General features: G+C 40.5%; 3 protein-coding genes across 10 annotated transcripts; 1 reads left to right on the forward strand and 2 right to left on the reverse strand.

Annotated features, from left to right (window-relative positions):
• Positions 1–3,982: 3,982 nt before the first annotated feature.
• On the reverse strand, positions 3,983–11,973 carry ap3m2 (adaptor related protein complex 3 subunit mu 2). Its single transcript, XM_032579194.1, has 9 exons — positions 11,847–11,973; positions 8,670–8,956; positions 8,407–8,578; positions 7,850–7,987; positions 7,683–7,768; positions 7,441–7,574; positions 6,457–6,664; positions 6,134–6,278; positions 3,983–4,893 (listed from the first exon to the last, which is right to left on the reverse strand). Exons 2-9 carry the CDS (start codon positions 8,940–8,942, stop codon positions 4,793–4,795), a joined length of 1,257 nt encoding a protein of 418 aa, XP_032435085.1. The 5' UTR covers positions 8,943–8,956; positions 11,847–11,973; the 3' UTR covers positions 3,983–4,792.
• A 23,604-nt stretch (positions 11,974–35,577) lies between these two features.
• Positions 35,578–97,143, forward strand: nsmfb (NMDA receptor synaptonuclear signaling and neuronal migration factor b). Of its 8 annotated transcripts, none has more exons than XM_032579101.1 (17): positions 35,579–36,011; positions 36,127–36,246; positions 51,720–51,781; positions 54,008–54,778; positions 55,964–56,036; positions 59,326–59,331; positions 62,647–62,715; positions 69,436–69,488; positions 71,667–71,756; positions 80,225–80,352; positions 81,651–81,734; positions 82,555–82,588; positions 82,820–82,890; positions 84,151–84,230; positions 85,055–85,157; positions 91,052–91,127; positions 93,144–97,143. In XM_032579101.1, the coding sequence occupies exons 2-17, from the start codon at positions 36,176–36,178 to the stop codon at positions 93,239–93,241; spliced, it is 1,869 nt and encodes a 622-aa protein (XP_032434992.1). In that variant the 5' UTR covers positions 35,579–36,011; positions 36,127–36,175; the 3' UTR covers positions 93,242–97,143. The 8 variants fall into 8 exon arrangements, with proteins under 8 accessions (XP_032434996.1, XP_032434992.1, XP_032434990.1 ...); XM_032579100.1 differs by having other exon boundaries at positions 35,580–36,011; positions 36,175–36,246; XM_032579099.1 differs by having other exon boundaries at positions 35,579–36,246.
• Positions 72,985–76,168, reverse strand: LOC116730100 (uncharacterized). The gene is made up of 2 exons (XM_032579108.1): positions 75,930–76,168; positions 72,985–75,546 (listed from the first exon to the last, which is right to left on the reverse strand). The coding sequence occupies exon 2, from the start codon at positions 74,891–74,893 to the stop codon at positions 73,925–73,927; it is 969 nt and encodes a 322-aa protein (XP_032434999.1). The 5' UTR covers positions 74,894–75,546; positions 75,930–76,168; the 3' UTR covers positions 72,985–73,924.
• Positions 97,144–109,261: the final 12,118 nt, after the last annotated feature.

Raw genomic sequence — 109,261 nt, forward strand, 5'->3', positions numbered from 1 at the left:
TCATTTTGCTCCCTCACCACTTTTGATATTCACGCTGTGACAACCAGTGATTCAAAGTAGTTACCATTATTCTGACCACGTCAACTAAATGGAATATATTGACTGTAAAAAATATTCAATGTTTTGGATTTGTGGATTTTTCAGTGGAACAAAACTCCAAATTATTCATGGAAAATTAGCCTATGCGTGGATTTTTCACAGAACTTATTAAAATATTCTAGAGCAAATGCAGCTTGGAAAGCTGAAATAGCTAGGTGCTATGCTACTTTGCATGCATAGCAAAGTAGCATATGATTGATATTTGCATAGCAACCAATCCATGAGCGCCATTCGCTTTTCTTGGTGCTGAAGGACGACTGAGGATGTTCTCTTCTGTGTTCACTGTATTAATGTGTATTAAGGTAAATTTGGTGTTTGAACTGTTAAAATAGGCAGTAAAAAGTGTAAATTTATAAGGAGGTCTCAAAGTGTTTGCAGATTTTAGCTGTTTGTGGTCTCTTGACCTTGTGAGTACCAGGTGTTCACTGTAAATGGAAATTTATCTCTGTCATTGTTTAAAAATATTTAACTACAAAGAAAAGTGAACACATGTAATGCTTTAAGTAGCTACACAGCTATAGAACGGGTAGTTCCTGGACAAAAACACATGTAGTAAGCCAGGGAAGAAACAGCATTGTATGGGTATGAAACTAGGGTGCCAATTGACGAAAAGGTAAACAGAGCATTACATGAGGGCATTCTTTATTATGTGCTTGACAACCTGAAGGATGCCCTTCAAAGCTGTACATGAAATAAGAACTTCATGAATGAGAAAGATTTCTCCATATTTGGAAGCCGATTCCAAAAATATTTCTAAATCGACATAGCTATCATAATATTTGTACTACACAGATGAGGGATGTTTCATTGAATACTTTTCTTTTCATAGAAATGAATTCATTGGTTCATCAATCATTACCACAATGTTTGTTTTGCTCATGCATTTCAGAATGCCCAGCCAACATATGTATGCGGGCTCCAAATTATTCTTGCTTCGGTTGGATTGGAACTAAATTGGTCCGGGTTTACACTGACCTTCTTGTGCGGGTTCCACTTTGGTTCATTAAAGAGTCTATGTCTGGTGGGCAGCTTATGCAGGTGTAAGGTAGGAATCAAATTGTGTAGGATATGTTGGAGCCATAGGGATCATATTATTTACCTGTAACTGTGCTCCATTAAGGCTGTTTAGGCAAATAACTTTGGGTCATTATGTAACCCCAAAACAGTCGTAGCCATCATTTACTTTTTGTAAATGTTAGCTGTACCCATATGAATGCGGACTAACCTGAAAATGGGGCACATAGAGGCCGTATTTGTAAATACTGAGTGAGAAGTAAAAACTCAAAATAAAGTAATTTGTGTGAGTGTCAATTTTCAAAGCTAATGCAGCTAACTTAAAATTAAATGACAAATACCGGTGATAAACTCACGTCAACCGTTTTAGCACCAGGACTTAAAAGTTTGAGTGTCGAGATAAAGCCATAAAATTTTACCTGCGTCTTCTTGTCTTATTTCTTCTTCTCCATTAAGGTCGTCGACCACATCTTAAGTTATCTACTATATACAATAACATTAACCTCCCTTGCAACATTGTCATAGAGACTAGTAAAATGAATATTCGACCAATTTTACGCAAAACTGTTATCTGGGTCAACATGTTGCAACTACGCTACCAGATAAACGCTGACTCAACGGGCCGGGGCATTTAACAACAACCAGTAAATCACTGAGCACGTGGTTCTCATCTGCGAGCGCGTGGAAAAGTCAGTAATGAGCTCGCGACGCCACCTCCGTCACGTCAGTAATGAGCTCCCCTCCGCCGCTGTTATGATTACAGTAGGTCCACGTGCTTTCCGACAGAGATCCCTGCAGGGGGTCCAGGGCAACCAGTCCAGATCAAAGCAGTAAGATAAAGACTAACTCCCCGCCCTCAGATTTTACATTAGGATACCGCTTGTTATCTGCGCGCGGACACACAAACCCCAGTCAGAGCTGTGAGTGAGGGCACGCGGCTCATTACTTCAGGTGACAGAAATCGCACTTTCACCGTCAATACACAATGGGATTTACATCAACTCGCGTCACACTGCAGCAAAGGTTCGGTTACTGTATCAAAACGCTGAAGCTTTCGCAATTATAAATCAGACTCCGTTCTTATATGAGGGTTTATATCAATATTATAATAATCTATTCCAAACTACTTACAAATGTTAATTGGTGCCATTCATGCTAACATGACAAATAAATAAAAATGTACATTTAAAATACAATTACCAAACTTACCTCAAAATATTTATATATTCCTCCTCAAGTTAAGAGTTTCAGGAATGCCTTTTCCTAATGAATAGTTGCTTTCTTAAACTAACAACAAACAAACAAACAAAAAAACCTTACTCACGATGGGGGTAAAAACAAGAAGGATAAAGTTCCACCCTATATGACATAACTCTGCCTTTAGGCTCCTGACTGGTCGATGTTGTGGTCAAGAGAGTGAGAGCAAAAGCAGGATCTTTTGGAAGGGGTTAAAGTCTCGAGGAAATTATGGAGTGGAGTCCAGCAGGAGCAAATTGGGGGAGGGCTGACGTCACAGGACGAGCTGATCGGGGTCCGAACGGCTCCATGAGAAACAGGAGGTGGTGAAGTCACCAGCGGATGATCTAAAATAGATTTTCAAGAGTTCTTGATGACAAAGTGAGCTGCGGTTTTCTCAGGGGGGGAAATGACGGGGTATGAACCAAGTGAACTGTGATGTCATGAGTGGGTTTCAAACCAGATGTCGTTGCACCGTGACGAGACGAATGTGGATCTTTTAGATCTGACGCCTCAGCAGACGTGTAATGACTGGCTGTGGTCAGGGGAGGGGGTGTAAGGGTTTAGATAGCGCAGCTTCTGAGTCAGCAAGAACTCAGGTTCGACAATGGGTGGGTGTACATCTAAAGACTGTTGTCACTGCCAACTAATTATACTTTAGATGGTGTTATACAGATGTGGACAAATCAGTTCAATTCATACTTTTCTGTTTTGATTTGATTGGAATTTCTAGGGACGTCTACTTAAAGGGGCCGTATTATGTGTTTTCCAGACACACAGTGTCATTTCATAGAAATGATCAGCTAATAAATATCAAATATGGTTTAAAAAAATAATAATTTAACGGCTTGAAAATCGGGCCTCTGTCCCTTTAAGAAGCTCCTGCTCTTTCTGAGACTCTGCCTTCAGGAAGTCATCACAGCATGACTCCTCTATTAACCCTTTAACGTTTTTACCAATGTTGCTCTGAGAAGTAGCTCCTATAATGAGCTCACCAAACGCAAAGATCCATCAGATGTTTGCTAATTGCTGCTGGCTAGTCTGAAGGAGCTCGCTATATTATTCAAATGTTTTTTGGGGTGTTTTTTTTATTGCGGAACAATTTAATATTCAGTATTGAATTAGCTCCAACTCCAAATGTCTTTAAATACCAAGTCATTGCTCATCTCTGGAGTATTCCACAGATGGCTATGCCACCTTCAGATGTAATAAAAATGCATCTGAAGGTGACATAGCCTTCAGATGTGGTGTTAGGTGAAGATCTGTGTTGCATGCTCAGATTTATTCTCAAATTTATTTTTGTTTACAAAATACAGACACCTTGTTTTATTTGCTTTATTCTATCAACATATGCTTTTTGGTTGTTGACATTTTATGCGCTGCAGGTCAACGGCTCAGTCCGAGCAATTGTCCACTGCCAACACATGCTCAGTAAGTTCATCACACAGGTTGTGAGATTATATCTCATGTTGAAATACGCAACCTGTTCAGCGTCGTCTTCTTCTATTTGCTAAAACATGTCGCCATAGTTATTATGCTGGTACCAGCCCAGATAGAAGCTCCAGGGAAACTCCTCACTAAGCGATATGATGACATAACTCATAAAACAGAGAGGCAAAAAGATTTGCTAGTGTAATCGTTCAGCTTTAGGACTTTTTATTTCTTTTATTCCACCATCACAACACTCCATTGGAGGCTGTATTTTCAACAGACAAAAAAAAAAAAAGATACTGTAAACACAAAATGCAAACCATCAACATTTCCTTGGAGGTACTCATCGTATTACAGAAACGTATTACTTTTGATCGGTTAGCTACCGATCAGCATGCCAGCACGAAGTAGAGCAGAGCGAGGATGCAGAGGCATGAAACAATCACCTCCCTCCCTATGCAAATATATCTAAAAGCTCAGTTGCTGTGGCAACATTACGAATTGTATCGTAGCAAACACACGTTTTCCTGGCAGTGAGGAAATACGACAATAGGAAAACATTCAGTTCTTGAACGTGTAAATTCTTCAACATTGTGCGGTGAAATAAAACTGAAGGAAACGGTCTGAACTGTGAGATGGAGATTTTCCATGATAAACAATCAAACAGCTTTGGTCGCTCCAGTGTTCAAGACAAGCAAAACAATAAACAAATCTAAAGTTACCAATTGGATAAAAAGAACAAAACAAGGTTCAATAAAACAACAAAAGGGTAAAAAAAATGACATGTAATTAGTTGTGAGGACACTTTGAAGACATGATGACTGAAGGAGTTTTTTTCAAAGCAGCAGTGTGTGGACGGGTTCCCTCGTTACTGCTACAAGGAGCCCCCCTCTCCAATCCCCTGGTTTGAGTGGGTAAACCTCAGCAGGAACCCCAGGAATCCACCGGCTCCCCCTTTCACTACTTCCTCCCCCTCCCTGGACGACCTCCTGGTGGTTTGGACCAGCAGTCTTTATGTTCGCACCTGGAACTTTCCGGCCTTGGTCATGTACTTGATGCCTTTGAAGGGTTTGTACTTCTCCCCGTACATGTCCAGCCGGTTCACCTTCAGCCCTGTGCGGGGACACAAACCGGGTTAAATGCTGGCGGGTTCACACAACTGTACGCTTGTACTTTTGACATCGGAGCGGCTCTGAAAACACTAAGAACAATAAATCATGTGAGCCACATTTGAAATACTTCTAAAGAACTTATCAGATAAATCCCCAGATTAGCATGTTTTAATTAACATTAAAAATGTCCTAAGAAGGTTTAAAATAAATTATTTTACAAAAAAAAAAAAAAGTGTGAAGTTATCTTTTGATCTGAGCACATTTTAACCAGAGGGGGGGAAATAAAATGCAAAGAAGTGACAAAAGATAAACCGCCACTTGATTCGTTGCATAACATATGAAATAACTAGAGACACACCAGTCCAACATTAATATCTGTATGATAATATTGAAAAAAAAACTAGATCAGGTATTGGTGATAATGTATCCAATCCGTAACGGCAGATCTGATCTGTTCAGTCTAATTCTATGCTTTGTGTTTTACATTATATTACATCATATTTAGAATTCCCAATTGGACTTTCTGGACCATTTGAAAGAAGGTTTGTTGCTGTTTATTTGTTACAAGTTTGACCTGGATAGTCAACGTTATTTTTGTCAGTGTTAGTTTATTTATTTTATATTGGTTGGTTTACTCCTAATTGCACTGGCTGAACAAATTAAAGTTGTGTTTCCATGTTTCACCAAGATTGTGAAGGTTGTGGTGTACTCAAGTGTGCTGTTCTGCTGCAGAGTTATTTAGTAAAGTTGAGTCTGTGTTTAAAAAAAGATACTTTTTATTTTAAGTGAATTCAGCACTGTTTTTATGTATCGGATTGGTATAGGCCAATATTAAACCTCAGATATCGATATCGGAAGTCAAAAAAGTGGATCGGTGAATCCCTAAATGCAGGGCCTAAAGAGTAGAGTTGTAGAGTTGAAGGAAATATGAGCTCAAAAATATTAAATTCTAAAAGAAAATAATTTCTAAATTGGTAAGTTTAACTTTGCTGCTGAAAAAATGTACTTTGTTCACATATTTACCAAGGAGGGTGTCATTTGTTACCAATTCTATCAATGCAGTAGGAACATCTGTATTATTGTGTCAAGTGGGCGTATTTAGAACATTTGGCACCCCCTAGTGGACATGGCTTAACATTAGTGAAAGAAATAAAAAAACAAATCAGGCGGTTGTCAGCTGAGAACTGCTTGACTGTGATTGGAGTTGAAGTGTGTGTGTGGGTGTGTGTGTAATTGTGTACCTGAGATAGCCATCTGTTGGATCTTGAACTGGATGTTGATGGTGGGGTTCTCGTCGGGTTTAGAGGCTCCGGCTTGCAGGTTCATGGTGCCTTTAAGACTGGGCAGCTTCTGCGGGTTGATCTTCCCAACATCCCACGTCAACAACTTCCATGGCGAGAAAAACGGGGGCAAAAAATTTTTAAAATGGAAAAGAAAAAAAGAGTGTTGAGCAAATATATTGTAATATACATTTATTTACAATATTCCATCACTATGAAGTGAAAATCCAGAATAACAAAAAAAACAAAAACACAAAACACACACACATTGGGTCTGTCAGTACCTTTGTGACGGGGTCGAAGGTGTACGTTCCTTGGGAGGGGTTGAGGTTGGCGTTGAGGACGCCCCGCGGCAGCTGGCTGCTGACCAGGACCGACTCCACGGCTTTCCCCATGGTCTGCTTGGGGCCCAGGGTCAGGTCAAAGCGGCCCTGGGAGCTGCCCTCCCGAAAGGTGATGTTGTGTTTGACGTAAACGGGGATGGCCACCAGGCTGAGGAGGAAGAGGAAGGACAGGAGATAAACCCACGGAATATCTTTCTGAAGCCAAACAGAGATGAAAACTATTGAGCAAAACCGAAACGTGTCTTATTGGTGTTTGATGACACAGACCAAAATAAAAGTAGAGAATACTTTTTTTTTTTTTTTTTACAAATCAACATCAAAAAAAGTGCTGCATAGACATCTATTTAGACCGCTTTTTTTTTGTGAAACCCCTAAACAGAAGCTGATTAAAAAAAAGTACACACTGTAGGATGAGTGAATGATCCACACTGTTTGGTTTCAGAAAACATTTCTCAGTTTAACTGTATTCACTATGAGCAATCATAAAAAAAACCTTAAAGCCTGCGAAAGATTTCAGATTACGCCCAGTCAAAATCCAAATCTAGATTCAATTAAAAGAAAAATCTAATAAGGAAAAAAAACTGGCAAGAATTGAGAATTGATGTTCAGTTCAAAACAAAAGGGGAAAAAGCTGCTATTACGGTAAAAAAAAGAAGATTTTTTTAAAGTATTGACTAAGGTGGTGCTGGATGAAAATTCATCCACACACCTTTTAGATTTGTCTTGTCAAAAATATTATTAAATATATTATTTACTTTTTCCTTCTGCTTGGTCTGCTTCATAAAATCCTAGTAGAATGCACTGAATTTGTGATTTTAACACAAACAAATGTAAAAAAACCCCAAAAAAACAAAAACAAAAAGAATTCTAGAATTCTAGAATATGCTGTAAAAAAAGAAAAAATATTGCGACTAAACCACGAACTTCTGGGAGCTGACATGGTAGGAGAGCAGCCGGAAGTTTCCGTCGGGCGGGATGAAGGAGAGGATCCGCTCGGCTTCCCAGCGCTTAAACCGAACGCACGGGTGGAAGCTGACGTCGTCCAGCAGCCGGGGATTCTGGGAAAGGACGACGGGAAACGGGAGTCTTTTACTTTCCATTTCCACTAATAGATTTAGTTTATTTATTTATTTTTTTAATTTATTTTTTTAAAGGACTAAACACACCATGAAGGAGAGCGTCAGGTCGGGCATGCCTGTCAGCTTCACGCAGGCATCGATAACTCCCTGGATCTCCGCTGTGATGGTGGAACCTGTCGAAAGACGCATCCTGACTGAACCTTTGTTTTTTTTTTTTTTGTGTGTGTTTTTTTTAAAGCTCTTCGCGGCTTTACCTGACTTATCGATGATGGCGTCGATCTCCTCCACCACATCGAAATAGGCCTCGTTGTTGGTGTACTTGACCCCGGTGCGTCGCCACGGCACCACGGACAGCTGGCCGGTGGGGAGCTGCTCACCGACGTTGGTGCTGCCTGGAAAAACATGAACAAAAACAACGATAATCAAATAATGAAGTAATAGTCAGTTAGTCAGTGGCTGAAAATACATTAAAAGGGAGCTGAGAACCAAAGACAGGCCTTCAGAATTACTCATAAATACAACTTGTAAGCAATACAGGAAAAATGTGGCTTGTTATGTGTGAAGTAATCTAATATGAACTAGAACTTTGTCACTATTAAGGAATTATTGACTTAAAACAAGCTCCTATATGTAGCTGAAAAGTTAGTTGTACATTAATTTGCCTTAATCCAACTGTACAAAGACATTTACACTAGAAAGACGACAAAAATTACTTGGTAAGATTTTGGTGTTTTTATGGTGCAAAACCATGAAACTCTCTCATCCCTTTGTGTATTTTAACTGTAAAATGCGCTAAGACTTTCTGGAGGACCTGTGATGGTGTTGACCATGGTGCGGAGGATGGTGGGAGGCTTAATGAGCTCTTTGAGGATGTTGGACTCTGTTGCCAGGGGGAACCCATTGTCCAGCATCTCCTCCAGCAGCTCGTACACCACCACTACGTTGTCCTTGATGGCCGCCTCGGTGCACACGCCGAAATAATCCTGGAGGCCAGGAGAGAAGCCGGGAGGTGTGAGTCGACATGAAAGAAGTTGACCTAAAGCGGAGAAAAGCGACCTGAGAGCAACCCCTGACCTGGAACGTGTCGACGACTCTGTGCAGGAACTCGATGACGAAGAGCGGCGGCACCTCGCTCTGGATGACGGCCACGAAGTAGATGCGGTGGCGCAGCACGCTGATCAGGTAGTGGTGCGGCGTGGGGATCACCGGCGGGACGTTCTCCGGCTCGGTGGCACGCTCCTGTGCCTCGAAGAAGTAGTCGCAAACGGAGCGGCTCACCACACTCTTCCAGTGCTTCTCCAGGAAGATGTCGCCGGACGCGTTTATCAGGAACAGGCTGTGGATCATCTTGGCTGGAGAGGCTGAGGGAGGAGGGGGAGGAGGAAAAAGGAAGATGGGGGTTGGTTTCGACGATCGCAAAATCGCTCTTTTCGTACGGCGGGGGAAATGAAGTTTGATCAGGACTTCAGAAGGTTTTTAAAACAGCAATGCAAATCAAAACGTCCGTGTTGTGAGTTTCTGGGTTAACGGCATCAAAAAACCAACAAGAATCCAACTAGCATGAGTAAACACTGTGACTTTTTACTGGCTTCCACATGGACTCTTTAAGCCGTTCTGTTGCATTTGAGCGAGAAACGTGTCTGAACAAACGTGGGGCTGGAACGATTAATCAAATTATCGTCATTAATCTAATTATTGTGATTAATCAAATTATCAAAATAATCGTCAACTAATTTAGTAATCGATTAATCGTTAATCGGAGTGTACAAACTCTAAAAATAGTCATTTACTGAAAGAATAACACAATAGAAGTAACTAAGCCAAAGCTGTATATTGACATTTTCGATATAGACAGACTTTGTCTTTCAACTGTACCTTTAAAATGTCCATATTGACCGAAATTTTGTTGCAAGACTCTAATAGTGATAAAATAAAGAAATTATTAATAATAATAATAATAATAATAAAAAAGGGGGACCGGAGGGTGTGCTCTAATTATAGAGGGGTCACACTCTTAAGCCTCCCTGGCAAGGTCTATTCAGGGGTCCTGGAGAGGAGGGTCCATCGGATAGTCGAACCTCGGCTTCAGGAAGAGCAGTGTGGTTTTCGTCCTGGTCGTGGAACACTGGACCAGCTCTACACCCTCAGCAGGGTCCTGGAGGGTGCATGGGAGTTCGCCCAACCAGTCTACATGTGTTTTGTGGACTTGGAGAAGGCGTTCGACCGTGTCCCTTAGGGAGCCCTGTGGGGGGTTCTCCGGGAGTATGGGGTACCGGGCCCTTTGATACGGGCTGTCAGGTCCCTGTATGACTGGTGTCAGAGTCTGGTCCGCATTGCCGGCAGTAAGTGGGGCTCGTTTCCGGTGAGAGTTGGACTCCACCAGGGCTGCCCTTTGTCACAATTCTGATCATTACTTTTATGGATAGAATTTCTAGGTGCAGCCAAGGTGTTGAGGGGATCCGATTTGGTGGCCTTAGGATCTCATCTCTGCTTTTTGCGGACGATGTGGTCCTATTGGCTTCATCAGGTCGTGATCTGCAGCTCTCGCTGGAGCGGTTCGCAGCCGAGTGTGAAGCGGCCGGGATGAGGATCAGTGCCTCCAAATCCGAGGCCATGGTCTTGAGCCGGAAAAGGGTAGAGTGCCTTCTCCGGGTCAGGGGGGTGTCCTGAACCAAGTGGAGGAGTTCAAGTATCTCAGGATCTTGTTCACGAATGGGGGAAGAAGGGAGCGGGAGATCGACAGGCGGATTGGTGCAGCGTCTGCCGTCAAGCGGACGCTGTACCGGTCCGTTGTGGTGGAGAGAGAGCTGAGCCAAAAAGCGAAGCTCTCGATTTACCGGTCGATCTACGTTCCCACCCTCATCTATGGTCATGAGCTTTGGGTCATGACCGAAAGAACGAGATTGCGGATACAAGTGGCCGAAATGGGTTTTCTCCGTAGGGTGGCTGGGCTCTCCCTTAGAGATAGGGTGAGAAGCTCGGTCATCCGGGAGGGACTCAGAGTAGAGCCGCTGCTCCTTCACATCGAGAGGAGTCAGTTGAGGTGGCTCGGGCATCTGGTCAGGATGCCTCCTGGACGCCTCCCTGGTGAGGTGCTCCGGGCACGTCCCACCGGGAGGAGGCCCCGGGAAAGACCCAGGACACGCTGGAGGGACTATGTCTCTCGGCTGGCCTGGGAACGCCTCGGGATTCCCCCGGAAGAGCTGGAAGAAGTGGCCGGGGAGAGGGAAGTCTGGGCCTCCCTTCTGAAGCTGCTACCCCCGCGACCCGACCTCGGATAAGCGGAAGAAGATGGATGGATGGATAATAATAATAATAATAATAATAATAAGTATCCATGTAAATTTTGGGTTTAAGATGCAAACGCTGATTTGTCTGTAAATCTTTTCTACCCAGAACTCCTCAGGTGGCAGGTTTAGCTTCACCTGGTTCAAATTCTGTTTTTAAAAAAAATCATATTAAGCATGTTTTGCTGTCCAGTCATTAATCCCCAAAAAATAATCAACAGATTAACGATCATTATTGTTTTTAGCTGCAGTCTGCAGATTAATCCTTTGCTCTGAACTTTTGATTGAACGATAAGCTTCCTTGTGACGTCACCAGAGCTATTTGTCTTGGGAATTGTTTATCGTTATTTAAAAAGGACTACATAGGAGAAAAGACTAACAATGACAAACAGAGAAACATTTGACATTTTGCATGGTTGAATAATTATAAAGTGAGCCGGATTGATTTAACTGAAAAATCTGGCGTGTGACTTTAAATATTAAAGTAAACAATAAGCGTGCCAGTAATATAGGAATTTCAGTTTCTAAAGTAAAATGAACTTTTCGAAAGAATATAAGAGGAGATCGTTTTTTTAATCGCGAGGAGAAAAGCCCTCCTCTCCTCACATGACACATTTCTGCTGCCTGGGGAATATGACACCGGATTCATTCATTAAACATGCGGCAAAAGCTATCGAGTTCGGGGCGAATATGCGCGAAAGCAGCCAGAATGGCTACAATTCGCATACATTTTCATAAAAGCAATATAGTATGCAGCGAAGAAGGAGCTAGGTGTATCTGTAATGACTAAAAAAATGAAGGCCTCCGTCCGCAAACATCAGGATGCTCTATCCGTCCCTCCTCCTGCTTCAGTCTCATGACACCGGAGAAGCTCCGTCACTCGGGAACCCGCTCAAATAGAGCTTAGAGCTTAGAAAAGACACAAATTATCTGTTGAACCACTCAAAAGCTGGCACTGACTTACCGAAGTGATGTTTTTTCTCCCTCTCGAGTAGCCCTTCGCCTTTTCTGCCACAGAAAGACTAAACAGCCGTCGCTGCTTCCCGTTAGGTGGAGCAATAGATCCTTAAGCCATACAGGATGGAGGTGTTGAGCGAGCCAATCACAGCCAAGCTATGGCGAAAACTCCTGCCTACCTGATGCACTGGTTGGTCAATAACACGGAAGTGACTGATGAGAGATTTGGTATTGATTGGCCCGTGTCGGTAAACATTAGAAAAACTGCCCGCGGATTGGTTTAAGATGTAGCTGGTCTGACATTTTGTTTCCAGTATCAGATTTCATCTTGTGGAGTTTCTTTCCGTTCAAACAAACAGGAGTTGACCTTAAGGAGGCCGTTCAGGATGGCAGAGTAATGGCAGAAGTCTCTGTATCAGAATCGCATGGCCGAATTTTGATGTTGTTTTGGACCATATTTAGAATATTATAATACTTAACAGAAGGGAAAAGAAAGTTATACTCCAACATTAAGTGTGGTTTTTAAATGTACAGTTAAATGATAGCAACATTTGTCTGTCTAAGTCTAAAGCTACATTAAAAAGCTACATATATCAATTTTAAAAAATAAGTTTTTACATATGTGTTGAAACTATATCTGACAGGGTGTTATAAGATAGGCAATTTGTGAATAGCTCCTCTTCCTCCTCCCAGTGCTGAAACAACCAATCAGAGTCTGGAGGTGGATCTTAGCACGATCAAGCAGATCTTGTTGTGAATGCTAAGACTAGTTAGCATGACCAAATATGATGACAGATAAGCACTTTTCCATTACTGATAAGTCATTTCTCTCCATTGGCATATTAAGCAGCTAGTACATGAGGTTCCTTGTGATTGATTGACAGCTCTAAGACCCGCCTCCTGGCTCTAATTGGTTGTTTATGACCAGTGGCTGTGCATTGCTTCAGAGGGCAGCACAGGGAGGAAATCATCTTTTCACACATTATTTGACTCACAACATAACATACTGCATGTATGTTATGCTGCATGCAGTATGTTATACACCCCCCCCCACCCCCTCCCCACACACCCCGCACACACACACGCACACGCACACACACACACACACACACATATATATATATATATATATATATATATATATATATATATATATATATATATATATATATATATATATAAATTACATACTGCAGTTTTAAAATTATTTTTAAATATTAAAGCAACTAATATTTAAAATAGACATCTTGTCAAAAAAAAAATGTTTTTCTCCATAAACCCTGACCTCACAATTAGATTAGTAAATTAAAGAGAAAGGACCACGATTATAATAGAAATCACACATCCCCATTGTTAAAAAACAAACTTCTAAGAAGTCGGATTAAAGTTTCCCTGGAGCCAAGTAGGACAAACAGAAAACGTGGAAGAAGATTGAAAAAAATTTTTATTTTTTTTTTGGCTGATGTGCAAAATGCTACTTGTGGCAGTGAACTGCACACCTTCTTGAACAAACCATCTCTGGGGGGGGCAATGTTGTGGCAGCATCATAATCTGTGAGTGCTTTTCTTCAGCAGATGATTATTCAGATCAAATGTGTCAGAATGGGCCAGTGAAAGTCCAAACTTTATAGTACAGTTCCACCTTTTTTTTAAAAAATTGTACCTAGTCAGAGACTCTGATCTTCACAAGAAGATAATGCTTCTTAAATGCTGACTATTTTTATATCACTCATAGATTTTTAGCTGTTAAAGGCTATAAATCAAACATGAGCAGAAATCTGCCCATGATTGATAACATGCACTCTAGAGGGGACATCTAGTGGCAGTACTTTGCCAAAGCAGCTCAGTTGGTTACTGAGAGATTTGCGAAGCTTTAGAAAGTCCGTTTCGTTTGTGGACTAAAAAAAAAGCTAAACCTGGTCGCCTCAAAGGATTTGGTGGTTTGACAGTGCAGAGTGAAAGTGGACCATAGCAGCTAAAAATGTTGCAACGTTGGTCCCCATTCAAACTGAGTCTTCTGGACTATCAGGAAGAAAAACGGCGAGTGACTGAGGGTCATTGCGCGTAACGGAAACCCTATAAATTCTAGACACTAACAGGTACCATAGAATTGCACAAAAATCCGTGAGGGACGGCGGAGTCCCTGCTCGAAATTCCGTGAAAGAGGTGTAGGGAGCCTTGTGCCAGAAGCCCATTAAAATGCTGTTTACATCGTTTTAAACTGTGATTGTGAGCGTGAGTGGGAATAAAAATAGCAACAGGTATTTTGTTCCATATAACACAGTAGGAGTGTAACAGGGAAACCTTCTATGGATCGACTAAAAACCCACCTGTTTAGGATTGTATTTGAAACGTAATAAATTACAAATTTATTGATGGAACTTGACTTAATGTCGTGTTTTGATTGTTGATTCTATGTTGCATTGTGTTTCTGTGTTTGATATGATGTAAAGCACTTTGAAATGCCTTGCTGCTGAAATGTGCTATACAAATAAAAAATTTGATTGATTGATTGAAAACACTGTAAAACTAAAATTAATTTGTTTGGCCATAATGGCAATTGTTACATTAGGAAGAAAAAGGGGAAGAGCAGAACTGTGAAATACAGTGGTGAGTTTCATCTCATGTTGCTGCTTTCCAAGGGGAAAGAAATATGTTGAGATGACTGAGGCAAGTTGAGTTTTTTAAAGAAGATAGCCCAAAAATAAAGGACAGAATATAAAGCATTGGCTTACTTGGATTTTTAGGCCCAGTCTAAACTCTAAAAGCAATTATTTAAAAGCTTCTGTACAGAGAGGGTGATTGACAGAGCTAAGACCCGCTTCTTCTGAGCTGGATCACAGACAGACGTTCAGACAGTCTGTGCCAGTAATCTGCCAGTGTCTGCTGTACAGTCAGGTAATATTTTAACAAACACGGAAACAAAATACCTTAGTAGTTTTAAAGATGTTTGTAATGATGAATGTTTTGTTCATGGAACCCGTATGATGTTGGGACTCTTGTTTGTGTGAACAACCTGGTTAGCTAACAGCCTGTTGGTGACGGCGAACCCGCATGGGGCCCAACGGCAACAGCAGGTGATAGAAAGTCCTTTATGATGCGCATGAGACGTGACCAAAACAAATAAAGAAGTAAAAGTCTCTCACTGATTTCTTGCTTCACGTCAGTTGGTTTGGTATCATGGCTCTCCTAACAGACACAATATTCTTGATTCGTCTTCAAATAAAGAACTGTTTTTATAGGAAATAAATTGTTGAAACCTGCAGACTTCTAAAGCCCTTCAATAAAGATGGACAAACAAGACGCATGCAGGCAGAGGTGGACAAAAATAATGTACACAAGTAAAAGTACAAAAAGTATATTTTCATCAAGACATGGGAGCTTGTTTTAAGTAAATAATTCCTTGATGCTGATGAAAAAGTACTAATTCTATTGGCAGATAAATTTACTTATAAGACAATTCCCCCATGTTAGAAGTGAAATAATCAGCCAATGGGTCTAATACTTTTTCATTGATATTAAAGAATTATTTACTTAAAACAATCTTTTTTTATATAAGTTTCTCTTAAATCAGTTGTGTCTTAATTTAAGTTGACTAAGGTATTTGTGCTACTCCTCGATTTCACAAAAGAAATGAGAATTTATTTGGTGTGAAAACTGTTTTAAATTGATGCAGCACCCTGTAATCTGATCAGTATTTTGGCTGGTTTCATATCCATATCACTAATGGATATTGTCAAGAAAATCCGAGCTCATCCCACTTCCCCATGCTGGAGATTTTAGTTTAACAGTAATAATAAATAAAGTTATCTTTAAAATGAATCACTCAAGTGACATCTAGGCCCAGCAGTAGACTTAAGTGTCAATAAAATAAATCTGGTTGTGTGTGTGTTGTTTTTGTCTAAAGCAAACTTTGCTTTAATTCTACTTTTTTCTATCTAATCATAAGAAATCATAGTCAGTCAGAAAGAGTCATTAAACAGGAAAAGCAGGTTTCCTGGAAAAAGAGGAAGTTTCCAGCCTGTAGATTTATAAAAATAGCTGAGACTATTCCTTAGTTTAAAACATGAAAGTTTTACAGAATGAAATCTAAACATTATTAGTAATTGGATAAGATTCAAGGTAAAACACTTATATTAATATTGGTTTACTTGTAATCATACTTACACTTACATTTGTGGGAACACTTATAAGAAAAACAAGTAACTGTAAACGTGGGTATCAAATAATTAGAATCATGGATTATTCTTGGTTTCTTTTCAGAAAACATCTGTTATAACTCACATTAGGATTATAATAAGGATAATTAATAAGTTATGGTTATAAAATCATAAATGAATGATAAATCAGAGAAGCTGAAGAAAATAAATGTGATATAAGTTATGGTTATAAAATTATAAATGAATGATAAATCAGAGAAGCTAAAGAAAATAAATGTGATATAAATGTGATTTTGACATTGAACTTGAAATGGTGTAAAAGGTGTAACTGCAATTAAACATCACTGATATGTTGTAGGTAGATAGTAGGTGAAAGGTGAACGGTTAAGGGAAAAAGGGGAACTAACAGGAGAGCAGAGATGATCAACGCCTTATTTAGGTAAAAGGTTGTGCAGGCAATGGACAGGAGGTTGAGCAACTCTGAGACATTAGCACAGACATCAGGACATAATGTCTGAAGGACAGTGATGGATGTGAGGTCATCTGTCTAAGCAGACAGCCAATGAAAAGGCACCAAAAGGGTGGATAAACCCTATATAAGGTGGGTGCAAAAGAGGAACCGTTCGTTGGATCCTCCGGGCAGCTTCGAGCCAAGAGATGGACAAAGAACTCTGCAGCTGAAGAAGAGCCGGGGCCACGGAGCCGAAGACTGTCCTGCCATGAGGACCAACCCGTCAGGCCCACAACTTGTGGCTTCGAATCGCACTTCTCTCATCAGCTGGGTTCAGACCCCAAAGACAAAGATGAAGACAAAGGCAAAGACAAAGAAGAAGAACTGGTGCCTTTTTTCCTGCCAGCACCAAGTCCTGTGTGACCTCACCATCCATGCGGAGAAGAAGCTCATCAGACCTACAGAGATTCCTGCCTTCGCCGATCAACATCTTCCTCCTGCTGCAGCACCTTCGTCATCTTCAACCTACAGAGATTCCTGCCTTCGCCGATCAACTTCTTCCTCCTGCTGCAACATCTTCATCATCATCAAGCCAGGTCTGGGGTTCGAAACGCCAAACTCCGTCCGTCTCTCTCAAAGGTTCCCTTTTTTTTAGTTCTCAGTATCAGCAGTAGGGAAAGATAGACTAGATGATTGATTTTACTTATTTGATTATTTCTGCTACTGAATTAAGCTGTACTGACCCTTGCAAAAATGCCTTTCTAATAAAATATTTAGCATAAAGAAAATCTAAAAGATGTTGTGGACATTCAGTTAATGAGTCACCTTAAAGTTCTTTGATGGTTGTAAAATAGCTGTGATGTTTGATTCTGGAGAGGAAAAAGTGGAAAATGTTTTTAGGTAGCTGGTAGTCCAAATTTAAAACGTCATCCTTGGGACTCGCCCGAGTCACTAAAACCTACCTGGTTCAATAACAAATGCAAGTTGTAAAATAGAGAACGAGCGACCGTTAACAGGTGTGCTCTGTGAAACTAGTTGGCTGTAGGCTGCTCAGTCTGGCTAATTCACAGGGGGAAGAAGGGTGGGACACCTGGATGTTGGCCGTCAGAAACCAGGCGAATCGTTTCTCGAAACCAGCTTAAACAGAGTTTACTTCAGTTCTGGGCAGGGTAAATCCCAGCAGATTTAGGAAACTCAATTAACCCGTTAGAAGGAGAGCTGGTAGCACATCTCCCCTCTCAGAAGAGGAAGTAGAGAGTGAGACAGTAGAGACAGAAGGGGGGGGGGGGGGGGGGGGGGGGGGGTGTTGCGCAACAACAATATGATTTCAAATGTAGCGAAGTAAAATACTTTACTCAGAACACTCAAGTAAAAATAAATGTTTAGGTTTGGTAAACTACCTTAAAAAGTACAGTGCAGACAAATTGTGTTACAGTAAAGTAAGTGAATGTAACCAGTCCACAGTTGACTGTAATTATCCATGGACAGAATTAAAGCTGACACATATGCTGTGTTTAAAAGTTTGACATTTCTCAATAATTTTGTCAAGTGAAACACTGAAATGCATCTGAATAGACAACTTAATGATGTCATATTATAAATCACAGATGTAAGGCTTCAACAAAAGAATAATATTTTATTTTTGCCATGCATTAAGATTTATAAAAATGTATTTAATTGGAACGCTATGAAGCTCATCATCCAAATGTGCCCAAAATTCAGTTCTTTTGAACAACCACCAGGTGGCAGCAGAGGACGCCACATTCGAACACGGTTGCTCAGTGCAGAATGAAGAGCGAGGGCCTGAGGAGGAACGCTTCAGGTGGAGAAGGCTTTGAGCTGCTGGCTGCTTCATTAGCATGTTGTTTGCTTTGTTACCAGAGAGCAGCTTAAAATCATTCACAACCAATTAAAAAAACAAAAAACAAAAAAAAAACAGCGGGGGATTAAATTGTATAATTAATATAAACTGTTCAAATTATTATGAAGGTTCACCTGCATGTAAATTATTGCAGCAGACCATATGACCAGTCAACATGTCCATAAAGTAATTGATGGACCCTGAAATGTTTCCTTTCAAACTGACTCCATCCAGATATAATCCAGTGGCTGCTGGATTTATTGCCCAGTTATGACAGATGGATGAAGCTGAGCAGCGTGAGCTGTTAGGTACCAAGAAAACAACCAGTGGTTTAATCTCACGACAGGAACAGGAAAACACACACTGCACACTCTTAAGCCTGCTTGGTTTTTATAGGAAAAATAAACCACTCTAAAGAAAATAAAACTTTATTTAACTCAAATCCTTAATAAGTTTAATAAAATCTGGAATCTGAAAATTGTGGAGGACACTTCACCTCTCATCTGGAATATTTTAAAATACGTCTAATATTGATCAATTTAAAAACATTTCATGGTTGCCTTGAGTTGGTCTGAAGGAACAGAGAGGAACAGAGAGGCTCATCTCATCCTGTCTTTGTTCATGTTTATATTGAAATGACTTCCTTCTAGACCTCTGCAGGGCTTTACTGTAAGGTTAACATTCTCTTTGAGAAACACGTTGTGATTTCTAGCTGAGAAATAGATCAACTTTACTTCTTTACTAACATGAAGTCATGGCTCCATGCTGCCTCCTGTAATGGTTCCAGACTGGAGGTGGCGGTATTATACTGTTGTGAATATTTTCTTGAGGCCTTTTAGTACCAACTGAGCATTTGTTGCACGCAACCTCTAGCAGGAGGCGACCATCTGATGACTGGTTTATCAGGAAGATAAACCAGTTCAAACTGGTGTCTTGAACATGAAAATAAGTTCATCATTCTCCACAGTCATCAGATCTCCATCAGACAGAACCTTGTGGATTTGTAGCCGACAGTGTTACAGAATGTTGGGCCAAGATCTCAAAGGAACGTCTGATACCTTTTTGAGTCTATGCTTCTAAAATGGCACAGCCTCTCAGTATATAGTGTATGATAAATTTCAGATGTTTGTATAAACTGTAAATAATTTTTGTGGCAATACTTGACATTTTTCAAAACTCCTTTTTACACGGCACAATCAAATAACACTGAAGACTTTAACTCCTCAACTGTCACCCAAAAAAACACCTGCATGCTAGTCAGAGGGTTCATGACTCACTGACTTAAGCAACAAGACTTCAGAACTGTAATGTAGTCTTCATTTGATGTTGTGGCGCATATGCAGTCAAAACTCACACTAATTTTCATACACTCTGTGCCAGCAGCTGTCCAGTAGTTTCACAGGGTCACACACTTGTGAGTACAAGAAAAACACATAAAAGCCAAATAGGTCATGGTTGAGTTATTCTCTCCCCCCACTTGGAGAAATTATTGATTTGCTGTCATGTGTGTATTTGCCCTGTTGTCCTTCAAGCTGCAAATGTCGACTTCTCCTCCTTCCCCGCTCTCCTCCGTTCCTCTCGCTGTTCTGGGGCCTCTGGATCATCCGTTCCTTTTCAAAAACAAAGCAGGTTGCACAGGTAAGTGGGTCAGCGCACAGTTGAAGTTGTGAATCCCTCCGGCTTTGGCACATGCTTGTGTTCCTTACGTGTTGCCACCCTGCCAACTTCTCCCCTAAGACATCAGACATGTGGAGGCAAGGCACGTTTCTCCATAGGAAACTCAATCAGCGTGCCAAACTCTCTGTTCATTTTAAAACACCTTCCTTAGCTGACTTTCCTTTCTCTTGCTTGTTTGCTTTGTTATCTCTGTGGCTGTAGTTTTGTTCTGAACTTCCATCACAAAATGCTTCAGGAGCTGCGTTTCTATTAACCATAGCACTGCGCAAATAAAAATTATGAACATAAATTAGCTTAATGGAAACTCTCTGATTTTGGAAAAAAAAAACTTTTTGCTTTGAGGTGGTTTTTCAGCCGTATCAAAATGTCAAACACACGATCAACAGCCAGATGTTACTACTGGCCAAAACGACAAAGAAGACAACAAGAAGTGAGAGGAGGATGTTTGGGTTCTTTTATTGTTGGACGAATACAGTTAGCTCCACCAAAACTCTTACAACATGGCACAGTTCATAAAAAGTTGTGTCATTCCACATTGTAAAATCACCAACTGTAATTTCCCCAAACCACCACATGTAGCCACTTCCAAGTATAAACAGCTCGTCACTCCGATGCCTGGATAAGATGCCATTATTTTAATGACTTATCGTGTGACCAAACTTACACACATGATTTTAATTTAATTTCTTATTTAATGCAAACACTGAAATAGCAATTTTCTTCTACATAATATAAACAAAGATTTGCCACATTTGCAAGTTTGTGTTTCTCAGAGTTACTGAAGGGTTTTCAAATGCAGATCAGTTAGATGGAGTCTCGTTTTTTTAACATATCTTTGCAAGGGACGACATATGTCACTATGTGTACACTGTAAAAAAAAAAGTAAAATACCAGCAGCTGTGGTTGCCACAATTTTACCGTACTTGTATGGTCAAATTCCTTTTTTTTACAGTGTGCACCTAACACATGTATTAAACTGTATATGGAGAAGTCAGCTAATCAGACTTGCTGTGATTAAAGGGATTAGAGACTGAGTGACTCATTGTAATCTATGTTTAATTCAGACTTCAGACTTTGATTAGGTCCTTACTCTGATGAAGTGTTTGACTCGCTCACCTAGAAAAGCTTCAACCCCAATTACACTAAAGCAATGGTGGCCAAACTTTTTGTCACATGGGCCAAAATCGTCAAGTCAGAATTACTTGCAGGTCAAAACAATATATTTTCTAAATAAACTAATAATAAACAACTAAGCATGCTATAATTTATCTAAACAAATAAACTAGAATGATGTGTGTGTGTGCATCATTTTATATCCAAAAATTAAAAAATGTATTTTACATGTTTGGCAGCAAATTTTTGAATGTTTATGAAAAAAAAAAGAAAAAGAAAGATACTAAAAGAAAAAAAGTTTGAGCTATATGAGCAAAATTTATGTCACTTTTTGGATCATATCTGGTTTAGTTAGCCAAGCTTAATTAATTAATTAATTAATTAATTAATTAATTAATTAGAAGCAGGTTTGGGTGAACCAAAGTCCACTTTAGAGTACATGTTACTATGTAGATGTGCTCCTATTTACTATGAAATTAAAGAGAGTGCAAAAGTCCATCCATCCATCATCCAACACGTTTATCCACAGTGGGGTCGTCTCCACCTGCTTCAAAATGTGCTGGCAGGTCAAGTTTATGTCCTTTTAGAAATATAGTGATGGACAGAACAAAATCAGTCCAGCACTGCAAAAAGTCGCCTTTCAAAAACAAGAGAGAAAAGTACAAAAACAAAAATACTCTAAAATATAAACCTCTTGGTGAGAAAAAATTATCTTGTCAGAAAGAGAACAAGGATAAATCTCCTTAATTTAAGATATTTAATGTGACTTAGATTTCAGTTTTTGCAGTGAGGGGCCACACATGGCCCCTGGGCCACTCTTTGGACACCCCTGCACTAAGATACGGAGTGAAAAGAAAGCTAAAATCATGCTAATAAATGCTCACATCCACATTATAAACCTCTCTGAGTCTCCAGTTATCTGCTGCCACAAAATGGTGAACAGAAACCATTTTTTCTGTTTAAAATAAATTATTCCTTACTACCAGCATCGGAAGCTATAAACTAGAATAATTCTCAGAAAAATAAATATTTGGCTGTTGCTATTGAGGTAATGTGCTGCAGTGTTAGAGGTGGAATAATATGAGTTTTTCTTTCTTTGGAGCAGTTTTCCCTCTGGACAGTACAGATGAGTGTTTATGCTAATTTGGCAGGATTTCCAATTTAATAGCCCAACTCAGCGCCGTGCCTCAGGAACACTTTGGCCAAATGATCAACTGACTGACAGGTGGATCATCAGGGAGGAACCAGTGCAGAGAGCCGGGCTCTGACACGACTCTGTCTGATGATGTTAAAGGAGCAATCAGGTGTGGCGGTCTGCAAACTCTGTCCATCCGTCCTAATTAAATCCTGATGAATTTGACTAAGTCATGTTGTCTTAACGACCCGCACACTGCTTGCCTTACAATCTGCTTGAGTCAACGAATGTTTTTCATGTCTGCAAATCCCTCAGGTGATTTTCTGCAGCTGCAGATGAGAGCGAGCGGAGCGGGAGGAGAGGGGCGCCAAGGTCAGAAACACGCTCAAGGAATCACCCGCGAGACGCACGCAGTTTTCCCCAGCCATACAAAATATTAACACTCAAGACACTGCATTTAAACCACTGCACAGTCTATTCCAAAGCAAACCATGAAGGAAAACGGATTCAATTTGTTTCTGTTTAACAAAACGCGACAGCAAATGAATATTATGCTACCTCGGGAGGCTTCTATTGGGTTCTTAGATTTATTAATGTCAGATACTCGCTAAAAGCTCAACAGTGAATGTTACTAAATCAGTACATTTAAAACAACAAAAAATCTGAGGCAATAAGTTTGCATACTGTGTAGTAAAAAAAGGTGGACAATCCAGCAAAGTGAGGAGTATTTGCATCAATATTAGCTACACGGATCTGAGCGTGTCTATTGGGGCAGAGTGAGGCTCACAGGGTGATATGAAGGTTTTTTTGGGGGCGGGGGGTCTCGGTGTGCGTCAGACATCTAAAAACAGCATCCTGAGCGCCGCTCACACATGCCCTGATTTCACACCACATGGACTCCTGCAGGATTCACAGGAGTTCTTTGAGCTGACGCCCAACAGGCGGCCATGTTCTCAACCTTTCAGAGGACCTGAGCCTCAGAGCTCAGGGTTTGGTGTGTGTTTTGGGAGGTGACTCCTGAGATCATCGGTCATGGCGGCAGTTGAAGGGCTGCTGGACTGTGAAAAGGAAAAATCACAGCAAATTGATTGTGAGGTCTGCTCCGTGCTGTCCAGGTACTGAACCAGCTCCCTCTGAGTCTGAGGCTTGTTGAAGATCAAAGCAGAAACAATTTGTTGGAAAGGTTGAAAATTCATTGTCCTCTAACAACACAGTACATCTTGTAAGGTTGTTTAAATTCTCTGCTTGTGATAAAACAATAGATTACTTCTTCAGAGCTCTCGGATTAACAAAACTCATTTTATCTTATTGCTTTGGATCCAGGGGCCTCAGATGGGCCCCATGCGGAGCTCTCTGTGAGCCTCAACCTGCCTAAAAGGTAGAAAGACCCCTGGGCTGATGTAGCTGTCATTTTACCCATGAGATGATCTCATTTTAATAGGCTGAGTAAGACAATCCAGACTTTGGGGTCAATATTTTGCATATCTGGTATGTAAAATTGAAATGTGTCTCAGTATAGAAACAGTTTTCATCTGTTTTCTGTTGGACAGTTTTTACTCACTGCTGCGGTTGTAACGGACACATCAGACCAAACTGCTGTTTGACAAGAGAAAGAGTAAAAACACACGAAAACCTGCTATATTAAACCAAAATAATCCCAACAGAAAACTTGACCCCAATTTTAAATCCTTCCTTCCGTTATGAAATGTTGGACAAAAGTTTGAACAAATTGATGATTCTTTGAAAACTAGGGTTGTTTTCACTTCCAATACGATACCGATACTGAGGTTTTGAGGACTGACTGATACCAATATTCACACGATGCAATATCAGCACAAGAAAGAAGGAAGGAAAGAAAGAAAGAAAGAAAGAAAGAAAGAAAGAAAGAAAGAAAGAAAGAAAGAAAGAAAGAAAGAAAGAAAAACTTTTTAATACGTTTTTTCTCAAAACTTATTTAGTCAATAGTAATAATGTGTTTAATCCCAAATTTCCAAAATCTGGAAACCCTTCATCTAGATTATTATCAAGGTGAGGAAAAAACGGCTTGTGATCGTTTTTCATATAACACATGTGAACCTCTGTTTTCAGCTGTTTGCAGTGGGAGGATGAACTGTAGCCGTTCTCCCCTGCTGCAGTGTTCTACATTTAGCAGCTAACACAACGGATCTAAAGAGGAGTCAGGTTCTATTATTAAACATGTAGCTGCTCTAGACCTCTATGGATAAATTTGGCATTTAACTGACATGAATAAAGATGCTTTTGGCACCTGTTCAGACTCCTGAAAGGTGCTAAGCAGTATATAGTCTCCAACAGTTCCAGTAAACTGGGCTTGGCAATCTGTCAGACTGAGGCAACACTATCTGCCACCTGGTCTCTGGCCTGTCAGCGTCGTCCCTCTGGGTTTCTTGTCATACTGAGGTGAGGAAGGTAGGCCGGAAAAGGAATGGATGAAGGAACACATGTGTATCACTCTAACAAGTTTTTGGCTGACTGGTCTTGGAAAGTTGTCAAGGCATACATAAATATCTGAGCTGCTTGTCTGCATGAAGCACATTAATGAATAAAGATGAAGTTTAAATGTTGGAATGTTTCCCAGTTCAAAGTGTTCCCAAGCTACAAGTGTTTTATTGGATCACTTTTCATTCCACCCCGCTCTGAACAGGAATTAAAAATATATTTGTTCAGAAAATTAAGCACTCAAAAATCTACTCAGTTATTTTTCTCTTCTGACACAAAATCCGCATGAATCTCTCTTTGATGAGATCAAATATCCTAAAATCAAACATCCAAAAACAACAGTACAAGCAACACTGTATTCCTTGGTCAAAGACCTCACAACACTATTATAATATCTAGTTTAAATTCATTTTAATTATTGGGTGAAGCAGTCTGCAAAATCCACAGTTCACCATGATTCAGGGTTTCTTGCTAATAAGCCGTATTCATGCAGGATGGGCATCATGAACCACATGTAATTAATAAATGACCCTCCAATGTTTGCTTTTCATGTGCCGCATTCGCACAGGATAACCAAAGCCTGAGATTTACAGACATAATCCAGAAACGACATGAGCAGTTTTCACATCAATTCATACAGCTTTACTGTCATACATATAGCTACTGTTAGCGCTAGCTAGCTGTATGACAGAAAGGCTATAAACCACAAAATGATTCCTACTGCACAGTGCATTGCATGATGTAAACAACCATTTGGACCTGACTTTGCTCCTTCTATTCAGCGTTTTCTTTGTGATGCTGCATGTTACAGGTCGATGGGGTTTTGATGGCCCAGAACCCAAAAGGTTCTCAACTCACACTAATGCAGCCTCTATTCTTAGCCAGAAATAAATAAAAATGAGCCAATTTCTGTCCACATCACATAGATGCCTAATCCCACCCACCAGATTCAGTCTCTCCATTTTGTTTCTCTCTACATTACTGGATACAACATGTCAGAATGACACACAACCTTTTATGAACTGTGTGACGCTGTGAGAGCTCTGATGGAGCCCAGGGTGCATTGTTTGGAAAAAAGCAAAAACAAACCATCTTCCTCCTTCTACTTCCTGTTGTCTTCTTTATTGTTTCGGCCAGCTCATTTGACTGTTGTTGCTCATTTGAGTTGCGTGATGTGAAAAAAGTGTTTCTGTTGCAGTTTCATGCAATGCATCTATTTTGATATGGCAGAAAAACCACCTCATCCTACCACAAAACCTCTCTATCGAAACAGGGGAGTTTTTTCTGAAATTGCTGTCTTTCCATTAAGCAAATTAATTTTCATCATTTCAGTTTGTTCATTTCTACGGTTAATGGAAACGCAGCTAGTGAAATATAGAGAAGGATCCACGTGTCCTCTGCTCTCACGTCTTTCCATCTGCACATTGAAAGTGCTTTCATTTTCAGCGTTGTTGTGATTCTGACCTTCCTAAAGGACGTCCTGTGAAATCCCTCCTCCATAAGTCAGTTGCTTGGACATCATGAGCAGCCATTGAAATACAACCGCCCCCACCTCCACCTTCCCTCATCCATCGGGTTGAGCCAACATCCCCAGCCAATAGATTGGGCCTCCCTGACCTGCAGGACGTTCCTGACCACTTTACAGCAGTAGGAAGGGATGGCATTGGAGGACAGGATGATGTAGGAGGAAGGAGGGCAGTGTGTTAGAGAACACATCATAGAGTAATAGACCACAGACGGCCCGTGTAGTCAGGGAAACGGGAGAAGCCTAGTGGCAGCAACCCGTCATCTTCCCCAGCTGCCTGAGGCTCCTGATGTCCCTAAACTCATCCTGTCTTTATTACTCTGTCTGTCTTTTATTGTAACTCTGGATCCAGACCCACATTTTACATTCAAGTGCCGATGGTGGGGGAGTTGCTTTAAACATTTAACTGGCAATGCTTTGAAGTACTCCTTCTGAAACTATTTTCTTTAGTTTAAAACTGCGACATCTTGTTCTTTTTTTTTTTTTTTTTTTTTTTACATATTTTGTTAATTCTGTCACCATGTTGTGACAGCAAAATATGAAACAGACAGTCTGTGAAAAGATGGATCTCTTCCAGCTCCTCCATGTGCTGCTGTTACCATGTGAGGAAATGCACCGCTCCCGACCAAAAACAACCAATCAGAACCCGGAGGAGGGACTTAGCGCTGTCAATCAACTGTCTTAATGTGCTGCTAAATGGTGGAAAAATAACTTACTATCGCAAGAAACGATTTATCAGCCGTCATCAGTGGTCAACAAACATGTTATATGAAAGATACTTACTGTAGCTTTAACAAGTCAATGTAGCTTCTTACATTGAGTTACTTTCTATTTATTTTTAATTCAGCTTCAGTTAAATGCAGTTTAGCGACAACCGCTTGCATTGTGTCGTTGAATTCATAGCAATCCAAGCATCCAAGCATGAATGTGGCGACAGTGGAGAGGAAACAGTTCCCTTTAACAGGAAGAAACCTCCAGCAGAACCAGAACAACTCTCAGTACGAGTGGCCGTCAGCCATGACCGACTTTTCCATCTCAAGGATGTGAGGTGCTGATTCTCATCGCTTCACATTCGGCTGGGTAGCGCTCTAGTAAAAGCCGTGGATCACAATCGGATGAAGCCGATGGAACTACATCACCTGCAAAAAGTAGACACCCAATCCTGAAGCACCCAAACAGACACTTTGGCTCCACCTTGAAATTTTACCCATGAAAGTTTTGAACAGAATTAGAAACACAAGGCGGCTTGGATGGAGTCCAGCTCTCACCTGTTTCTGTGTCATTCTATATACAGTATATATACAGTATATATATATATATATATATATATATATATATATATATATATATATATATATATATATATATATATCCAGAACAATTAATGAACAAGCTGCATTGCATAAATGAACACATTGAAAGAAAGAAATGATCATAACATTAATTTCCAAAAATCTAAGTCAAGCACCTTTAGATGTAAAACTTACTGAAATCACTCCAACTTGGATTAAATGAGTAAAACATAAAAATCTGTTCTTCATGGTTAATTCATGAGGTATCGTTTTGTTGCTGTGGGTTAGATGTGATATTTAGACTAAATTTGCAGTTATTCCCAGGCTGCTGCCTGAGATGTGCCTCCGTCTCTATTTCTCTCTCAGACGAAGGTTTGCCAACAGAAATGGCCAGGCTTGCTATCAGTCAGTACTTACAGTCCCCTGGTTTGTCTCAGGAGATGCAGTCCAGATCATCCTGACCCAAATTCCCTCTTAAGCAACAAAAACACAAGCAATGCAACGTCTCTCTAACGTCGAGTGACCAGACACAGAACTGGACCAGAACTAGGCCCCAGAAGTCACATTGTTCTCCGTTTTTTTAAATATATAATTTTTATTTCTTATTTTTTGGATTCTCAGGCATTAGGACCTGGAGGTGGATGACTTTGACTGGAATGAAGATCCTTGAAACCAAAGGACATAAACCCACTGAAATAAAACTAACTAGGATTCCCTTGGACTGCTACTAAGACATTAATTCAGAACAATTGATGCATTAATCCTATCGTGGAGTAAGATCCGTTCGGTTCGGACCACTGAAAGCATGCATGTGGGGATGTGACAGTCAGGTGAAGTGAATGAGTAACGGCCGGAAGAATAGACAGCCTCTAACAGCGCATGTCCTAGTTTAAGTGCAGCTTGTTTAATAAAAGTTAAGTGCAATAGGAGAAAGACTGAGTGGAGCAGGCAGGACCAGTAAAACGTGCCGCGCCCTCAATTACCAGCTGTGGTCAATTAGCACTGGCGTGCTGCAATCTACTTTAAACGTCGTCCCTCAAAGATTCAAATGGGAAATTCTAACCTTGGCTCCTCCTGCTCTAATGCACTGATAAATCTTCTGGCGCTGTGCCGGGAGTGACTGATATAGGGTTTCAATTTATGCTTTTTGCTGGCGCATCATTGAACTTGTTCCTACATTTCATGTGTTCCTCAGAAGGACTTTGAACAAGCTCTTAAAACTGTCCTGTCCTTGAATTTGTTAGAGCTACATTACACGTTTTGGTTTGTCAACTAATGTCTGCTGAAACGAAATGCATGGCAGTGCTGTGGTGGAGCAGGGGTTAACCCTTCTGATGAGTCCAGAAATAACATCTTTCTGGGCAATAAAGATCATCTTGTGTTATACAAGCAAATGAAGGGCAATAAGTAAAAACATGGCTTTAATGAAACTCAATATTTATCCGTCTGAAATATTATAGACTCTTCAACTATCCATCCATCCTGGCTGAAGGTGTGTGAACTGTTACACCTGGTGGTGACAGCATGATTTTTCAGAAAAATCATGCTGTCATGAAAAGTCATGGCAGCATGAAAAATCATGAGGAGGATATGAATCCTGGAAGAGAATTATCAGCTGTCATGGGTTGCAGGGGTGGGCAACTCCAGGCCTCGAGGGCTGGTCTGCTGCAACTTTTAGATGTGTCTCTACTTCAACACACCTGAGACAAATAATGAGGTCATTAGCAGGACTCTGGAGAACTTGACTGCACTTAGGAGGTGATTCAGCTGTTGGATTCAAGTGTGTTGGATCAGGGAGACATCTAAGAGTTGCAGGACAGCGGCCCTTGAGGACCAGGATTGTCCACCCCTGGGTTAGGGTTATGCAGCAGGACAATCACACAACACACACTAGCATATCCCCCTCTAAATGGCATTTAAAAAATGTCCAGGATTTGAAGTGGCCTAGTCAAAGTCTGGACATTTGTAATCCATGACAGCACACACTCCTTCAAATCCCACATTGATAACATCACCAGGCCTACCTGCAGTTTTTACATTAATGTAGCTGCAACTGTAACTGTATTTTACATCATTTTACATTATTTTACATTAATGTAAAAACTGGTTTCCAGTCATTGAATGATGGACTGCAGCCGCTGGTGACATAATCAGGTATTAGTTTGATTTCTTCATACAGATCCAAGCTTGTCTGTATTGGGTTTTTTTATTTCTTAAAAAAAGGAAATCACATCCTAAAGGTACTTTTAATATTTTCTTAAGCTGTTTTTGTCTGATTTTATAATGGAGTCGTCCCAAAATCTTCCTAATGCTCACTCTGAGCCAAAGTTAATTTAATACAAAAACAATAGATTCAGATTTAATTTAATATTAAATCTGAATCTGAACAATTCAGATTTAAATTGTTCCAAACAATTTAAATCTGATGATTGAACCTCATTGGAACATGTATTGTTTAATGAATTTGTATACATTTAAAACAACCTTTTAAAATGCACAAAACATCAGATCTGGTCATTTGACCCCCTTTCTTTATAAATATTAATTGATATGAATGATTCTATCTTTTGCTTTTCATAAACCTGCCTTATTATCAGTGGGAAAAACAATTCAAGAAATAAAAAAAAAGTTGTGTGATATGAAACCATCCAGGGTGAAAGAAAAATATTGCTATTTTTACAATAAATACCAAAGAGACTCAAGGAAAAAACAAATCCTATTTTTGATGAAAAGCTGAATAAACTTATTTATATTGGTTCGTAATGTCAGTCACAGAGATCTATCCAAGGCCGACTGAGCAGAGCAGACACTAATTACATCGTAACGTCTGCGTCTGTCTGTGTGCACTGAGGCTGAACTGCATGCAGAAGAAATGCAGTTTGATTTTTTCCAGGTTGACATCTAAGAATAATTAACAAAATTGAATTCAGGTGCAGATTTAAGCCATTTTCTGTCTGTTGGCAGCTGTCAGAACCAATCACTTCTTGCACACTCATTTCTTATAATCTGAGTTCTGTTTTTTTTGTTGTTTTTTTTTATGATAAAACAAAACAAGTACAAGATTTAGACATGGATATCAGAATGAAAGGTCAGTTTTATTCCAGTCTCCTGAGAGTGTGTAAAGTGACTTGGTGTGATTTAGTGATGGATCTGCAGCCATGTTCCTGGCTTCGGTTTCCCAGCATCCCTCACATTGCTCCCTCAGCCAAACCATCTGTTAATAAAAACTTATTTAATTTATTTATTTTTTAAAGGAACTTGTGGCTCTAGGGGCCTTTATTTGACAGTGAGTGGACAGGAAAGCAGCTTTTGAGTTAAGGGGAAGACATTCAGCAGAGGTCAACCTGTGACATACATGGGTCATGTGCTTTACCCCGCCATGCCCTAAAACCTTATTTTGTATGGTGTACGGATGTCCTGGTAAGTGTTGAGTGTTAATGGTTGACTCTGAAGTTAAACCCAGTAAATCCACAAAATCTTGCTGTGGAGGGTCCTGATAATGAGACAGACAGAATATTTATTTAATTAATTCAAATTTACAAGATAAAAATGTGGTGAAATACAGAAGGACACTCTTGCTGACTTGGTTTGATGCAAACATGAAATGTGAACAAACAGGAAAATCATGTCTTGGATCAGAGGTTTGCAAACCGTGGCACTGGGGCCGCAAGTGGCTCTTCGAACCTTCCACAATGGCTCTTAACTGTGGCCAAAAAAATGTAAAATAGCCAGAAAATGTTTCAAATGTAGATATACAGTATTAACAAATGCAGGTTTTTGTATTTATTTTTTTTCCTGCATTATTTGCATTGAATTTCCACAAAGAATGACACTAAAAGTATCAATAAAGTGTTTTTAGATTCTTTTTTTTTTTTATCATTTTCCATCCCACATAAAACCTATTCATCCTCTCTTTGCTACATTTTATGATTATCTTTATTTTCAAATCTAAAAATAGACCATAAGATGGTGGTTCTTTAAAAATTACTACATATTTCATACAGTAGATACAAGTTTGTCTTTTTGCAAAAAGTGGTGACATTTGCAGCTCTAAGCAAAACTTTTGTTTGGATGGTTTGGGAGCAAAATGGTTCTTTGAGGGATAAAGCTGTACTGTGGTTTACAATTAGCTTATTTGTCAAAAATTTGACTTTATTTCAGTTTATCATCAGTTCACGAAAATCTGTGAAAGAGTCCAGCCGCAGACTGGTGGCTATGAAAGAGGAAACCATTAAACTGGAAATCATTGTCTTTGTGGGCCAGCAATGGTTTCCGTAAAGAGAAGTGTGCAGGTAGCGGTTCTTCCCGTCCTGCCAGAGGGCCCATCACTGCTGCAGGTTCTCCTGAGGCGTCTCAGTGTCAACTAGTAAATAGAAACTGCTTTGTGCAAACAGTGAAGTTCTTTGTTTTTTAGTTAGCAGGGAAATTTGTCATTTTTAGTGTGAGAGGTTTATTGTTGCCTGTAAGGTCTAGATTATTTGATACGGCAAAAAAAATCTGAACTTCACTGGAGCTTCACCGTGGGAACCTCCAGTGGGCAAAAACGAGAGCGTTGCAAATAAAAGCATCATTTTATTTACTAAGATTGTTTGATTCATCCATATTTGGCTGGACAGCTGGTGACTTTTTATTTCTATGATGATTTCAGAACGCGGTTTAATTAATTTCTCGCTCATATTATAATGGGTTTAAGATCTCAAACAGCAGTTTCACATTTTGCTCTCACACTTTCCATTATGTGAATAATGGATGCTGTATGATCCATAATGGAGCTGGATATGCATGAGGGAAAAACCACTTTGTGATTCATTACCTTCACCCTCTGGTACTCCATAACATCTGCAATTTTCTGTTAGATATTTTCTTACACTGAAAAAAATGAGGACCCCAAACAGTCAGCCACACAGCAGTCTGTGTGTTTCTAACATATTTAGACATAAGTGGGCTTATTTAACAGTTATCAGGCAGGAAAAAGAGAAGGAGGAGGAAGACACGTGACAAAGGAACCGAGGACGCGAGTCCAGCTCAGGTCAGCCGTGTCCAGATCTGCAGCCTCTGTAAGGGGCGTCTACTGCAACCACCACGCCATGCCACACCCCATAGGTATTTTTTTTAAAGGGCAAAAGTGTCAGCAAAGTTTGCCACAAGGTTATGTAATAAATTAAACTATGCTTCTGAAATACTTGTTGCTCCATTGTAATGGATAGGGTTAACTTTTGTTTGTCTGGAAAACAGCAGAAGCTTTAATAGAGAGAAATTACCATCACCTCACATAAAACGTAGTGCAGAAGGTCAGGCAGGTGTGATGCATAAGGCTGTGGTGGATGCATGCATACCCATCTCTATCCAGAACCTTTCCTGTATCTGCTCCAGTGTGATAAGAGTAGTTGGCAGGAATCTATGTTTTTAATGTAACCATCAAATATGTGTTATGTTTGGCATGTAATAGTTGTCTATGAAACTGACAACAAGTTGAACCCAATAATAGTTGGACTTGTTGATTGGCCATCGGTGTCAAACTGTAGCAGTTCCACAGTAATGAGTGTCAGCTTTGTTCTGGTAATTATGCTGCAATAGTAACCTCTCAAGATGAGACAAGACCAGATGCTAAGATCAGAGCTACGATTCCAGTGAAGAGCAGAATGAGTTGCCTGGCATTAGCAGGTAGGATTTTACAAGTTCCTCATGGGTGCACCCTCACAAACTTAGCCTGGGGAAAAAACGCAGCCTCTTGTTCTACGCTTCATCCGGAGGGTCTGGACTCTCAACTATTGGATAATGATTATTTCAAGGAGGCACAGATTGTGTTGATTTTTAACATTTGACTCAATAGCTGACATTTGTCTGTGACGTATGTAATTCCCCAGTTCAACATTATGGAGCTTACCAGAAACTGCCAGCACTGTAAACAACCATCCTCCACTGGGAATGGATGGAGACTCTCTGAATGGCTAACTAATGCTAATGGCTAGCTAATGGTGGCAGTTAATGTCACTTTCACATTTGAAAGTGTGGCCAACACGGCCTGAACGACTTTGTTCACTTCCGCAACTACAATTCTAAAACAGTGCGAGAAAATCAACATCATCGTTCACAACTTCTCCTTCTGTTTGCTGATTGGCCCGGTTGAAATTCTACCGGGCCAAAAGGAATCCAAGTGAAAAGGAGAAATCTCAGACTGTCTGTGAATTTAAAATGAGCCTAACAGTGCAGGAAGGCAATGGCCAGGCTACCACAAACTCAACTCTGCTGCTCAACTCATTCACCTTCTTCAGACCAATGGGAAAAATAAATAAGCAAAAAATTTTTTTGCAAAGAAACATTATCACAACAAACACAAACTTCTATACATTTTAATGATAAGTATATGTACATCATTCTGCTGACCTGCAGGTGGGCAGGTAGACATAATGACTGTGAGTGGAACCAGCTGTTTTCAGCTGAGATCTCCGTTCCTTCACATCTGACATTTGATTAGCGATGACAGCATGGTTCTGCCCTCAGCATGTCTCTGTGCTGTCCGCCCGTCCCTGCTCTGACATGTGGACACAGCAGAAACCCACGAGGACGCTGCACACTGTCATCTGAAACTTATGTATTTCAAATGCTTTCATAAAAAACGATGGAAGATGCTGCCCCTCTCTCGCTCTTATTATTACAGTGTCTGAATATTGATATGGAGTTGATTTGGTTTCCGCCGAAGGGAAAATATATTCTCCGTGGCTTTCTGGTCGGTAGACGCCTTGATGGGACTGGTAATGAAAGTCAAATGAGCTGCTCTTGTTTTCTGGGCTCTGCTTCTGTTGATCCACAGAGTGGTCGTCAGGGTCTGCTGCGTCGTAGAGGCCAGTCAGAAAGCTGGGCAGGTTTTTCATCTCTGTATGAGAAATTAAAATGGACTGATAGTTAAAAAAAAAAAAAATTGATTGAATTTGTTTAAATATTGGTTCTGTGCCGACATGTAGTTGCATTTTGTCCCATTCTGCTACATCTTTGTACCACATACCATGTCGTATTTTGTTTTCACTTTGGATGCATATTTTTAAACTGTATGGAAATAAACAATCATAAAAAATGTTCCAAATCATTTAATGTATTGGTTTATATATTCTGAAAACCTTGATCTGTTTTGCCAATTCATTTTTAGAGTATGAAAGATTGTCACCCCTGAAGAAAGCAAAGTATCTCCAGCTGCTACATTTATCAAGATATTTTCATCATCTCCAGAACATTTTGGGAACATTTGTGGGCTGATGAAGAACAATGTGAATATGCACATACACAAGTGGACAACAATATGATTAAGCTTCTGTTAATGACTAAGAAGCCCACAGTGGTCACTGCAACCTGACAAAAGTAATGATAAATGAAAATTTACAGAAAGCTAACCAGTGAAAATCAAGTGTTGCTGTTGAACTGCGGTTCAACAGAATTATTTTAAAAAAAAATAAACTAATGAAATAGTAAACTAATGAAACTATGTGAACATTGTTGGTTTTTCAGTCTTAAACAGAGGGGTGGCAATAATTTTGTTCTCATGTGTAAGCAGGAAAATAAAGAAAAAAGATTTTGCAAAATGGGTTTGTGTGAAGATATCAATCTTTTGTGCAAATTTTATTTGGCTCCAAATATTCTGGACTGACTGCAGCAAAAATGTTCGACTTTATATTTTGCGACTTGTAGAATGGAATTTGGTCCTAGACTGAAGAATTTGTGAAGGTGCTTTTTTTTTTTTTTTTTTTTTGCACGTGCAAAAGAAACGTGCTTCTTTTTTTTTTTTCACACACAGATATGTGGATGTGTTGTGCAACATTTGGATCGATTGGGGCAAAAGTGTAAATATAAGATTTTTAGAATTTGACTCAAAAATATTTCATTTTGTTTTTTTTTACAACAGAGGTGTAACTGTTGTCTTTACATTTGTTAAAAGAAATAAGTATCCCCATTTCACTATTACAAGGCACAAATACCTTTGCACCAGATATACCTCCAGACTTATCCATCGCTAGGCAACACAGAAGCAAACAGGACAAACAAGCAAACAGCTTAGAGGCAAATTAACCTGAGGAACTGAAACCACACAGACTGGTCAGGTTGGACTGAAATACTCTGCATTTCGTTTTTTTTTTTAACAAAGTGTGTTTTTGGTGGGACATTTATTTGTGAAAACAAAAGGGGGTCCTAGGAGAACAGGGAAACCATCCGTGCAAGAACCGCCACTGCATCGCATCACACCCGCGGGAAGAAGCTGCGTGTTTGCTCCGCAGTAGCTGCCCACCCCGCACCTTCTCGCGGCACGCAGCGTGCGTGCAGGCGGCTTCTCTTTATATGGTGTCGCTTCCTTCCTGGAAGCTTCAGATGCATCAGAGGAGAGGAGAGGAGAGGAGAGCAAACCTCCCAGCTTCACCCCCAGCTGCTGCGCTGTGCGCCAAACCCGCAGCTGCCTGACCCTGTCTGCGCCCCCCGCGGCCCCACAGGCGCACTCAGTTCAAACATGTGAAGGTAAAAATCGTGATTCGCTGGATGCACTGGGATTTTATTCATTTATTTATTTTATTTTTTATTTTTTACCTTCCCGTTATCTCGTGGTTTCTCCTTTTTGCCTGCCGCCGATCAGTTTGTGGAATGCTCTGCATTTTCTTCTCTGGGTACGTTTCCACTTCAGGATGGGAACTGCGGTGTCCAAAAGGAAGAACCTGAGGAGTGACGCGATTTCTTCCGTGGCCGCAAAAGTTCGGTGAGTGTCGGAGCTGAACACCCGCACAGACACCGGGCTGCGGGGAGCTGCGGGGCGTCCTCCCCTAACGCTGGAACTTTGACATGCATGCTTGTCAGTTGAAAAAGTCTCTGCTAGTGAAGACGCGGTCGCCTCCTCTAGATAATTTGCTGCTGATGTTTTACACCTGCAGGACGCCAGCTGCCGTGACGAGCACCAGTAAAACCAGCAAACGCTGCCATGTCGCTAAAAAAATAGCTTTGGAGAAACACAGCAGTTCCAGAGCTTACAGGCAACATCCTCACCAAAGATTTGTGTAAAACAACAACAACAAACATATTTCTGCTGTTGTTGTTTTGTGGTTGCTGGTGGTTCAGTGCTGTCCTGCTTCATTCCGTTTCTGTTAAATTCCTGTTCCCTTTCATTCGGATTCGCTCTGTCCAGTTCAAAATACACACTTACATTTGCAAACAGTTGAAATCTATCCAGTTGTTATGCAATTCAGATCCAGCAGGTCATGAAAGTAAAATTAGGGAAAATATTTCTTTCTGTGGACGCTAACAGATTGGGTCAAATCTTCAAACTTCAGTGCAAAATTCCCTCCCAGAGGTGAGAGCAGAAGTACTTTTTCCACTCTTAGTGAGATATGCATTGGTCAGAATGTTTTTGGTCAATTTCTGAGTTCTGGGTTTGCAGGACTCTAAGACTCCAAACCCATCGTCTCTTTTAGAACCATGACATAAGAACAGCAACTAAAGTATTTTTCTGCCCTTCCTGTTTGAAACAGTTATTTTAATTGTGAGCAGAAGCAACATAATATCTTGGTGTAAAAGAGCAGTCACAGTGCAACAGACTTTTACTATGATTTTAAAAACAAAACAAAAAATTAGTGAGTTGACATGATTCTTGTAAGTGTGGTCAGTGTAAACTGAGTGTTATTGTTGAGAGGCTGTTCCTAGAAAATTCTGCCTCCATGCTGAGTCAGCAGAAGTGTTTATTTGGTCGGAATATTTAAGTATATATATATATATATATATATATATATATACGGCAGGACCTCATTGTTTTGATCATTCACAAGTGAGTCCAGTTTCTGTGAGTGATCCACATGGACCCAATCTACCGCCTGATGCAGTTCAGTTCTGTGCTGTTAGAGAGCACCAAGTAAAGGAACTGATTGTTGTGCTACACAACCACATAAGTGAATGTTTTAATGCACGGTGTTCACGCTTCTTTCTTTTAAGACAGAATGGGCTTAAAAGAAAGAAAGGCCATATATATTTATTACATATGGTGGCCATATGTAGTAAATACATGTGGCCACAATAAGTATTTATTAAAGCTAAGCTACATTCACATTACAGTCTGTAGTGACCCACATCAGATTTATTTTTGCCTTCATGCGACCTGTATCTGATCTATTCATGACAGTCTGAACAAGACAGATCTGATTTTCACAAATGTTACCCAGGCCACCTAGAAATGTGGCTCTTAATCAGATACATTTCTGATCTTTTCAAATGTGACCTGAGTCTGTACGGCCAGGTCGTATTCATCCGACCTGAACATCACTGATACCCAATAAATGTCACTATTCTGCATCCTGATTCAAGGAGGCACAAAAAAAAAAGAAAAAGAAAATGTGGTGGGCGTTAATGCAGAGAAAAGTTTGAAAACTAGTCAACAATGCTGAAATCACAAACACTGAGAATGAGCGCTACGTGTGATGTAGCGCTCATTGTGTCCCTACTGTTCATGAGGGACACTTTCAGTTCACACAGGGCTTCTTATCACATGTATTTGGAAATGTGAACGACTATGCAAAAAAGAAAAAAAAAAAAGAATTTCACAAAAAATCTGAATTGAGCATTAAGGCCTATGGTGTGAAGGTAACCTTAGAGAAATTTGACCCTGTTGTCACTTCTATACAAATTTTCTTCCCTGGACCACCTGTGGCTGCTAACAGGCCCCAACTGGGCTAATTCCTGGGGTCTGAATTTGGGCCACCAGGGGCGATTTTCTTGCTCTGAGCCCTGTATGGCAGGCCATTTTAACATAAAATCAGTTTCATTCCAGATATCTATAAATAAGTTTTGACTAAACAGCTACATTTTGACTGCCCTGAATGATAATTTATTATAATTAGAGGTATCTCAATTAACTAATATATCTAGTCATAAACCCAGAAATGTGTTGAAGCTGATTTTTTTTAAACGCCCTGCCATTGGCCACAGGCAACTATTGCTTTGTTTTGTTTTCGGAGATGCAACCTGACGTAACTCTCGGTGGAAAGTTGAAAGAGCAAGTCTGGTGCAGAGAAGGCTAGAATTAAACATTATTTCTGTAAACAGATTGTTGGTAATTTTTTCACAGAAATGAGCTTGCAATTAGTAGCATCAAATGAGGACAATGAAACGGGCACGGCAGTCCTCTGCTCAATTAACTCAGTGTGTTGTGTAGTGTATAGCGTAATGTTGCATAATTTATATATTTCTATGGCAAAACGCCCCCTACCTTGGAAACCTAAATGACCACTTAGCATAAGATTTCCATTTTATGATTTTAATAACAATAGCTCATTGTCTAAAGTGGGCCAGTCTAAACCAGGAAACTCCCACTGCGGTCCTGGTTGGTGCTGACTGCAGACTACAGAGATCCTTGGTGTTTTTACAATCCAGCTGTTGAGCCCTTATAAAGTGATTCTCAATAGTGGTTCATTTTTGTTTTTACTTGCAGCCTGATGTATCACACCCCCTCTCAGGTGCTGTTGTAACAAGGAAAACCATTGTATCTCCCTTCACCTGTTAGCATTCCTGTTGCCATGGCTAATTGGGGAAAAGCTTATTCAGCCAGTTCTTTTCCTGCACAGTTCAAATGGCATTTACCTTATTGATATCTGAGTCATTTTACAAAAGGCCTTCATGTCACTGGTGTCAGATCAGTCTGAGGGCATCCAGATGACTAATGTGGTGTTAGATGAGATCTGCTCTGCTGTGCCTAACTAAGCTGAGTTCAGAAGGCGAGATGCAAATCCAGTTTTTCTTCTTCCAGTCCTGTGTACATCTCTGTCTCCAATTCTTTGTTTGAGAGCCACTGACCGCTCCAAGTCACTACCTTTTGATGTCTGATCCCACACTTTGTTTTGCTCATGTTTTTTTTTTTTTTCTTTTTTCTACACCCTGTGCACTTACGGCTCGGCAAATCATGCTGATTGCTACAGCTATTGAACGACGCCTGTGGGCCGCAGCTGAGACTCTTGCAACACTCACTCGTGACTCTGTCAGCGGTCGTGAGCCACAATTCAGATCCGGAGAGTGGCTCCCCCCCCCATCTCACTGAATCCCTCTGAATCCCACCTGAAGAGGGATTAACAGTGTTGAGTCTGCTAGGTTATCTGACGTGTGGGGACTCAGCAGGGCAAAGCTGTTTTTCCTGTCTGTCTGACACATCCAGACCATGTTTCTGTCAGTGGTTGTGCACAAAACGTAAAGCAGTGGAAGGTCTAGAAGAAAGATTTGTTTCTCTTTTTCTCTCTCGTTTTTGTGTTTTGCAAAACGACGTTGCAAGAACCGAGTGATGGACAAAAAATATGCTTATTTAACCTCCAAGTACTGAACAGACCTGCTGTTGTAACTGTAGGTATTAGTAATGCTAATTTGGACATCAGCAGCTGCAACTGATTACTTTAGGAATAGATTATTCTGATGATAAATCGATGAATCGGATGAAGAAAATGTGTACACTCTACAGATTTTTCATGTAACCACTTCAGCCATTTTTATACAATATTAGAAATACATAAAACATGCAAATAAACCAATAATTAAATTCCTTTTTTAAATCATAAACATTTTATTGCCTGGAATGCAATAGCATGGCATCTTTTGGGTTTTGGGTTACACATTTACAGACAACGTTGTTTTTATCTTATGTGTGAAGTGTGTGTACTGTTCTTAATATATTTTTTCAGCAAATGGCCTTTTATGAGTCTGTGGTCAGTCGGTGATTAATCAATTACTAAGTATATTGACAGTTATTTCAATAATAGATTCATAACAATTAATCATATTAACTGCTTCATCCCTACTTCTACCATAGATATTATGTTCAAATTTAAAATGATTGTTATGCTAATTATTAATACAAATACCAATAGTCATTGTCCAGTTTTTAAACTTGGGTCAGTGCTAACATCATGACTGTTGCTGCCACCATCCTTTGTAAAAGCCCTTGTTGTGAGAACAAGAGTCACAATGAGTCAAATAGTGTATAAGCATTTTTTTAAGCAAATGATGCCAAACAAACTAACAAATGAGTGGTTGTCATGGTAACACCATGCACCGAGCCTGTGGCCTCTCAAATATGTTCACCTCAGTAACTTTTCAGGTCCAAATTCAAACTCCAGGGGACATTCTTGTTGCGTTTCCATCAGAAAACTCTTAAAAGTCAACTTTCAAGATTTTAACAAGTTGAGCAGGTGAACCGGAGTATTCTGAAGACCCCGTACATCTGACCAAAAGTGATCATATTCAGGGAGGTGAAACGCGTGTAAAGATTTGGTCATTTACACCAAAACCTGATATTTTCAGTAGCTTATATGTTCATGATCAGTGGTGGTTTGGATGAAAACACCAAAGACACTTTTACCACCTTAGAATTACATTTTTTTCTACATGGAAAAACACAGAGTTTTGTGAGACCTTTATTCTTTTAGTGAAAATAAAAAGTGTTGACTCTTGAGTTTTGCTGAAACAAAAACATTTCATTCTCTTGAGTCCGGTATCGTGTCTTGTCTTGTGTGCTGCACATATCTTTACACCATTATGTCTTTAACAGGACAGGCATATTTGGTCTTGTTGTGCTGAAAATGGTGTAACAGTAACCTTCTGGTTAAAACTCTCGCTATACAAAGTGGATTGGGGACAGACAGAGCCAAAAGGCTGAGAGCTTGATTTAAGTGTGGGAGCACAGGTCTTTTGTTATGCATAGAGCCTGGAAGCGCTTTGTGAAGAGCCCTGCTGCCTCTGTCCCATATAATGACAAACCTTTTGTAGTGCATCTCAGCAAAAGCCACTTTATCCGCTGCTGTCTGCCTCTCGAGTGGAAAAGATTACAAGCGATCGAAAGATGGTACCCTCTTTAATAATTCAAAAATGTTTGAGTCACTTCTGGGAGAAATTTGCACAGCACAACAGTTTTCAGACCTTAATAGTTTCCACTTTGGCGAATTTGTGATTTCATGGCCGTTTTCCCCCACAGGACGGTGTGACCAGCAGAAGCCCTGTCCTCATCGCTGCACAGATTAGTTCCAGCCAGGGTCCAGTTTGGTCATTAGCAGTAAAACATCCAGCAGTTCGCTCTAAAACATAAACCTGTCAGATTCTCTGACTGAAAGTCACATAAGAGGTCAAAAATACAGAGTTTCTCAACCAGCAGGGGCAACTGATTATTTTTAATGTTTAAATCCTAGTCATAAGCTGCGTTTCCATTGACCATATAATTGCACAATTTGAGATTTTCAAAAACAAATTTGCTTAATGGAAACATGTCACTTTAAAAAAAAAACTCACTTTTTTGTGCTGGGATGAGGCGTTTTTCATTTTTTATTTTTCTTTGGTCGTAACAAAATTGATTTATTTTGTAAAACTGCCATGAAAACACATCTTTTCGCATCAGATGAATCACATGATCAACAGGCGGCGGATGTTGCCACTGGTGCAAACCATGAAGAAGATGACAAGGAAGTAGTTGGAGGATGAAAGGGCAGCAAGTTTTTTATTGACGTATTGTGCAAGCAAACTTATTTATGTATGATTTTGATTGCAATTCTTACTTAATGGAAACACTGTAATTGAAAAGTTGTGCTTTTTTTGGCATTAGCAGAATATTGACCAAGTTTTGTGCACATTTGTAATAAAACACAGTTATAAAGGCTTTTTCAACATGGGACCATTTTTTTTCAAATGTCTTGCTCATTCTGGGTTTTGGTTGGGATCTACTTTATTCATAAAACATTCACATTTTCTAAAACTCACCTTTTAGAAAATGCATCATGTTTTCTAAGTCAGGTAGAATACTTAGTCCTTCCTCAGGTCAAATAGATTTCTGGGAAACTGAAAATGATTTTAGTAAAAACAGAAGTTCATGTTTGCCATTTCTTTAAAATAAGATAAGTATATTTACCTTCAAACATGAGTGCAGTTCATGTTTTGAGTAAGGTTTCTCATTAGGTATCCTTTTATAATCTACTCAACTTGAACAGCTGATATTACTTCCTAAAAATTGCTGGTTTTCTAAAAAAAATAAATAAATCTGCATATCTAGCTTAGCTTTAACTCTTTCCAGGTTAGGTTTAGTGAAAGTTTCTCCTGTTTACTCTGCACAGAGCAGGAAAACCTATTTCTCAGTTGGATGGACAGTTTTCCACCCTCCTGCCACTTCAGTGGCCAAACAACACCAGTGACAAGAAGGTAGCATTTGAGGTCAGCGCTTCCGTTTATTGACAGAGAACATGTTCCATCGGCTCTAACATGCTGCTGATGTCTTTTGCTTTACTGAGGATCCAGATGACGAATGTGTTCCTTCAGGGCAGTGTGTGTGTGTCTGCACTGCGGCTGGTATCTGTTCAAGAGACTCACTAGTTAAGCATTCAGCTCACACTGACCATACATACTGTATTGTTTTAGAACATACAGCGTTAAACATTAGATTGCTAGAAAGACCATTCTAACCACCATTCTCAATCTGCTTGAGAAATACTTTGCTTTTAAATGCCACATTTAAATGCAATAGCTACAAAATATCTCTTCATGTTACAGTTTAGCATCTTGATTAATGATGTCACTCTTAATCTTAAAGAGACAGTATTGCTTTCCAGAAACAGTGCCATCTCATAGCACAACCAAGTAACTTTGTTACCCTCAGTGTTTTTAAAAATGCTATCAAATGTTTGATAGCATTTTTGATAGAAATCTGACTTTGGAGTTTAACACTTTGAAATTGGGATACTGTCTCTTTAAAAACTCCTGCTCTTTCAGAAGCTCCGCCTTCAGGAAACCATCACAACATGGCTCCTCTGTTAACCCTTCAACAATGTTTTTACCAGTGTTGCACAGAGAAATAGCTACTATAATGAGCTCAGCTGATGTTAAGTTCCACCAGGTGTTTGCTAATTGCTGCTGGCTAGTCTGAAGGAGCTGAGTTGTTCGGCTGAGGACTGCAGCCCCCAGGGGGAGCTGTGTATAAACGGCAGTGCTTGGTGAGCATTTCTGTAACCCAGAACGGTTGCTATGGGAGATTTTAGGATTTCTCAAACATGCATGGAAGAAGAAAGCAAAGCTCCAAGTATGTTTTTGATGGCATGAATGGCATTATGACTTGATGTAGTGCTCAGAAACAAGCAGTGACTGTGAGAAGCACAAACAACTAAAAGTTGTAAAGAAACTGGACTGTGAAAACATCACTTAGTCATTTGCCACATTTGAAGCATCTTTGAACCAACATGATCGCTGAATGTAACCGTACTGGCCTGTAATGTTAAAAATATATTCATTCCATTGGTTTATTTAGGATATTTTTCCTGAGATTCTAACTATATGAATAATGTCCACAGATATGTAGTTGGATGCATTATTTCTTTTGGGGTTGTGGTAAGGTCATTCTGACTTGAACTAAATGTGTTCTGCAGCCTCCATCTACGTAGGCTCTGAAGTTTTGCAGAAGGCCATCCTTGACCTTTATAAGCCATAAGCAACATGACATCACAGTATCAGTGAATATGCAGTCTGTCTCCATGTGCTACATCACTGTTCCATGACCTGTAACGGCTGTAGTGTTGATCACATTTTATGACTCTACGTAAGTAGACGTTAAACAGGAGTCGCTGTGAAAGAAAGACACATGGTGTTTTAGTTTAGTTTAACAGAAAGCTTTTCAAGAGCCATGATTTGTGTGCTCACTTGTGTGGATTCAAAATCAGACTGAGGCTGTTGCCCTGAAAACTGAACAGGTGATGAGGGGTTGCACATTTCAATAGGAAGCCATAAAAATCCTAAACTCCCCACTCCCCAGAGGAATATAATATGGTCAATTTGTCCTTCAGGGTAATAAACCTCCTATCACAACCCCCCAGCCTCCCCCCCTCCGAAAAAAAACAAACAAAACACACAAAACAAAATATTACCTACCCAACATTAAGAGACTCCTCAACTGATATATAGAGATTGATGTGAGGCAGAATGGGAACCTGCAATCTATTATCTGAGAACTGTGAGCTCTACTGGGCAGAGATCATTTCCTGACTCATGAGCTTTGTTGTCAGTGGAGTGAAAGGAACAAGGTTTCCTTAATGAAGTCGTCTGGATTTTACAAGCCAGCCTTCCTGAGGTGTGCTGTGAGGAGAGATGGGCAGAAATGGGGGAGAGAGCAGCAGACACTGGTCATATCACAAAACATTGACCCTCATTGTGTGTCTGCACTCACAGTACAGAAAGAATGAAGGCGTGAAGCTAAGCTACAATCTCCACATCCTACACAACCTACTGCAATATTTATGGGCCTCTGCAAGTTTGGGAAACCACCATCAGTAGTAAGTGGGTGGCGTTCAGGATGACAGTCAAACCTTTTATCAGAATCAGCTTCACTGAATCAACTTCAACCCAGACGACTTCCTGTACTGTTTCACAAATCGGGAATTTGACTTCAGTTTCCAAGGACTCACAGCACACAGGCATAGAGTACATACTGGTGCTGTCAATGAACTTAAAAATGTAATATGATTAATCACACTCTAGCCCTGTGATTAATCATGATTAATCACTTTGCCTAACTTTCTAAGATTGAAATGTAAAAATGCAGGTTTTCAAAGAATGTTTAAGAAAGTGTTTCATCGTCTCAAACCAAACATCTCAGATTTCCAGGTTTTCATTTTCAGGAAGGTCTAAAAGAAGTCATTTTGTTTCAGATATTAATTTAGACATGCTAACTACAAACTGGTTTTGCGTTGGTGGGAGGATAATTCACAGCTGCAATAGACTGCATAATCCCTTTGTTTTATCCAAACGTCCATCACTGTGTTTTTTTTTTTTTTGTAAAGAATTTCTTTCGCCACTAGTCGCCTTAATATGAAAGTAATCTGACAGCAAGGAGGCAGAGAGAACCAGGAACGAGAGTAGAACTCGGGACAGCAAACCACCCAACAAAGCCGACTGCACGGAGCACTGTGAGAAGTTTGAACAATTGAAGGCAAATCCACCAAATACCAAGGAACGGTATGAAACTTCTGACTCTGCGGAAAATCTAAAAGTATCTCTGTCTCTCTCATCTCAAGCAGATAAACGTAATGGCAGTGACTCAGAGAAAACTAAAGCTGCTTCTCTCCTTCTTTTCAATTGTTTCCTGGTTGGATTCAGACAGAAACATCAACAGTAGCAGAAGTGATGGATTCATATTCAATAATAAGACAATGGAAGCCAAAAGGCATCATCGATGTGTTAGAAACTAAAGCAGCGTCGTGCCATCCTACACTCTGTCACCACATGTTGCACTGTGAGATAAGTGTGTATCTCACCCACAGCAGCAGATGGAGGAGGGGCCCTGCACTGGGTCCTCAGCCTGGCCCTCCACTCTCCATCTGTTCACTGGGGGGTGATTACTGATACAGATCATGATTAGTCCGATCAATGTGAACACTGAGGGCCGATCTGCTGCTCACCTATCTCTCTCTGTCATTAGCAGAGCATTAAATCAGCCCAGTGTTCTTCAACACAATTAAACACAAAGAGAAATGATTCATCTTTAGAACATAGGAGAGTGAAAAATGGAAAAGTATAAAGTGTAAATTCAAAAAATATTTACAGCACGGATTGATTTTCCACCTCTGGAAAAGATGCATGGATAAATTTATACGAGATAAATTCATCTTTCACTATAGCAGGACAAAATCACACATTCAACCTCTATTTAGAATACATTCTGAAAGCTTCTAATCTCTAGGTGAAGGCAAGGCCGAAATTATGAATATGTATATCAGATTTAAGTTTTATTTATTCAACCAAGAAGTTAATTTTAGATGATAAAACAGGATTATCTGAAAATACAATTAAGCATCATAATATGGATGCCAGTTTGGTCAGAAATCACGTCTGGCATTTTTTATACGTTTTATTAAGAAAATGTCATTTTTAAAATCATTTATAACCTTTTTCAATAGTTGGAAATTGGAATTACAATTGGAAAACATGTTGTGACGTTGGAGTAACAAAACTCTCCATGGAATTATTGAGCAGCTTTTTGCAAGTTTCTGCTGGTATTTTATAGTTTCTGTTTGGTGTTGAGCTCTGAGGCTTCAGGTTGGAAAGCCTCTTTGCCATCACCCTAATCTTGAGATTCCCCGATTCTAAATGTCTGACTCCAGTATCTCTGGAGTCAGATGCCAGACTCGCTGCAGTGCTGCCAGAGGCACAGATAGAATTGATCTGAAGTTTATTTTAAGTCTTTAGAGTTTAGATTTCGTTCAACAAAGACTTGAGAGAGAAAATGAACTTTCTTCAGACACTTGAGGCTTGACTTGGATGTTTGGAGTTTGATTTCTGAACATGTCTGATCACATGGATTAAACATTTAACCATTTACAAGTATTTTTTTCAGAGTTACAGCAGCAGCTTTTCAGTATGTTTCCCTGCTTACATTTTACTGCTTGAACACCAACAGTAGTTTTAAGCATCAATGATTTTACTATACATAAACATAAAGCATTTGAGGAACATAAAGAACATGAGAAACAGGTAGTAGATATAACCAGATAACGGGAAAAAACTGAAGATCGACCTCAAAAAAGAATCCGTACTGCAAATGTCAAAGATAAAAAAGAGGTTTGTGGAAAGTGCGTGGTGGTAGGAGGTGGGGGAGCAGTGGGAGGTCAGCATGAGAGGATCTGAGCTGTTCTAGATGGCTGAAGATCAGAGAACACAGCTTCAGGCTGGAGACGGCAGCAAGTCGGAGAACAAGGTGAATTCTTGCTGTCGGGCCTAGCTGAACAGTAATCTGGTTTGGTCTGCTGTGCTGCTTCCATTGTCCTCTGCCTGGTTTGGAGACGGAGTCTCAGAGCAGATTTCAATGTGAAATATGTTTGTATGGATCCAAACAGCAACTCAGCTCCCTTTGCTTTCAACAGACCCCTGGATTGACTTAATCAGTCCAGTAACTCAATGACAGCAGATCTATGTACATCAAGAAGACGATGGACTGTGTCATGGTTAGCCTGAAACCAGTGCTTGTAGCTTTAAGGAGACAGTGGTTTTATTGTTCACAGTACAGGAGCCTCCTGGGACTGCAGCATCGGTATGGTGAAGGTGACTCCTGGTCAAACTCAGAAACAACCGGCCAGGTGACCAGAGCCTTCTGTCATAATGCCACAAATCAAATGACACCAAAATGCAGGAAGGATGCAGGCAGATGAAAGTCAGTTGTTTACTTAAAGTGGCAGTAGTATATTTTTAATGTGTAATGTTGACTTTGCATTTTTGTGTTTTTATAATGTAAAGCACTTTGAACAGCCTTGTTGATGAAATGTGCTTTACAAATAAGCTTGATTGATTGATTGGTAGTATATAAAATTAACTTTTATTTTATTTTTTTTAGCTTAACATCATGTGATAATTTTATTTCCTCAACAAAAATATACCAGGAATGTCACCTTGATTCTTTCGTTCGTGAAACCCCCAAATCTCCCATGGCAACTATTCTGGGGTGTCTAAACACTTGTTCTCACCAAACACCGCCTTTTACACACATCTCTTCTTTCGAGTTTCATCCTCAAGCCAAACTTCCACCTCAGAGAGCACCACCCAACCCACCCAACCCATCTCCCCCAGACTAGTGGCAGCAGCAATCAGCAAACACCTGCTGAGCTCATCATACAAATTACTTCTCAGTCCAACGCTCATAAAAACGCTGTCGGAAAAAGTAGGAGCTTCTTTAAAAGACAGAGGGTCAACATCACGGAGTTAAATTGTTTGATATATTCTGCATTTTTATAACTGAAGTTAACATAGTTCCTTGATTGCACTAAACAATTTCACTATTTGCCTGGAAAACACATAATACTGTCCCTTTACAAATGATTAAAATCAAAAACGTTAAAATTCTGAAGCCCGGGGCTGAGTTCAAGATAAACAGCACAAGAGGAATACGGGTTGGTAGCATAACATGAGAATCCTGCTCCAGGAGCTGAACCAGGAGCAGGTGGCTGATTAGAGACAGCTGTGATTTAATTTCCACTTGAGATCAATAAAGCATTTTTTAATTTTAATTGAATTAGAGGGAAAGGAAGTAAGAGAAGTTGAACTGAGGAGATGGGGAGGGGGATGGCTGTCAGAATACACAGGCAACATGGAGACAATGTGAATAAACACACATTCAACCCAAAACCCAAACACTTGAGATTCAAGACACATGTTTCCAGAATCACATCCTATCATTCATAATAGAGAGAACCCAATGCACAAGGAGAACATGCAAACTCCATGCAGAAAGACCCCGGGCCAGGAATCGAACCCAGGACCTTCTAGCTGCAAGTAGGTACCATTGGTAATGATACCTACTGCACTACTGTACAGCCCAATATAAAACAACTGTTTTCTTTGAAGCGTTCTACTGAAGCACTTCTGTCTCCTCACTATGCTGCCACATCCTGCATTATTCTAGAAAGTTCTTCCATCCTTCATGTGCTGCCCTGCTGTTCCCTCACTCACACTGCGAGTCACACAAACATATCATCTCATTTCTGAATCATCTGTCTGCTGCTCTCCTCCATCCGAGCTCCTTACTGAATACTCCTTTTCTGACTATTACATCTCCATTCCTCATCTTGCTTCCCACTCCCCCAATTTTCTATTTTGGTCTCGCATAAATAGATCTCCCACTTGTCACGGTGTGTGATCTCCTACCCCGTCCCCTGTGTGTCCCAAGGCTGAAAACAGCAGAATCAGGGTACGGATAAAAGACATGATGGAATTCTTAACTTGTTTGAATTTCCAAAATAAAATGCTGTCTGAAGCTTTTGTATTCCTGAGGAGTTCAGTTCATTTCTGCAGTTTTTCCTCTGTCATCATCGGCTTGTTCCAGTATTTATTTTATGCACGATGAGGATTTTTTTTCCTCTTTGATGGGAGCTGTGCAGAAAATCCTGCAGGCAGATCAGAGATTACTGCAGGTTTCTTTTTTCTCCAGATCTCGTTTTTTTTTTCTTTGTACTTGCATGAGACGGGGAGGGGCTTGGAGAGTGAGAGCGCCTTCACATGCCACCTGATATTTAATTACTGAGGGCTTTTTTTCTTGTGTGCGGATTAAAACAAACACCACAGTTCCCTCAGGGAGTTTTAACCATGTGCTGATGTAAATCAGGTGCAGAGAATGTTCTGTTCCACGGTCCAACCTGAGGATGTCTGCGCAGGTCCATGTGCTGGTGGCAGGAAGGCGTTAGTGGAGTGGGTGGGCAGGTGGAGAACCATTAGCTCTGACTGCTGCTCTGTATTGGGATCTGACTACAGCTGCTCCAGCTGTTGTTGGTATTTAAATCCCACTAAACAGTTAATCTATTTATCAAAGGAAAGATTGAGTAAGTTTTAAATAGATGTGGTAGAAAGTACACCTTCTTTATGTTTTTAACATTTTGTTTTATCTTTTGTGTTTGACCTACAATTTTTTTATCTGGGGAAATGAAAGATCATTTCTACTCTACATTCTCCAGGTTACATGATCTGACTTATTTCACTTGAGGTCTAAGAATGCAGTTTCCACTAGGGGTGCACTGATTGCAGTTTTTCTGGCCAATCACCGATTATGGGTCTTCACTCATTGGAGTTTTCAGTCTCTGTTGACCTCTAGAACCCGACGGACCCACCGGTGGGTCCGTCGGGTTCTAGAGGTTTTAAGAAAACTTACCTGCTGATTCCGATTGTTTTTGTCTGAAATGTTGTGAATTATAGTAGGAAAGTTGCTAACGTGACCTGGTGGGTCAAACTTTGCATTTTCTTTTTTGGACTTTCTTAAAGCTTATTTATCTATTACTGTTGACCAGCACTTTGTTTCAGCTGTGTCTGGTATTAAAGGGCTTCATAAATAAAGTTGATGATGATGTTGATAAAACTTCTCTTACAGCTCTGCGGTTTTGGAACTCCGATCCAAAACCGCAGAGCGTTCTGGGGGATGTAGGCAAAGGAAAGGCGTTAGCTGCTTGACCTATAGAGACCAGCTAACCATGGTTGGTGGACTTAGCCAACTCTGTCTTTCTTTGGTTACCTAGCAACAACTTGTCCAGTAACTTGTGCCACAGCAGTTTCGGGTTTCGATGCTGCGCCTCAACAGTGTAGAGTGAAAACAACAGATAAAACAGGAAAGGAAACGCCAACAGTTTGACAGTGTTTCAGATACTTAAAACGTAAAAATAGTCAATTATTGATATCGGCAATTATTGATACCGACTGATATGATACGCTTTTATGATGATAGGTTTATCAGCCATATCATCCATGATTTATATTGACCTATTTCATGAACAAGCTTATTCATGTATTTAATTTTCTTTCTTATTTAATAGAGACATTGCAATCGTGAAATTGTGTTGTTTTTCATTTTTATGTATTTTACATTAGCAGAATAAATGCAAAGATTTGTGCACATTGGTAATGGAAAGCTCTTATGGAGAGTTTATGTGTACAGAGAATGTGGTGCACCTTTTCCCCCTCCACAGGAATACGGAGGGGAAGTAGGAGCATGGTCAGGTAATTCAGTGAACTTTATTACTGATGATCAGCAACTGTGAACACCTCTATAAGTCCAGGCGTCTTTTCACACAATGTCAGGGTGGAAAGACATCAGTAATGAATCATGGCTCATCAATCCGGAAAAGTTGAATATAGCATTTCCTGTCAATTTCAATCTTTCCTTCTTCAAAGGCACAGAGTTATGTTCATGCATCAAATCAACGCAAGTCTACCAACAATCAGGATTTGGACTTATTTTGCAGCAGACCTTTGACACCTTGCATATGAAATTATGTGGACCTGAACAGAGCCATGCAGGAATATCAATAAACTGAAGAAGAAATGTTGTAAAGAAAAGTGGGCCAAGATGTTTCCAGTGGGACACAGACAATGTTAGACAGAAAACATCTTTAAAAAGTAATAAATTATATATTGGATTCAGTGTTTTTTCTACACAGTTATTCCATTTTTGCCTCATCATTAATTAATAACAGCCTGGTGAAATCCTGGTGGAAAAAAACCCCAAAAAAACATTTAATATTTTGTGTTTTAGTGCAGAAAATGCCACACTGCTTTCCTTACTAATTCTGCACTCAAATGTCATGGTAATGTCTGTTTAGGTTGTGTAATCTGGTTGAAGGAGAACCCGGTTTGAGAGAAAAAGCTCAGGCAGACTCTGCATGCAGTGAAACCTGCAGGTTAACTGTTGCCTGTGTTTTGTGTCCACAGAGCAGCCAGAGCATTTGGAGAATATCTGTCCAACACAAACCCAGAGAACCGCAACGGAGCAGGTAGGGAACACACAGTAAGAGTTATAGCTGCTGTGACCTATTTCAGGATTGCTTTTGTTTGTTTCCACATCTTGATGCGGTCTGGTCCAAGATCAAATTTTAAAGGGGCAATATTATGTTAAATAAACTTTTATGAGCTTTACATTATGTTATAATGTTATTCATGCTTGAAAAACATACCTGGAGTGTTTCATGCATGTTTGAGAAATCATTTAATCTCTGGTGGCGACCATCCAGATGTGTAAAACGCCTGGGTGACCATCCAGACGCAGCTTCTCCTCTGAGCTGCCATTTCAAAGTTTCTGCCTCATAGTTCACCCGTCCCCAGCAAATCCCTCACTCAGCTCCTTCTGACTAGACAGCAGACATGAGCAAACACCTGGTGGAACTGCACATCTGCTGAGCTCATAATAGGAGCTACTTCTCAGAGCAAGGCTGGTAAAAATGTTGTTAAAGGGTTAATAGAGGAGCCATGCTGTGATGACTTCCTGAAGGTTTAGTTTCAGAAAGAGCAGGAGATTTTAAAGAGACAGAAACCCAATTTCAAGGGATTAATTTGCTAGGTCAAATTTCTTTTACATCATATTTGATCTATACAGCATTTTTATGACAACTGAAGGTAACTTTGTTACGTGATTGTGCTATAAAATGGCACTATGCGCCTGGAAAACACAATACTGCACCTTAAAAAAAGTGCTAAAAAGGGGGGAAAAATTTAACAGGAGTTCAGTATTTATTCACCAAAACCAGATGCAAAACATCTAACCAGGAAGTGAAAAAGTTCACCCTTCCTACTTACATGGGAATGTAGGCAACGTAGGCAACATCCACATACTCTCAGTAATATTACCTTGTCTAATTTACCCTATATATTAGTTAATAAAAGTTCTTCCTGGTAAAGTTTCAAGATAGCGCAATTTTAGTGAATATTGTGAAACTTAAATACTGCACACTTTTTCGTCACACTGAACATTTAAATTCAGCACAGAAGAAGTTGAAATGAAATCAGCAAAGCTTGTGCAGCAGTGGCTGTCTTCCAGTTCCAGAGTTTCATCAGGACAAAAACGGATAGAAATTTACTCTTAACTGGTTGCTGGTCATTTTCCACTCTGTTGAACAAGCAGGGTCTGCTACTCAAATCTCCCTATTTACAAAGCACTGCACCGCTTCTACTGTCGGCCATTTTGTGCCGGTGTCCTCCGAATGCGAAACCTTTTGGATTATGTAAGGAGTAATGAGTGACTCAACAAAGTGTGTTTTCAAATCGAGCCGTTCGGGTAAATATAGGGACCAAAACCACTCAAACGGTGTAATGCTCAGCATCAAAACACTTCAACATTTGAAATCCCAAACACAGCAGCTGCATGTGTCGCTCTGCTGGATCAGAAACACATTAATACTTATTATTCTCTTAAGTACACTTTATAGCCTTATTCATTTCAGCTTGTTTTAGACGGTAAGGTGCAACACTCACCAATTAAATCTCCTTGTTTGAGAATTCAGACCCTTTATTGATTTTCTACCTTCTAGCTTGACACTAGAAACACTTGGATCCACAGGAACTTGGCTTTATTACCACTGCAGAATTTGAGCAGCAAAATCCCCCAATGGACTACGCTATAATATTCTATACTGATTTAGATTCTATGCGACACGGTTATGTATGTATGTAAATTTTTTTAACTCAATGAAAGTTTTAAAAAGTATCTCTAAAAAAAGTTTTTAGAGCGTTTTCTGGCATTTAGCAAATAGAAATAATTTTGGTAATTCCAAATACGCTAAAGCAAGAAAAGTTTGGTCTGGTTTAATTTCAGACAGTGAGAAAAAACGTATTTGTGTCTTTTTATTTGGTCTTTGTAAATCTCTCATTTCAGCTGTACATCCAGACGCCTAGAAGCTGAGGATGTGTGAAATGACAAATTCTCCTTGCGCTTTCAGTGTTTAAGCTTCTTGTGTTCCCTGTTCTGGATGTTGCTGTTGCTGTGTGTATGGCATTTACCTGCCTGTCCACTTTACCACCACTTTAAAAAACTGATTCTCAGAGCCATCGAATAAATAGGTAGGGATCTTCAAACCTCACAAGAGCTTAGCCCTTCTTTGTTTTCAAGGAGGAACAAACAGTCTCATCTAAATTCACCTTTTTTGATTGTTACCTTCTCTTAACGGTGAGTTCCTGTTACTGTGTGTAAAAGTCTCTCCTTCTGCTTTGCTTCTCCTCGTCCCCAGATCATCTTCTGTCTGAAACTTTCCCCGGTCAGGACTGTGACTCTCCGGACGTCGGCCGTTTGCATAACAACAATCTGCCGCCGCGAAGCAACACGTTGCCTATAACTAAACCCAGTCGATCCCACCAGCCCCATCCCAGGACAAATCTGCAGTCTCCCCCTCAGGTCGACACCCTCAAAGCTCAAGGACCCTCGGGCCCCTCAAAACGTAGACTCTCTGTCGAGCGAAGCCTCTCCTCAGAGGACCCACCAAGTGCCAGAGGCTCCGAGGGGAGCGCTGCTCTGAAGCCACCCAGGGTGTACACAATAACCAGAGAAGGCGGGATGACTCTTGGGGGCCCCGGAAGCGAGGAGACCGTAGAGTTGGAGGTACTGAAGGGCCCCAGGGAGCACCCGGGCTCCCAACCCTCCAACCCCGCCATCTACAGCCTGTCCTGCACCAGCCAGCCAGCAGCTACAGCCGCCCGAGGCAGCCACCACCGCGGTAGCCATCATCGCGCTAGCCATCACCATGCCAACCAGCAACAGGGAGGGCCCTCATCATCCTCAGAACCTCTGCAGAGCTCAAGGAGTGCCAGCAACATTGGTGACTGGGGGATAAGGAGAGGCGGCTCCAGGGAGGAGTACAGCCCAGACTGCGTGGCCTGTATCCGAGCCCCGTGCCAAAGCCAGAGGTCACTGGACCTGGACACCTCACCACGGGACGCAGGGAAGCCCCGCAAGAAGCTGGAGAGGGTGTACAGCGAGGACAGGACGTCCACTGACGACAAGGGTAGAGAAACATTGTTAAATGATTGAGTAGAAACGAAGTGGGCAAAAGAAAAAACTTTGGCACAGACTCTTTTCATCTCATTTAGTTCTGAACAATTTGTGCTAAATTTAGACGAGATTTGCCCAAGAAGTTTAGTTATTCATAAATATTAATTATTTTAATGATTTAAATCAACTTCAGTTTGTAAATCATCCTCAAAGTCAGGAAGCAAGCACTAACAGCTACTTACAAACATGGCTTTACTGTCTGAAAGTTTAGGAATTTTTCAGATTTTGATTTAAGGTACAAAACACAACCTGATTCAATTCAGTGAAGAAACAACACTGTGGCAGTACTCTTTTTTTCTCCTTTCTTTCTTTTCTTTTTTCAAGCAGTTCAGATTTCAACAAAACAAAAAAAAATTTTGAACAAAATATTCTGTAAAAACAAAAGAAAAGATGCTTGAAGTAGAAGCAGCACTTTAACCCGTCCAGCCTCAGAGTTTACATACAAATTCTCAAAATGATAAATCTATGAATGCATAAACACACATACGTGCATAAACATACACACATAGTGTATCAGTATATGCACAGATACAGATGCATATGTATACCTGCACCAGTTTATGTAAGAATTTAGTATTTGCAATGCGTAAAGTCCTGTATAAATGAGACAGCTACAACAGCAAAAGCATTTTAAAGTTTGAAAAATGAAGCCATGCTAACCCGCTAAAGCTACTGCTTGCGTTGTCATCTGAGCTTCTGTCACATCAGTTGGAAATAAAAAGAACTACCTAAAAAAAAAAAAAAAAGGGTTGTCATTGTGTTAACACACACCAAATTGACGTTGAATCGTCCAGCAGCGTCCAAAAGCAAGTGCTTATCCAGAGGTGCACCAACCTGCTGATGATTCATTCAACAATGCATCTGATTAGCAGGATGAGAGCGCTGCCTACTCACCTCTGGATGGAGGATCCAGAGGTTCAGTTTTAACACGCGGCTTCAACAAAGTACTGGTGTGTGTGTGTGCGCGGGCGTGCATCGCCGTAATGTCTGGTGTTCTTCTTGTGCTTTCTCACTATTCTATAGGGGCATACATGAAAGTTTCACTTTTCACTGCCATCCTCAGCTGACTGTAAGGCTTGTGTTAAAAATAAACCTCCTCTCTGACTCATCCCCTTCCTTTTGTTCTCCGTCTCCACAGAGGACGGCTCTAATAGCTGGTTCCCCAAGGAGAACATGTTCAGCTTCCAGACAGCCACCACCACCATGCAGGCGTGAGTATGGCCAGGAGTCCGCCTCAACCCGCACTCCGTGCCAGGGCCGGGCAACGGGAACGTGAAGTTTAAGCACGTTTTATGGCACTTTAGTGATAACGATAATTTTTTTTAACTGCAAAGTAATTTCCCTGCTGGGATGAATAAAGTACTTCTATTCTATAAAAGTGATAAGAACTATTTATTACCTCTTGTTTCAGGTAACTGTGAGGCTGTGACCGCACGGCACAGCAATCATAGTCTCAGAAACACAAATAACACTCTCGAAAAAAATCCAAGCAAAAAAATCTAATAAATAAACGAAATAGATACTGTTCCATCCCCAAGGCAGTCTAGGGGTCTTGGAGGGGGGCAGTAACAATAGATAACCAGGGAAAAAATGAAGAGACAAAACCAGGAGGGTAAAGTTAAAGGTTTATTCTTTAAGTGGGATCGGAAGAAGTCTCAAAGGTGAAAATGAGAACCTAAAAGAAAAGAAAGGGGAGAATAACAACAAAAACCAGGGTTTCTAGCAGACAAATCCTTCATCGCAGCACCACAAAGCTGCAGCACACATGCTGCCCAATTGGCCAAGAGGCCCTGAAAGTCAGTTTCCCAGCTAGACTTATATTCTGCTCATCAAGAGTCAGAGTGAAACCAGCTGGGCCTGCTTAACCCGCTGGAGCTCAGCAGCAACCTGAATTTGGGGGGAAATCCTACATGCAGCCACCACTGCATGTAACAGATACAAAAAAATTTATAAGGTTTTGATTTATCAGAATAAATGATAAATGACACAATAAATGCCCACCCTTACTGCTGTGCCTCACAGGGCCTTACTGTCTTTTCTGCACATTTGAATAGAATAGAATAGAATAGAATAGAATAGAATAGAGGTACTTTATTCATCCCAGAAGGGAAATTACTTCGCAGTTACAGCATAGAGACAAGACACAATAACAACTACCACTGAGTAGTAGTTGTAGATAAAATAAAAAATAAAATATAAAATGCTATAAATTGTAAAAATATAAAATGCTGTTAATATAAAAAGCAACTTAAGAGCAGTCCTTGCAAAGATTAAAAAAAAATGCAGATATGTATATGTAAATATATGTACAGCAAGTGTGCCACAGTGCAGTTGTGCAAAATCGGACTGATTAGTGCAGAACAATGATTTAGCTTTTATTGTACAGTGAGATGGCATGTGGCAGGAAGGATTTCCTGTATCTGTCCCTACGGCAGCAGAGCTGGAGCAGTCTATGTGAGAAGGTGCTCTGCTGTCTGTCCACTATGTGGTGGAGAGGGTGCTGTTTATTGTCCATAATAGACAGAACCTTCTTCAGTGTCTTCCTCTCCACCACAGTTTCCAGGGACTCCAGCCTTAGTCCCAGTACAGAGCCAGCTTTCCTGATGATTTTGTCCAGTCTATTAGAGCCGCCGGCTCTGATGCTGCTTCCCCAACACACAGCAGCAAAGAAGATGGCACCGGCAACAACACTGTGATAAAAGGCCTCCAACATCTTGCTGCACACATTGAAGGATCTCAGCTTCCTTAAAAAATAGAGTCTGCTCATCCCCTTCTTGCACACAGCGTCAGTGTTAGATGCCCAGTCCAGTTTGTTGCCGATTACAACTCCCAGGTATTTGTAATCCTCCACCTCCTCCACCACTTCCTCTTTGATCTTCAGTGGCCGTGAAGATGTCTTCTTCCTTCTGAAGTCAATCACCATCTCTCTGGTCTTACTAATGTTGAGCCTCAGGTGATTCTGCTCAGACCACTCCACAAAGCTGTCCACCAGTGTCCTGTACTCCCCCTTCATCCCCTATACACGTGTTTTCTTATCATCAGAAAACTTCTGTAGGTGACATGACTCAGAGTTGTACTGGAAATCAGTGGTATACAGGGTGAAGAGAAAGGGAGAATGCACAGTTCCCTGTGGAGCTCCTACGTCACTGACCACCACACCAGACAGGACACTGCCCAGACAGACAAACTGTTTGTGTTCAGAACTCATCACTGTCATACATTTTATAGCAATTTTGAGCTTTGAATTGTTTATTTGAGCTACGTTTCTGTTTTAGTTAAGGTGGATTTTTTAAAACTACGAATTGGATGAACAGATTTGGGGTTTTTGGGGGGGAGCTCTACACCGAGTCCAAATTCTGAATCACACTGAAATATACATGAACTAAGCCTTATACAAAGTGGGACTGAAGGTCCTTTAATGTCTAATATAGGACTGACTTTTCTGAAGCCATTCTTAACAACAGCTTATTCCTAGATCATAAGTTTATAGATATAAAGAATTTAGATGGATATGTTACAACTCTGCCAAATACAGACAGAAAACTTTCATGGAACAGAGGATAAAAATAACAACTCTGGCAATATGAAGAGTTTCAGGGATTTTTAAACATCATCAATTGGAAGTTGTCATGACAATGATGAAACAAAGTCTCATTGTGATAAGACATTTATCATGATAAATGACAAATGACAATAAATTCCCAGTCCTGTTTCGACTTTGAGTAAATTGGGGAAAGTCGACAATAAATCTAAACGTCTCCAACGTGGAAAAAAAGTTTTAAAATCCTGAATATATATTTTATTAACGCAGACTGAAAACCTGTCCACAGCTATAAAATAGGAAATTTGTTTTTGTTGTTTTAGAAAGAAACTTGATCAAATAAAAAAATATATATATATATATTCAAAATTACATTCTATGCTATACATTTACAGACGAATAAAGAGACTCACACGTTCACACATGCCCTGTAGTTAGTGGATAATCATCGCCTCTCATTCTGATCTAATAATTACCACTTACAAACACCCTCAATCAGCCCCCTCTCTCTCACACCCTCATTTTCTCTGTCCGTATGTCAGTGTCTCTCTGTCCTTTTTCTGTCTGCCTCCATCTGCTTGTCTCCCTATTTGGGTCAGATTGATGAATGGTTCTGACATGGCCCCTGATTAAAGTGGCTTGGCCCTGTCTCTCATCTCCACATGACGGGTGTGTCGCCGTTTTATTGACCACATCGTCATCGATCAAAGTGTTAGTCATAACGGCCGGCCCCCTAATGTGAGCTGACAGTAATGAAGTTTCTGCTGCTCCTAACTTCTTCCAGTCTACATTGGCGATCGGTTATTTGTAATACGGTGAGAACTGAAGCGTATATCAGTCCTTGAAATGTGTGTGGAATATTTTAGTTGACCCTGTTACTTACTTCTCCTATATTTCTTTTTTCTTCATCTCTCTTTTCTTCTCCCTCTGTCTGGCGGCCTTCCAAACCTCGACTCTAGCATATCGTGAGTAACCCTTCCAAACGCCTCCACTGTTTTCTTCTGCTCCTCTGCCTTTTCCCTCTTATGTGCTTTAGGTTAACGTCTTGAACCCTTTTTTCCTCTTGTGGTTTTTGTGCTATGCTGTCTGCTGTGTCCTCAACCCCCACAACCGTTAGCGTCTGCAGGACTGAGCCCGTGATGTCATAGATTCAGTAATCGGGATCGGCTGCAGTGCAGGGAAGGTGCAGTGCAGTGGGAGTGATGGGAGAAGCCCTGAGCATTCAGCTGCACCCAGCAGAGCCTGACTGTAGCCAGGCACGAGTCACAATGCAGACATGTTTGACAGCAAGTGTCACTAAGCTTACAGATCATGAACTAGTTTAGCTAACCCCATTAGCTTATCCAGTCATCATTAAAAAAAAATCAACTTGATAATCAAATCTCTTCATCTGCTTTCGCTGAATCTGACCGGGCGATGTTTCCTTGGATTAAACATTTGGAAACAAAAACGAAAGAATTGGAGCGATACCGAAAATGGTTAGAAAAAAACGTCGCTCTCATTTATTTGACTTTGCATTGTTGTAAGCAGAACAATGCAGCTGCATCAGTGATGCTGAGCAGCACCAGCTCACAACTGGATGAAGGTTGGAGGAAAAACATCACCGTTGTGAGCAGATTTCAGGCTGACAGACTTTAGCCTCTGGGAATGACTAATCTAAAAACAATGACTCTAACAGTTTCACCTGTGGGTTACTGATCACAAACCCATTTGTTAAATTAGAATATTATTGAAAGATTATTTATTTCAGTAACTCCAACACCAAGTGAAGCATTTTATATTGGTTCCATACACACTGATATTTTCCAGACTTTATTTCTGTTATTTAGAATTATTTTCTACTTAAAATAAAACCATGATAAGATCTTACTTGTCCTCGCAAAGAAAATGATTACGGTCTCATGGCTGAAGCCTCAGCCCCCAACGATTTCCCAATGGAGGGAGGTTTATCATATGGAACAAATTATGGCAAAACTTCAGATGAAAAGTGATATCTTTATAGAAAAATGGTCCTCAATTCAAACATTCATTTCAAACCACAACTGATGGAAATTACGATTAATGAATGGGAGATTCCTCTTTGTATTTTTATTTTTTATTTATTTATTTTTACTATTACTATTGTTTTTTCTTGTCTTTTCTTTAAAACCTTGGACAAACAAAACCCTTTTTTAGAACATAACATGTGAATTTCTACATGTAACCTGTAAGATGTGTGAGATGTGACATGCACTGGAAAATCTGAATAAAAAAGTTCAAAAATAAAAAAATAAAACCATGATATTTAAGATTAGAATATTGCACTTGTGAAACAAAGTATTTTTAATACAGTAATATACTGTATGTTGGAGGCTAGTGTCTTCAGTGACTGTCATAAAAAAGATTTTACTTGGTTAGCACTTCAGCAGGGCTTCAACTAGCAGTATTCAACTATTCCATCAATTATTCTGATGATTAATCTATTTATCGGCTAAAAATAATTGTCACATTCTGCTGATTTTTCATTAAACCACTTTTTAATCCAATATTAGAATTACACAAAAAGATACGAATAAACAAATGATTTATATTCAATTCCTACTTTAACTAAGAAAACATTTTATTTCCCTAAAAGCAGCCACATTCCTTTAGAGAACCCTTGATAGGAAAAGATGCGACTGCAGCTTAAAAAAAATAAATAAATCCTTCTAACATCAACATGTGAAAAGCTCAGACTGAACATCTATACAGTTTAGGGCTGATGTGCTGATTATTTTTTGGATTAACTGATGTATAATTTGATTAGTGTAAGAATTTTTTGATGGATTTTGAAACAGGCTAAAACTAACCTGAGGCGTTCTGGGTAGAATATAATTACAGACAAATAAGGATGTTTTTCTGTTAAATACCAAATGTATATATTTTTTGTAACTTGGGCTTCATTACTTCTCTAACTATGTTGTTCTTTCAGCAAATGGCCTTTTTTGAGTCTTTATAATCGAGTTAATTATTAATCGACCATTGTTTCAATAACTGATTAAGATAAATCATTTCAGCTCTACACTTCACACCGTAGAACTTAATTCTTTTTTTGATTATAATTTTTTATCTTTATATGATGTAATGTTGGCTAACACGTTCCTTCTTGTCTTTCATGCCTGATACAATATGACTTATCACTGCCAAACATGTAGCTTACCGTCTAGGTTTAAGTTAAAAACGTTTCAGAAAACTCACCAACAGTTTTACTGCAGAGTTTAGCTGCAAATAAAAAAAAAGTAGCAGCTTCCAGCCTTTAGGATGGAGGATCTCCAGCCAAATGTTTAATCAGTCTGCATTAGAACGTTTTACATTCCAAGTGTCTGGTTTTGGCGGGTGGAGGAGGGAACAGGGAATGAGTTCATGTGCGAAAGAAAAGTGATGTAACAGCAATGAACAGGCGGAGCTATGGAGGATTACAGATAATAGGTGGCATATAGAGCTATGTGACTTTATTTTTCTTTTCATTTCTCATCAGCTGTCTGTCTGTCTGTCAGTCAGTCTGAACCAGGCCCGTAGGACACGGGTGTTTTTCTAACGCAGGCTGTCACAGCCCATTCCCCCGATGGCTGCCGTGAGCCGTTATTGTCCAATGCTTTAAATAATATGAAATAATGGTCATTAAAATTGAGCTCAGAAAAAAGGTGATTTATTACAAAGGAATATTTGATAAGTCAACACCTGTGGTGGGTAATTATTACCAGACATGAAGTGTTTCATACAGAGCGAATGAATCTGAACAGCCAGTAGGAAGGATGTGCAGCTTCCGTAGTTTTTCCTTCACTGTCTCTTCTTGTAGATTCCCGTGGTGCATTGTGGTCCCTGCGTGTCTGTGGTTAGTCTATGGTCTGTACAAGAGAGTATCCGTGGTGATGAAACATTCCTCTTTTGCTCAACTCTTGTGAAAAGTTAACCAAACCCTTACCGACTTCGAACCTCTCCCACTAAACACATTTTCTGCTTTCCCATCCCACCTCGGTAGCTCTTCATGCCCGAACCCAACTGGACTCAAAGGGTCACGTTTTTACATTTCTGTGACTGTATTTCAGCCAGATCGATCAAAAACATGCACCAGCTTAAGAACCAAAAATGTATCGTAGGTATATCGGTTAAAGATTCTCTGTGGTAAAGCAGATGATTTCTATAAACACTCTAACCCCTTGGGTCAGTTTGGGTTCAGACAAAAATTCTCAAGGGTAGCTACAAAAAAATCTAACTTGGTTTCCCCAACGAACCATCTTAACCCTTTGACGTCCTGGCAGGGCTTTTCGTGGCATTGCTGAGCGAAAGAGACAGAAAAGAGAGCAGGAGACAGCCACCGTGATGGAGAGGTACTGTGTCTCGGCTGTCCTGTCCTGTCTGGTGCTGTACCGTACCTGTGAAAGTCCCCCTATGTTACAACAACTTAATACCCTGTTGAGTTAGCTTCAAGCACCGTCGACGAGGAGAAGAATAACAATTGAACGGATAAGATGGTAATGATTTACACTAGGCAGTAATAGAAATGGACTCCAAGGTCCAGGATGTTGATAGTTTGCTACGGCCAGAAAGGTTTGGGGTTTATGATTTTCAACAAAATATCGGGACAATGCACGTCACAGCAATGTAAGAGAAAGTACTGCAACAGGTTTAAAGCAAAGGCAACTGGTCTCTCAGTCAGTTTTTCTGAAGATGTTTCGTCACCTACCTAGGAGTCTTTGTCAGTTCTGGAGGCTCATCTCTGAGTAACTTGGAGTTGGGAGCTGAAGTCTTAACCACCTGGATGCACGTCCTCCTTTGAGCATTTCAAGTCAGATGTAAACTAATGACATGTTGCGTCATGCGTAGGTGCAGTTCTTGTAGAAGTCAGTTGTTGTTCGGTGCAGTTGGTCCCCAAACAACTAATGGACCATTGCACGGCAGAACACAGAAGATCCAGCAACTTGAGGCTGAGAGTCAGCCGTACATTTACACCTCAAGAGCAAAAGACACACTTTTGACGACAAAAACAACCAATAAGAGCCAGAAGAAAAGTCATAGCACTCTCAGTCAACCTTGTGTATGTGCTGCTCAATGTTCTAATAGTGGAAAAACAACTTACTGTTACAGGAAAACCATTTCGCCATCATCGGTGACCATGCTGACTAGCTTAAGCATTTATGGCAGGTTATGTTGTGGTGAATCAGCTGTAGCACAGCAGAGAGGAAAGGGACACAGGAGTGATTGAGAGCCTGAAAACCCTCCTTCTCTCAGTAGTTGTTTCTGGCTGAGTGGTGTATTTCTGCAGTTAGTATTGGGAGAACTGGGAGAAGGCAGTGGAGCTTTTCACAGATCATCTGTCTCATTACAAACTGTCACGACATGATGGCAACTTATATACAGTATATACTCATATACTGTATATATATAAAAAATGTATTGCCTCTTTAAGCAATCCTATCACAGTTCAAGTTGCTCGACTGTGAGTCTCCAGAATTGTCAAAAACTCCTGATATGTGTAAAAACATCTTCAGAAAAACTGAGTGGAAGTCTGGTTGTAGTAGAAATGACCCAGATGACTGAGAATAAAAACAGGCTCAAGAGAAAGTAGACATTAGAAGGCATTGTCTGGCTTCCAGTAAGAAAGGATACCGTCATTTAAAAAAGTCCTTTAGCTTAAAAGATCTGAGACTGAGACTGGTTCCATTCAGAAAAGAGATAAGGTCAGTGTTCAGAGTAAAGTTTCTGTCACAATGCTTCCTGTCTTGCCTTATATCTGGGCATTTTAAAGAACAAGTGGTACATAGGTCTAAATGTCAAGAAATAATGGAGTTCATGAGGTATGTGGAGTTCTGTCATATTTGTTAAATCAAAATCAGCTTTAGTTGCCAACATTGTGTACAACAAAATAATGAATTTGACTTTGGTTGTCAAAGACAGAGTATAAACGGATACAGTGGCTCCCTTGAAGCGCAAACAGCCTGGAGCTGAACCTGAATCCTGGTGTAAGGAAAGGCCTGGAGCCGTCAGACAGGAATGTCACGGAACCGAACGCAGACTGAGAAAAGACAAGCTGTCACTTCAGATCCTAAGGCTGCTGGCGCTTTTACTAGGACAGTTAAAGAGGCCCAAAGGAAAACTTTTCGAATTAAATTTTCTCTCACAGGCACACCTGTTTTGTGCCTTTTAGTGCTGTTGATTCTTTTCTTAATGCTCCACAGTTGTGCAATAATTTGATGCTGCTTTTCATTGTTAAGGTCACCTCCATAAGGCCTCTTATCTTCTGCCCAGACTCTGCCTACATCTCCCAGAATGCTGTGTAGTTTTGGATAATAGTTCAGTGAATATTCTATGTATTATACCATCCTACAGTAATAGCCTGTGTCATTTTGTGCCATAAGTGATTTGCCCCCCCCCCAAAAATGTCTCAGGCCATTACTTTAGGAAGGTGATATGTTGAATACTCTATTAAATGCATTATATATTGATTTTTATCACGTCTTTGATGATATATATTGTTATTGATTTATTGTTCAGATGTTTTTGTCGTGATCTGTGTTTTTCTGTGTATTTATTTTGAGTTTCTGTGTCCTGAGTCTTTGTGTTGTCCTGTCTCCCCTTGATTAGTTCCCAGGTGTGTCTCGTTCTCTGATTACCCCTTGTGTATTTAATGTCACCTGTGTGTCTTTGTCGGGTCCTCGTCTCATTTGGCTGCTAGTCTGTTGTCTGTGTGTCCAGTCTGTTGTCTGTGTGTCCAGTCTGTCGTCTCGTCCGTTGTGTAAATGGTTGCTACCGGCGTCGAGCCCTGGCTTCCGCTCGGCCGTGCTGCCCGTTGTTTTGGACCATGTTGGACTGTGTTATTCTGGACATTCATCATTAAATCATTTATTTATCGCATCCTGGGTCTACAGCGTCTGCCTCACCACCTCTACACCGCACTTCATGACAGTTTTATTCTCAAAGCCTTCCCTTGGTGAACATAACATCATGAATGTGTTTCAGTCTGGGTTTAAAACTCTTCACTGACAGTTTATAATGACGTTCTCCTGGCTTGTGCCTCTAGCGACCCCAGAATCATGATTCAGTGAACAGAAGCCAAAGTCCTGTATCTTATTTATGCTGTGAGGTGCTAAGAATGGGTACAGCAGGTTTTAATCATTGTTTCTCACCAAACACCGATCTGCTACAGCAGTCTGTCAGCACGTTGCTGCAGCTCTGTGCTCTGCGGCTGGCACTCTGAGGGAACAAATCTGCCAATGTTTGGCTGGAGATTCCACATCCACCAAGGCCTGAGACACACAGCGCAGCCTTTACTTTAGTATGAGGTTCATTGCTTTTCCTGAGTGTGTGCTGTCACTCAGAATTCAGGGGTTATTGTGAGAAAAGGTACATGTCACAGAGTTTTCATAATGTGGGAGAGGCAACAGTTGGATAAGAAAGAAAGTAGATGTGGCTGCAGATTTATTTGGATTGGGATTATTGTTTGGAATCCTCCGTGCTGGCAGGTGTGATGCTAAGCATTGTTGTCGCTCAGCATGAAAATACAGTTGCAGCAGACTGATGGATCCCCTCTCCTGTGAGTCATCTCTCTATTTTAGGACCTGCCTTCAAGACCCCTGCAGCCAGCCCTGACATCTCAACGTCTCTTCATTTTTTTTGTTTGCAGCCTAAATTAAAGCTCTGTAGTGAGGAGAGTCCTGGCTGGCTTCAAATTCCACATGTTATGGCAAACCCATGTTCATTTTAACCTGCACACATTTAGGGTAGTGTTTTTGCATTATTAAAAGGGAATATAGTGTATTATCTAAACAGGCAGTGACATTTTTACCACAATCAAATAACTGTCACTTTCTCTTATTTCCTTTTATAAATAAATGCTGTTTGTGAAAGAAATTTGGCGCTTTGAAATTTGGCATCCTGCTCTTTCCGACACTTTGCCTTCATCATGCCGTCACAACAGTGCTCCTCCATTTTGTCGTTTACTACTGTTCTTTGGAGTGTTGGACTGAGAAGTAGTTCCTATGTTGACCTCACAGACTTGCAGTTCCAGCCGGTGTTTGTCATTGCTGCTGCCGCTAGTTTGAAGGAGCTGAGTTAGGGAGTTATGAGGGAAGGGGGCTCTGAGGGGCAGAAGCTCCAAGAAAGAGCTTTGTGGAAAAGCCAGCGCTTCGTAGGCGCAAGCGTTTAGGCACCCCAGAAAGGTTGCCATGGGATATTAAATGATTTCTCAAACACGCATGAACGAACAGTGATGTCAGTAACGCGTTACTTTTTTACCCCTCCAGGGGGTAATTTGTGGGTTCTAGTGTCCCTTATATGATAGTAGGTTGACAGGAAACGGGGAAGACATGTGGCAAATGTCGTCGGGTCCGGGAGTCGAACCCGCCATGGCCGCGTCGAGGACTCGCGCTAACCACTACGCCACCACGGCACGTCCACATCGGACCAATGTTTTTTAGTAACTAGTAATCTAACGCGTTGCTATTTCAAATCCAGTAGTCAGACTACAGTTATCGAAATCACTTTGCGTTACTGCGCGTTATCTTTTGTAATTTAATTTTATTTCCTCTACGCGTCTTGGGGCGTGACCGACGTTTCTGTTGCGACATCAGCAGCAGCGACAGAAATGTAAACAATGGAGGGAGACGCGCATTTTGTTGCTGGAAAAACAGGAACTAATTTGAGTTTCGGTCGCCAAGTCTGATTATTATAAGCGGCTTTGGGCTTGCAAATTTAATGAGTTGAGGGCCGCGGTTTTTGGGCTAGGAAATAAGCAGACATAAACGCCAGCATTCTCCTGTCCATCATTTCCCGGATGAGCAGTCCTGCTGTGTCTTTGTTAATGTCAAGGTAATATGACATCGACCTTCGCGTTGCGCTACAACAAACTGCAAACGAGACTAATCTGAACAGCGCAATAAACGTGAAAACAACCATGACTGAACGTGTCCGTAAAGTTGCGCAACTAAACGCCATTGTAATTATTAATAATAAGATAAGTGTCACAAATCTGTGCAGCAGCCATCTGAATTGTGGAGCCGCAGGAGGAGCGCTGTGCGCTGCGCTTTGACACCAAACGCAGGGCCGTAACGCACAACCTGGAGGTTGGGGAGTGGAGGGCTCTATTTATAGTTTTCCAGACAATAGTGGAACACACAATAATGTGCACAAATTACTAAAGTTTTTTTTGTACTGTTGTGACCATTAAACAATTTCCCTTTCAGTTCAACCTTATATACACATTGTTGATGTTACCATTATAAAATAACTTGCAATTAAGTATTGGCAAAGATCAATGTCATTTTCACAGGTGGCGAAGCGTTGTTGTTAGCAACTGCTAAAAGTAACTTAAAAAGTTAATTTTAATGTAACTTAGTTACTTTCCAAATCAAGTAATCAGTAATCTAACCAAGTTACTTTTTCAAGGAGTAATCGGTAATCCAATTAAAGTTACTTTTTCAAAGTAATTATGCCATCACTGTGAACGAATATAGGCAACACTCCACGTGCGTTTTTAATGAGGGAATAACATGATATAAAGCTCATAAATGTTGATTTTACATAACACTGCCCCTTTAAGTCAAAAAACCAACACACCTGTTTTGCAAAAGCTCAAGTCAGCAGGGTGCAGAGGTGGGGCTCATTAAACATAACGAGCTGTGGGACTGGGACCTGCCACGTCAAGTGTCACACACCTCATCACAGCAGCAGATGTTTCACCTGAAGACAGACCATCTCCTTTAATAACCTGCCTTCACAAAAGAGTTTATTTGCTTCTATTTTCTAGACGTTAATGAAATTATTTCACTAAGAAAATCATAGCAGGGTAAGAAGATATACGAAACAGTACATATATCAGTGTCTAAATAAAAAAAAGAAATAAATGAAAAACAACAAATATGCTTCAGATATGCAATGTTGTTTCTTTATGTTGAGCTTATTTTGCTGTGAGTTCATCCATGAAGGTTCCTCAGCTGACTAACCACACGTTAGCACACTAGCTAGGGCAGCAGCGGCTAACGCCGCTGGACGCACGTGGAGACTACTCACGTCTTCTCTTCTCTTCACAAGAGGTTCATAGCATTAAACCAGAAACTGTGTTACAATCACTGTTTTCCATGCACATTTGGAAGTATCTGAAATACTCTGACTACTCTGCTGTAGTTAGAGTTCACCCTGACTTACTTTGTCCATGATATGTACTGGTGTATATTAAAAAATGAGGATCATTAAATGCTAGCTTTGGACAAAACCTTTGGATCCTTCCTCTTTTCCTTTTGCCCGGGATCGAGCGGCGTTCTCCATGAGCGACCCGCAACCGCGTGCTGTTAAAACGAAACAACAACAAAACGTGTTGACGTCACAGATCACGGAGTTTAATCTCATACAAAGCAATCGACAACAAAGCTGCAGAGGTACAGAGATATACATTTTATACAGACAAGAGAACAGACAACACGAAACACAAAAGACAGACAAAGGCGCCCAAAATGTGGAGGAAAAGATGGAAAAAAACCTCTCTCTCTGGCTTGCTGACCTGTACTTTTTAATGAAAGAGGTGTTTCCCTATTTAATATATGCAGTCAAGGCGTTCCGTTCTTTGACCAATTAGAAACTTAGAAACTCCCAGAAACTCCCCTTCTTTACAGCTCCGATGTCTGGTTTTTATCTAACCACTTCGTGCCCATCTCCGTCCGACCTGGCCGAGAGGCGCCAAGAAGTCTGTTCTGCTCTCTCGGAATTGTAAATTTTATTGCTGTGTCTGTCAAAAGGGGGAGGAAAAAAGGCCCTGCTTTGTCTGCTGAATTCCCAACTGCTCAACAGAAACTATTCCAAATTAAAGTGTTGGCTATACCTTTACACATGTCGTGGATTAGCTATATTAAGCACCAAACAATAATTATTTTCTTTACATGTACTAGCATGTAAATGGACAGCTGGGGAGTAAGAGAAGGTCATGTTAGAAACAAGAGTTCTGCTGAGCCTCTCTTACCTCAATCTTTTCATCCTCTTGTTTTTAAGAATATTCTCATTTTCAGTTTCTTCTGCACATTTGTGACATTTCTCCTTTGTTCTTTTTCTTACACTTGTAGAAATTTCCGTAAACACCTCAGGATGGTTGGCAGTCGCAGGGTGAAGGTCCAAAGTAAGTCATTGAGTCTGCTTGCAAGAACGTCTGTTGATGTCAGTTTGTTTGCGTCCGTTTTCGCTGTGATTTACACCATAACGTCAGAACAGATGCTCATCACACTTAATTCATGCTTTCTGCATCGTACAGCACAGTCATGGCCTGAAGGCGTAGGCAGAGGCAAAAGCGTTGTTTTGTTTTGTGGCTAAAACCTTTTTAGCTTGTGATATGCAACTCCATCCATGCTTAAACATATATCTTCACCAAACCGCTTCTGGACTGTTGAAGGAAGTTTGCTCACTGCAGAGTTCTTTGACAGAATATGGAAGCTTCTGTCTGGACAACACAACATTTGTGTCACTGCAAAAACGTCTGGCCATGACTTTTACTTCAGCATGTTGGGATAGATCGTATTGTAATTAGGAGCTTAGTCCTTCCTAATGATGACTGTTAGGCATCAGACAACATTAAAGTGTCTTGATTGGTCTGGTGTCTTTCTGTGTGTGGCTCTTGTGTCATTAATATTGTTTATGTATTCCAACTTCAAGTCCCTTTTATTTGGCAGCATGTAAGACATGTCAGAGCAGTTTAAATATTGTCTTTTTGTTGTTTTTTCTTTTACTCTGGTTTATGTGTATTTTTTAGTTGCTATGAGGTATTCATATCAAGAACACTATGCTATTTAAAAACTAATGCTTATTTAGAAAGCTTTATGTTTGAATTTAGCGTGAAACTAACCCATTACAACCTGCTCAAAAAGCCTCTAACTGCGGCTTGCATGTTTGGGCTGAGTGAGTCAAACATTTGCCTGTCCCTGATTTCTTTTACATAACCAGTGGTGTATTTTTTATTTTGATTTCCTATACAAGTGTCCTGCCATTAAAAAAGTGTGTGACAAGTTTGCTGCCAACGGGGCTTGGCGTAGAGGAAAAACGGGTGCTAACAGAGACTATTAATCCTCTATGCAGCCGCCCTCAGTTGAATTCCTGACCTTAAGACCTTTGCAGCATGTATTCTCCTGTCTCACTGTCTTCATCTATTTCCCGTTGAATGCTGCAATTAAAGGCCATTTGTGCCAAAAAAATCTTTAAAAAGGAGTGTCAAGTTAAGCACTTTGAGGGACGTCTTGATTTGATGTAGATCTATGCTGTTATTTAGGTTGACCAAGCCCTTGCTGTATGATGCATTCATATATTTTGTAGAAAACACATCTGTTATCGCTTTTTTCCAAGTTCAAATCATTAGTAGAAGTGCTAAACAATTTTCTTCCTTTTTGGTAACTTAATAAGCGGAAAACCTTTCTAATCACTGGAAAGTTTTCCTAAGATAGCTTGAAGTTTTATAAAGAGCAAAACATTTATTTCTATTCAACTTCTGCCAGTAGGAGGCACATTAAAATCTAGATTGTGGGCGGAGTCAAATGTGTGAATCAGGGGCAGAGTGAAATGTTTGGGTCTGCCCATGTTTTACTTCACACCAACTGTCACAGACAGGGTCTACGGACCTGACTCACTACGTTCAATGGATGTGAGGTGCATAAATGAAAATTGAAGTGGTTTTCCTAGAAGGTTACATTTTCCTAAAGTGATTGAAAAAGGAAAATCAATGCCCTTTGAGTATTGGAGAACAGGTCAAAACCATTCTACAGTATCATTATAAGATATCAGATACAAATGAGGAAATAGGGAAAACTCTGGTAAGAGAAAAATTCAAATAAATCTATAAATAATTTATTTGAATGTTTTGATTTTTAATGTTTTCCACAACAGCTCTTTGGCAACAAGATAATTTCACTTTGGAATCAGTTAAAGTATTTCTTTAATTTCATCTGAATTAAATTGAGTCTGTCAGCCTAAAACAAATTTGTAAAACAATCTAGTGAAAATAAATTATACATTTACACAGATTTCTTAATCAATTAATTGAGGCTCCTTTTGTGATGGTAGTTTTGTCTTCAGAATACGAAAATACAACAGTTTTTGCATAAAGTGAAGAAATAAATAATACCTCGGCTCTCTCCCACTATAGCCTTGTGGTAATGCAGCTAACTGGTGGCTGGTGGGATGAGCCCATAGTGGCAGGAGGAACTCTTAAATCAATTTGAAGCTCCCGTTGTTTGGAATGCAGGACCAGTAAGCCTGCAGTCATCACTGATAATCATGTGTAAGTGACTCTCTTCCCCCCTAATCCTGTCAGCCTTCGTCGACCGCCGAGCCAAGAGCTTCAGCCGTTCATGGAGTGATCCCACCCCCGTCAAGCCAGAGTCTATTCATGACTCCAGAGACAGTGAGTCCATGCTCTCTCAGTCACTCCCGTTAACGAGAAGTACTTAGCTATGCACTCTACGTGGTACACACACTCTGTTTTTTAGTGTTCATTTACACGTGGTGCAGTATGGCTGTACAAAATCATTTGTGCCCCTTGAACTCTTTCAATTCTATCCAATTCAGTTGAGTTTATTTATATAGTGTCAATGGACCTTACCAGAGGAGCCGCTTTTCATTGGCTGATGCCCATTCTATGTGGTCACGTGCGTGGCCGTCTCACAAACACACGCTTCCCGTTAGCTAAGTACAACATAATGGCAGAACTGATACAACTTCTACACCTTGAAGCCTGTCTGCTACACAGTCTTACGTTAGCTAAACAGATCAATATGCAATGTGTCTGTATCTGACATACACTAAAGATTTTATTTTAGCAGAAAAGGCTTTGGACTAAACTGTTACTCGTGTTAGCCACTCTAGCACCAAGTACAGCTAGTTAATCAACCATCGCTGTGTTCAGCGATGGTTGATTCGCTGAGCTGATTAATAATCGAGAAATAAATATCAAGCCTGGAAACTTGATATTGTAACGGACTGAATGTTATGTTTTTAACGTAATCTTTGCTCGTCTAGCAGGGTGCAGGCGGTTGCCACGGTAACAGTTGTGTTTAAACTACAAAGAGAGAGAGAGAGTAAAAAGGTACGAGTGGTTTTGAGTTGATCACCTGTTCAGGTTATTTTACCTTTGTTTACCTTTGCTGTGGCTCATTACAGCCACTGTAGTTTCTAAACGTTGGACTAATTACCTCGTTCGTTTGTGAGTTTACGTCATTCACAACAAACATCAAATAGAACAAATATATTTCATTAAATTTTAACAAACAAATGGCTTCTACCGCGATAATTATGTGAAATTAAATTAATTATATCCCAACTTCAGAAGATTTGCCTTTACCTTTACAGAGCTCTTTGGTTCCTCCTATCAGTCTGTAGCTTCTCATATTGACGTCATCAAACCAAATTTCAGATCTACCATAACTGACTGACACCTGCTGGCCTCAGGTTTGCAACCAGCTTGTGACTGAGAAACCAGTAACCTCCTCCCAGATGATGACATGAACTTGTTAGTTCCTCTGTCCATTTAGTAGCTGATATATTGTGAAAATCCGGTAGAAATGATGCACTAATTGAGTCATGTTTACATAGAAACAACGCACGGCTAGGCTTTGCTTGTGAGACTTGTAAGGTCCATTCACAACAAAAGTGGTCTCAAAGTGTCAGGTCTATATACCTATTAGACAATTTAAACAAACACAGGAAAGACAAGAGAGTTAGATTCTTTGTTTCTCGCGAGGAGAGCAGACAGAGATGTGCTTTCAGTTACAAATCTCCAACTGCTCTGAAACACATTTCTTTGCTCCCCTCCTTTTATTTCTTTCAAAGGCCCTTTTACAGAGAGCACTGCAACTCTAAGGGGTGGGGTCAAAGCATTTTAGTTGCAGTGCTAAAAGACAATCACTAAACTAAACACATGTTATCTACAATCTAAATCCTTCTTGCTCCAGGCACGGCGTCGAATAGGACGCGTTGTATAGCTTCAAAGCAACGGCTTTGTAGCACAGAGCAGAGTTTATTGCAGGACTGTAAAACTCTGCTGGGAGCAACTAACACCTCCATCTCTCAGGGAGTCCTGCTAAGAATATCTGTCACCTCTCTCTTCCAAGGAGGCCTTAGGAAGGAATCAGAATTAATTAACACACAGAAACATTATCTAAATGTAACTACAAGGCTACATGATACAACGAATATTTGATAATGCTAATAATACAATTTACCCAACACAAAGCACTTTACAAAAAATTATTTCAGTTCAATCATATTGACTAAATAGCTCTCTCCTGTCTTCATCTCATAGTTCTGCTGGTTAAAGTTACTTAAACCCAGATTTTATAGTTACTCTTACATCGTCTACTCTTTTACCTGGATTGCATCAGGTTTAAAGGTGGCAACATTTTCATTTTTTGCACAATTTTTCTACTTCCTATCTGAACACAAGCAAGATGCCTCTGGTTGGCAATGAGGACGTTATCAATACTATATAGAGACTTCAAATGATAGAAATGAGAGTTTCTCGACTCTCTGGAGGTGAATATCGAAGTCAACACACGTTCTGAAAATGAGCCAACTCTACCAATGTCTCAACTCCATTGATGATGCCATATCAGGAGTAAGGAGAATGGGAACCTTTCGGCCACGTTTGCCTTTTATCTCAATTCGCTGGAAGTGCTTACACCGCCTCTTTTCAAGTTCTGACAAAGCAAGCTCCACATCTGGATGGGTGACAGAGGTATCTCTCAAGGTGAAAGCGTTCAGTGGCATCTTGGATACTTCTCCCTCTCTTCTCCGGTTGAATATTATCACCTCACAAAGCGTGATCTTGGCAAGTTCAGCCCAGTTCTTCTTTACAGCTTCTTTCTTCAGGTTCCTCTGGCACTCCATCCTTTTTGTGTCAAGATACTGGTGCATTTTCCTAATGTCTTCAGCAAAGGGAATAAGCTGAGGAGCATTCCACATAGCCTCATTCAAAGTCCTAAGAGCATGGGAAGAGACACACTCGCTCCATCTGGTCTCACAGATCTGTTTGAAAATTCGCACATTGTGAATGGTATTCTCATCGCTTGAGATCATAGCCTCACATTCAAGAACATTTGCCACTTTCTTGAGGTTGTGACCCAACTTGAGTGCTAAAGATGGCGTTTTGAAGACGTTTGTTCTTTCATCCAAGCCAGCCACTTTCTTAACTGCATCTATAACATGAGGGAAGTTAGCTGGCACAAAGAACTCTGACAGCGTCTCCAACTTGCCATCTTTCTTTCCTTGCAGAACAACTCGTGCAGTTTCGCACATCTTCTGTCGGATGTATTCGTGTCTTGTAATATCTTGACCATGTTTGTTGAACAAATGTTCTCCAAATTTCAAGATGCACTTCTCACTTTGGACAACTTTTGCTACGTCATCATGGTGCATGTCAAGTATTAGTTTCCAAAACTGTGCATTGACGCTGTCTGGTACTGGCTCTGCATATTTGCAAATGGCTTGGACTCGATGTTCCTGGATCAGTCCTTTGACTTTTTGACTGAGATAACACCTCTGCATATGCCTCCACAAGGATTTCCGTTTGAGGTAACCCTCGAAATTTGATGCAATGCAAGTAATCACCAGTTTTTGCAGATTTAGTGCATTGTTGGCGGGGAATGAACATTCCTTTCCCCTCTTTAATGACTTTGTTATTATGGGCACGGTTTCCTTTGTTTCTTATCAAGGACAACTGCAGCCGTCGTTCTCTAGAACCTTTGGGGCATTTCAGTGCACTTTCCACTTCTGATATATCACTGTGTTTTGCTTCTAGATGACGTGCCATTTTGCTGTAAGGTTTGCTACAAAACTCACAAAAGTACCTTGTAAACCCTAGTGCCATCTCCCTTCTTCTTCAAGGTCATGACTGTCATATCAAGTGAAGAAGATTCTCCAGGGTCTTTTGCATCAGTTGAAGAAGATTCTCCAGGATCTTTTGCGGTCAAGGAACTAGAAGTGGTCACACGCATTCTCTTAAGTGGTTGGACTTCCAGAGAAGAAGTATTTTTCTGGGCTCTTTTCTTCCTCTTCTTGAGCTGTTTAACGTCTACCAAACTGTCACTGCCGTTTAGACTGTCACTCTCAGATTCCTCAGAACCGGGAACATACTCTTCCTCAGTGATGTCAGAACTTGATAGAGATGCTTCTGAGTAGCAAAGCATTTGTTTGTTTAGCTAAAATTATTTTAAAAAAGAGAGAAATTACTTTCAGATTATTTCTCAAACATATAAACAAATCAGAAGAAGTTAAATATGTACAACTAGTTTTAAAAAGTTAATTAAAAAAGAAATACTCCCAATACTAGTATGATTTCTTTTTAATTTTTTTGGTGCTTGTTAGCTCAAATGTTTTTCCGACATTTTTAAGCATCCCCAAAAAGTGACAGATTTACCAGCACATGGCGACTAACTGAGTTCTTGGATAGTTTGGTTTTAAATACTACAAAAAAATAGAATTTCTAACCTAAGTGAGTCTTAACATTAGAAAAAATAGTGATAGTGAAAATAGTGACCAAATACCTCTTAGGTTGGACTATGATATTTATAGATAAACTTACAATCACACTGTCAGTTCTTGTGAGCTCAGGCACGCTCATGTCCCCTTCGGTTGGTGTTGGACCAAGGATGATTGTATCGTCGCTGTCATCAGATGACTGTTTTGACTCCTAAAAATTCTTAAGTTTAACAGTTAAAATGTGTCCATGCCTAAATGAACTGTCACAATTTAATACAGAGCTACAGTTAACTTCTACTGTATCAAGGTATTTAGAAATCCCAAAAGGACCACATCGTCCGCAAAAAGCAGAGACGAGATCCTAAGGCCACCAAAACGGATCCCCTCAACACCTTGGCTGCGCCTAGAAATTCTGTCCATAAAAATAATGAACAGAATCGGTGACAAAGGGCAGCCCTGGCGGAGTCCAACTCTCACCGGAAACGAGCCCGACTTACTGCCGGCAATGCGGACCAGACTCTGACACCGGTCATACGGGGACCTGACAGCCCATATCAAAGGGCCCGGTACCCCATACTCCCGGAGAACCCCCTACAGGGCTCCCCGAGGGACACGGTCGAACGCCTTCTCCAAGTCCACAAAACACATGTAGACTGGTTGGGCGAACTCCCATGCACCCTCCAGGACCCTGCCGAGGGTGTAGAGCTGGTCCAGTGTTCCACGACCAGGACGAAAACCACACTGCTCTTCCTGAATCCGAGGTTCGACTATCCCAGGGGTGGGCAATCCTGGTCCTGGAGGGCCAATGTCCTGCAACTCTTAGATATCTCCCTGGTCCAATACACTTGAATCCAACAGCTGAATCACCTCCTAAGTGCAGTCAGGTTCTCCAGAATCCTGCTAATGACCTCATTATTTGACTCAGGTGTGTTGAAGTAGAGACACATCTAAAGGTTGCAGGAGACCGGCCCTCGAGGCCTGGAGTTGCCCACCCCTGGACTATCCGATGGACCCTCCTCTCCAGGACCCCTGAATAGACCTTGCCAGAGAGGTTTAAGAGTGTGACCCCTCTATAATTAGAGTACACCCTCCGGTCCCCCTTTTTGAACAGGGGGACCACCACCCCAGTCTGCCAATCCAGGGGAACTGCCCCCGATGTCCATGCAATATTGCAGAGTCGCGTCAGCCAACACAACATCCAGAGCCTTAAGGAACTCCGGGCGGATCTCATCCACCCCCGAGCCTTGCCACCGAGGAGCTTCTTAACCACCTCGGCGATCTCGTCCCCAGAGATTGGAGAGCCCAACCCAGAGTCCCCAGGCTCAGCTTCTTCAATAGAAGGCATGTTGGTGGGATTGAGGAGGTCTTCGAAGTATTCTGCCCACCGGCCCACAATGTCCCGAGTAGAGGTCAGCAGCACACCATCCCCACTATAAACAGTGTTGGTGCCGTACTGCTCCCCCCCCCGAGACACCGGATGGTGGACCAGAATCACCTCAAAGCCGTACGGAAGTCTTTCTCCATGGCCTCTCCAAACTCCTCCCATGCCCGAGTTTTTGCCTCAGCAACCACCCGAGCCGCATGCCGCTTCGCCTGCCAGTACCCATCAGCTGCTTCCGGAGTCCCACAGGCCAAAAAGGCCCGGTAGGACTCCTTCTTCAGCCTGACGGCATCCCTCACCGAAGGTGTCCACCAACGGGTTCGAGGGTTGCCGCCGCGATAGGCACCGACAACCTTGCAGCCACAGCTCCGATCGGCCGCCTCGACAATGGAGGCACGGAACACGGTCCACTCAGTCTCCATGTCCCCCACCTCCCCCGGGACATGTTTGAAGTTTTGCCGGAGATGGGAGTTAAAGCTCCGTCTCACAGGGGATTCCGCCAGACGTTCCCAGCAGACCCTCACAACACGTTTGGGCCTGCCAGGCCTGACCGGCTTCCTCCCCCACCACCGGAGCCAACTCACCACCAGGTAGTGGTCAGTGGACAGCTCCGCACCTCTCTTCACCCGAGTGTCCAAGACATACGGCCGCAGATCCGATGAAACAATGACAAAGTCGATCATCGAACTGCGGCCTAGGGTGTCCTGGTGCCAAGTGCACATATGGACACCCTTATGCTTGAACATGGTGTTCGTTATGGACAATCCATGACGAGCACAGAAGTCCAACAACAGAACACCGCTCGAGTTCAGATCGGGGGGGCCGTTCCTCCCAACCACGCCCCTCCAGGTCTCACTGTCATTGCCCACGTGAGCGTTGAAGTGCCCCAGCAGAACAAGGGAGTCCCCAGGAGGAGCACTCTCCAGTACCCCCTCTAAGGACTCCAAAAAGGGTGGGTAATCTGAACTGTCGTTCGGCCCGTAAGCACAAACTACAGTCAGGACCCGTCCCCCCACCCGTAGGCGGAGGGAGGCTACCCTCTTGTTCACCGGAGTAAACCCCAACGTACAGGCGCCGAGATGGGGAGCAACAAGTATGCCCACTCCTGCCCGACGCCTCTCACCTTGGGCAACTCCAGAGTGGAAGTATGTCCAGCCCCTCTCAAGGAGGCTGGTTCCAGAACCAGAGCCATGCGTCGAGGTGAGACCGACTATTTCTAGCCGGAACCTCTCGACCTCACACACTAGCTCCGGCTCCTTCCCCACCAGAGAGGTGACATTCCACGTCCCAAGAGCCAGCTTCTGCAACCGAGGATCGGACCGCCAGGGTCCCCTCCCTCGGCCGCCACCCATCACACAATGCCCCCGACCCCTTTGGCCCCTCTCACGGGTGGTGGGCCCACGGGAGGGGGGGCCCATGTTTCCTCTTCGGGCTAAGCCCGGCCGGGCTCCATGGGAAAAAGCCCGGCCACCAGGCGCTCGCCAACGTGCCCCCCCTCCAGGCCTGGCTCCAGAGTGGGGCCCCGGTGACCTGCATCCGGGCGAGGGAACACCAAGTCCAATGGTGCCGTTCATCATTGGGGTCTTCGGGCTGCGTTTTGTCTGGTCCCTCACCTAGGACCTGTCTGCCTTGGGTGACCCTACCAGGGGCATGAAGCCCCAGACAGCATAGCTCCTAGGGTCATTGGGGCACTCAAACCCCTCCACCATGATAAGGTGGCAGCCCAAGGAGAACTCCCGTTCAAAAAGAACCAATCAGAACCAAGAGGAGGGGCTTAATGCAGCCAATCAACCTTATGTACTCACTGCTCAATGTGCAGTGAGTACATTCACTGCACATTGTGAGTACAAACCGGTAAGGTGTTTTCCAGCCTTACCGGTCTGCAGGAAAACCATTAATCTGCCATCATCAGTGGCCGAGCTAACTAGCCACCGATGCTATATCACTGTAGAGAGTAAAGGATCAGGAGGAGGTGCAAAGACCTTCCTCCTGGCTCTGATTGGTTGGTTCTAGTGTTGCACTGGGAGTACTGGGATAAATCTGATTTTTTTTTCACAGACTATCAATCTCATACCATGCTGTCACAACATGGTGACAGTTACAATAAATATGCAAAAAATATAATTGTATAAAAGTTACTTACATATTGCAGCTTTAAGATGGAGATCTTGTATTGTTATGGTAAATGGTCTGAACTTATATAGCGCTTTTCCAGTCATTTTGACCACTCAAAGCATTTTACACTAGAGTCACATTCACCCAGTCACACTCACAAACACACACACATATATACACCGATACGCAGATCAGTAGGCAATTTGGGGTTAAGTGCCTTGCCCAGAGGCACATCGACATGTGGCAGGAGGAAGCTGGAATCAAACCTACAACCTTCCGATCGCAAGACGACTACTCTACCAAAGAGCCACAGTCGCCCACAGTTGTTATGCCCTTATCAATATTTGAAAATAGTCTCAAAACAACAATATCATCATTTATCACAATAATTAGCAGGACAAATTAATGTCCAGCAAAACTGTGACAGGCCTATATGCAACACCAGTAAATAAATACATTTAATAAAACTTAAGAGTTGAAGGGGCATCAATGCTTTTGCAGGCCGCCGTATTCTGCAAACTGACCGACACGCACACAGGTCAGCATGAGCTCCCACAGAGCAGCAGAAGCAGTGTAAACGGAGGAACTGACCAACACGCAGCGTCCTGTAGCTCTGTCTGTCCGCGCAGTCTGCCGCCCTCATCCACAGAGACATCTCCGCCCTGCAGCCTGCCGACCGTCTGCCTGTTGCTTGGTGTCACGTCTGTTTGCGTGTGGCCGGGTGCGGAAGGAGACGGCAGCCTTGTTGCTTTGCGTTGTCTGCCGTCTCGTTCCTCCCCGACTGTGCTGGATAAATCAAGTAACAGGTGCAACGCTTTTAAAGGGTTTACCCTTATCTCTCTCTGTGTGCGTGTGTGTGTGTTGTTCTTTGAACTCGCCCTTTGTTCCCGTGTGCGAGTCAGGTGGCGAGCTTCAGACCTCCTCAGGGACTCTAGATGAAGGGCTTGATGAGGATGCTGACTGGGAGGAGGAGAGGGGTCTGGAGAGGGTGGCCTGCGAAGGAGACGATTTCATCCCGCCAAAAATCATGGTCAGTAACCTTCCAGGTTTTCCCAAATATTCCTCATGTTTTCCATTCAAAGTCCTGAATCAGGTTTTAGGTTAGCAAACAGAGTGATTCAGAAAAAGTTTCTCTTAACTTTACTTTGACCCAAAATAGTATTTAGATTTATGGAATGAATATAAAGTATTTGCCCCAGTTAAAAAATCCCATCAGTTTTTGTATTTTGTCATGCCCAAATGTTTAAGATCATCAAATCAGTATTAGTAGAATGTAGAAGTTTGTGCTACTGCATATTTTGGTATTGATCCGGATCATGACCAGTGTCACTGATATCAATACTTTTTATTTGGACATATATTAATATAAAAAGTGGTCAGAACTTTGATATACCACCAAACTTTTGACTTTTAGGTGTTTTTGTAATTTTTTGGGGGGTTTAAAACCAGGAACAATTTAGATAAAGTTGATCAGTGTTTATAAAATACTTATTAACATATAAGTATACTTATTAACATATTAACATGATAAAACGGAGATGACAGAAAAACAATGTGAAAAACAATTTGTGTGCATTTTCTCCTATATTAGGTGCAATATAATTTGAGTGACTGGATCCATGAATTTTCCTCAGGAAAAACTCCCCACAATGAGGTCTTGACCTTAAGTTCACATGAACTTTAAAAAAGCCAAAGTGTTTGTTTTGGAGAGGTCTAGTCAAAGTACTGTCTCAAAATCTATCGATATCTAAAGTGCATGACTTGATCACGTTCAAAAACTTTTCAAAAGTTTCCCACATGGTGGAAAAACCAGCTGCAATGTTGACGAGGCAACTTGCATTTTCACATATGGTCGGGTTTCCTGCTTTTGTATTTATCCTGGTTTTAATTGTCTGATTTTAAAATATATCTAATAACATGAAACTGTTAAGTATGACAACAAAATGAAAACAGACAAAAATGTAAGGGGTCAAAGATCTTGTCAGGACTCTGTTCACATCAGGCACTAAACACATTCAATAGCTTCAAATAATTCCCATCAGTTATTTATTATACAGGCCTACATGATTTTGATGTATCCTTATTCACAGAATTTGCTCATATCAGCAAGTAGGGAGCGATATTTATAGTATTTTCTGAAGTATTTTGGCCGCTGCAGCACTTTTGAATTTTAACAAATCACGTGCAACGGGAAAGCATGGATTACCTTTCTATTATCTAATTCTTTGAAATATACATATCATAGTTCTTTTGGTTTTTTTCCCCATCTCAGCTTTGTGTCTGTATGTGACGCTACAGTTAATGAAAGTGTTTTGTATGAATCCACAGCTCATATCCTCCAAGGTACCGAAGGCCGAGTATGTTCCCAACATCATCCGCAGGGACGACCCCTCCATCATCCCTATTCTATATGTGAGTTTTAGCTGTTGATGACAAATATGATATATTTAAAAATTAAGTACATCATTGGTGTGACATTTTGTGACATTGATCATTTTTAAATAACTTACACCCTTTTCCAATGATGCAGTGTTTACAGTTACTTGATTGTGCTATAAAATGGCACGAAATGCCTGAAAAATACACACTGACCCTTAAATAGTGTTTTGAAAATCTTGAGATGAGGAAAGATTCAAAATATATATATATATTTTTAAAACTACAGTTTAAAGTATGCTAAACGGGATGTTAAAGACAGTTTTACATTTTAACAGCATATCTTAATATTAGTAATAAAGAGTGATGAACACAGCAGGAAAGAAATATTGAACGCTGTTTTTGTTTAACAGAGAGATTGTCTAAAATCAGTATTGCAGGATCAAAGCGTTACAAAAACCAGTCTGAAAATATCAGATTAATCTGAAAATGAGTTTAAAATCAAAGGAATACATTTCAATGAGACAATAATAAGCAAAAACCAACAGGAACTCAGCCAATTGTAGTATTGCCTTGTCTAAACTTATTTATTGAGTAAAAACTGGTCCATCCACTTTTTTTTTTAGAAAATCATTTTCAGCTGTTTTCATTATTTTTTTTGTAGATTTTTTTTATAAGTAATTCCAACTTCAAATAATGAATTAAACCTTACGTTTTCTGTTCTTCAAAAGCATGCTAGGTTGTATTTCTGATCTTTTGTTTTTCAATGAACCAACATTTAAAAATCTACGAGTTGCTTAATTTTTCGTTCCTTGTTGAACTCAATAGTAATACGGTGTGAATGTTCTATTTACAGGACCATGAGCACGCCACCTTCGATGACATCCTTGGTAAGCGCTAATCTTTCCCTCTTTGGATAATAATAGTGCTGAGGTGAAAATGGCTCATGCTGTGAAGGTGGGGCTGGAATAAGTTTCAGCTGGCCGGAGTGCAGAGATGACTCATTGTTTTCTTGTGCTCTCGTGTTTGTGTGAGTCTCTTGAGGCACGGCCAATTTCTGTTTCTCACCGTGAAACGCTGAGTGGGAAAAGTGACACCTCTCTTTCTCCTTCCCTCCCCAGAAGAGATAGAGAAGAAGCTGACAGCCTACAGGAAGGGCTGCCGGATCTGGAACATGCTGATTTTCTGCCAGGTGAGCGACAGATTGGAGGTATATGCTGCCATAATAATAATTATGCATCATGTTATACTTTATGGGGAGCCGACCCAGCATGCGGTGTAACGGATACCACTCATGTAATTATATTTTCAATTTCAAATTTACATTAATATATTTAAGCTGCATTTAATTTGTAGGTCAAAATCTACAGAGAAACTTATTTTAGGTACAATTGTATTCTGGTAAGAACAAAAAGTATAGAACAAGCAAACTGTAGAATAGGGAAAAAATAAAATGTTTACTTTATCAATCAATCAACCGATCAAGTTTATTTGTACGGCATGTTTAAGCAGGGCTTTACATCATAAAAACACACAAAAATAAAAAAGTAATAAGAACATTTGTCACCAGTTTGAGAAACTAGTAACAAACATTGCATTCTGTTGAGGCCCATCATGAAAAACATCAATACACATCATATATGTTGTTCACTGTTTCAAAGGCGACTCTAAACAGGTGGGTGTTTAGTCTTGACTTAAAGGAACTCAGTGTTTCAGCTGTTTTGCAGTTTTCTGGAAGTTTGTTACCTTCACTTTAATTAGTGAAGCTAACTTCTTCTAAGCTAGTACATCTATAATATGATAATATCGTTCCCCAAGGCTCTATCTTAGGCCCCCTACTTTTTATCTTATAAATGTTGCTGCTTGGTGGATCATCAGGAAACATGGACTAACGCTGATGACTCTCAGCTACCACCTCTTTGTCTTGTGATCAGCCCCCGGCCAATCGCTGCATCGCAGTTAAAATGTGCCGCTCAACCAGGACAAAACAGAAATTTTAATCACTGGAACGGAGGATCAGAAAGAAAATACAATTCAGAAATTACAAACTTTACTTTTTAATCCTTTCAAAGAAATCAGAAGCCTGGTGGTTCTTTTTGACTCTGAGCTTATTTTTATTCCACATATCAAACATACAAACATACGTTTGATCCTTGATTTTATTTCCAGCCGTTTAGACTCTTGTAATGCCCTGCTTTCTGGTCTCCATGAGAAAAATCTGCCCAGCCTTCAACTGTTACAAAACTCTGCTGCTCTGCTGCAAATATGTAAAAAAAGAAACAAACCTTGTTAATAAAAGTTACAGACTGTAGCTTTTAGCCTTCTGTGATTAATGTGTGCCTTTATTCTTCTGCTTATGTCAAACAACAGCAGTAGGTTACATGCAGAACCCTGACCCCAGCTGTCAAAGCTGTGTGTTTTTCATTTGGTAAGTGGTGTGTTTCCTCCCCAGGGGGGTCCGGGACATCTCTACCTGCTGAAGAATAAAGTGGCCACCTTCGCCAAGGTGGAGAAGGAGGAAGACATGGTGCAGTAAGTCATCTTCCCAGCTTCTGACATCAGTAGTTACAGGATTAAAACATTCATGGAAGAAAAATGTACTGTCAACGTGATTAGATTAATTTAAAAAGTTTAGCATGTTAATATCGTTGCATAATGCAGATCAGTCGCATTACATACTTTGACCCAAACTGATTTTGTTTTTGGTCGCTGGCGTTCAGACCGGTGAACTGAGTGGAAAATTTCACTTTAAAAAACACAGCAGTGGACTTCTGGATAAAACCCATTAAGTATGTGCCTATTGTAATGATGAATTATCTTTCCACCAAAACACAGCCAGTTTATAATTCATATTTCCAAATTACATTTGAAACAAAATGACTTCTTTTTAACCATCCTGAATGTAAAGACCTGGAGAGCTGAGAGGTTTGGTTTGAGACTATGCAGGATTTTCTTTAACATTTTTAGGATGTGCATTTTTTTTTACATTTCGTGATTATTCATAGTGCTATAATGTGATTAATCTGAATACATTTTTTGACAGCCCTACTTAGAATCTTAACATTGTGATGCAGAGAAGAAGAAAATAAAAGTTTGTGTTCACTCAAAGTTAAATATTGTTTCCCCTGAAAAAGGCTAAGAGTCGTATTGCTAGTCATCAGTCACACAGTTGGAGCTTTGGGTTTCAGTTTTAGTTTTGTCTAACACAGACAACTCCAGAGAAATAAATCTGATGGGCATCAATACTTTTGGAAGAAACTGGAAATATTAAAACTGAAGAAACAAAAACAAGTGTGATGTTTTGCTGGTTTTTGTAACGGACTGCTCCCGTCATCTTGTCTGTGTCGTGTGATCAGGTTCTGGCGGCGCCTCAGCAGGTTGATGAGCAAACTGAACCCGGAGCCCAACCTGATCCACATCATGGGTTGTTATGTGCTGGGAAGCGCTAATGGAGAGAAGGTGAGTCTGAAGCCAGACGTCCACATCTTGTTATGCTTCCTCTGAACGTCCACAGAGTGAGATGCTTCCTGCTGCTGTGTACAGATCAATCATTCAGGCCTTCAGCTCATGTCGTCCTTGCAAAACACTTTTTTCTACTTGCATGGTATTAACAGCAGCTTGTAGTCCTGCTGTCAGGGTTGGGGGTCAGAGGTCAGGTGATGGGGGGGTTTGCTAGTTTGTTAGGGAGCGTCAACTTCTCCACAGCCGCTATATTAAGCTGCACACACACGCTCATGCACGCTAGCTCTCGCTTTAATTACATGTTCACACATTTACTTTCACACTCGCTCTCCTTCCGCAACTCTTCCTCCCCCACAGAGACTGACACACTAACCATACAGAGACACTCATAATAACATGTGCCTGAAATATGCCCAATATATCGCATTTAACATGCTGCCCCGTCCAGACTTGCTACCCTGCTGACACTACAGGCTCAAACACATGTTGCTCTTCTGCCACCATCCAGAGTTGTAAATCAGGAGCGATAACGAGTAGATGAAGAGTAAAGGCCACTGGATGAATAACTGCATGTTTGTGTATGTCTTAGAAATGTTGTGATTGAGCATCTGAGGATGGAGGAATACGACAGTAGAGCTCTGAGCTGTTTAACTCATTTCTCAAGCCAGGTTGCTTAATGTTCGAGTAGTTGGCCATTTTACAGAAGAGTTATTAATTCCCCATGTTGGAATCCAAAATATTTTCTGAAGTGTGTGATGCTGTGAGAGCTCTGCTGGAGCCAGCTGTACATTGTCTGAAAAAAGCAAAACAAAAGCAAAGCAAACTGTCGTCTTCATCTTTTTCGCCAGCAGTAACATCGGGTTGTTGATCCTGTGTGAAACAGGTGTTTTCATTGCAGTTACTTGAAATACATCTATTTCGGCAAAAATCCACCTCATTCCAGCGCAAAAGCATTTTACTACAAAACGTGAGTTTTCATTAAGCAGATTTATTTCCACCATTTCAACTTTTAGACTCATTTCATTACCATGTCCACCAAAAATTCTCTCCTCCTTTTTGCTTATTATTGACAAACAGCCAATTTCTTTCTTTAAAAACATTCTGATTTGTGGTTTTTAAGTTCGGGGTTTCATCCCATTCCTTTTTGTTTATTTTAATTTCCTAGAACTTTTCGTTCATTCTTCTATGCTAGTTTATTATTTTTTTTACTTCTGTTCTTTCTGCTTTAGGATTTCATTCTCCTTGATCAGTGCGATTGTTTTCATTTGATTGGTAACTTCTCTCGTCATAGTTCAGCTCTCTCTCAGCCTGCCAGTCTGCTCTCCTTCACAGCTGTTATCTATCTCCTTCCCTCTCATTAGTCCTTCTGGTTGCTTTGTCAGCTCCACCTCTCCCTTAGTATATAAGTTAATTCGTTCCTATTGTTCTTCATTGGCTCCTCACATTATCATTACCATCTTCATGCCCATTTAAATTCCCATTGTTTATTGATCTTCCGTTCTCGATCTTCACTTCATGTCCTGTGTTCCCTGCGATCTACGTTGCAAGTGTCCTTTTGTCTGTTCCTGTTAAAGACATCTCTACTCTTCTCTAAAGTTAGATCCTGCACTTTAATAAAAGTCCTTTGTGTGTTCAACTTGTTCAGCCACTCTGCAAAGAACGCTCGCCACTCTTGCAGTCACTGTGACATTTAGCATTTCCTCAGCTGTGGTTAGAAACAAGTTGCGCAAGCAGGGCCACGGACAGGGAAGGGCTTATTCGCTGCATTTAACAATTTGTCCCCCCGCTGCTGCCTGTGTGTGTTCCTGGAGCCTCAGCTGGAGTGTTGCTAAGAATAGATTGACTGGCTGGGCTACCTGCAGAAGGTACCGCATTATGTGTTGGTTCTACTCCAGTGACAGGCTAAAAGATTCAGACTTAGATGTTGTGATGAAATAAAAATCACACAAAGACAAGACGAGGAATCTTGAGAGAGCGATACGAGGACATCTGATAACCACTGGCTCGGAAGGCCAAGAATGCGCTTTACCATAATGATTGCAATCAATTCAAGCAACCTCTGAAACCTCTGAAAGTGGCCCATGATATCAGATATTATCAAGAGATTCTTTGAATCCTGTTAAAGCTGGAGTCAGTCTTGTTCTGGCCTTTCCTGCTGGCCTCTCCCTCCCCAGACCATTGTTACAGGAACATTCCCCACCTCCCAACACGGATTGACATTTAGGTGCCAGTCTACGTCTGGCCCCTGTCAACGTCCCTCAAGTCTCACACCTGCCCATTTATCAGTAGAGGTTGAATTCTGCGGAGATAATCGATGCCAGCTGTTGCAGCTGTCAGGGTTCATTTATTAGATTTTTATGTATTAGAGGTGTGGTAAAACTTAGAGGAAACAAACTTTCTGAACAAACGACACAATCATCTAGAAACCTCGATGAATTAAATCACTCAGTAAGAATGACAAAGTTTAGCGTTCAGCCTACGTGAATAAAAGTAACACATTAAGGTTCTTTAAAAAAATAATAGTATAGCATTCATTCCTACATTTATCAACTTGTATTTTTGTTTTATTGCACCAAAAAAAAAGCCAAGAAAATCAAGATTTAAAAGGGGGGAAATTAAAAAAAACAAGTTTATCACACCAGCAGTTATGTGGAAATCAATATTTGACTCTAAAACATGAGAGAAGCCGTGTTAGGAGCAGTGAGGTCGAATGAAGAAAAAGTTTGACAGACCACAGGAAGTGATTTTTTTATTAGTGTAAGCAGAGCATCAGCAAAACATTAGACTGTAAAGTGTTGTTTCAATTTAAAATCATGCTGGTGAGGAAAACAAACATTCGAGCTGTCAACGTTAAAGCATTAGCCAGAAGATTTTAATCTATTAGTATTACATAATGCAGATGAGCTGCATCACCTACTTTAATCAAAATCAACAGCAGCAAAACTTGAAAGTTTTCCACAACAGCAGACAGCAGCAAAAGTTGAACATTTTTCATCTTTCTTGCGTTGTGTTGCTGGACTTCATCTGCACATCCAGGTGCAAGAGCTCAAAATTTCACAGGCACAACTCACACAGCTGGATGAGGACCAGAGACTGTCACCTCATCGCACAAGTTCCAATGGGAACCAATGGAGAGGAATGTTTCTAAATGAACATTTAAAACAAAATGACTTCTTTTAAGCCTTCCTGAATATAAAACAAACTTCATGCATATTTGGTTTGAAACAACAAAATATTTTCTTAAACATTTTTTTGAAAACATGCACACAGTGGCAGTTGCCCAGGGCAGCATCAGAAGAGGGTGGGCCACCCAAGAACTAGAAAATAAAGTCAGATGTTCCCTGAACAAGTTTTCTAATTGTATGCATATTTAGTGGAGCAAGTTTGTCTTAGTTCCTGTTGACTGCTGGGAGACAAAGTTACCTGCTTTCTGCTGAAAAAATAAATCAGATAATTGCCTGGACTGTGATTGGTTAGAACCACGACTGCATGCATATTTCTACTTCAAATGTCCAAAGTTAGGTAAAGTGATTAATCATGATTAATTGCAGAACTAGAATGGGATCAATTGAAAATTTAGCACAAAAAGTGATTATAAAATATAAACCATGTTTTTTTCTGTTTTCTCATAAAAAAAATCAAGTAATGACGTTTTCACCATTTTTCAAATGTAAAGTTAGCACAGGTCATTTTTACCCTACTCCAGTTTTTCTAATCTAACCTGACAAAGCCTCTTGAGGTGAAACCTGCAACGTCATTTTGCTACTTGGTCCTAACTGTGTTTGCACGGTCCTAACCGTGCAAACCGGTAGCAGACCCGAGGGAACACAGGGGAAGACGGAGGGGAGGAAGTGGAGCAAGAGGCGGATGACAAGTGGAGACGGGGCCGAAGGCTGAAGCATCATCAGATGTGACATGCTTCCAGATTCAAAGGCATTCACATGCAAAGTGAGAGACATGCAGCAGATGAAATATTCTGCAGTATTCTTGGATTTAAATGTGGAATACATGATTTCTATGGATTATGTCAAATCCAATTGTAAGACTTGTGGTGCATCAAATTGTTTCATAAGGTGTTTCAGTTTGTCCTCTGATCGTCATTAAAAACTCCTTGAGTCAAAAATGCGATTCATGATGACATGCTTTATGGTTCTGATGCAGCTCCTCTGTAGAGCCATGCCCACAAATCTTTAGGAGTTGGGACAGAGCAAAAATATTTATGATTCACAATTTATGTTGGGCCAAATACCCAGCAGTCTTTAAATATTAAAAACAACAATAATATTGACAATAAAAACCTGGACATAGCATGCAAGAATTTCAAATAAAGCTTCAGATCCAGTGTCAGCAGCATCTGTCTTACTAGCTTTATTAATCCACACATCGGTACATAACTCTAACCTGATGCTGCATAAAGTTACATGAGGTCACACACTTCCTTCCCTGATATCTGATGCTGATCAGAAAGCAAAGGCAGATAGGAACAATTTAGAAACATTTGGTAGTCAGCCTCACTATCTGCATTTCCTGTTTGATGTGTATAAACAAGATATGCAGATATGAACATATGTTGTTTATATCTACATATCGAACAAGATATGTACTTAAGCTGTGTTAAAAGATGACCTTTTTTCCCACTGTCTGACAAAATGTTTTTGTAAGTCAGTTTTTTATCATCAAACATATTTCTATGTCCTAAATGAGAAGAGAAGACAGATCATTATTTAGTTTAAGGTTGCCATTTTTCAACATAGTAATGAGCATGTTATAATTCCCTTACTTATTGTTTGGCACAAAAATAGAAATCATTTTAATAAAATAACCGAGCTAAAATAAAGTATATATATATAAAAACATCAGTAAGAAATATTAACACACACAGGTACCAAACCTGTGTGTGCCTGCACGTTGTGCTCTACGGCCCCCTTCTGTCACTATTGAAAAACACATTGAGTCCAGATGAGTGGTTATGAAAATTAAGAGTCCTTTAGTAACAACTAATAATGTCAGTGACCCCATCAGCATCTTCAAATTTGTATATAGGAGCAGATCAGACATACAGATGCAAACTTTTTTTTTTGTTAAACTGAGTTATGATAACAGAGAAATAAATCTACTGGAGTCGACCCAAAATCATCCCATTTTGAAGTTTGACTGCCAGATTTACAGATTTATATTCCCTGACTGGCAATCGATCAGTTTAAACTAAAAAAATGGCGTCTTATTCCTATCAGTGATAAGACTGACCAGTGTGCAGTGTGACAACAACAGCCTTTAGAGTTGAGGACATCATCGAGAGAAGATGGCGTAAAGTTAGTTATTCATCATATGTAAGGTGTTTAAATACCTTCGTACAAATTTGAGCTTCTTGCTTTGGCCATGTTGACTGGGCTGCTGCAACAGGGGGCCTGACTGTGGTGTGTGCTGCTCATTAGATATGAGGCAACTTCATTCCAGATTCCTCCTGCCACCTGCCAGTGTGCCCCTGGGCATGGCACTTAAGCCCAAGTTGTCAACAAACCTGTGTATCCATGTGTGTGTGTCCATGGGTGAATGTGGCTATGGAGTAAAGTGGTTTTGAGTGGTTGTTACAACTGGAAAAGCATCATAAGTTCAGTTCATTTCCATTTATTACTTATTCAGTTTTGGTCATTTCACATTCAGCTTTTCTGGTAACAAAGAGAGCCGCCAGCCGTCCATTAGTGGGGACATTTCTTTAAATAACGAACCACGCTTATTGGGCTAATTGGTAATACGGCAAGCTGATGTTCAAAATGTCTCCATAATCATTTTTGTCTTTGGTTTTAATGTGTTTTATGAATAATAATGACTAATAAAAGGGAGAGCCAAAAGTATTCCACTCACCTTCTGCCTCTTTGTGCTTCTTGCAGCTTATCCAGACTTTGAAGAGGCTGATGAGGCCACTGTCTGTTGAATTCAAGTCTCCACTGGAGCTGTCAGCCCAAGGTGAGAGAACCACATGCACATTTGGAACTTTACAAGTTTACAAACGAAATATACATAGTACTGCTTAGTAAACTTCATCTTTATAGGAGGTGTACACAGTAAAAAAAAACCTCATTAAAACCAAACTTGAATTGCTGGAGTGCTATGGACTTCAGTTAGATTCCGTGTTTCAGTGGTTATAGTGAGCATGAATCACTGCCAGTAAGCTACTTAGTGACGAAAAGAGTGCCGTGCTACACCCCTCATGAATCCCTCGTCAGTTATTTTCCTGACAACTATTGATGCCATGCTAATTCTTTAGCTCATAAAACATCATTATCTCAGCTGTGCATGCCGCCGTCTTCCATTGAGCCGCTACGCTCTGCTTCCTCTCCTGCTTTTGTCTTTTTCCTCTTCCTGCACATTGCCTGCACTGCTATGACCAATCACTTACCTTTTTCCACTGAAAGACAGGGAGCAATAATCAAGAGCTAAAAAACAGAACAGGAACAGAATTATAGGAACAGAAATGATTGAAACATTAAAATCAAATACATTTAAAATGCCAGAGGAAACAATGTAAGCATTGCATTTGATTTAAATGCAGGTTTAAAATAAATAATTGGCTAAAACATGATAAAATGATAAAGTAATAAGATAATCTAATAAATACGCCATCTACACTGATACATAATCACTCAGCTCAGCATGCTAGATGCTTGAAAATAAAAGGGAAACAAAGAGCTCTTCACACTTTCTGATTAATCTGGTTAGTGACTATCTGAACACTTGGGACCCTCCTAGAGTATCATAATTAATTCTCAGGCAATCTTTTCATAATTAATAAATACAACAAAATGACAAAAAAATGACATGCAACTATTAATAGTCAGAAGCATCAAAAGTTTGCTTCATTTGTGTATTTAAGTTTTTTTTTAATTTACCCTTGGTAGCTTATTTCAAACTGGGTTTTTTTGTTGCCCAAAATTAGTTGACATTTATATCTATCTGATTTATTTTTTTTTGATGCATGCAAGCTTATTGTGTGATTTTTGGGTATATTTGTATTTGATTATATTTTGTATTCTAATAACTGTTTATAAAGAAAAGCAAAAAACAAAAAAGCATGAAAAACAGCTTTGTTTTTAAGGTACATATTCATTTGTCCAAATGAAAAGAAACTGAAAAAGCAGCAAATGTGGAATATCATCTGTGATAACATTATGGAGATGTTTAAAAGTTTTTATATTGTGATATCATTTTTTGGCAAGATCTCCCAGCCCTAGTGTGTTGAAAATTTCCAGGCTCATAAAAAATGACACCACAGCAGAAAGTCAAAGACTGCAGTTCGCTGACCCACTTCTTGCCTGCAACAATCAAATTACTGCCAGCAAATCTGATGACATCTCGGTCATTCATCAATGGACTGACAGTCATTAAATAAGCTTCCATCGACTCCAACCCATGTGCATCACGGCATTCACTTCCTATACGGGTACGGTAGCTATCTAGTCAGCTTCTATAGCGTGAAGGAAACCATAAGACCTGTGCTGTAGTCAAGATTTCCATGAAATTATGTGGCAAATATTTCTTTATCTCAGAAAAAATTTAAAATAAGCTAATTCTGTATAGATTTGGAAATCAGTCTTGTTGCTCTTATTGGTCAGAATTTGTCTTTTTGATAAGTCATTAAAAAAAAATTACTACCTCCTACTTTCCAATAGATGTTTTTAGGAAGGTGATGATATGGAAGCTCTACTATACTTTGGTAACGAGACATATTTTCTACATTTGTGATACAAAAACATGAACTCATCAATGTCATTATGAAATAAAGTCACTAAACCGGCTTGTCACCAGCAGTTCCACAATAGAAGATCAATCAGTTTGGAGAAAATGGGATTTATTTTTGCTAAATGACCTGAACGGTCGCTGGGTTTGTGAACGCAGCAGGAAGCTGGTGCTGGTGACATCCGGCTTTCCTGAGTTGAGCGTCGTCGTAAGCCGACCTTCTGTTTCCCATGTGTCACCCTGCAGGCAAAGAGATGATCGAGATGTACTTCGACTTCCGCCTGTACCGCCTTTGGAAAAGCCGTCAGCACTCCAAGCTGCTGGACTACGATGACCTCTTGTGACCTCACTGACTCAACTTCGGGCTTGTCAGCCGACTATAGCGAGTCTGAGCCTACTGTTGCACGGTGACAGGGCGTTTGGATCCCGGGGGGCCCCTGCCCTCTTGGTTGGCCCCGCGGGCCTCTGGCTCTGCAGCAGAGCTGGAGCAGCAGCGGCGCAGTAGGGTGTCTTTTTTGTTTTCCTCTCTAGAACCTTCAGAAAAGGCAGAATGTGGCCTGGTAGAAACACCCAGCAGGTCAGGGTTTTTTTGAACTCTTACCTATTTTCACTGTCTGCCTGACTCTGGGGGATCAGAGGAGGAAGCGGACAGGAAGCGGACAGGAAGCAGGAGGAGCAGCGAACCTAAATGTGTCAGTGATGCTGAAAGACTGACAGCAGACAACAGAGAGATCTCCATGTACACTTTAGAGCAAAGCTTTTTTTTCCCCTTGCCTTGCCTCTAGTAAAACTACTCAGCTCTTTTAAGACAGAAACTTAAACTTAGATTTAGTCGTTCTTTTTCACGTGATAAAGCTTTTTACTAAAGGAAGCAGAGCTTATATGTAAATAAGTCATCAAAGCATCTTAGGAATAGGTTTTCAACCTCTCTGTCTGTGGCATTGCATTAAGAAACAGCTTTTATTCATATAATACATTTAGATTTACAAATTGAATAAGCTGAAGCCTGTTTTTTTTTGGAGATAAAACTTCCAGGTAAACGTGTTAGTATTTCGTACAGACTGTTGTATGAACTCAGGTGAACTCTCTTAGACTTACTGTACAACTAACTGTAGATCAGAAGTTGAAGGCCTTTTATAAGCCACACATCCTCAGTGGGACGTCGCGTCATTTCTGCAGCGCAGAGACTTTTTGTTTGGCATTCTCACCGAGTCGGCAGTAACTGAACGCGTAGATGCACCCGCGCGTGTTTGTCTGCCTGGCGGCGGTGTGCGGTAGGCAGAACCACTGAGGCGGTTTTAGCTGCTCTTTCTTGAAATGCTGGCGCACAGGTGCCTTTTCTTACCACCTGTGTGTGTTTTAGCTGCATGTGTTGTGCTCAAAGCGTGTTTCCCTTGGTAGCCTGTGAAGATCTGCAGGTAGACAACCTTCCTATGAAGTAGGTGATGCATAGACTTATTTGTATATTTAGTTTATTTTCAATATTTTTAGTAGTTTTTCAAATTATTATTATTATTATTATTATTATTATTATTATTACTATTTTAAGATTTAACTAAAATCTTACAAAGTAGCAATGATTAGTAAAGGCAATACTTAGTTTCTTCCTTTTCTTGTTTTTTGATTGAAGTGTTCTGAGCTGTTTGACAGGAACACAGTAGGATTTAAAAGGCGCCCTCTGGTGGTTCAGTGTTGCTCCCCCAGAGTTGGAGTTTAACATTCATTGTATTTCTTGGTGTCTTATGATGAGACTGGAGATTTATTGTTGTAACATATCTTTTGAGCAGAAATGCCACTTTTTCTGGCATTTTTCAAACAAATACATAAAAACTAAAATGTATAAAATTTAAAACATTAGCTTATAACTTTCATTTGAAAGCAAGCATCAGCCATTATTATTGCTGCTTCAATGAATCCACATATTCATACATTACTGCAGCTATAAGGTCTGCTATCTGTAATTATTTCTAGGCGTTTTAATTTTTACTACACAGAAACTCATGTAAAGAATGCTAAACACTCTGGTTAAATCAGTTGGAGATCTGGGCATGTCAAGGATGAAGATTCAATTCAGTCTTGTTGGCTGAGATTAAAGGTGACCCAGCAGGCTATTTGAAAGAATTTTGTGATTCTTATAAAAATATCTTTTTAACTCTGCCCTGCTGGTGTCTTTGCTCTAGCTCAGGGGTCTGCAACCTACGGCTCTGGAGCCACAAGTGGCTCTTTGCACTAGGGATGCACCAATGGTAAAGTTTGGGATGATACTGATATCTGATATTAATATCGCTGTTTTGGCTGATAACCGATATTTACTGATATTTTACATCTATATAAATATATGTATTTCACTATCCTTTCAACACTTTGAAAGAAATGACCACAGCGCTGACTTAACTTCAGCTTAACTCCCCACAATCCTTCACTGCATGACTGTCTCTGTCACATGTCCAAATAAATACTACATGATCAGCCTCCAGAAACCAGTGGCAAAAAGATGGAAACAAACATGGGTTGTTAATATCCCATGTTTATATCAGTACAGTTTTACATATCAGACCCATGTCAATATGTAAAAGAAATATATAAAAAAACATATATTTTTCATCCCTACTTTGGACCTTCCACAGTGGCTCTTAATAACTTTGGCTATGGCAGACTACAGTGGAGTCCCGCCTATTAGCAGTTTAGCATTCGCCAATTTTTCTTTGGAATATAACTGCAAATTATTTGCATAAAAATTCATATATTCATGGATTTTTTTCATCGAGCATATCTGAAATGTTCTAAAGAAAATGCAGCTTGGGAAACCTAAAGACCTCAGCTACTTGACACGCTATTGGCTGGAATTTGCAAAGCAGCCAATCCACAAGCACCATTCACTTTTCCTTGGTCTTGATTGGCCGAACCCCCAAGATGGTAGAGGAGGAAGACTGTAGATATTAACTTTTGCGGTTGTGCTAAGATGGTTTCTGCTGTTCATATTTATGCATATTAAGGTATGTCTGGTTTTTTAACTATTATGTTATCCAGTTACATTCGCGTTTAGAGGGGCAATAATGTATTTGTGGTTTTTATCTATTCCTGGGTAGCCGTGGCCCTTAACCCACACAAATACTGGGGGTCCATTGTTGTGTTTTTAACTATACTGTAGACATAATAACAAATGGAGATGTTGGCAGTTTTTCTGTTTTTTGATTGAAAAATGTTGAATTTTCACAACAGAATGATAAAAAACATAATTTATCTTCAGATCTAATTTTCTTGTCATTAGGTTTCTACAATTATTACCACATTGAAGAAAATGTATTTGTCCACTATTCCCAAAGGATTGTGTTTTTTTATTATTATTTTATTTAATTTTAAAGCTCAAAAACAGAAATAAATAGGTGGTTCTTCAGAAATTAGAGTTTCCTTTAGGGAGCTGTTTCGTGGTTCTCAATTGGTTTACGTCAATGGACTGAAGACTTTTCTCCAGACCTTATGAGGCCTTCAGATGTCTTTAGAACGACTCCAGATATTTAGAGTGTTCTGCTGCGATTTACCCATAGGAAGTTATATCATTCAAATAAAACTAAATACCTCCCACTGTCAATTTGATCAGAAATCATAATCAATCACATGCTGGATTAGAACCACAATAAGCAGAAATAAGATGTGACATAAAACCTTAAAGGAAGAAATAGTTGTAATAAATAGAAAGTAGTGGGAACAAACTGGTGAAGGAGTGACTCTGAAACAAAACACTTCAACATTATATTTTGTTGTGATTCTAAATGTGTTGAAATGTGCTTCGTGCACCGAGTATTTACTATTGTCAGCTGTTGTCTTTACAAAGAAACTTTTTGGAGTCAAATAAGTAGTCGATGTTATGCCTGCTGTTGTTTCTGGTTTGTTTTCAGTGTTTTCATGATGGCACACTTACGAGGAAGTTTTTTGAAAATTAGAAATAAAAAGATTGTTTTTCTAGAAAACAAAAAAAGATGTTCATAAGAAAACAGCCTGATGGGAAATAGTATGAAAATATAAAAGTTTGTCTTTCTTTCATACCGAAGCCCTTCCTGTGCCTTCCTCTGACGACTATATAACATCGTGAAAAAGCAGAGAACAGCTTGATTTCGTCCTATGAGAGCTTTTAGTTGATACATAGCTGCACAACTCATCAGATCGGTAGCTCTAGGTGCAAAAAGTCATCTGTGTATTTTATGTTTACCAAAACCACAATAAAGATGACATCTTTAAAAACACACTGCTGTGTGAAACAATGTTGCTGGGCTCCCTGAATCAGCAGCGTTGGCAGTCCAACCTCCGACTAAACAACAAGCTGCCTCAGTGTTGCAGAGTGCTGATTTGAAACTTCTACTTAATTGGAGAATTTTAAAGCTGCTGGTGCCAGTACTGAATAACCATGGAGTCATGCAGGATGATTGACATTTACATCGCTTTGTATGAAGGTTCTGCTGAGCTGGCTTTGTCCTCCATTATATTTACCCTCCACTTCCCCTCTGAAATTCTGCAGCTTCACACCAAATATATCCTCACACAGATACGAAAGGAAGGGAAGCAGCGTGAGACGTTTTTTGAGATCTGTTTTTTATTATTTTTACCTCCTTCTTCTCTGCTCTGCCAGAGAGTTGAGAAATGCAGAGTATTTCAGATTGTTTCGGAGGAAGGGGAGTGATTCCTCCTGACTTCACATCCATCCTTCTCAGCGCTCAATAAAAGCGTCAGTGTCACAGTCGTGGATGACCGGGTCCGATCACATCGCGTCGAGTCGTTGCCTCTTTCTGATCTGTGCTGGTCGACTGAGCTGGAAGGAGTGTTCATGGCAGCACATCGGGGACGTTTCCAGCTCCGCCTGTAGCTCACAGACACCAGGCTCGGATGCTAACACTCTTCGTCTCAATCCGTCCACGATAGCGTTATCTCACACGTGTTTTCATAAGGCCAATAGTTTCAGTGAGGGCAATAATCGCAGCTGACAGCAGGAAGTGACTGGTTTCCCCCAACATGGTGGAGAATTTCCTCCACCATTTCCTCCACACACCGAAGCCCTTTAAGTGGATGCACTGATGGGGTGTTTTTGAATTTTGTCCTCAGTTGTGAAACTTGACTCATATTTTTATATTTTTTCTTTGATGTAAAGGAGGCCCTGCATTCACATGGAAAAATAAAGACCATTTTACATCCAAATGTTAAGAAAAACGACACAGGATGTCACTGCAGTGAGGAAATGTCATGGATGGAATATTTTTGCTGTAACAGGATTTATTTTCTCATTGGCTCAACAACATGGCAGATAAATTCATACACTGAAGTGTTCATTTATGTTCAGATTCATATTTTTAATTTTGAAAGTGTATTTGTCCATCTGATCAAGTTAAAATAACACTTTTTTTCTTTTTTACTGCTCCAGGGGGTCTTTTTGTGGGCTCTAGTGTCCCTTATATGAAAGTAGGCTGATAGGAAGGGGGAAGACATGCGGCAAATGTCACCGGGTCCGGGAGTCGAACCCGCGCCGGCCGCGTCGAGGACTCAAGGCCTCCAAATATGGGTCGCTCTATCCCCTATGCCACCACGGCACGCCCTTAAAATAACACTTTTAATAACACCTCCTGGATAGGCAGCCACCAAACTCTATCCAGGACCAGGATATGTTGCCACGCCAATAGTGAGCCACTCTGACACGATGGGAACCCCTGATGTACCGTCACATGTTTCATAGTGTTTCCATAAAACACCCATAAAGACATCAGGAAGAGCCCAATCTGTGACGTGTGTGGCGTGTGCTTCAGTTACTTCATCACACATGACGGCGCCTTAAGAGAATCGCTGAGAGAAGATCTTAGGAGGCTTTTTTTTCTGGGTGAATGCAGGTCTCTTATGTTATTTTATTGCTCATTATCTGCTTAAACTTGCACACTGTTGTTAAAAGGGTAGTCTAACTCAACAGATTTGTTAAACCCTGAGAACAGACTGTGACAGCTCCAATAAATAAAAAAATGATCTATCTGTGGTTTGTTACTAAATCAGTAAAATAGCCTATACTGAAACTGTTTCACAGAACAAACTTTTTTTTTCCATGTTAACAGTTGCTGTTCGCAGTTATTATAAACCTTATTAGTTTTATCTATAGTCATGAAAAATGTTGTGATTGCTTTGTGTTTATCTCTTTGTGTTCAGTGAAATGGATCTAGGTGTAGATTTCTGGTTGTGATCCTTTAAGTGTTTTCTGTGTTGTTCTCTTTTGAGGCAATACACTGTCTGATGATATTTCTGTGGGAATTTGTCCACTTCTTTATTTGTATGCGTAAGACAAGGACCTCTGTTCGCAGTATTGTGTTATTCTGTGATATTGGATATTGTTTTTGTAAACACAGCGCTGTCGTCGCAGAGCAGAAACAGCCCAGGGACACCACAGAGAGCGCCGCGCTCACTGCATGGCTCCTTTACATTCTGCAGCAGTTCGCCACTGCACCAAACGCTGCACGAGCCAGGCTGCTTTCTCTCTTCTTTTTTTTTTTTAATGCTCTCTTTGACTAAAGGTCAGATCCTGGCAAATAGTTGCACACTTTCTCAGTTCTCTGACCGTCGAAAAGAAAAGTTGTTGTTTGTGACCTGGTGATCCATTAGCTGCAGCTCAGCTCAGCAACAGCTTTATGTGAGTCAAATGACATTTTATTCATGTGTATTTATTCTAGCCTGTGCTCTTATTATCACAAGCATCCACACACGATTCTGTAGTCCACACATGATGTAAACCGCTTGCAAACATTAATTTGAAAGCAGGTTTCTATTGAACAATAGTCCATTCTTGGATCCAGTTTGATATTTTTTAAATTTTAAGGATGTTTAGAACAGCCATAAACTGTAGGGCAGGAAGTTTGTTACAAGCACACATTGGTAATTGATATCAAAATTTGTAAGTTATCGTAGCAAATATTTAGGAGCATAGCTCTCAGGTTCAAATATTGTGATACAAACAGTGCTGCGTGACATATTTGCTCCCATACAGATTTTTTCTGCTTTTGCTATTTTTTCCTTACTTAAATGTTTCTGATCATCGAACAAATTTTAATATCAGACAGAGATTACCTGAATAAATACAAAAAGTTGTTTACCAAATGATTATTTTTGATGTTAAAGAAAACAACCTGTATTACCCAACCTGGTCTGATGTGGAAACATATTTGTTCCTCGGGTTGAATCATGAAATACCAACATAATAAACCACAATATCAGGCCAGTTTCACCCACCACTTCCTGAGCCTCTCAGTTGCCAAAGCAAAAGAATCTAGAAACTAATTTGATAGATTCTGACAATACGAAGAAGGTAAAAAGGTCTCAAAAAGCAACATGTAATGCTCTTATGTATCCTGTATGAAGATATCCGTCTTTGCTTTGAGAAAAGCAGCTGCTGTTTGTTTAAAGGAGCCAAGCAGAGAGCCCTGTTGAAGAGCTCCGGCAATCTTCCCTGGGAAACGGAGGACTTCCCCTAAGCATGAAAAACATAACTCAGATGTCAAGAGGCTCTGCGTTCATATGGGCACAGATCTGTTGCAGAAGAGCTGACTGAAACAGATCTGTGCTTGATCGCCACACACACTTCACTCACTGGAGCAACCATTTTCCATTTCCTGAGAACATAATTGCACGAATCAAATCATTTATCTCTGCCTCTCCTCTCCTGTTGTTTTGTTATTAAGAACGGACGACAGATTAAATTATTAACGAGCGTTGGTGGGTCCTCTCCGCTGCTTCCTGCCGGCTCCCCTGAAGATTGCCGGCGCTCGGCTGCGAGCCTGATTGGGTTTGATGAGGGTGATGGATGGATGGATGCTGCTCCGAAAGCTCTCAGATCTCCAGTCGGGCTCTGATTGTATTTTGGGGAACTATGGAGAATAATGTGCTTATTTAACGTCTGTTTTGATTTCCATCAACTTCAAACTGAGCATTATATTTCTGAAGGGTAGAGTAGAGACAGTAGGAGTGATAAATGTCGCAATAAGGTAAAAGCATTCAAGTGTACTGGTAGAAAACGTGCTTATTATGAAAAGCGTCATAGGGATTAACATTACTGCATATTTGGTGATTTTGATACTAATAAAGTTTATCTGTACACTACATGGTTTTATTTCTGTGAGCCTCCAGGTTGTCCATGTATAGCAGGTGATACTGACTTGGTGAAGCTACAGAAATGTGGATTTTCTACTTAATGGCTTCCCTGCATAATTTCTTTCAGAGACTGCAAGGTGCTCAAAGCTACAGAATTTTGAAAGTATTCTGACCCGTTTGCACATTAACAACATTAATGCTGGGTTCCATGAATTGTTATTGTGATTTTGAAGTTGTCTGGTACCAGGTACAGAACATCCCAGTTTAGTTCAGTTTGTTGATATCCCAATGGGATACTGGTTTGCAGCAGGCAATAAAAAACAAAAACACGTCCACAAAAGAATTCCCATTCATTCTGTTAGTTAGAACACCACAGCTGCAAGTATCAGGAGAAATAACTGAGCATGACAGTGTCCATTTACTCTCCAATCCATAGGGCATAATAGCCTAAAGCATTGCATTTGGCTCATTAAAGTTCATTTTGCCACCAAAACCACAAGAAAATAAAGTGTGTATTATCTCAAAAACCTAAAAAATGATCTAGTCTGGGTATCACAGCCTGATCCAGGTAGATTAAGCTCAGCATTGGCAGCAGGAATTAAAGAAACCTGACCACGTCGAGTTCTGAGTAGTTGAGTCGTTGAGTTCTAAGTGGACAAGATTGGTTGGGTTGAGATCTGTATGGGGTGATTTTTCTACCATAATCCAAGAACCCACATTTTCAGTCAGAAAGTAGGATTTCACGTCTTTTGTTCTCAAAACCTTCAATACTTTTGCTTACATTTTCATTTTGAAAGCAGGACTTCATGTCTGTCTTCTCAAAACTTGTAACGCTTGTACTAAAAACTTCTCCTGGCGCTCAGCCAAAGTCTCTGCTCAGCCTCTCTGCTCTCTTACGTAACATTTTCTGCTTGCTTTTGGAACAAAAATACACCATCGCCTGGCAACCTCTCAGTCAATAGAATGAAAGTGGTGCGTTTGTTTCCTTTTAGCCGGTTCTCACCGGCTATAGTAGCCGGTATGGCTACTATAGATTGTAGCAACTTCATTAGTTGTAACAAACTCCTGCCTAATATTAGAAGACTGTTACGATCACTAGCACACTGCTAACAGATGCTTAGTGTACTACGCAACAGAAAGCTGAGGCCGTTGTTTCTCCTTACATCCAGTGGGTGGCCACGTTGCTATAATCAATAGTAGCCACACAGGCACCACCGCTAGAAGAAGTCAAACGCACCCACTACGACACTTGCTGAGAGGTTGCCAGGCGATGGTGCCAAAAAGCAAGTCCAACAGCAAGCAGAGAATGTTTTGTAAGCAATAAGAGAGTTCTGCGAGAGCACAAGGGGAAAGGTTTGAGTAAACATTACAAGTTTTGAGAAGAAAGACATGAACTCTTGCTTTCAAAATGAAAATATAAGCAAAAATATTAAAAGTTTTGAGAACAAAAGACATGAAATCCTGCTCTCAGACTGAAAATGTTTGTTCTCACATTATGGCAGAAAAATTCCCCACAGATTTGACTTCTGTGGCAAGTCTATACAACACAGAGAAATCCAAATGAGAATGCACAATATAAAGTGTGGTAGTACTGAGTGTATATTCTGGAGCTGCCCTTACTTCACTCCAGCCGTTTAATTTGCCACATTAGTGTATGGAGGCTTAAGAGAGACAAAATTAAAGAAATAAACATACTATGAAATATGTTTGTGTAAATATTCCGTTAATTAATTAAATGTATCATAAAATTATTTAAAACATCATTAAATAATTAAATTTATCACTAAATAATAAAGAAATATGCCTTTAAATATTTAAGTAAATCAATAAATAATTAAATGTATAATGAAATTATGAAATATGCAATTAAATAATTAAATGCCCCATTAAATAATTAAAGCTATCTTTCTAAATAATGAATTCAGTTAACAAAATGTTGTTGTAAAGAAAACCTTTATTTAAAAATATATTTCATTATTCCAACCATTAAACTCAATTTAATTATTAATCAATCAATCAATCAGATTTATTTGTATAGCACCAAGGCAGTGAAAGTGCTGTCTATCATATAAGGAAACCAAACCAAGCCACACACAAAGGTGAAAAACACTGAGCAAGTGGTGGCTATGATCACCGATCGGGTGAGCAACATTTTTAAGGGCAGAAAGTTTGTTTTCCAGTTTCAAACCCTGACCAAGGCTGACCCATCAGTGTCTCAGTAAAAAACGTCTCTCCTGTCTTTTGCTCCGCCGGTGACATATTAAACTGCAGCAGCCTGTTGCTGCTGGCCTTATTCCAATGCAAACAAATGAAGTTAATATGCTTCATCTAATTACATTAGGACAATTTAGGGGCCGTACTTTGTTTCCTCCTTAAAAGGTTTACAGATGTTACAGCAAAGCTGCTACTAAAGGCTGCAGCTTTAAACTCAACAAACCCTCCCTACACCTGAACAAAAGCATCACTGCTGGCTTTACTGTATGGCTCATGACTGTTATCCAAACTTTGCAAAAAAATAACAAACGTATGGATTCATGATGCTGCAACTCAGTTTGGGTGGAGGATTCAGATAAATGACCAATGCTGTGCAGCTAGTACGTTATTTTTCCCTGACCGTTCCTGCAATGGATTATAATTAACATTGGCTCTTTTATGGTCCGTTTGGAGAATGAAGGTCAGCATGGTAATGCATAGTGAACAAACCTGGAGATTAATTATACTGCACCTACTGTGCAGTGTGTGCCTCAGTATGTTTTATCATCCAGCAGACGACACTCTGCAGCCATCGCATTGTAGGAAACTTGTTTGCAGCAGTGTGCTGCTGTAAACATGCTAGCTTGCCAACATTTGTGAGTTAAAGCAGATCAAACGGATAAAATGAAACATATTGTGATTTTGATTCGACCCATGCTCCCCAGACACTTTGAAAGCTAAAACATTTCTGCTCCCTGTCAGGAGGAGACGGAGTGAATCGGGCTCACACCAACACAAACAAACACATTCACACACACTCCTGTATCCACACATTGGTATTTAATATAAATTTTAACAAATTTGAAAAATCCAAGAATTAAAAAAAGATGACAACTTTTCTGTAAAATCTAAGGAGCAAATGCCATGCTAACTAGCCTAGCATTCACAACAGGATCTAGAGAAATATGTTGTGCTATCGGAGAGCCAGGGGGGAGAGGGAGATGAGAGGTTGTGATTGACAACGCTAAGACCCGCCTCCTGGCTCTGATTGGTTGTTTCTTGTTAGCACTGGGAGAAGGCAGAGAAGCTCAATTTTTTCCACAGATTATCTGCCTCAGAACAAACTGTCAAAACATGGTGACAGTTTTAGCATACATACATATATATAAATAAATAAATTAGCTGATTTGGATTCAAAATACAATTCAGTGATTAAGCTGTACTATTAAAAAATATTAGAAATTTGTCATTAACTTTTGGGCTATCTTTTAAATTAAAGCACTTCTGTTAATGTCTTTATGGCCCTGTAATAAGATAGAAATGTGACCTTATTGAGTAAAAGTTATCTTGTTGACAGGCTATTTTATTTTTTTTCTGTTGGATCACATGACCTGGATTTATTCCTCCAAAGGAAGATGGCGACTGGCAAGCTTCCCCTTTGAACAGCCCTAGAGCCATTTTGATTGGTCTGGGTGAACAGAATGATCGTCAGGACTACCTGCACTCTCACAAACGGACTCTTCGCATCGGCCTGACATGAAACCAGACTATTTCAGCCACCTGGACATTTACCTGAGCTCAGATACAGACACTTTGTACAATTATCAATTTGAAATTCTTCTTTTCATGTCTCCACCGGGAATCCTTAAATGCAGGGAGCTGTCACCACACCATAAACTACCTACGGTGCTGGCATGTGGAGCAGAGGTCTTCTGGGCCAACTAACAGCAAGAACTAACCTCAGGCTGTCAGAAATCCCTCCTGCTGCGGCTTACGTAACAGAACAAAGTGACCTTTCAGACCAAACTACACAGGTACGGGTTAGTCATGCATCTCCCAAACTCTCATAGTCTGGGAAAGGTCTCAGAGCCTAGCTCCTGTTTTCTATAATAAATCGTGACAGTTGGACTAAATACAAACTGTGACTGCTGTCATCTTCTTCATCATCATCATCTTCATCATCATCTTCGTCATCAGTGGTATCATCTCTGTCTCTGGACTCACTTTATTAAAATGCATTTAAATGTTCCAGCCATTTATTTTCTAAACCTGAAAAATACACTCAAAGCTTGGCACATTGTTTGTATGCAGTATTATATGAACCACACATTGATTCCAGTTAAGCCATTGTGGTTTTATTCATCTTCTCAGTCCCACTTCTAGATGCTGACACCACTTTCTGTTCCAGTGAACAGATCACCTGAGGAAGCCCTTCCTGTCTGGCCTCTCTGACAAAGTTTTTCCACCCTGCTGCTGTTCCTACTGAGATTAAAAACAACCTGATCAGGCAAAATGAGCTGTGCAATCAAAGCTGTGAATTAGCAACTGGGCACAGCTGGAAGAGACACTGAAGAGATTACTTTGATTATATCGCTCGAGGAGGGTTTTATCATGACTCAGTGGAAGACGATTGTGGATTTGTCATTGGTGTGGCTGAGGTAAAAATGAGGTAAAGTCGTAGTTTTTTTGGTTTTTTTAATACAAACAGTAGGAAAAGCTGGGTAATATGCAGAGATTTGAAATGATTACGTCACAGAGGTCTAAAATCGGTTTGAGATGTGCTTTTTCTAGTCATCTAGTCTTAAGCTGTTGCCTAAAACTGGGACTTTTGTGCCAAGTTCTACTGGGTCTACAGGGTCTCCATCCCATCAGAAAAGACCTGAAGCAGTGGATACTTCTAGTGGGGCTAATATACCTGCCTCTACAGGAACATGCCTTTTTTGAGTCTAATGAGCAATGATTGCTTGCTAGATGTGAAGTTACAGGGTGGAATAGTTCAAGGTTTTCAGAGTTGAGAGAAGATGACATCCTGGCAGTTGGTAGTGGAGATGACGTTTCAACTAGGATTTTGGTTTCCAAAAGAGTCCTGCTGCTGGCGGAGCAGAATATATGTGAGTGAGATCCACATGACTGAGCAGAGAGAGTTGGAGCTGGAGAGGTCGACCGACACCAGAGGAGGTCCGGTCTCAGAGGAGGGGGACGTCAGAGATCCTTTCTTCTGGAGGAATCTCTCTCAACAGCAGGGTCCTGTGGTTTTCATTAAGGAACAGAAATATATTTGCACCTGTTTAAGTCTTAAAGAGTATTTTTTACTTTCCCTAAACTGTTAGAGAGAGAATCTATTGACTGTCTGCTGTGATGTGTGTGTGAGGTGTGTGATGAAATGTGCTGAGAATGCTGATCTGGAGTCTCTCCCTTCAAGCCACGACTTGGTCTGTTTCTGCCAATCTCTGTGTGAATTCTGCTGCTTCTCTGAGCCCTCAAGTGTGGAGGTGACAGCGCTGTGGCAGACAAAGACATACTGTATGTGACTTCAAGGTGTGATGTAGCCATGACACATTACCTGTGCATCCAGCCGGATGGGAATGAGGGCAAAAACACATCAGGTACACCGTGGAGCAGAGCGCTATTTGATCCTTCTCAGATCCTTTAGTCCTTGTCAGTCTCACTCTAACTGGTGAACGTTCTACTGTATTTAAGAATAAAATGCACATCATGGCAAACTAAAATCATGCAGTTACACCGTTGGGAACATATGGAAGGTCATTGTTAGGCACAAAGCTGTAGCTCTGACAGAACGTTGACCACAGCTCCATCGTTTCTCACTTCGTTATTACGGCCCGTTCTTCATAGAGACGTTCTGTTTGCAGGGCTGCTGCGTCATGGTCACCCCACTGCAGAAGTTGACGCATGTTCTCCTGACTCTGATCATGATTAAACTCATAACCACTCAGCTCTCTGATAGCGGGCAGTAGGACCAGATTGGCTTATTAGGAGAAAGGGAACATTTCCCGTTGGGCTGGTCTGACGTTTGGGTTTATGTTATATTTATATGTTTATATATATTTTATTTTTAATCAGGCCATTGTGCAGTCATTAAAGTGGGTTGATCGTGTATGCTACTATCGCTGTCCTTTTGGGCTGTGTCCACTTTGTGGTGTGTTGTCTTGAAAAGCAGCACATGTTGTAATACCTATGACCTCTAAGTTGCCTGAACACTGTTATTGTGCTGCGAGTTAGAAAACACAGTAAATGCTGCTGGGCCTTAACTGCATCATCTCAGTCTCTTGTCATGAGCTACATGAACATAAATGTAACCAATCGCCATATTACAGCAGCATAGGGCTGAAAGTCACAACACACCTCCACTGGAAACTTTCAGAGATGCACTCTGACAAAACACAACAGCATATATTTATTCAAAATAAATACATGATAGAAACATTAAAAACCTAAATTAAAATAAGCAGAAAAAGGGAAAATAGGAAGTTTTTTCTAGATAAAACTTAGAAAATTATTTGATAAGAAAAACAAGTATGTTTACCTTGGAGAATTGGATTTAGCAGCCAGCGCAGGTACTTAACAATTTTACCAGCGGCGCTGAAGACAAGTTCAGAAGGTGCTGGGATGATACTGCAGTCTAGCCAGCCGACACAAATCCGTCACTTTTAGACTTTTGTGTTATAAACTGCCTGCCATCATTTGTTGGACTGACAAATATCAACTCGGAAAATCCTGGCTCAACCTTAGCAACTATTATCTACAGCTCCCAGCTCAATGAAGGCCTCAATGCTTCTCATCTTAAGAATCACATCACACCTCCACTGGCACCTCAGCCTGGGGTCATTGATGCTAGCTGGGTGCTAGCTACACTGTTTGATGGATCGTGGACTCTGATGACTCTCCAGTCTCTAGTTGACCAGGTTGGTTTTGGTTTTATAGGACATTCCTGGGTGTGTTTTATCTTGAACTAACAGTGAGAGTTTGCATTAAAAACAAGTTTAATCCACCTGTTTTCCATTCAGACATCGTTGCCCTTCAAGACATGAATCCTCATACTCCTTTTCAGCTTTATATTAACTTTGGTTCTATAAGTTCTTCTTCATTTCTATTTTTCCTGCTCCTGTTAGTTCACTGGTCCATCTGTAACTGAGTCCTTTGGGAATCTGCTGGCAGCGCTAAAAAACTGCCTGCTTCATCCTACACACTGTGGGCTCATTACCTCATTTTGGTCCAGCCAGTATATAGCATTGGTGCACACTTCAACAAGATGATGAGCTGATATAAATCTATATGTTAAATATCAGTATTAAGGAACCATTCAACCACACTGTGCTCTGAAACACAGGGTCAAAAAGACACAAAGTACAACAAACAATGAAAATATAATGTTAGAAATATTTTAATCAATAAAAGCTAAATTATTCTTAATAATAAATCAAATGTGTAAATGAATATAAAAGCTGAATACTAGATAAGTTAAACAAAGACAATAATGCAATGAGTAAGTATATGATAATAGAGAAACATTTTTACAGCACTATACAATCAAATCTGGATGAAAATTCCACAACCATCTCAGCTACAGATGTGGTTCTATTTTCATTTCCATTCGCCTCAAGACTGAGCTATTTTTTATTTTTTGTTATCACCCAGCAACCAGTCAGCGGGGTCTGAATGAGCAGAGTGCTGAGGAGTTCTGACAGTGCTTGAGAGGTCACGCTAAGGTCAGCGATGAACTCGCTGATGATGTGTCTGCTGATGGGAAAATGATCCTGAAGACCATTTTATTGTTGGAAATGCTCTCAGTGATGAGGGAGGTAATAAGCTCAGAGGTAAAGAGGAAACAGCCATGAGCTGCATGACTGGATGTGAACAAACTCAAGAAAATCACCAGGAGGGCGTCTGTATTTATGCTGCAGATAGATAGATAGATAGATAGATAGATAGATAGATAGATAGATAGATAGATAGATAGATAGATAGATAGATAGATAGATAGATAGATAGATAGATAGATAGACAGACAGACAGACAGACAGACAGACAGACAGACAGACAGACAGACAGACAGACAGACAGACAGACAGACAGACAGACAGACAGACAGACAGACAGAGAGATAGATTAGGAAAAGCTCTGACTGATCTCAGTACTGTGATCTACACTCTGGGTTCAAGCTAATTAACCTTCAAACAAAGGGTGGAGTCTCAGAGAAAGGGTTTGGAGTATGTGTATGTGCGGGGGGTGGGGTGTGTGTGGGGGTGTGTGTGTGAAGA

This window comes from Xiphophorus hellerii, chromosome 12, assembly GCF_003331165.1.
Source record: "Xiphophorus hellerii strain 12219 chromosome 12, Xiphophorus_hellerii-4.1, whole genome shotgun sequence".
Taxonomy (NCBI): Eukaryota; Metazoa; Chordata; class Actinopteri; order Cyprinodontiformes; family Poeciliidae; genus Xiphophorus; species Xiphophorus hellerii.

Coding starts and splice junctions, on each gene's coding strand:
- ap3m2 (XM_032579194.1), bottom strand. CDS start 8,942: ATGATCCACAGCCTGTTCCTGATAAACGCGTCCGGCGACATCTTCCTG. Junction 6,665..7,440: donor TACCATGTCAGCTCCCAGAA/GTTCGTGGTTTA, acceptor CTTCCTCCTCAG/CCTGGTGGCCATCCCCGTTT. Junction 6,279..6,456: donor CCTTCGACCCCGTCACAAAG/GTACTGACAGAC, acceptor TCGCCATGGAAG/TTGTTGACGTGGGATGTTGG.
- nsmfb (XM_032579099.1), top strand. CDS start 36,176: ATGGGAACTGCGGTGTCCAAAAGGAAGAACCTGAGGAGTGACGCGATT. Junction 82,891..84,150: donor ACATGCTGATTTTCTGCCAG/GTGAGCGACAGA, acceptor TTTCCTCCCCAG/GGGGGTCCGGGACATCTCTA. Junction 91,128..93,143: donor ACTGGAGCTGTCAGCCCAAG/GTGAGAGAACCA, acceptor GTCACCCTGCAG/GCAAAGAGATGATCGAGATG.
- LOC116730100 (XM_032579108.1), bottom strand. CDS start 74,893: ATGCAGAGGTGTTATCTCAGTCAAAAAGTCAAAGGACTGATCCAGGAA.